General features: G+C 43.7%; 1 protein-coding gene across 1 annotated transcript; it reads left to right on the forward strand.

Annotated features, from left to right (window-relative positions):
- The first annotated feature begins 1,114 nt into the window (after positions 1 to 1,114).
- On the forward strand, positions 1,115 to 81,315 carry SH2D4B (SH2 domain containing 4B). Its single transcript, XM_061161320.1, has 8 exons — positions 1,115 to 1,298; positions 21,305 to 21,464; positions 22,939 to 23,086; positions 38,321 to 38,468; positions 53,807 to 54,023; positions 57,625 to 57,752; positions 74,742 to 74,962; positions 78,457 to 81,315. Exons 1-8 carry the CDS (start codon positions 1,115 to 1,117, stop codon positions 78,547 to 78,549), a joined length of 1,299 nt encoding a protein of 432 aa, XP_061017303.1. The 3' UTR covers positions 78,550 to 81,315.
- Positions 81,316 to 144,179: the final 62,864 nt, after the last annotated feature.

A 144,179-nucleotide genomic window follows, 5' to 3' on the forward strand; every position in this document is an offset into this window, starting at 1 on the left:
TGGAGTGGGTAGCCAGAGGCAAGTCTCTTACCTTCTCTGAACCGGTTTCCTTATCTGAATACAGGGACAGCTGGGAGTAGCTCTGAGTGCCTGTTAGGGTGAACTTTGGATCTCAGCATGAGCAACACTACCCATCCTCATGGCCAAAGATAGGTGAGTGCCCTCCAAACAGAAAGCAACATCTCCCTCTGTCCAGGGCGCTTCACATTCAGGGCATGAAGAGGACAGAGAAAACACATTTGTATTCTTTGTGATCATGTCCAGATACTTGCAACAACAACAACAAAAAAGGATCAGCAGTGACCACAATTGATCCCAGACTGAGCCAGCCCATTATGGGGGAAAGGGAGAGGATATCTGCTTCCTTCATGTCCTTGAATCCTGTGATCAAGCCCCTCAGGTGTCCCTACTGATTCCATGTTGATTTCTTCCTTAACTGCAAGCCAGAAAGAAGGGCAGATCTCTTTTCCTCCAAGGCAGAGTGTTAGAAGCATTATCTCAGTAGGCCAACGTCCTGGGAAAGAGGTAGGCTGGCAGTGATGGAGCAACTAAAGCCAAAGACTGAGCAGCCTAGAAGCTCCTGCCTGGCTTCTCTGGCCTGTTTGATATTGACTCAAAAGACATGGAATTCATTGGCAAACCTGCCTCCTCTGCCTCCTCTTACCTTTGGAGGAAAGATCGGTTCCTGGTTGGCTGGGGTAGTGTCATTGATACAGCTGGTGTCATCGTTACCTTCCACTAACAGATCACTCGACACCTGCCGGGCCAGGCAGGGCCAGGCCTGGGCATTGCCCGCAGAGCTGGAGGCTTCGACTCTTCCATCATCTGAGAGCCCAGGGGAGGCCACGGCCCAGCCTCCTGGGGACCCAACAGAAGGACTAGACTGCTCCAGGTGCTGGGTCTCCATTGCAGGTCTTGGCTGCCTCTTTCCTTCCAGCTGCCTGATCCCTCTTGTTGTCCCGAGCAGAGGAGATGAGTTCGTCATTGGCTGGGAGCTGTGGCAGAGTGACAATGCTGTCCGGAGAAGGGGCTCTGGGAGTGGCTGTGGCGTGAGGAGCCCGGGGTGAGGACTCGCCTGGGGTGTCCTCGTGGCGTGCGCATCCTGGGTGGCGCCATGCTTCAGCAGATTCTGCATGACATGTACATCGACCCTGAGCTCCTCGCTGAGCTCAGCGATGTGCAGAAGCACATCCTCTTCTACAAAATGCGCGAGGAGCAGCTGAGACGCTGGAGGGAGCGTGAGGCTTGGGAGGCCCTGGCCCAGGTCGAGGGCCTCAGGCCCCCCAAGGTCAAACGAGGTAGGTGGCTGGGAGTAACCAAAGGCCTGGGCCCTGGCCTCCTGGGAGATGGAAAAGTTGGTAATATGAGGCTGTGTTCTTTAAAATATGTACTGATGGGATGAGGGTCAGGGGCTTGAAACCCTTGTTCTGTGAGCATCCTATCCCATTAGCCTGGGCGCCTCTCTTTTATGCAGGGCTCTAAGGCTGCATAGGGGACCGCCTGGCGACCCTGATGGCAGGGACAGAGGGTAGGGTGCAACAAAGACACACCACCCCTCCCTCCCTTGCGAGTGCAGCTCAGTGTTCCCAGCTCGGTGCCCTGTGCCCCTCCTCTCCCTGTCCTTGTGTGAGAGGATGCTTCCGGTTGTGCTGGAGCCCCCCGCCCCTCTGGACCTGCATTAAGAGTGACCAGCCCCAAAGGCAATAGCAACTGCAGATGAGAAGCAAGCATTCAGTCCACATTTCAGGTAGTTACCATGCAGTGATGTGCCAGTCAAGGCTGTGGACTGGGGCACCTGTGAGCGAGGGCACATCTGAAGCAGGCGGGCTGCTGAGTTGTGCAGGACGCGAGACCCTGCTGGGGAGGGCACTGTATGTGGATGCTGCACTTAACCATTCACAAAATCCGTTCGTCTTCCTTCTCATTGGCTGCCCACAACAGCCCTCCTCTTAGCCTCTGTACTGTTGACCAGAGTGAGGTGTAGCCTTGATCAGTTTGTAAGTTTTCAGTCTGGGACAAGGTTCTGCTTCTCGATAGACATACAGGCCCCTTGGTGACCTGGCTCCCTCTCTTCACTCTGGCTCACCATTAGCCCCTGCTATGTGCTGCAGGCCACACCTGCACCCATCTGGCCGTCTTGCTCTAGCCTCTCTCTGTACACGCATGATTCTTCTCATGGGGAATGTTCTCTTGCCTTTATCCTCCTTTAGTTCTGGCCCTTGCCTCTTGCAGTCTCTCTGGGATGCTCCTGGCACAGAGAGGTACTTGCTCCTTGGTGACTGCTTGGACCCATCCCTGCCCTGGCACTTGCCACACTGTCAGTGTCTTTGATCCTCTGCTTGCCTGGCTCTCCCAGGGGACTCAAAGCTCCGGGAGTGAGATCATTCTCCATTCCATCTTCCACCCTTGGGTCTAACACAGAGCTGTCACAGAGTGTGAAATCCCCATTTTGAGCAAGACAGAGTAGGACCCCAGGGAGGCAGAGCTATGACTTGGCTGCCTGTGGCTGGTGCCAAGGCTGGGACTGCACTGGCAGCTTCATCACTGCTGGTGAAAAAGACAGGCCACCTTCCTGCCCCGCCCCCCGCTCAGAGCCCTGGGGTCGCATGTCATTGATGCCGTGACTCTTCTGGGAGGAAGACAGATGCCTAAAGCTTTAACTACAAAAATATTTTTACTATGATTTGTCACACGTTGACATCTACATTTTCGTGCATAAATTATACATTAAGCTCATTTGGGTTTCTGGTGCAGAAGACTCTTTTCCAGATAATTAATTTTCTGATTTATAAAGAATGGAGACGAGGAGGAGTGTGTGTATTCCAGGTCAGGATCCTGCTCAGATCTCAGCTCTTTTCTTCAGTCCCAGAGCTTTCTGGGAAGACCTCGGGGAAGCCCTGGGGGTAGGCTCAGCCCCAGAGGCTGAAGAGCTTCTTAGAATGGGTCTGGGTGCACATTGCCTGCTTCTCATCCTGGAATCTTGATAAAGGGTTGCAACAACCACCCCACCTTGTCTGAGACCTTTAATATTTACCATGTGCTTGCCCTCACTGAATGCCCCCGTAACCCTGTGACCCAGTCTCAGATGAGGAAACCACAGCCCAATCCTCCAAAATCACCTAACTGCTAAGAATGCAGTCGGGATGAATATCCTGTGACTTTGACCTTGGTCCAGTGACTGACGTTTTTCTATTCATTCACTTCTGAACTCAGTGCTTCAATTCAATGGATGATCTGTGTGTGCATTCATTTGTTCATTCATTCATACCTTTAGCCAGCATCACTAAGCTCTGATCTTGGTGAACTGGACAGAGCTTCAGCTCTTGAATCCACGGGTAAACAGATCGGATCCAAGAGAGTGTGCCAACGGGAGTGTCAGGAGTGAGACTTGGGAAAGAAGCAGCCATGGGGTGACTCAGGGCAGGGTGTGCAGGCACAGGCTCTATCAGCTGGATCTTTTCTCTTCCTTCCTTTCACAGACACTTCCTTCCCAGCTTGTGCCTCCCTCCCTCCAATCTGTCCTGAAGGAAGCACCTGCTGCGTCCTGTTGTGTGTGCCAGCCTCTTGGGACCCCTGAGCACAACTTAGTTCCTGTCAGCCTGGAATGACCTTGCACCTCCTCCTGCCCATTGATCTCCCAAGTCCCATTTGTCCCTGGAGAACTCTATCCCACCCTCTTTCTTCTGAGGACACGTCTCAGCTCCTAGCAGGCCTGATCTCGCTGTCCCTAGGACTCAGGCAGGGCAAGGTGCATCCTGACGCTGAGAATGTCTCTGCTTTCCGGTTTTGCCTGCAGAGGGTAGGGATAAACACTGGTGATATGGATTATTCTGGTTACAGAAACTCGGTGGTTGTTCTGGTCCTGGGAGGGTCCACAGAAGTGAGCTGGGCTGAAAGAGGATGGTCATGGCTGGGTGCATCTCACTCCCCTGATCATGCAGGTGTGTCTTTTTGGTTTTATTTTGTACTTTGCTGAGACGCTTCTGGTCTTCTGCCCTGTCGTAGAAGAGACCCTCAGCCTCCGTTGTTTTCACATTTCCCATCGTATGTGCTAGTTTGTCACGTTTCTGGCACAATTTGATGTCTGATGGAAATTTGTGTTGTTTGTTGAGACTCCGGGAAGGTGTGTTATCACATTACATTCTGCTAGATTTAAGCCACCGCCATCAAGCATGATGGTGACTCTGCAGCTCCTCAGATGCGATGTGGGTTCTTGCAGCCTTCACAACCTCCTGGCCCTTTCTGGGGTTTCTTGGAGTTGGAGCTGTGTGTCACCTGGGACACAGGACTCAGGACACATGTCCCTACTGCTGCGGTGACCCAGGCAGGCTCTCCACTTGGTCTTGCTGGTTCTGGCCATGATTGGCAGTCTCTCTCAGTGTTAAATTGGTTCCTCCATGACCATCTTCTTATCTGTCTGGACGTCCTCTTCCTGTGATCCAGACCTCTTCCCCCACTCTCCTTCCTGCTCTCTCCTTTAACGTGGCTGACATTGGCCACACTGCAAGCCAAACCTGCAGCTTCACGGAGGTCCCTTATGCTCACCCACCCAGCCAGCCTTGTGCCTGCCCCTCGGTCCAGCCTATGGAAGACTGTAAGTCTGGCTGTCCAGCCCCCACGGCTTCCGTTCCCCAAGGGTCTAGAGGCAGCTCCCATCTGCTAGGCCCACCTCTTTCTGCCCTCCCATCCTTTGCCACTCCCACAAGCAGCCCTGACCTGGGGCTGGAAGCAGAAACCCGATCCAGCATCCCATCTCAGCTCTCAGCCATTTCCGCTGCGCATCTGCCCTGGACTTGGTGGCCAGGTAGGCCTGGTCCATGCTCTAATGAAAGCTGTGGGATACGGTCTTTCTCCCTGGGCATCCACCTTGTCTCTGTTTCCTGGGAACCTTCCAATAGCCATGGCAACCTGTCCTGCTGGGCCTGGACCTTCCTAGCCTCAGTCTGTTCCCTTTCCGGGCGTGGGAACCTGTACTAGCCTGCAGACATTCCCAGTGCATCCATCTTCTCAGTTGTCCCCCTACCTCAGGCTCATGCCCTAGGACCTTTCTCTGCAGAGCAGGCACAGTGCCTTTTTAACACATTAGACTCAGGGATCTCGCTGCCCCAGTGGCTTCCATTGCACTCAGAGGAACACAAATGCTTTTTGAGGGCCTCTGCCCATTCTCCAACCAAGTTTGTGTCTCTCTGCATGGAATACTGTGTTCCCAAATCCTCATGAGCCTGGGTTTTCCCCTTCGTTCATTTCTCAGGTAAATGTTGAGCTCTTCACTGATTCCCTGCTCTCAAGGACCCCACCCTTGTCTTTCTTATAACATCCAGCCTGACTTCCCTCAAAGCACTTACCTCATCTGAAAGTATCATTTTGTGTGTGTGTGGTAAAATATACACAACATAAAAGTTACTATTTTAACCATTTTAAAGTGTGCAATTCCGTGACATTCAGTACATTTAGAATGTTGTGCAACCACCATTCATGTCATATACATCACCCCAGAAGGAAAGCCCATATCCATTACTTAGTCATGTCCCATCCTTGCCCCCAACAGCCCCTGGCAAGCACTGATCTGCTTTCTGTCTCTGGATTTGCCTTTGTTGTTATCGTCTTCTTTTCCCTCATGTCTGTGTGCTTGTTTACGGTCTGTCTCTTCCATCAGCCTGCACGTGCCGTGTCAGCATGGCTGTGGCTGCGTCGTGTCCGTTCTAGCAAGTGGAACAAACCTGAGGATTATGGTTGGGGCCGGCTGTGGGCAGGGAGCTGCTGAGACCCTGGTGTGTGTGCTGTGTCAAAGGGCTTGGTTGAGGAGACAGGTATTAAAGGATTTTTCTTTTGAGTAGAAGGCTGTGAGCTGTGGGATTCCCAGGTGACTCAGTGATAAAGAATCTGCCTGCCATGCAGGAGACATGGGCTTGATCCCAGGGTTGGGAAGATCCCCAGGGATCAAACCCACACGCCTTGCATTGGAAGGCGGAGTCTTAACCACTGGATGCTGGGTAAGTCCTTCCTTCTCATTTCTTTTTTTAGGATTTTGACTTAGATTTTAGGTTGACTGACTCTGCTTTTTTCCTTTGCATCTGCCTAGTGTTCATTTCCTTGTATATTTTCTTCCCCCCTCCTTTTGATACTATCATTTTTTTAAAGGGAGTCGATTGAAGTGTATATTAAATAGTGTATATTCGTTTAAAGCTTTAAAAATATGTACTTGAATCCATTTTACCTTTATCAGGAATGAAATGTTATAGATTGAAGATGAGAAACAAGGATATTTTAATATCCCTCTCCATGGTTTTGTTGATATAATCAAGAATTTTAGATTGATTTTGTTAAGACTTATTTTTTATGCCAATAGTGGTTTTATAATCAAGTGGTAATAACAATAATTACTTGGACACTAACTCCACTTTGTCCTGCTAGTTCCCCACAATTTTTCCTCTGAGGGGAAAGTGATAAATATTTTATCCCCTCCCTGCCGCCTTGTACAAATGATTTGGCCACCCCAGCAGCACACCCCTCGCTGTTTGGATTCTCAGCACGTCACACAGAAGTTATTAAACATGAAGGGAATCCGTGTTTGAAGCTGTCTCCTGCCCCATCCCTGTTCTTGCTGTCATGTTGTGGTGGGCATGCTGATTTTCTTCAACTCCCTTTTTAAATTTCTCTATTAGTGCCAACAGTTTTCCTGTAGCTCCACTTAGAGGACAGTGAGTATGTAGGAATATTGGGGAATCAAGGGCATGGAAGCCCTGGATTTGGGGGGCTGTAATTCTTTGGGGTGTCACTCTGCTTCCCTTCATCTGGGATGAGGCAGGGGCTTTCTGGGTGGCTGTGAGGCTGAAGTGTGCAAAGATCTCACACTGGCCCTGGCTGGGGCCTCTGCAGCCCCCGGCCCACTCCGTGTCCTCCTGGCCTTCCCTGAGCCCAGTGCCAGGGTTCTGACCGAGGCAGCTCTGCCAGAGCCCTTAGCTCCCTGTCTCCAGCATTTGTAGAAGCTACAAAACCACAGGCTCACCAGGTGGGCAGTGGGAGGAGCTAGGCAGAAGCTGCTGCGAGAGGATGTGGGGGCACCCGCCTTAATCGCTTCTGGTGCCCAGCAGGTGTGGGTGTCCCCAGGGGTGAGGGTGCAGTCTTGTTGAATATGGACAGAGATCAGTTTTAGATGGAGCCCTTAACTGTCAGCTCTGAGCATCCTGGATCTGGCAGACAACTGAAGGTATGCCCTTGTCCCACTGAAGGTTTTGGAGAAGGGGGCCTGAGGGGTTCCTGGAATGGAGGCTCAGGTTCTGGAAGCTAAGGAGGAAGGGCCAGGGTTGCAGGAAGAATGAGGCCTCAGAGCGGCTGCTTTCTCTGGAATGAAGGAGAACTCACCCAGATGGAATGTCTCACCTGTCCTGGGCCCCTGAAGTGCCTGTTTATCTTACTGCCTTAGGGACCTGAGATTGGGTCCTTTGTGTTTCATGAAATCTAAGATGGGTTACAAAGAGTTACAGCCCTCAAATCCAGGGCTTCCAAGCCCCTTATTCCCCAGTGTTCCTGCAAACTCATTGCCCTCTAAGTGGATCTACTGAAAAACTGTTGAATCTAACAGAGAAATCTAAAAAGGGAGTTGAAGAAAATCAGCATGCCCACCTTAGATTCATGAAATCTAAGATGCTGGAGCTTGAAAGACACACTAATTTTATATACTACTAAGAAAGCTGTTGGAGAAGGCAATGGCACCCCACTCTAGTGCCTGGAAAATCCCATGGACGGAGGAGCCTGGTAGGCTGCGGTCCATGGGGTCGCTAAGAGTCGGACACGACTGAGTGACTTCCCTTTCACTTTTCACTTTTATGCATTGGAGAAGGAAATGGCAACCCACTCCAGTGTTCTTGCCTGGAGAATCCCAGGGATGGGGTCGCACAGAGTCGGACACGACTGCAGTGACTTAGCAGTAGCAGTAACAAGAAAGCTGTAAATGAAACCATGATACACCATTGTTTATAAGACACATCCTGATTTCAGAGACTTTAAGATGTATGTTGTCAAATTAGCAAAATAGGTTATCATCTCCGTTTGAGCTGAGGCGGAGTTAGAATCTGGGTCCAGGCTCGTTGGGGCTCCAGTTGCCCACACTTCATGGCACAGCATCTTCCTCCTTCTCACAGCTACTCTTATGGTGAAATGACATATTCCAGGTGACTAAAGACCAATGCAGGAAAAGCAAAAACAAAAATCTAGAAGTAATCAGGGAAAATATGAGAGCATATTGGGGAGAGTGAAGGCTTTCTTAAAATAAGACACAACAAGAAAAATAAGGGAAATAAAGATAAATATGACTAAATTTTAAAAATCTTTATAAAAGATACCAAACTGAGTTTAAAAAGAAAACAAAACAGGAGAGATAAATGAGAGGAAAATATTTGTAACAGGCAAAGGACTTGTATCTAGAGATGAAAGAAACTTCCCCAATCAGCAAAAGAAAAATAGTAGAAAAATGGAGGAAAGATATGAACAAGTCACTCACAAGAGTGAAATTTCAAATCCACAGTGACCATGCGGAAAGGTTTTCAGCCTCACTAATAAAGTATGTCATTGCCAATTAAAACAATAATACTGGCAAAAGTTAAAGAAGTTTGATAGTAGTAATGTTGATGGGGCTCCTCCTACAAGGCTAAGGAGAGACATATAGAGAAGGAGAGAGTTTCTGCAAGTTCCCGAAGAGCTTGGTCCATGGGGATGGGATTCTCCTGCCCGCCTGCCCCTCACTATTTTCCTGGATGCTGCCAAGAGCCCATGGGCTGTATATTTTTTTCTCTAGTTAAAAAATTTTTTTGGAGTGTAGATTATTTACAGTGCTCTGTTAATTTCAGGGGTACAGCAAAGTGAACCAGTTACGCATACACATATATCCACTTTTTTTTTAAGATTCTTTTCCCATACAGGGCATTACAGAGTGTTGAGTAGAGTTCCCTGTGCTATACAATAGATTCTTAATCGTTATCCATTTTATATATAGTAATGTGTATATGTCAATTCCAGTCTCCCAGTTTACCCCACCCCCTCTTTCCTCCCTGGTAACTGTAAGTTGGTTTCCTGGAGTGCATGGACTGATTAAGCAGATGGAGTTTTGCTCAACTCTGGCTGGAGCGAAACTCCTCCTGCCTGTTGCAGGACCTCAGCTGGGCATGCCAGGCTGAGCTGCTGGGGTTGTATTTTCTCCCCTTGCTCGTTGAGGGGTGTTTATGCCTGTCACCTCCCTTCTTCCCTGTCCACCTCACTGCTTCCTCTTCCACCTGGAGGTCAGCAGGGGCAGTTTCTGAGAAAGGCCACCACCTGGTTATCTCGTGACTCCCTGTAACCTGACGCCAGGTCTCAGCTCTCCTTAGTGGAGTCATGCTGAAGTAGCAGGTTGCAGGCAGCTGCCGGCCCCTCTGTTATCTCTCGGAGTGGCTAGTAGCATCACTGCTTTCCAGGTTTTCTCACATTAAAAATTAGCAAAGCTTCCTAGGATTCTCTCATTTGAAACCAGATTTTGCATTTAGCTTTGGGGTTTAAATTCTTCAGGTGCATTTCCATACCGGTTTGCCGCCTGTCCTTTCAAAATGACATGATTTGGGGCCTCAGGGAGCATTTATTTTTATCTTATCATCTCATAGATATGCTTATTATCTGGCTACCATGGTTGGGTTCCCTATACTTTCCATCAATGATTTCAAACGTTTAAAACTTGTTGTTTCTTTTATAATGTCCGAGAATGTAGTCTATCCAGGTGAGTGTTCTGTGTGCACTTGAAAGAAAGTGTTCCATTATAGTGTGGACTGTTCTATAGATGTTGGTTAGGTTAAGTTTGTCCGTATCTTGTTTAGACTGCTATACCTTAGCTAAGTTTTTAAATTACTGTATCAAATAATTGCCAGGAGAGTTTTTCTTGTTGTTGTTGTCCAGAACAGCTTTATTGAGACATAATTCATAAACCATACAAGTCACCTGTTTAAAGTGTATACAAGTCACCCATTTAATGTGTACAACTAAATGGTTTTTAGTATATTCACAGAGATGTGCAACCATCACCACAATCAATTTTAGAATATTTTCATCCCTCAAGAAAACTCATAGACTTTAACTAGTACCCTTCAGACCCCTCTCTCCCTGCTCCAGCCTTTAGTAACCACTAATATTCTTTTATTTTTTATTTATTTTTTACCACTAATATTCTTTAGGGGCTTCCCAGGTGGTGCTAGTGGTAAAGAACTTGGCTGCCAATGCAGGAGACATAAAAGACACAGGTCCAATCCCTGGGTCAGGAAGATCCCCTGGAGGAGGGCAGGGCAACCCACTCCAATATTCTTGCCTGGAGAATCTCATGGACAGAGGAGCCTGGTGGGCTACAGTCTATAGGGTTGCAAAGAGTCGGACATGACTGAAGCGACTTAGCATGAGGTCTTCTTTTAGGTCTCTGGATTTCTCTATTCTGGACTTTCATATGGATGGAATAATATAATATGTGGACTTTTGTGACTGGCTTCTTGCACTTAGCATAATGTTTTCAAGATCCATCCACAATGTTGCATATATCCGTATGTCATTCTTTTTATGGCTGAATAAGATTCCATTATATGCATGTATCACATTTTGTTTATCCATTTATCTCTTAAAGAATATTTGGGTTCTCATTTTTGAGTATTATGAATAATGCTTCTGTAAACATTCATGTGCAAGTTTTTGTGTGGATGTATGTTTTCATTTCTCTTGGGTGTGTATCTATGAGCGGGATTTCCAGATCTTTTGATAACTTTATGTTTAATAACTTGGGGAATTGGTAGATTGTTTTCCAAAACTGATACACCATTTTAATTTTCCACAAGCAGTGGATAAGAGTTCCAATTTCTCCACACCCTCACCAGTCCTCATTATTATTTATGTTTTTGGTTAAATCCATCCTGGGAGGTGTGAAGTGTTATGTCATTGTGGTTTTGATTTGTATTTTCCTGATGAGTAAAGATGTTGAGCATCTTTTCTTGTGCCTGCTGGACATCTTCTTTGGAGAAATGTCTAGATCCTTTGCCCATTTTTTGACTGAATTGTCTTTTTATTATTGAGTTGTAAGAATTTTTATGTACTCTAGACGCAAGTTCTTTATCAGATATATGACCTGCAAATATTTACTCCCACTCTTTGAGCTGCCCTTCACTTTCTTGATGGTATCCTTTGAAACACAAAAGTTTTAAGTATCGAATTTTGATGAAGTCCAAATCGTATATATATATTTTGTTGTTTATGCTTTTGGTGTCATATCGAAGAAACCATTGTCTAATTTAAGATTATGAAGATTTATGCCTATATCTATATTTTCAAATCTATTAATACAGAATAGTACATGATGCTCTCTTTTATTTATTGATTTAGTTTTGGCTGTGCTGGGTCTTTGTTGCTGCCCGCCAACTTTCTCCAGTTGCAGAGAGTGGGGGCTCCTCTTTGTTGTGGTTGGCGGGCTCTCGATGTGGTGGTTTCTCTTGTTGCAGAGCACAGGCTCCAGGGAGCGCAGGCTTCAGTCGCTGTGGTACTGGGACTTAATTGCTCCGTGGCATGCGGAACCTTCTGGGTCAGGGATCAAACCCGTGCCCCCTGCGTTGGCAGGCGAATTCTCATTCACTGTACCACCAGGGAAGTCCTTGATACTCTGTTTTAATCAGTTCTTGTTTAACACTCTCTTTTTTATTCTTAATGCCATATATATATATAAACATGTATAATATATGTATAACATATATATATGTTTATATATATGTTTTAACTTAATTTAAACATGCTGGGTGGTTTCCTATCATATTACATTTTTTCAAAGAACAAATGTTTGGTTGTATTTATAATATATATGCTGTATATTCTATAATATTAGTTTTTTCTTTGGTAATTCTTTTCTATTTTTATTTTTATTTTTTTTATTAATGTCTTAGATTGAGAACTTAGTTTATTCGTGTTTCTTTTTTTTTTTTTTTAAGAAAGCCTTAAAAATTTCTCACTGTAAAATATTTAAACATATAGACAAAAATAGTAAGTAGTGTTCAGTTCAGTTCAGTTCAGTTCTCAGTCGTGTCCGACTCTTTGCGACCCCATGAATCGCAGCACGCCACGCCTCCCTGTCCATCACCAACTCCCAGAGTTTACTCAAACTCATGTCCATCGAGTCGGCGATGCCATCCAGCCATCTCATCCTCTGTCGTCCCCTTCTCCTCCTGCCCTCAATCCCTCCCAGCATCAGGGTCTTTTCCAACGAGTCAACTCTTCACATCAGGTGACCAAAGTATTGGAGTTTCAGCTTCAGCATCAGTCCTTCCAATGAACGCCCAGGACTGATCTCCTTTAGGATGGACTAGTTGGATCTGCTTGCAGTCCAAGGGACTCTCAAAAAAAAAAAAAAAAAAGTAGTGTAATATGTACTTATGGACCCATATTACTGAGGGTTAACATGGTGCCTTCTTTGTTTAAAAAGAAATTCTTTATTTGGCTGTGCCAAGTCTTAGCTGTGGCATGTGACATGAATCTAGTTCCCTGAACAGTGGTCAGACCTGACCTTCTACACTGGGAGTGCAGAGTCTTTGCTACAGGACCACTAGGGAAGTCCTACCTTCTTCATTTTTATTAAGGTATACTTCACACTTCAATATCTTCCTAAAATTTCACTCATCACTCTTCCCATATGGAAGCCTGTTATAAATACAAAATGTATCATCCTTATATCTTTTCTGTACTTTAATATATATTTTGTAAGCAGTATGTTGCTTAATCATTATATGAATGACATTATACTATATGCAGTCTGAATTTAATTTATTGGTTCTGCATTTTTTAAAGAGATATGTCTGTGTTGTTCAAACCTGTTTATTTTTCTTGCTATGGAGTACTGCATTATAAAAACATACCAAAATGTATTTATCTGTTTTCCTTTATTGGTCATTTATGTTGTTTCTGATTTTTAATATTTTGGACAGTGTTTCCATGAACCTTTTTATTCAGGTTTTCCTGGGCACATGTGTACTTGGAAGTGCTTGGTAATAATGTGTAGCATATTCAACATTACTAAATATCATCAAAGTGATTGTATCAGTACCTTCTACCATCAGCAATTTATAAGAATTATCATTGTTCCATATCCTTTCCAACAAGCAGACTTTTTCATCAGGCATTTTTATTCTTTCCAGTCTTGTAGGAGTGAAATGATTATATTTTTTCATCATCATACACTCACAGTAAAATTGATGATGGTTTCACTCCTTGATGAAACAGTAAACCTTATTATTTTATTGTGTGACAAACAGGAAGGCTGCATAAACCATTTCTCCTGCATACTGAAGTATGATGGCTGTCCTGAGGAAAAGCAGTATGTGGTTTTTTGAGTTATGTGCTGAACTAGCCTCTTTTTTCATGGAATGCCATTTTTATTTGAAAGAAGACTGACAAACTATGTCTTTTTTCAAACTTGGGTATTTGAAAATTAATAAAGTGACTCTGTCACTTCAAAGAAAACAACTGATAAAATTTAAGGCAGTGATAAACTTCCAGCTTTCAAGCAAAAATTAGAATTTTTTGAAAACTTATATCAGCCACAATGAGCTTATTAGATTTCCAATACGTAGAGGCTTTTCTTTGAGGTTTGAAGTGATATTGACAGACATGATTTTATGATATTGTAAAATAAAATGTGTCCACATTTGGAAGATCTGCTCGACTCAATGGACCAGTATTTTCCAAAGGAACAATGAGAAAAGTTGCTAAATCATGCATGAGTGAAAGATCTTTTCAAAGTGCAACATAAACCAATGGATTTTAGTTTTATTTTGCTTAAAAATTTTTAATTTTTAATTTTGAAGTTACCTTAGACTTATAGAAGAGTTGCAGTTGTTCAGAGAATTTCCTTTATACTCTGCATCTAGCTTCCACTAATGGTTACATCTTATGTCACCATGATACATTGACCAAAACTAGGAGATGAACATGCCCTATGAATTTTAATAGGACAAAGTACAATAAATTCACTGATATTGTTTCAGATTTCACATCACAACAAACATTTAAGAAACTACCAATTTAGTTTTGGTGTGGTATAATGGAAGATTATCTATAATATCTGAAAAGGCATGGACTTTTCTGTTTTCTTCTCTTTCCTATTATATGTCTGTGTGAAGTCAATTTTTTTTTATATGCTTCAACTAAAATTATGTACTGCAACAGAGTCCAGCTGCTTTCTATTAAGTTGGACATTCAAAGGATTTGCAAAAATGGAAAATGAAGCCACTCTCCCAATTAAATATATTTTATTTTAGAATATATAGCTATTTTTCATAAAAGTGTTGTATATATTATTATGTAATGGATTTACTATTATTTTATCTTTTTTTGATCATGCCCTGCAGCATGTGGGATCTTACTTCCTGACCAGGGATTGAATCCCTGGTTATTATTTTAAATGTGTTATTATTTTAAATAAATATATATATTATGATTTTCTGTTTTAATTTTGAATATGGCAAATGTTGATAGGTGTAATCCACATAAACAAAAATTCTTTGAGATGCTCAATATTTTTAAAGAATATAAAGGGGTCTTGAGAGAAAATTATTTGACAATAGTTGCTTGACAGGATACATAGTATGTAATGAGTTGACTTTTCTACAATGCATCTTGACTAGTACTATCTATATACCATTCTTAGAGAACTGAGAAAAAAATCACCATTCAAATTATGTTTTATAGGGCTTATTTCTCTCACAGGACTCTAGTAAAGAAAGATTGTTCTAGACATTAATAAGTTAATACATGTAAAATATGTTGAACTGTGAATAGCATATAAGCCTTCAGTAGATGTTAACTGTTACTATTGCTTTTATTAATTGGTGCAATTATTTGACACTTGTGCATAACCCAAGTATCTTCTCTCAGTTGGTGGCTGATTTTTAATTGTCTTTGTGGTATTTTTTTGTGTGAGAAAATTTTAAGCTTTAATCTGTATTCAAATACATCAACATTGTCTCTTATATTCTTTTTATATCTCATAGAAGAAATTCTTTCCTTCCCCAAAGTAATAATGATATGCTTTTATATTTTCCTCTAAAGGTTTCTAAGTGTTCCCTTTCACAGACTCATGAAATCACCTTTGTCAAGGTCGTTGGTGACCTCCATGTTGTTGAATCCAGTGGTCAATTCTGTCTTCATCCTGTTGACCTATCAGTAGCCTTTGCCACAGTTGACCTCTCTTTAATCCCTGAAATTCTTTCTCCCCTTGGTTTCTCTGATACTGAGCTCTTTTTGTTGTTCTCCTGCCTCACAGCCTTCTTTGTCCTCATCTCCTTGGGGTTCCTTCTCCTATCTACATGTTGGAATGTGCTAGACTTCTGTCCTTCCACCTCTTCTAGTTCCTTCCTATACTCAGTCTTTATCTGCTCTCATCAGTCTTACAGCTTTAAATATCTATACAGTGATGCCTGTAAAAAATTATATTTTAGTTCTGGTCTCTCCTCTGAACTCTCTTTTATTCGGTTGCCTATAGGATGTCTAATAGACATCTCAAACTTAACTTGACCCAAACAGAAGTGTTGATTTATCCAAGCTATTTCTTTCATGTTATTCCTTTCAGTAACACCACCTTTCATTCCATTGCTTAAGTGGAAACATTGGAGGTTTCTTGTTCTCTTTCTTTCACAACTCATGTCCCAAATTTAAGCAAATATTGCCCTTTCCTCCAGAATATATCCTAAATCTTAACCACTTTATACTTCTTCCACCAGGATCATGTTAGTCCAAGAAATGATTATCTAGCCCCTGGACTATTACAGATGCTCACTGTCCTTCCAGGTTTCCTTGTCTCCCGTTTTCCACATAATGGGGAGAGTGAGCCTTTTGAACTATCAATGAGATTATATCACTTTAGCCACTCTCCACTTGTCATTACTTCCCATCCCACTTAGAACAAAATACAGAGTCCTTACCAGGGTCAACAGTGTCCAATGCGAGGGCCGCTGAATGAACTGAAGCTGCTGCTTCTCCAACTGCATTTGCGATTTCCCTTCTTGCTTCCTCTGCTGAAGCCATAGTAACCTCCTATCTGTCCCTTGAGTTTGCCAAGCACATCACCAGCATGTGACTTGAATCCTCCTCTGGCCCCTGTCTCACCTGGAGAACTTTGATTCTCCTCTGCCCTGTAGGAGTCACATTCCTGGTGACCATTTCTTTCAGGACCCACATGGGAGCTGAGGCTTCCACCCTGCAGACTGCTTCACTTCTGTTTACTATTGAGGTATGTTGGAGGTACTGAGTATATTGAGTATTGAGATACTATGGAGGTATCTGTTGTATTCCTATACATTTGTTCTTGTTATTTTGCTTCTATATTGTTATGTGTTTGGACAAGAGAGATTTTTTTCTTAAACTTTTTTTAAAATTTTAACTTTTATTATTTTGGCTGTACTACGTGGTTTGTAGGATCTTAGTTCCCGGACCAGGGATTAAATCTGGGCCCTCAGCAGTGAAAGGGCAGAGTCCTAACTATTGGACAGTGAGGGAATGTGTGGAGAAGAAAGCTTTATCTTCACTTGGATATCAAAAAGAAAAGGCTTTAAACCTATAATTTTTCTTTTGAGCTTACTGTTACTTGTACTCATATTTTTTTTGCTACAACTTTTCCCCTTGATGATGTGTAATTTTAGTTTTGATTTGCCCTAAGATCCATGAGTTCTCTAGGAGTATTTTCTTGATGGCTATTTCCCCTCGTTGATTTCTAAATTTTGTGTCATTATTAGAGAATATGACCTATAACATTTTTCTCACAAATTGCAAGATCAGAAGAATAAAAGTATATTCTTAAACTTTAAGGAGTAAAGCTCTGTAGTTGTTAAGTAAAATTTATTGACTATATTATTCAAAAACTTTATATTATTAATTTTTAAAATCTATTTGGCTTGCCAGCTTCTGAAATAAATATTGTAGAACTCTCCACTATGGGTATATATATATTTTCAAATTCTCTTTGAGTTGTTAGGAGTTTTGTTTTATGCAGTTGTCTGCTATGTTGTTTGTTGTATAAAGTTTTATGACTGTTACAGCTTCTTTGTGGGTTGCATCTTTTATTATCACATAATATTCTTTGCCTTGTCTGACATGTTTGTCCTTGAATTTGTTTTGTCTGACATTGGCACTTCTGCTTTCTTTTTGCTTGCCTTTGCACAGCCTATTGCTGACTATTTTTATCCTTTTTCTTTTTTACGTGTGTGTTATATTTAAATAGTACAGAACTGGATTTTACTTTTTTTTTTTTTTGCTTGGGAGATGCAAGGATTTATTATTCCTTGCAGCCAGTAAGGAGAATACTTGGCCTTTCCCAAAGCAGTGTCTGGATTTTACTTTTTATTTACATCTGACAGTCTCAGATTTTTAATAGAGAAATTAATTCTGTTCCCCTTTTTGTGTTAATGAGTATACTTAGGGTTTAGGGCTTCTGTGTTATTTTTCATTGTTCTCTGTATCAGTTTGGAATGTGGTTGGCCGTAAGTAACAGAATGCACCATTAATAGTTGCCTGATTAAATAAACCTTTCCTATTTGTATTACCACATTTCGTTTAATAATTAAAGAACTCTATTGCTTGGAGTTCCTCATTTTTCCTAAATGATAAGAAGTCTGGAGGTGTACTGCAGTGGATAGATTAGTTTAGCTTCTCAGTTAGATCGTCAAGGCCTCATCTCCTCTCACGTTTCTGCTTACTCATCTCTAGTGTGTGGCTGTCTTCCTCATGGCTGAAAAAGTCCTCCAGCAGCTCCTGACATCACTTCTTCATTCCAGCCAAGAAGAATGAGGGGAGGTAAATGAGGAAAGAGTGAAACCATTTCTCCTAAGAAGTGTTCACCTTTTGTTTAGAACAAGACTTCTGCCCGCATCTTCTCTGTCAAAAGTGGGGATGACTGGTCACTCCTAGGTCGACTACTTGCCATTGAAAATAATATTATGTGATGGGTTTAGACCAATTTCATTTGTCCTTTGAGGCTGGAGTAGAAACTTGCCTTTCCTGAAACAAAGGGATCTCTTGTTACTTCCCAAACAAATTGGGGTTTTTAGCAAGGGAGGCAGCAATGGCACCCCACTCCAGTACTCTTGCCTGGAAAACCCCATGGACGGAGGAGCCTGGTAGGCTGCAGTCCATGGGGTCGCGAAGAGTCGGACACGACTGAGTGACTTCACTTTCACTTTTCACTTTTATGCATTGGAGAAGGAAATGACAACCCACTCCAGTGTTCTAGCCTGGAGAATCCCAGGGATGGGATCACACAGAGTTGGACACGACTGAAGTGACTTAGCAGTAGCAGTAGCAGCAAGGGAGGAAGGTGGCTGGAATGGATGGTGAGGAGGTTACTGATAGTGCCTGCTATGATAGCTACTCATTTTCTGTTTTCTCTTTTCCTTCTAATTATTTTTACAGGATTGACAAACCTATTATTATGTACCTCTGCCCACTATTAACTTGGAAGTTCTGCAATTCTAGTAGTAGTTGCTTCCTTGCTTCTATGAGTCATAATTAAACTTACATTCCTCTAGCACTGTATTGGTTTTAACATACTAAAAAGATAACAATGCCTTTATATATCAGCCAGGGGAGTTAATGCTGCCGTCTGCAATAGATAAATTCCGAAATTTCAGTGAGTTACCATAACGGAGGTCTAGTTCTGATTACGTCACAGCTTGATGTGGATTGGGTAGCTGTGGCATGGCTCGCCTTCGAACACTGACTCATGGATCAGGCTGCTTTTCTCTCCACCATTTTGGAGTCGTCAATTTCCTGCTGGGTGGATGGGAAAGAGAATGTGGAAAAAGGCACACTGACCAGCCTTAGTCTGAAAGTGGCACAAGTCACTCCCCTGACGTTTCGTAGACTAGAATTCAGTCGGGTGGCCCCAGGGAATTGAAGGGAACCTGAGAAAAGTGGTCATCTGCTGGGCTTAGGGAGAGGAGGTGGGCGGCTGGACATAGTGTGGTCACTGTCACAAACTGTCATTCTAGTCATCCATGCATTTGTTTTTCTTTGCATAGATACACTCCCTGCCTCCTTAATGGGGGTGGCTGCAAGTCTCACCTGGTCACTGCATCAGCCCAGAGTCCACAGTCCACATGTGTACGGCCTTAGGCTCGCTAAGGTCCTGATGTGGCTCAAAAGACATGTCATCCTCACACCCTCGAGATATGATACACAGTGGGGGGAACAGAGTCAGAATGTCCACTGTGGAAAAGGCGGGAGTATGAGCCCCACTTAGTCACTAGTCTGTAGCATCATGAAGTCCTCCAGGTCAGACTCTGAGGACCCGCTGCCCTGGCAGTGAAAGGATGACCTTGAATGGACACTGACTATACTCTGGAGGCTCCTCCTTGTTCATTATTCCCCTTGGCTGCATCCGAAGTGAGTATAGAGAATCTCATCCTCCTTGGACCATATAGATATAGCCTTTGAAACCTGCCTCTTGGTCCTCGAGGTTGGGTGCCCAAGAGTTGTTTAAGTCCTTGAGTCCAGAGACTCAGAGACTTAGTAGGCTTCTGATCTCTTTGCTTCCATGTGCCAGGAGCAACAGCTAAGATTCTTCTCTGGATGTATTTCAGAAATTGCCTGTTTTCCTTTGCCTCTTTACCCCATGCCTCTACTTTTCAACTGAAGGTCATCTACATTTAGGCTCTTTGAAAAATACGTGTGAAAGACTGCACCCTTTGTGTCTTGTTTTAGCCTGGCTTCTCTCAGGAACAGAGACAAGAGTGGGAGACAATTACACAAGGGTTTTATTCAGGAAACACCTGTGAGAGAAAAAAGGCCTGGAGCTGGAGGAGGCTGGGAGAGCCATTGCACTGTAGTCAGTGCAGGCATGACCTTGAGTGAAGGAGAGGGAAGGGAAGGTTAGGTGGAGGTGTTCCAGGCTGTCCAGGGAAGGTTTGTTAGGGTCTCTGAGGAGTTGCCCTTCATAGGAGTCTCATGTCTCCCAGGAACCAGCCTGCCATGCTCACTCGAAGGCTGAGAGCATGACCTGGGGCTCAACTCTTTCTGTTTTTTAAACACTTAAATTAAAAAAAATAATAATCAAAAAAATTTTTGGCTGCACCACCCAGCATGTGGGATCTTAGTTCCCCAACCCGGGACTGAACCTGTGCCCCCTGCAGTGGAGCCCAACCACTGGATTGCCAGGGAAGTCCGCTGAATTCTTTTTTGAATTCATTTCTTTCCCTTAACATCTTGCCAAACACAGCGCTTAGCAACTAATGCCTACTCCCAGTGCTGTGTTTTCCAACCTCCTGTCTTAGAGGGACAAGTTCAGAAGTACGAGGGTCTCCATTTTAAGTTATAGTGTCTGACAGCTTTACCAGATACTTTGCTCCTGCATCACATGAATCTCAGCCAGCCAGCCTGCTAAACACCACTGCTAAAGCAGTGACAGTCCATTGATATTCCTGTTGCAGCCAGTACCCCACTTTGGGGTCGATCTCCATTTTAGTCATGGTTATCAATGGAATCTATTAGAACAGGCAGACTGAAAAATCTCAGTGACTTAATCCAACACAAATTTATTTCTTGCTCAGGTTATGGGCTGATGTGGGTCATGGAGACTCAGGGGCCAGCTGCTTCATCTTGCAACACCACCATCTCCAATTCTTTGCTTCCAGTCAACAGACAGGGGAGATGATAGATAGAGATGAGAGATGAGAGAGAGAGAAGACTTAGAAGATCCTTGGCTCCGAAGTGCCTTGGCTTGTACGAAAGTATTAGTTGCTCAGTATTGTCCAACTCTTCGCAACTCCATGAACTGTAGCCCACCAGGCTCCTTTGTCCATGGAATTTTCCAGGCAAGAATATTGGAGTGGGAAGCCATTCCCTTCTCCAGGAGATCTTTCCTGCTCAGAGATCAAATTCAGGTCTCCTGCATTGCAAGCAGCTTCTTTACCATCTGAGCCACCAGGGAAGCCTTGGCTTGGAAGTGACACAAGTCTTCCTTCAGTGAGTCACCTGATGTCCGCTCTGCTGAAGATCTCAGGGTCTCTGGGCTTTGGACACCAGTTCCAGCCCTGAACACTTGTTGCAGCAGGCTGACCTGGCTGCCATATTGCTCCCTAGAGGGAATGGGAGGGGAAGATGGCTGTGGAACTGCACTCAGGTCAATCTCTGTCTGGCATCCTCTTTGCAGATGGCAATGTTCTGTAGGGTGGTGTGATGGCTGTGCACTCCAGGTCATTCCTCACTCATTACAACTCTGACCTTTTTTTGTTTTTCCTTCCTTCTCTTTCTTCCTCCTGTTGTGAGGCAGCGAGTGACAAGCACATCCAGTGGCTGCTGGGGGCAGATGGCGAGGTCTGGGTCTGGATCATGGGAGAAGGTCCTGGCGACAAGCCCTATGAAGAGATCTCTGAGGAGCTGATTGCAGAGAGAGCGCGGCTGCAGGCGCAGCGGGAAGCCGAGGAACTCTGGTGAGAGATGCCAGTGGGTGTTGAGGTTGGGGGTGGGTGTTGGTGCCTGAACACGGAGGCTTGGGGTGGGTTCAAATTCAGGATAATAGATTATGGGTGGGAATGAGGAGGTGGCACCAGGCAGCTGGCAGGCTGTTTGGAGCTGTGCTACATTAGGTGACCAAAGAACTAGTCTTACATCAGGTAGACCTTGTGGCTCAAGTCCCGGTTCCACTCATTAGTGGGGAGGTGATTTGAGGCCTCAGTTTTCTACATCTATGGTTTGGGTACCACAATACCTTTTTTATATAGTTGGATTTATTGAGATAATACATTTGATATTCTTTCGCCTCTTCCCTCACTGAGTTGTCCTTAGGACAGCAGAGCAATTTGAATATCCCTCTTAAAGTCTTCTTGTTCCTCTTTGTGTTACCTCTGTTTTTCACACAAGATGGACACTGAAGCCTCTACTGATACTGGCAGGGTCAGACTTCTTTCATAAACAACATATGACGTAGTTTTTGCTAAACTTGGAAGTTTGTATGAGGTCGGTGCCAACATTTTTCCCACAATTTTTAATCACAGTGTTTTTGTTGTTGTTGTTTTGACTGCACTGGGTCTTCCGTCCTGTATGCAAGCTTTCTCTACTTGCAGCGAGAGGACTTCTCATTGCAGCACCTTCTCTTGTTGCGGAACTCAGGCTCTAGAGCCCAGGCTGAGTGGCGCGTAGGCTTAGTTGTCCCTTGTATGTGGGATCTGTTTGGACCAGGGATTGAACCCCAGTACCCTGCATTGACAGGCAGATTCCCAACCACTGGACCACCAGGGAAGCCCAGTGACAATGTTCTAATAATAAAATTGTGACATATATTCATGTTGAGGTTTGACAGAAAACAGCAAAACTCTGAAAAGCAATTATTCTTCAATAAAAAATAATTTAAAAATTGTGACATATAACCAGTATTGAAAACTATAAAGAATTAATTAAAGAACAACTCCATACCCATAACCTCAGATAAGCATGATGAGCATTAGGGCAAAACCTGCTCTGTAGAGTGCTTTATTCACACCTTGGTAAATTGATTACTGTAGATCCCATAGCATTATTCAAGGTAACTGTGTAGTCTCCCATTACATGAGGAACCCAACTTATTGGTCCTGTTGAGGGACACTTGTGCTGTTTGCCATTTTTTTTAATGTTGTAAAAATCCTCTAATGTGTATCTCCCTACACCTTTGTAAACTCAGGCAAGAAATGGGATTCCTGAGATTTTTTTTTTTTTTTTCCTGGCTTCCAGAGCAGTTCTGCTGATTTACACTCCTGTACAGGAGAGAAACTGTTTTTTTCCCCACCTTTGCCAACATTTGTGAACCTCAGATACTTGCCATTCTGATAGACCAAGGATGATTGGGCATGGTTTTTATTTGAAATTCTGTTGGCGTGTGGTCCCTTATTTTCCCACTCCTCCTGATACCTGCGGGTGTTGTCTTGAAAGGAGACAGAAGGAGGCAGAGATCACCAGAAAGTTCCGGGATGCTCTGGCCAATGAGAAAGCCCGGATCCTGGCAGAGAAGTGGAAGGTGGAGATGGAGGACCGCAAAGCTGCCAAAGTCCTGGAGGAGCGCATCCATGAGGAATTCAAGGTGGGCCAGTGCCTGGGTGTCAGTGTGAGGCCACCTGTTGCAACCCCCAGGCTGACCTCTGGTTGGACCAGTCCTTGGCCAATGCGTGCTTTATGAGAATAGAAATCAGACATGTCTGAGTAGGAAGGAACTTGATGTACCATCTTGGCTAATTCACTTCTCCTTGTACAGATGAGGAAATTGAGGGTCAGATAGGGAAGAGACTGTGTGTAGTGGTGACTGGTTTGGGGACAGAGCCAGGATCAGAACCTAGCCCGCTGCGTCCCAAACCAAGAGTCCTGAAATGGGGCCTGAAGAGAGCTGAATCTGTGGTCAGACCAGCCTGGGATCCAGTTCCAACTCTATTGCTCACTGCTGTGTGACCTTGGGAAGCTTGCTGAACTTCTCTGAGCTTTTTGTTTGTAATATTCATAATAACAACACTCTCCTTGAGATTTTTGGAGGATTCAAGGAAATGAAAAATGTAAAATTTTCTGCTCAGGATAGGACATTGTTTGTAAGTTTGCTCATTCTGAGACTCAGAGTTTGGAGCTGATAAAGGAGCTTTACAGTCCTGTAACAAGAAGCTTAAATTTCCTGAAAAAAAAAAAAAAGCTTAGGTTAAAAAGAAAAAAAAAAAAAGCTTACGTTAATATTTTTTCTTCTGGTTCCTATTTTGAGATTTTTTTTTTTTTTTTTTGCTATGTGGGAATCATATATTTTTGAGGGGGTAAAAAACTCAGAAAATACTATAAACAAAAAGAAAAAAAAACAAGGATCATGCTAAATCTCAGCAGTTGTATATTTTTGTGAATTGTATATTAATGGCATTTGCCCATTTTTGAATTTTTAAAAACTTTCCCCCTATAATGATTAGATAATGGGGACACTGGCCTTTTAATATCATTTCTGTTGTAAATATTTTTTCTCAGTGTTGTTGTTGCTGTTTTCTTAATTTTGGTTATAGTGGTTCATGATGTACAGAAGGTTAAAATTTTTATTAGCCAACTATATGAATCTTGTTCTCTATTATTTGTTTTATGCATAGAAAGACCATCACAAGCTTATAAAAATACTAATCTACATTGCTTTATATGTCTTTTCAGATTTCATTTCTTTGTACTCAATTTTTCTTCACTTTGCTGTGTAGTATGATATATGGCTCTCACTTTATTTTATTCCAAATGGCTAGCCCATTATGCTAACATCATTTACTATGTAAATCATCCTCTCTCCTCTCATTGGATTTCCTGCCTTGATTCTTACTTCTTACTTACTTTTGCATCCTTTTGTGGATTTTTCTTCTTTGACTGATTATTCCTGAGCCAGATGTAATTGTTTAATTATATGTAACTTTAACATAAATTTTACCATCTATTAAAGTTAGAGTGTATCATTATTCTTCATTTCTAAAATGTCCTTGGCTAATCTCATCCATTTTTTCCCCATTAGAGCTACTTTTGAATTATTTTCTCAGTATCCTCTTCTCCCCTAATATCCAAAAAAACCATGTGGTGGTTTTCATTGAATTGCATCAGTACTATTGCTGCATTTGTGGAAGATGAACATTTTTTCTAATACTGAATCATTAAATCTTACTCAGGAATGTGGTAAGTTCTTCCTTTTATCTAAAGTTTCTTTTTTTTATCTTTGATACAGTTTTTTTTTTTTTAATACCTCTAAATGCACTGGCCACCCAATCCCAAACATTCTCAATGACATATGTTCTTGTGGGCTTCTATTTTTTGGACTTGGGTTAAATTTATTGCTTTCTTTAGGTGCTCTACGTTTCTTTTCTTTAAAATTTTATGTTTAATATTTTTATTGCTATCATGATTGTGCTCATTACTTTTAAACCTACTGCAACTGCTAGCCATAGATTTACATTGTTACTGGTCTCCTTATTTAACTTTCCCATGAGTTGCACTTTTTTTCTAGGAGATTCTTTTGCATTTTTAAGTAAAGGAATATTTACTCTCAAGACACTTCTTTTAAAAAAATTCAAACTTGGAGAAAAGTGGAAAGAAAAATGACGTGAATACTCACATATTAATATTATCCACCTGCTGCTGCTGCTAAGTCACTTCAGTCGTGTCCGACTCTGTGCGACCCCATAGACGTCTGCCCACCAGGCTCCCCCGTCCCTGGGATTCTCCAGGCAAGAACACTGGAGTGGGTTGCCATTTCCTTCTTCAATGCGTGAAAGTGAAAAGTGAAAGTGAAGTCGCTCAGTCGTGTTCGACGCTTAGCGACCCCATGGACCGCAGTTTACCAGGCTCCTCCATCCATGGGATTTTCCAGGCAAGAGTACTGGAGTGGGGTGCCATTGCCTTCTCCGATTATCCACCTACATTTACCAATTATTAATATTTTGCCTTGATTTCACGCTCTTTGCTTTTCTTTCTCCATCCACACAAGCATACCCACAGGCACACACACAGTCACATATACATACTTGCACTTTTTTGTTGCTGTCAAACAGTTTGAGAGACAATTGCAGAGACAGTGCTCTCTAACCCAGGAGTTGGCAAACTATTTTCTGTAAAGGAGCAGATAGTCAATATTTTAGACTCTGTGGGTCATGCAGTCTCTGTCACAACTACTCAACTAAGACATCCATGGCACAAAAGCAGCCACAGACAACGTGGAAACAAAAGAGTGAGACTGTGGTCCAACAAGGTTTTAAAACAATGCCTGTCATTGGCCTGGGAGCTTCCTCATCAAACCTTAAGCCTTCAGTGTGCATCTCCCACAAAGAAGGACATTTCCTGTCATAGCCACAATAATCATTGTTACATTGATTGAAATTAACGATGTAATTCCATAGTAGTGGCTCAAATTCCATCCACACTGGAGAGATACTTAGTTTGTATTGCTGGATTTTGCATAGGAGCCTTGTGGGCCTTGGTCCATAGGGTCGCAAAAGAATCCAACATGAGTTAGCAACTAAACAGCAACAATTTAAGTCTACTGGGGAAGAAAACCAGTACTTTTCACATGCCTCCAGCAGTGAGCATCACCTGTTCCAATCCCTGGCCTCCCTCCTCCCCAGAGGTGGGCCGAGTCCCAGATGCTGGGAGGGTAGCTTGGCGGAGCTGGAGTCTTGGGGCTTGGTTCCCAGCAGAGATTCTCTGATGTTCTCCTTGAGGACCTCAGTGATTGAGGGATAGAAATTGTATGCTGGCTCTGTGTTGGGGTTTATGGAGGAATCAGTAAAGCCATGTGGCCAGGCCCCATGTTCACTGAGGAACCCAAATGCAGGCTTTTGTGTTATTTCCAAAGGTTATCGTTATTGTGTGGGTTTTTTTTTTGTATGTGTTTTTTTCTGTGTGAACACATATAAATGTGTTAGTAACTATGTCTGCTTTGAGGAGCCTCAGAAGTGCAAGTAGCATCTTTGAGGCCTTGGAAGGCTCATTAAGGAACATCAGATCAGACACTGGGGCTGGACGGTCCTTGTTAATGAGCTGAGATATTTTCTGTCAGTGCGTCCGTGCTTCGTTGCTAAATCATATCCGACTCTTTGCTACATGCCTGTAGCCTGCCAGGCTCCTCTGTCCATGGAATTCTCCAGGCAAGAATCCTGGAGTGGGGTGCCATTTCCTTCTCCAGGGGATCTTCCCCAGCGAGGCATAGAACCCGTGTCTACTGCATCTCCTGCCTTGGCAGGCAGATTCGTTACCACTGAGCCACCTGGGAGGCCCCATTTGCTGGCAGAGCTGTCTGTGAATGAACCTCCCTTGTATTCTGACATGCTCTCCATCACAGGAAGTGGTTACGTGTAGGCTGAAACAGTATCTGAGAAGGTTTCAGTGGTGAATTAAATATGCCTGGTAGCAAATTCTTGGCCTCTCCTCCCTTTGAAAGGAGGGGTCTGGTTCCCCACCGCTGAGCCTCTGTGACCTTGTGGCTAGCCTTGGTCTGTAGGGTGCAGTAGAAATGACTGTGTGTAAATTCTGAGGATGGATAAGAGCAGATTGAGCCCTCTAACAAGGCTCTCTTTTGGAAGCTGCCTTACAAGAAGCCCTCCTGCCCTAGGCTCCCAGGCTAGCTGCAAAGACACCCAGGCTAGCTAAAGAGAGGCTATATGAAGGAGCACCTAGGCACCACACACTTGAGTGAAGCCTTTGTGGTTCTTCCAGTCAATGACCTCAGCCAAGTAATCAACCATGACTGACATAATGTGGAGCTGAAAGGCCACCCAGCCAAGCCCGGCCTGAATTAGTATCTACAGAATCTCAAGCACATAAAACGTTTGTGTTTTAAGCCACTAAATTTTGCTGATAGCTTGTTGTTATAATACTTAGCAATAGAAAACTGCAACAGCTTTGCTAAAGGGATTTACGCATCGGGTTAGAGATTGGTTTAGATAATTTTTATTGTGTCTTCCTACATGAAGATGCTAACATAATACGAATCTTGCATGCAGCAATGCACCGATAACATTCATCTAATTTAATGCTTTTTTCCCCTGAGACCAGAAGTGGAGGTTGTTTGGAGGAGGGTAGTGGTGGTAGTAATAAACTCCCTGTTCTCAAAAAGCTTACAAGGTGCCAGGGAAGAGATAATTCTGTGAGCAGCCACTCAGCCCCAACCATGACCGGAGGCACCTTAGAGGGCAGAGGTCCTTCCAGGAACCCTGCACAAATAAAGACAGGAAATGGAAAGGAGATAAGTAGGATGAGAAATGATCTGCTGGAGGAGAGAAAAAAGCACATGATGGGTGGAGACAGACAAAAACCTGGAAAGACCTGTGTGAGGCCCTTGAATGCTATGCTAAGGAGGTGGACTATTTTCTGTGGGCAAAGCAGACCTGCACATGTTCAGAGGGCCATGTTTGGATCATGTTTTACGAGGAAAACTGGTGGTGTGATTCAGGTGATGAACATTTAGGGTGCGGGGGAGCCAATTAGGAGATCTTTGCAATGGTCAAAGTGGGAAATGATGAGGGTCTGGACAGAGTCTTGGACTGTGAAGAGATAAAGGGGATGGACAAAGAAACGGTGGTGGTGAAATCAACAATCAGTCAGATGTTGGTAGGTGGCGCTAGTGGTAAAGAACCTGCCTGCCCATGCAGGAGACCTAAGAGGCATTACCGACTCAATGGACATGTGTTTGAGTAGACTCCCAGAGTTGGTGATGGACAGGGAGGCCTGGCGTGCTGCAGTCCATGGGGTTGCAGAGTCAGACACGACTGAGTGACTGGAAGAGACTTAGGTTTGATCCTGGGGTCGGGAAGATCCTCTGGAGGAGGGCATGGCAACTTACTCCAGTTTTCTTGCCTGGGAAATCCCATGGACAGAGGAGCCTGGCGGGAGGACAGAGGAGCCTACAGTCCATGGAATCACAAAGAGTTGGACATGACTGAAACGACTTAACATATGAAGGAAAGCAGAGAGCAAGGCATCTGAGCCCCAGGTGGAGGGATGGCTATATGGTACCACCCTCTTGCATGGGGAGCTGGGAAGGACGCTCAGGCTTGGAGGAGAGAGAATGCTTTTGGAACGGTCGTGCTGAGGTTGGTGTTTGTTGGTTTTGTTTTTCCATCCAGGACAGAGAAGAGTGGGGAATGGAGGAGAGGAGAGAACCTATATGAGAAACTTGGTGGTGGAGGGAGTTTGCCTGGGGAGCCTGAGTTGAGGATGCCAGCAAATTCTGTGAATTTTCCTGGTCATAGGAAATCCAGAAAATAGGGGGGATAAATCCCAGAACCTTGTGTAGGGTTAAAGAGGGAGTTTCAAAATAGGAGCTACAGATAGCTAGAAACCTGTTTTGTTTTGTTTTTTTTTTGAAACAAAATTCTGTTATGGCTGACACTGCTTTGTCACACAGTCGTGTCTGACTCTTTGCGACCCTATGGACTGTAGCCCACCAGGCTCCTGTGTCCATGGGGATTCTCCAGGCAAGAATACTGGAGTGGGTTGCCATGCCCTCCTCCAGGGGATCTTCCCAGCCCGAGGATTGAACTCAGGTTTCCTGCATTGCAGGCAGATTCTTTACCATCTGAGCCACCAGGGAAGCCCAAGAATACTGGAGTGGGTAGCCTATCCCTTCTCCAGGGGAACTTCCTGACCCAGGAATCAAACCGGGGTCTCCTGCATTGCAGACTGATTCTTTACCAGTTGAGTGGCTAGCACTATTTAAATGCAATTTACATGCATACAGAAGTTTTTTTTTTTAGTAAAAAGGTCGTGGAGCCTGATAAAATTTGCATTTTTCCCCATTTTTTTTTTTAACTCCTCAGACTGTGTTTGGATGCTTCTCTCTCTGCTTCCAACCTCAGAACGTGGGCAGCAGGGCTCCTGCTCTGTCCCTCACCCGCGGGGCCTGTGACCTCCCTTCCCAACCTGTAAGTCTCCTACCTCGTCCTGCCTCCTCCTGATTTCCCTGATGGGGAACAGAGTCGGTACAGCTAAGCTGTCCTTTCATTTTCCCATTTTCTATTCAAAGCCATTCTCTTTTTGTTCTTTCTCCTTTAAGGCTGGAGTTCCTTTTGGCCACCTCACGACATGCTCTGCAACCAGAGACGCTATTCCTGCTTTATTTTCTCTCAAACATTTATAGACTTTCTCTGAATTTCTCTTGGACAAGGCTGGCATCAACAAGACACAGCATGGGGCGGTTTACCCTTTCCTCATCACGGATTATCACAAACCCTCTCTTCATCAATTTGTTGCAGGAAGGGGGACCCTTTCCAGGGCCCGAAACTGGGCTCTTGTCTAACACTCAGAAATGAATTGTCTGAAGAGACACACGTGCTGACAAAGCAAGAGATTTTATTGGGAAGGGCGCCCGGGCGGAAAGCAGTGGGGTAGGGGAACCCAGGAGAACTGCTCTGCTGCGTGGCTCACAGTCTGGGGATTTATGGTGATGGGATTAGTTTCCGTGTGGTCTTTGGCCAATCATTCTAATTCAGTCTTTCCTGGTGGCGCATGCATCTATCAGCCAGGATGGATGCTAGTGAGAGGGATTCTGGGAGGTGGATGGACACGTGGTGTCTCCTTTCGACCTTTCCCAAACTCTTCCGGTTGGTGGTGGCTTATTAGTTCCGTATTCCTTATCAGGATCTCCTGTCATAAAACAACTCATGCAAATGGTTACTCTGGTGCCTGGCCAGGGTGGGCGGTTTCAATCAGTGTGCTTCCTTCCCCTAACAAATTCATTAATTCACTCACTCTTCTGGTCAGTGTTTATGGAGCAGCTACTATCTACCTGGCCCTGTGTGGGGTATGGGTGATAGAAGAATGAACAACACAGGTCTGGCCCTGTCCTTTGGGAGCACATTGTCCTACAAGACATGATGGTATCATTGGGGCCAGGCCGAAACCAAAAAGGACTATGCCTTCCAGAAAAAGCATGTGTCTTCGTGACATTTTCCATTGGGGTGAGACAGACTGGGCATCTGTGGGCTCCTGTGGTGTGCTGTTACTGATGGGTTATCAGGAGAAGGGGGATTGAATCAGCTGGACAGCTCAGAGGGCTTTGGGCTTGCCAGAAAAAGGCAATCGACTCCTGAGGTGGAAGGCGAGTGTTTGCCTGTCTGCCTTTTGGCTGTATTGGCCTTCCGCTGCTAAACCAAAGAAAGATGGCCTTTTCTTCAGTGATCACAGATGGGCCAGAGGATTCTGAAAGTAGCAACAATGAGAGTTTTCAGGCAATTTCAGCTGTAAAGGTTGAGTATTTTTGCAAAACCAGGGTGAGGATGATGCAATACTCTTTATTTGTGGTGGAAAATGTCTTCTTTTGTCAGCTCATCTCTGTGAAGAGCTTACCTTTGCCACAGTAAGTGACCGGCCATGTTCCTTTGAGGTGGAGGTTGATGCAGGTTTCTGGCTCTCTTTGAAAAGTATTTGTTTCTTTCTTTACTTATTTGATCTTTAGTTATGGCATGGGAACTGTTAGTTGTGGCATGTGAGACCTAATTCTCTGACCAAGGATGAAACCCAGTCCCCCTGCTTGGGAGCACAGTCTTAGCCACTGGACCACCAGGGAATTCCGAGGTTTCTGGTGTTGTCCCATTCTCAGGAGAAAAGGATTGAGTGAACTGTGGAAATGCCACCCATCTGTCTCTCTGTCTATTTATTTACTTACTGGTAGTAAATTTTCTTCCATCTTTATTGAGGTGTGATTGACAAGTCAAAATTGTATGAGTTTAAGGTGTACAATGTGACATTTTGATATGTATATAATTATGAAATGGTGACACAAGCAAGCTGATTAACATATCCATCACCTCACCTACTTTTTTTTTCTGTGATGAGAGCACTAGTTTGCTCAAACCCGTGTCCATTAAATACAGTATTCATTTATAGTCCTCCTGCTGTACATTAAAGCTCCCGAATTTTTTCATTCTATATAACTAACTGAAGCTTTGTGCCTTTTTGCCACACAGCTAAAGTATCTATAGATAGATTTTTAAAAATAGTATATGTGTATATACAGCAAAATATTATTCAGTCTTAAAACTGAAGGAAATCCTGACATTTGTGACAATACAGATGAGCTTGGAGAACATTATGTTAAGTGAAATAAGCTAGACACAGAAGGCCAAATGCTGCATGATCTTACTTAAATATAAGTAAGTTATTCCACTTAAATGTGGAGTCTAACAAAGCTGAACTTGTAGAAGCAGAGAGTAGAATAAAAGTTGTGGAGTTGGGGTAGGAGTGGGTGGGGAGGGAAGTGGGCGCTGCCATTTACCATGCTGCTTCCTGTTGCCACAGCTGGTTGGAGTAGGAACACTGTATTTAATTTCAGGTGGTTGGTCAAATGCCATTTATCTATGTTTTGGGTCAAATGCCATTTATCTATGGTATACCAGTCATAACCCTTTTCTGGGGGTACTAAGTCTCCTTGTTATGGGCCAAATTGTGTCCAGTTAAAATACATATGTTGAAGTCCCAACCCTAGGGTCTCAGGATGTAACTGTATTTGAACCTAAAGGTCTTTATAGAGGAAATTAAGTTAAAATGAGGTTTTTAGGGCAGGCCCTGAATCAATGGCTTCCCAGGTGGCTCAGATGGTAAAGAATCTGCCTGCCACGCAGGAGACCTGGGTTCGATCCCTGGGTTGGGAAGATCTGAAGAAGGGAATGGCAACCCTCTCTAGTATTCTTGCTTTGAGAATTCCATGGACTGAGGAGCCTGGCAGGCTATAGTCCAAGCTAAATCCATATGATTGTTACCCTTAAAAGAAGAGGAAATTTGGACAGAGACATGCATGAACACAGAGGAAAGACCATGTGTGAGGACACAGGGAGAAGATGGCTGTTTATAAGCCAAGGAGAGAGGGCTCAGAAAGAAATCAACCCTGCTGACACTTTGGTCTTGGACTTCTGGCCTCCAGAACTGCAAGACAATAAATATCTGTTGTTTAAGCCGACCTGCCCCCGTATATGGTGCTTTGTTATGGCAGCTGGGAAAGCTAGTATCCTCACAAGGAAGTAGGACTGTGGGGTTGAAAGCACTCTGACTCTGACATGCGTCAACTGTCTGTAATTTCCCTGAGATCACTCCTGTTTGGAAGACTTCTGTGGGTGGATGATAGATCTATAGTCCCTGATGGAAGCTGTCTTGGTTAGTGCCCTGTGTATTGAGCAATGTGGTTACCACAATCTGATTAAGGATTCCTGGGGGAGGAATGGGAAACCCACTTTGTAAATTGTGAAGTGCCATGCCAGTGTGACGCTTCATTTTTATGCTGCTGAGATACTAGTGACTGATGAAAGTGAAATACAACTTTGAGGTAAAATTCAATTTTTTCTGCTTTGGAGGCAGACAGACTTTGGTTCCAGTTTTACATCCGTCATTAACTCTCTGCTCTAGTATTTCGCATCTTAAAACCAACTAACTCATCTTCCCTTTTCTAGCTTAACCCCACAGCCCGCCCTGGCTGCTGCTTCCTATCTCTGCTCATTTTTAAAAGGAAATATCTTGAAAGGGGTTGTCTGTGGTCACTTCCTCTCCCTCCCTGTGCTGCCTGGATGGCTGCCCATCCGCTCCACCAGGGCTGCTGTTGACAAGATCTCACACCATGTGGTCCTGAGACCACGTTCTGCGGTCCCTTGGTGCTTCTCTGTCATCCTTGTGTCTCAGTAGCCTGCAGCTCTGCTTACCACCCGCTTTTTTCTCTCAGCCTCCCCCACAGACATAGCTCACTCTGGGTTTTTATCTTACCCCTTGGTCTGCCTTCTCAGTCTCATTTTCTGGCTCCAACTCTTTCTCTCAACTTATAAGTGGCTCAGTGCCCCAAGGCATTCTGGCTGTTTTCTCTGATCCGCTTTCTTTCTCTCATTGATAACATCAAGTCCGTGGCTGAGAAACATCACCCCCATGTAGAGGGCCTCTCAGTCAACCTCTGCAGCCTGAGCTTAAGTCCCTAAGACCCTTAAGTCCCAGGCTTATGCATCCCACTATCCATAGCAGGTCTCTTGGATGTCAGATGGCATCTCAAACTCATTAAAGATAGAATTTTGGCTTGTTTTCCTTCCAGCTGTAGTGGATAATTCCCTACTCAAACATGCCAAACCCATTTCCAATGCTGGGGCCATTGCACCTGTGGTTCTCTCTCTAGAAATTTCTTCTCCCTGAGATTCACTCATCAGCCTTATTATTTAGGTCTCAGATCAGCCCCTTCTGAGAGGATTTCTGGTCATGCTGTCTAAAGTAGCTGCCTAGACTCGATCACTTAGCCTGTTTTAATTCTCTGTATACTTTTTTATATAATATGATATATTGTATAGTGTATTCTATAAATATTATATGTAATATGATATATAACATAGTATAATGTATATAATATAATACTTCTGATATTCTGATATATTTTTTATTTTACCTGATGAGTGTTTTTCTATCATTGGAAGGCAAGCTCTGAGAGAGTGGGGCTAAGTGCCTTTTTCACGGCTATATCCCCAGTGCCTGGAGCAGGCAGAGTCCCCTACGTGCTCAGTAAGGATTTGGCGAATGACTGGAGAAGCCACTTAACATCTTTATCCCTTAATTCCTAACTCCTAGAGAGTGGGTCATTAGAAATTTGCCTTTTTTTAGAATTTAAAAACGTGATAGTTGAATTGGAGAAAAATTCTCAATCTGTGTCATTTCAGAAGTGACAAAATCCTTGTTTTTTCTTTTTTAAATGAGGGGCTCAAAACTCACAGTTCCCATCTTCTTTGTTTTTTCTGCCTGATCCATTAAACTGTCAGCGGACTGAAAAAACTATAAGCCACAAAAGCAGAAAATGAGAGGAGGGAAGAGCAGATGAAAATAATGCCCAAAGAAATTTGGTTTCTGGAAGACAGAGGGAGAGTGATGGGAGGTTGGCGGGGCACCTGCAGGAAGGGAGCTGGTGGTCCTGAATCAGCTCAGCCCAGAGACCTCACAGGCTCGAGAATCGGGGACTGCGGGTACAGTGAAGGATGGCGCCGAGGGTGAGGGACTGGTGGCTCATTTCTGCGTGGAGTGGCTGGACCCTCAGTTCCCTGTTTTCAGCTGTTTCTTCAGGCTACTTCATCCCTTCCTCTGACCAGGAGTTGAAAGGACAACACTGGGGCTCAGCGTATCAGGACAAGTGGAGAGAACAGGTGGGGGCAGGTAGGAATCAGGGGGGAAAGCAAAGGTTTGAACTCTGAGCCGTGGAACCTACTGTCAGGGTTGCCTGTAGGGTGTACAGAACTGGTATTTTTTTTTTTTTTTTGGTGGTGTTTTTGTCTATAGCAAGTTAATAATTTGAACTACATAAACTCAGCCTATTAACTCTATTCTGGTGGCCCAATCTCAGGTGATCCTATAATAAAAATATTCTGTTGGCCAGGAACATTCATCTGCTTTCTGGGTTACCCTTCTGGAACCAGGGCCTGGCCGCTGGACCTTGGAATGACTCCATAGTTATGAATCCTGGAGCTCCATAGGGCACTTGGTTAACCCTTTGCATGGAGGAGAGGGTCAGAGAGTACCCTGAAGGGCTGAATGGGACCTGGTCTGGATTTGAGGCATCTTACCTGAAACCAACTGCTGCTCCAGCCTGTCCTGGGGCACTATTTCTGGACAGTCCTGGGAAACTTGCAGGGACAATTTGCAAAAAGGTGCCTCAAAGCATTGGTTTCTCATGAATCATGGGGCTCAGGCTAGGGGTCCTGCTTGCTTGAGTCTAAGGGCTGTCCTACCTGTAGCCTGCCTCCTGCGCAAACTCCTGGGATGTTGGTGGTCAGATACCACCCAGGTGGACACAGATGTCAAATAATTTCAGAGAAAGAACCTCCAGGTATTTCTACCTGAGGGTCCCCAGTGAAGTGGCTGATCCCTCATCCAGTTTTCCTAGAGTGAAACCCAAGGAAACCCCGACTACACACTCCCAGTCTCTGTTTCAGATATACTTTTTTTTTTTTTTTTTAATTTGGCTGCCTTGGGTCTTTAGTTATGACACATGGTGGTGTGCAGGCTCAGTAGTTGTGGTGTGTGGGCTTAGTTGCTGCAAGGCATGTGGGATCTTAGTTCCCCAACCAGGAATGAAACATGTGTCCCCTGGATTGCAAGGAGGATTCTTAACCACTGAGCCACTAGGGAAGTCCCTCAGAAATACACTTACTTCCCTCTTTGAATTGTGAGCAGTCAGGGAACATCAGACATCAGAAGAAAACCTCTGACACAAATGATAGGTACCAAATAAAACAAACTTTAAAGAAAAGAACAAAACAAACAAAAACAGAAGAAATAGAGCTACATCAGAACATGAGGGAGAAAAATCTCTAAAATACTCAGAGATGAGCTTTGGCATTTATGAAACAAGTACAGAATGCCACAAAGCAAAAAGGAACAAGCAAAGAATAAAAGAGGGCTTGGGAATTGTAAATGTACTAGCTGAAATAAAATATTCAGTGGAAGGTTTGGGGGATAAAGTCACTGAAATCAACCAGGAAGTAGAACAAAAAGGCAAGAGGCAGGAAATAAGAGAGAAAGGATAAGGCACTTAGAGGGTCAAATCAAGAAGTCCAGCAGTTGACACACAGGAGTTCTAGAAAGAATAAAGCCAAATGAGAGGAGAGAAATTATCAGAAAAATCCTAAGCAGAGATGTAGTAGACTAGAAGGACCTGAAACTCCAATCAAAAGCACCGTGAGTGCCTAGTAATCAATGAAAGAAACTCCACACCAAGGCACATCTATTAAAAAGGTTCAGAATTCAGAGATAAAGAGAAAAGTAGTGCCTTATGCAGAATGAGAATCCGAGTGGCAGTACTGGATGCTAGAAGATAAGGAAGTGAAGTCCTCCAAGTTCTGCAGGAAAATGATTTTAATCAAATTCTATGCTTAGCTAGACTAGCAGTTACATGCAAGGGTAACATTTAGATATTTTCAGACATGACTCTATATGGATATATAAATAATATATGATACAAAATATGTATATAGATCTAGCTATATATATGTTGCTGTTGTTTAGTTGCTAAATTGTGTCTGACTCTGTGACCCTCTGGACTGTAGCCCACCGGGCTACTCTGTCCATAGGATTTTTCCAAGCAAGAATAACTGGAGGGGGTTGCTATTTCCTACTCCAGGCGATCTTCCCAACTCAGGGATCCAATGTGCATCTCCTGCGTTGGCAGGCGGATTCTTTACCACTGAGCCACCAGGGGAACCCCTGATGGCTTTACAGTGAACTATATTTATTTAAAAAATTTTATTTATTTATGGTTGCACTGGGTCTTCATTACTGTGCCTGGGTTTTCTCTGGTTGCAGTGAGTAGGGGCTATGCTTTGTCCTGGTGTGCGGGCTTCTCATTGCGGTGGCTTCTCTTGTTGCAGAGCCCAGGTGTTAAAGCTTGGGCTCAGTAGTTGTGGCATGTGAGCACAGTTGTTCTGGGGCATGTGGGATCCTCCTGGACCAGGGATCGAACTTGTGTCCCCATATTGGCAGGCAGATTCTTAACCACTGGACCACCAGGGAAGTCCTGTGAACTATATTTAGTTATGTACCAATCTTTGATATAATTATGAATTGTGACGTAAATCTATTGTGAGGGTGATGAGAAGAAAAATATGGGTTTACCACCAGTGTGGGAAATATAAGCGTTAAATATTCATGTACCATAAAAAAGAGGTAGTAGTTAATATCTAGAATCAATGAATCAATAATTAGCAGCATTATTCAGACATGGATATAACCACATAAAAGAAACCTAAAATACTTGAGAATGGTGACCTCTAGGCACTAGATGAGAGTGGGGTAGATTGGGTAAAGTGGTTTAGAGAATTAATTTTTTTTAATAACAAGCCTGCTGGCATATAATGCATGATTGACGTGTGTTCATGTTGCTTTGATTAAACAAAGGTAAAGGATTATACACACAGCCTTTTTGGAGCTTGAAAGCAGGACAATATTTGGAGATTTGGGGCCCCTGAAACTGTTTTCTTTTTGAAATATCTTCTCTGGAAATAAGGTTAAGATATAATCATATCCTCTACTCTTCCCCAGTAGGATAGTGGACACCTTCAGACCTGGAGGACTCATCTATTGGTGTCATATCTTTTTGGTCTTTTATGCAATTCATGAGGTTCTCACAGCAAGTATACTGGGCTGGTTTGCCATGCCCGCTTCTAGTGGATTAAGTTTTGTCAGAACTCTCTGCTGTGACCTGTCTGTCTTAGGTGGCCCTGCATGGCATGGCTTCACTGAGTTACGCAAGCCCCTTTGCCACGACAAGGTGGTTGATGCGAACAGACGACTCATTGGAAAATTCCCCGATGCTGGGAAAGATTGAGGGCAGAAGGAGAAGAGGGTGTCAAGGGATGAGATGGCTGGCTGGCATGACTGATGCAATGAACATGAACTTAGGCAAACTCCGGGAGATGGTGAGGGACAGGGAGGCCAGGTGTGCTGCAGTCCATGGGTTTGCAAAGGACTGGACACAACTGGGAGACTGAACAACAATAATCATATCCTGCTTAACTTGCCTCCAAGAAGACCAGGCTCCCCTCCTCATGCCCACTTCCCTCTTCCCCCAGAATGAAAGTGTGACCAAGGGTGACCCAGAGTTCTCTTATTATGGCAGTAAGCTTCACATATTTGGTTCACATACTTCAAGTCATTTGCTCTTTACCATGGCCTGATTAGATATAACTGTTACCACTTCACGTGTGTAGAGACTGAGTCTGGAGTGGCCTCCTCTGGCCACTTTTACACGTGACAACTCAGCCCTGCCCTGCCTGTGACCTGTTCCTATCACCTAATGTCATTCTGTCCCCATGATGTTTTTTAGAGGAAAGAGGAAGAGGAGAGGAAGCGAGGAGAAGAGCAGATTCGCCTCCAGGAAGAGCAGAGGGCGAAGGAACTCTACTGGACCCTGAAGCAGGCCCAGCTGCAAAGCCACCCCAGCGAGAAGGAGGAACGTGAGTGGGAAGAACAGTGTGAGTAGCACTTATTTTTTTTAAAAAATTAATTCAGTTCAGTCCAGTTCAGTCACTCAGTCAGGTCCGACTCTGCGACTCCATGGACTGCAGCATGCCAGGCCTCCCTGTCCATCACCAACTCCCGGAGTTTACCCAAACTCATGTCCAATGAGTCGGTGATGCCATCCAACCATCTCATCCTCTGTCATCCCCTTCTCCTCCTGCCTTCAATCTTTCCCAGCATCAGGGTCTTTTCAAATGAGTCAGCTCTTTGCATCAGGTGGCCAAAGTATTGGAGTTGCAGCTTCAGCATCAGTCCTTCCAATGAACACTCAGGACTGATCTCCTTTAGGATGGACTGGTTGGATCTCCTTGCAGTCCAACGGACTCTCAAGAGTCTTCTCCAACACCACAGTTCAAAAGCATCAATTCTTTGGTGCTCAGCTTTCTTTATAGTCCAACTCTCATATCCATACATGACTACTGGAAAAACCATAGCCTTGACTAGATGGACTTTTGTTGGCAAAGTAATGTCTCTGCTTTTTAATATGCTCTCTAGTTTGGTCATAACTTTTCCTCCAAGGAGTAAGCATCTTTTAATTTCATGGCTGCAGTCACCTTCTGCAGTGATTAATTAGGTCTTCTGGATCTTCCTTTCAGCATGCAGACTCTTAGTTGCAGCATATGGGATCTAGTTCCCTGACTCAAGCTTCCTGCATTGGGAGCTCAAAGTCTTAGACCCTGGAACACCGGGAAGGTGCTAAGCTTTCTTATTGGGGACTGGGAGGCGGCCTGCTTTCTCAGCCACTTTCCTCCCACCTGTCTATTTGCTCAGTCATCATTCCAGTTCATCCGCTTAGCCCAGAAGCCTTTAACCTGTGTCAGCCATGTATATGGTCCTGCTAAGGACCCAGAGGGTAAGAGCTCCATCCTCAAGGAACTTACTTGCCTGTTGGGGAGATTTCTTATACTAAAGGGTAAAACTCTACATTTACTGAGTTACCAATAATTTTCTGGCAGTGTGCTAAGCCCTGGAAATCCAGAGATGAGAGATCATGGTCTGTATCTTGGGGGAACTCGCAGGCTGGGCAATACCTAGACACACAGGCTAAGGGCTTTGAGGGAAAAGGCACACGTTCTGTTGGGTCACACGGTGGCTATTCTGGTGTCATTCCAGAAGAGAAGTTATAAAGTGAGGCTTGCTGGGAGCATGGGGATATTGGATGAAGAGGCTGGAGAAGAGGATGAAGAGTCAGGATGGAGGACCCAGAATATAATAAAGGGATGTGGTGTGCTTAGGAAGTTAGAGATGTATGTGAAAAAGTGAAAATCACTTGGTCATATCTGACTCTTTGCAACGCTATGGACTGTAGCCTGCCAGGCTCTTCTGTCCGTGGAATTCTCCAGGCAAGAATACTGGAGTGGGTTGCTATTCCCTTCTCCAGGGGATCTTTCCGACCCAGGGATCAAGCCAAGGTCTCCCACACTGCTGGCAGATTCTTTGCTGTCTGAGCCATTAGAGATGTTTAGGTGGCTGTTAGTCTTGGAGAGTGTCGGGGGCGGTAAGTTAGGTGGGAAAGAAGAAGTGAAACTAAGCTTGAAGGTGGTGTTTTAATACGTACTTGAGGCTTGCTTTAATCAGGTATGGATAGACATGCAGATGTGGAAATGACTGTTGCAAGAAGTTTTTGCTCACAGATTCCTAGAAATGGAGAGCATGGCATGCCATGCAGGGCCACACAGGAAGCACCAGAGTGAGTCAAAAGGCAGAGGAAACAAGTAGAGAAAGTGGGCAAGAGCCTTTACTATGGTGTCATTGGGAAAGGTAAGGCATGCGTGTGCGTGAGCTCAGTTGCTCCAGTCATGTCCGACTCTTCATGACCCTATGGACTATAGCCTACTGGGCTCCTCTGTCCACGGGATTCTCCAGGCAAGAATACTTGGGTGGTTGCTGTGCCCTCCTCCAAGAGGTCTTCCTGGCCTAGGGATTGAACCAGTGTCTCTTGTCTCCTGTATTGGCAGGCGGGTTCTTTACCACTAGCGCCACCTGGGGAGCCTCAAAGGTAAGGCAGGACAGGGTAAACACTTCAGACAGGCTAGTTTGAATAATTTCAGCAGGCTCTGGGGTATAGGAGCTGTCTCTAGTTCTCTATACCCGGCACTGGGGTGATTAGGGCAGATGGACAGACTGAGGAGTATAAGAACGAGATATACGAGGTTGTTGGGGTATGGGTTTTGCATTGGTTGGTTTGCATTTGAAAGGTGCACTTGTAGCTGGGTCCTTTGCTAGCTTTAGGAAATGGCTAGATCTTGGAGGGGCAGTAGCTGAAGGACCAGCAACGTCCCAGATGTCAAACTTCAAAACATACAGAAAATAAAAAGGCATGACTTGTATGAGTGGACAGAGGAAACTTCTAAAGTTGAGTGACGTAATTTGGGCTGGTTATGGGAGTGAGAGAGAGGAGGAAACTATGGCATGATTGACTTTGGAGATGACTAGGGCCATAGCAGAGAGAGCAGAGATATGAGGTGCCTTCTGCTGGCCAGCATTCTGGTCTTCAGCATTTCACAACCATGTGCCCCATTCATTAGACAGACTTAAAAAAAATTGAGATACAATTCACATACCATAAAATTCATCCTTTTAAAGTGTGCAGTTCAGTGGTTTCTAGTATACTCACAAAGTCGTGCAACCATTACCACTGTCCAATTCTAGAACATTTTCATCCCCAGAGAAAGAAACTCTGTGCCCACTGGCAGTTACTCACCCACTCCCACTATACCCCTGGAAACCACTAGTCTAATTTCTGTCTCTATAGATTTGCCTGTTACAGGCATTTCATATAAATAGAATCATATATTATGTGGTCTTTTGTGTCTGACTTTCATTTAGTGTATCATCAAGGTCCATCCGTGTTGTAGCATGGATCAGTCATTCATTCTTTTTTATGACAATAAAATTCTAATGTGTGCATATACCACACTTTTGTTTAACTGTTTATCAGTTGATGGACTTTTGGGTTGTTTCTATTTTTTGGCTATTACAGATAATGTTGCCCTGAGCATCTGTGTATGTTTTTGTGAATATATATTTTCAATTCTTTTAGATATGTATCCAGGAATGGAATTTCTGAGTCTTATGATAACTCTATGTTTAACACTTTGAGAAACTGCTGTACAGTCTTCCAAAGTGACCATACCATTTTACATTTCTGCAGGCAATGTGTAAGGACGCCAATGTCTTCACATCCTTGTTAGCACTCGCTTTTGGTGTTTTGCTTAATATCCATTCTAATGAAATGCTATCTTATTGTGATTTTGATTTGCATCTACCTAACACTTGCCATGAAAATACTGAGGATTGTAAGAAGCTACTACGAACAATTGTAGTCCAACAAGTTAGATAACCTAGAAGAAATGAATCAATTTCTAGAAATGTACAACCTACAAAGACTGAATCATGAAGAAATAGAAAATCTGAATAGACCAATTACTAATAAGAATGTTGAATCAGTAATAAAAAAATCTGCCAACACAGAAGAGTCCAGGACCAGATGGCTTCACTGATGGATTCTACTGAACATCTAAAAAAGAATTAACACAAAACCTTCTCAAAATATTCCAAAAAAATTGAAGAGGAGGGAATACTTCCAAACTCATTTTAAGAGGCCAGCATCATCCTCATACCAAAGCCAGACAGAGACAGTATAAGCAAAGAAAGTTACAAGCCACTATCCTTGATACACATAAATGCATAAGAATCCTATAATATTTTGCTACAAAATATTTGAACATTTGGAAAGGCCCCGTGGAGGAAATGGCATTTGGTTTGGGAACGTTGAGTAGAAAAGGTGAAGGTGGAGAAGGGCATCACAGCAGAGGGAACAGCACTGAGTAAAAGTGAGTTCCTTATGTGCATGGAACATGGCACATGTTTCTGAAAAAAATTACTTGTTTATGGCTGCGCTGGGTCTCGTTGCTGTGTGTGGCGAGAGGGGCCTACTCTTCAGTTGTGGTGCTCAGGCTTATTGCGATGGCTTTTCTTGTTGTGGAGCGTGGGCTTTAGACACATGGGCTTCAGTAGGTGCAGCACATGGGCTCAGTAGTTGTGGCTTGTGGGCTCTAGAGTGAAGGCTGGGTCACTGTGGCGCCTGGGCTTAGTTGCTCCGTGGCATGTGGAACCTTCCCGGACCAGAGATCAAACCTGTGTCCCCTGCATTGGCAGATGGACTCTTAACCACTGGACCACCAGGGAAGCCAGCACATGTTTTGACGTGGCTGCAGCCTGGGCTTCATGTTGGGTAATGATGGAAATAAGGCTGAAAAGGTAAAACAGGCAAGACCTAAGAAGAATTCGTTCACATAAATTTGGAATGGATGGAGAGATAGGTGGAAAAAGAAGGCAGGACAAAAGTTTATAGTGAAAAAAAAAGTGAACAATCAGAGAGTGAAGTCACATGAGCCTACTGTGTTCTGGGGAGGGAGCACTGGGCTGGGAGCCCTGTCCTAGTTCTGCTGCTTCCTAGTGTTTGATCTCAAGCAAGTTCTCATTCTGCTCTGTTGCTCAGTCTCTTCATTTGTAAAATGAGGGTGAACATGGAGAGTTGAGGCTTGTTGGGAGGGTGAAATGAGAGAGGAACCCAGGTGTTCTCTAAGCTGTGAAGGGCTGTCACTCACGGAGCGTTCCTTTTTTTGTACCTACGCCCCGAGATGGAAAGTTACGGGCTGGGCTAGTGTTTAGCTGGGGATGGAGGATGGAAATCATCTGGTGCAAGTGCTGCCTGTTTGCTAATTAATGGGCTGTGTGGCACCCGAAAATGGAAAAACCTACCCTAAACAGAGAAAAGATGTGATAATTCAGGCCCGTGATTTTGGTTCCCTCATTTTATGCTTTCTTGAAGAATGATGAGCTTAACTCTGAAGCTGTCATTCAAATCCAGCAAAGCCATTCTGCACTCAATTAACTTAATATGAAAGCTATAGTGGGCCATTAATCTACTGGGAGCAGCAGTTTTTGATAAAACACCTAAATTAAATTCTCCAAGTTAGGAAAAAAAGAGGGAATTGTTCCCCTTAGTATCACTTGAATACAGAGTTAGTTATTCAGTTCAAACAGCAGAGCAGGCTCTGACTTCTGAGCAGCTCTGAATATATCAGGCAGAAATTCGCTTAATAATTTCTCAGCAGGAATTTGTAGGACTGTGAGTTAGGTAACATCTTGTCGCCCAGAGATTTTGAGATGAGCCAGTCTGACTTGGCTAATGGTATCGCTTATAAAAACTGGGACAGTGTAACAGTTAACCCCTCCTCTTCCTCTGAGCTTTATGATCCCAGTTATGGCCCCCAACCCACAATCTGCATCCTCATGTCAACCTTTGTGGGGTTGTGGTCAGAGCTGAGTGAGAAAATGTGTGCTCAAGTCTACTAGGGAGTCCAGTTGTGTTGGTTCTGTTCTCTTCCTTCATAGAAGGGCATGTGCTCTGGAGTCTGGGTTTAAACAGTGATTCTAGGGGACTCCCCAGTGATTTAATGGCTAAGACTTTAAGCTTCCAGTGCAGGGGGCCCGGGTTCAATCAGGGAACTAGATCCCACAGGCTGCAACTTAGAATCTGCATTGCCACAACTAAAGATCCTGCATATTGCAACGAAGATCAATGACCCCATGTGCCGCAACTAAGCTCCGGTACAGTCAGAGAAAGAAAGTCAGTGATTCTAAACTGCTGTGTACTTGACCCAGGTAGAACTCAGGGGCTTGTAGAGAGGGGATATGGTCTGGAGATGGGATGGGGCAGAGAATTTTGGGTTTGAAGGACAGTTGAAGAATAACACAGAAGTTTTTTTTCTCTCCACTGATGGGATGGGATACTGTGGAGTTGCTCCTTGGGCAACTGCTCCCCAAACTCCAGGTGCCATATATTTTTGGTTTTACAGCTCAGAATAATGCCAGCCTGAGCCCCTCATATGCCTGATTCACGTCCTGCCTAGGGTTCTCTTTCTTCTTGATTGCTCAAGAATCCCTGGGGAGCATTCTGGTCTTAAGGAACCCCTGATATTGCCCCTGGTGGCCAGATGGGGTCACTGTTGGCAGCCATCAGGATTGTAAGCCAAACAAGGATGGTTGACAGCTGACCTCAGAAGCCTCTGAGTTCAGATAGAGAGAGCCCTAGACAGAGAGGTCTTGTTTAGCTGTGGGTGGACCTCACCGGATTTCCCTGAGGCTCATCAGGGTTCATTGTCCTTGGTGACAAACCCATTCTTCCCCAGGTGATGGCTGTTCCCCAGGCTACCAGAGGCCTGAATGTATATCCTCCAACATCTGGACCACGTGTTTCTCTTTCTTAGGGGTTAGGAAACGTCCTCTTCTCACAAAGCTTCATTTTCCCCATTTCCCTGACAAGGGCTCTGACTCTATGCAGGCCCCAGTCTTATTCCTTATACCTTGCACCTCTACCCCTCTCTGCCTTAACAAGACTGGACCCTTTCTAAAAGTTGTATTCCAGTCCCCCTATCTTACAGCAAACACGATGATAATTAATGAACTCTTGCCATGTGCCAGGAACTGTCCAAGCCCTGTCCTTGTACGCTGTCATGGATTTCTCAAAGCAACCCTGTGAGGCCCTCATTTTACAGCTGAGGAAATAGAGACAAGGGAATTCAAGTTGCCTAAGGTTCCCATGAAGCAGAAGATGGAGCGGAATTTAAACACATCTACACACATACACAACCTGAATCTTTATTGGTGCCTTTTCCTGTATATAGGATTATTCACTAATTTTCAGAGACATTATGCTATTCACCCAAGGGCTTACTGCAAATTGATGATGCTTTGAAGCATTTGGTTTCTCTGCAGGCTCTAACTGGCTCATCTGAATTCTATTCAGCGCTGAGTCTTTTCTGTCTGGGCAGAAGTAGGGAGAACTGTAGGCAAGTGCTCTAGAAATACGTTTCATGATGAGTGGCAACTGGTGATCTTCTAAGACCTCATGTTCCCTGGACCTTCCCTGGTGAGTCTCATAGTCACCTCTACCTCCACTTGTTCAAAACCCAATCCTCCTCTTCCCCCACCTGTTTCATCACCTGGCTGTCAAAGGCGGAAACTTGGCTGTCATTCTAGTCTCTCTTTTCTGCTCACTAATCCCCAAACCTACCACGTTATAAAGATTCAACCTCCTCAATAATTTTGGAATTTACACCCCTTCTCCTCATCGTCCTGACCATGTCTTAACTTTGACCCCCATTTCTTTTTGTCTAGCTTTCTGTTTTGCAAATGTTCATTCTTGTTCCTGTCAAGTTCATTCCCAACAATGTAGCTAAGCTTTGAAAAGCTCCAACAGCATCCTGCTTTCCTGCTTAAAGCCTTTCAGTGGCTTTCATCACTCTTTGGTAAAGTACTGAAATTGATTAGTCAGTGTTTTGGGGTTTCCTAAATGGCCTTTTCTGTTTCTGCATCTTTACCTCTTGCTTCCTTCCAGCCATTCTGTGAGAAATGTTCCAACTTCCTCTTGCCTCTGGGCCTCTGCCCCTGAGCTTCCTCTGCTAGAATAGCCCCTCCTTGGCCTCTCTTGTTTGAATCCTTTGTGTCCACCAGGCATCAACTTAGATGTCTTCCAGAGGATTTCTCTGCCTGGATAACGTACCCCCTCTCTGGGGCTCCCCAACACCCTGTCCATACGGCACAGCTCCATGCACCATTTGCTGTTGTGTTCCCCCTTCAAGGCAGTGAGCTCTCCGAGGATGGGGGCTGTGTCTTGCTCGTTGCTGTATTTACATCCCCTAGCAGCAGCCAGGCTGCCAGCCGATAGGGTGACCTTGTGAAAAATTAGGAAAGGGTGCCTGCTTTTCAAGGTGCTGCGCTGCCATCTACCAGGAAACTGTCACAACATCTGTACATACTGATGACCGTCATGGGTGACTGTGCCCCCTGGAGTTGTGCAATGCACAGCTCCTGCCTGTGCAACGTGGAGCTGGCACAAGGGAGACACTACACACGTGTGCTAAATAAATGTGTTTTTGGTGCCTGAATGTGTTACTTAAAGTGTTAAAAATCCTGCCTCTTGCAATGACTCGCCTGGCCATGTTTCTGGAGCTGTGTAACTGCTCACAGATATGCTGCCAAGAGGAAACCCAGCTCCTGCCATTTCTCTTCAGCATGGGAGAACTGAACAGGAGTCTTGAGCAGAGGCTCGGACGTGATTCCAGAACAGCTGGCAGTTTGATCCCCGGGTTGGGAAGATCCCCTGGAGAAGGTCACGGCAACCCACTCCAGTATTCCTGTCTGGAGAAGCCCACGGACGGAGGAGCCCATGGACAGGGGGCTACAGTCCATGGGGAGAAGGTCACGGCAACCCACTCCAGTATTCCTGTCTGGAGAAGCCCACAGACAGAGGAGCCTGGCGGGCTACAGTCCATGGGGTCGCAAAGTGTTGGACATGACTAAATGATTTAGTACACACACACACACACACACACACACACACACACACACACACACAGGATCAAAGAGGGGGCTGTCTCTATTTTCTACGGAGGGAAAACTAAGACCTAGGGAGGTGAAGACTTGTCACGGGCTAGAGAGAGTCAGGAGCAAAGCCAAGCAGAATGCTCAGCTGTCCCCTTCCAGCCCGGGGCAGCTGAAACTCCCAGGTCCAGCATGGGTGAGACTGGACTCCTGAGACTCGGAGTCTTGGTGTCTTTTGAGCAGGAGGGTTGCAGGCAGACAGTCCTGCAAAGTGTTGTCTTGTTCTGCGAGGTGGCCCCAGGCCGGGCAGGTGTGGGTACATCCTCGTGATAGGAGGGCAAAGCTGGAAGGGGCCGGATTTCCCCCTGACCTGCACGTGAGAGAACTGAGGGATGGCTGGGGGCACACACAGCTGGGGACACTTCTAGCTAATAGCAACACCTGATGTGCTCTGGCCTCTTCATTCTAAGCCCAGTGCTCCCCAAGCCAGAATGTTACAGAATGGCTTTTTTAAAAAATTTTAAAGTGTGATAGGGGCCTTCCCTGGTAGCCCAGTGGTTAAGACTCCGAGCTCCCAATGGAGGGGGCACGGGTTTGATCCCTCTTGGGGAACTAAGATCCTGCATCCCACAGGCCACATGGCATGCCAAAAAAAAAAGGTAAAAAACCCCCAACAAGTGCATTGTGGTTTTGAACTGTGGTGATAGAAAAGGCTCTTGAGAGTTCCTTGGAATGCAAGGAGATCCAACCAGTCAATCCTCAAGGAAATTAGTCCTGAATCTTCATTGGGAGGACTGATGCTAAAGCTGAAACTCCAATACTTTGGCCACCTGATGTGAAGAACCAGTTCATTGGAAAAGACCCTGATGCTGGGAAAGATTGAAGGTGGGAGGAGAAGGGGATGGCAGAGGATGAGATGGTTGGATGGCATCACCCACGCGATGGACATGAGTTTGACAAAAGGCTCTGGGAGTTGGTGATGAACAGGGAGGCCTGGTATGTTGAAGTCCATGGGGTTGCAAAGAGTCACACACGACTGAGTGACTGAACTGAACTGATACAGCTTCAGATTGACCATTTTAACTACTTTTAAGTGTGTAGTTCAGTGACACTGAGTACATTCATGGTGCTTTGCTACCATCACCATCTCCAGAAATTTGTTTCCTTCCCACATTGAAACTCTGGCCCATGAAACAATAACTCCTCAGTTCTCTCTGCTTCTAGCTCATGGTAGCCACCACTTTCTACTCTGTGAATTTAGCTACTCTACGTGCAATACGTGGAGTATAAGTGAAGTCATACAACGCTTTTGCTTTTGTGTCTGACTTACTCACTTCCTCCCTTTTTAAGACTGAATAATATTCCTTTTATGTATATACTGTTTTGTTTATCTGTTTATCCATTGATGGACATTTGTGTTATTTCCATGTTTGGCTATTGTGAATAATGCTGTTATAAACATGGGTATACAAATATTTGTTTGAATTCCTGCTATCAATTCTTTTGGGTATATATCTAGAATTGGCATTGCTGGACCATGTGTAATTGTGCATTTAATATTTTTATGGAATTGCCATACTATTTTCCACAGCAGCTGCACCATTTCACAGTCCCACAAACAGTGCATAAGGGTTCCAATTTCTCCATATCCTTGCCAATACTTGTTATTATCATATTTCTTTTAATTTAAAAAACAGTAGCTATACAGATGGGTGTGAAGAGGTATCTCTTTGTGGTTGGTCCATTTTTCCGTCTATAAATTCAGGCTTTTCTTCTGGTCCTCAGAGTTTTCATGTTGTTCAGCTGTCTTTACATTATTTCTGAGAGACGAGCTTCATTCTCCCCTTTAACAGATGGAGAAAGGAGACCTTAGAACCCAGCTTAGAAGTGGGAATGGCCAGGACCCCCCTTTGTTCTGCGTGCAGTGGTTCTGCGTGCAGTGCAGGCCCTTGCTGTGCCTGCTGGACAGGCCCGTGGGAAGTCATCCTGGACTGGAACTCGGGCCGTGGGAGAAAGCGAAGTTGACTTGGTTGGGGCCCCACCTCTGCAGTGGCATCCTCTGGGGTTTAAGACAGTCTGATACTTGCCGCCTCAGGGCCAAAGATGCTTGTGGTTGTTTTCACTGGGATAGAAGAAAAAATGCTTTGAGTTCCAGCTGAGGGTTTCCACGGCAGATTCACATGATACAGTTTGAATCTATCCCAGATTCAGAGAAGGAACAGAAGCAACCTTTGAAGATTTCAAAGCTTACTTTAGGGAAAGCTGGGAGTTCCCTGGCGATCCAGTGGTTAGGCTTTCACTATCCTGGCTGGGGAACTTAGGTTCCACAAGCTGCTTGTAAACAGACCCAGAATTCATTCCACTGGGCATCAAGGGTGCCCCCTCCTGGACTGACTGAGAACTGCTCATGTCTGCACTTTGACAGGGCTAATGCCCCCCACGGGAAGACTCTTGGGAGTCCCTTGGGCTGCAAGGAGATCCAACCAGTCCATCCTAAAGGAGATCAGTCCTGGGTGTTCATTGGAAGGACTGATGCTGAAGGTGAAACTCCAATACTTTGGCCACCTCATGCGAAGAGCTGATTCATTGGAAAAGACCCTGATGCTGGGAGGAATTGGGGGCAGGAGGAGAAGGGGGCGACAGAGGATGAGATGGCTCGATGGCATCTCCGACTCGATGGGCATGAGTTTGAGTAAACTCTGGGAGTTGGTGATGGACAGGGAGGCCTGGAGTGCTGCGATTCATGGGGTCGCAAAGAGTCGGACACAACTGAGCAACTGAACTGAACTGAACTGAACTGAACTGAATGCCCCCCACTCCAGTAATCTTGCCTGAATTCCATGGACCAAGGAGACTGGTGGGCTATAGTCCATGGGATAGCAAAAGTCACAAAGACATGACGGAGCAACGAAAACTTTCACCTTTTTCACTTCCAATGAAAATAAAAGCTTTAGCTAATACCATGGTGCTCAAAATGTACCTGACACAATTGTTAAGTGATTTATATTATTAATTTCATAATAACTTCATAGCAACTTTACGAGGTAGGGACCATTATTATGTCCATTTTACTTTTGAGAAAATGGGGGCCCAGGGTGATTAACTAACTTGTCCACTGTTACACAGCTGGTAAATGAAGTTGAGATCTGAACCCAGGCAGCTTGGCTTCAGAATCAGGCTTTGAGAATTTTGAAGAAAAGATCAAGGTCAGAGGCCTGATTTAGTAAGACATTGTTTTTCCAAAGCACTTCATCATTTATAGTGTTTTATATGTTTCATTTAATCTTTATAATAACTCAGTGAGGCAGATACTCACATCATTCTTATTTTGACAGAGGTAAACACTGAGGCCTGGAGGCATTCAGGGACTTTCAAAAGAAAGTTGGCATAGAGTGTTGATGAAGGCTGGAGAAAGGGGATCCCGGGCACTGTTGGTGAGAGTATAAATCGATGCAGTCACTATGGCAAACGTTATGGAGGTTCCTCAAAAAAATTAAAAATGAAGCTACCGTATGACCTAGCAATCTTCCTTCTGGGTATATATATCCAAAGGAATAAAATCAGGTTATTAAAGTGATATCTGTGGTCTCATGTTTACTGCAACAGTAAACATTATTCAAAATAGCCAAGCTGCAGAAACAGCATGAGCATCTGCCAACGGGTGAATAAAGACCCCTCCCCCAACATATATATATACATATACATACATGGACCTTTAGGGATTATGCTAAGTGAAAAAAGACAAAGGAAAATACTACAAGATATCACTTATATATGAAATCTAAAAAAGTCAAACCCATAGAAACAAAGAGTAAAATGGTGGTTTCCAGGGCCTGGGGGCAGGGGTGGTGGGGTGAGGAGGAGTTAGAAGTTGATCAAAGGGTACAAAATTAGAAGATGAATAAATTCTGGGGATCTAATGCACAGCTTAGTGACTGTAGTCAACAATAATATGTTATATACTTCTAAGTTGCCAAGAATGAATGTGAAAAAGTGAGTCACTCAGTGGTGTCTGACTCTTTGGAACCCTATGGACTGTAGCTCACCAGGCTCTTCTATCCATGGAATTCTCCAGGCAAGAATACTGGAGTGGGTAGCCATTCCATTCTCCAGGGGATCTTCCCAACCCAGGGATCCAACCCAGGTCTCCCACATTGCAGGCAGGTTCCTTACCATCTGAGCCACCAGTGAAGCTCAAGTTGCCAAGAGACTGGATCCTAAATTTCTCTCCACAAAAAAGAAATGGTAACTATGTGACTGATGAATGAGTTAGTTAATGCTGTGGTGATCATCATTTTGCAATAAATTAAGTATCTCAACATCAGCACACAGAACACTTTAAGCTTATGTACATCAATTATGTATCAAAGAAAAAGAAAGAAACACAAGAGGAGAAAAAGACCCAAGAAGCCCTCCTGGAGCTGCCACTGACCCTGTCAGTCTCTTTTCCATAATTGAGGCTGGGTGGCAGGGCTGGCTTCCTGCTTGCAGCCTCGGCCATGTTCTCACCTCTGAGTACCCTCCGTACTGCTGCCTGGCATTTCTGAGCTGATCTGGCTGCATGTGCATCAGAGTTGTTTTGAGTTGGTGGACACAGCCGCACAGAGGAGAGTTTGCAGAATGGTGGGGAGCTTGGTGGCACTTGAAGAAAAGGTGGGGAGAGGCTCAGAGGCCCATTGGGCTGGGAAATAAAGTGGGTGGAAGGGATGCTCCTTAAGGGCCAAGGGATTTGCCTTTTGTCTTGCAAGTACCGGGAGCCACTGAAGGTTTCTGAGGAAGACAATGGCAAAACCAGGGCTGGACTTTGGGAGGCTGAATTTAGTCCCTGTGTGACCCGTGGCCTGTGCCCTCTCCTCGTTGAGTTCCCAAAGCCTGTCTTCCCACTTTGCATATGACATCCTTCTATCACTGACTGTGGCTGTCCCCCAAGGGCTGTCAACTCTCACTGGCCCCTGAAGAGATTTTGTTGTTTAATCTCCAAGTCATGTCTGACTCTTTTGCGACCCATGGACTGTAGCCCATCAGGCTCCTCTGTCCATTGGATTTCCCAGACAAGAATACTGGAGTGCATTGCCATTTCCTTCTCCAGGGGATCTTCCCGACCCAGGGATCAAACCTGCGCCCCCTGCATCGGCAGGTGGATTCTTTACTACCGAGCCACCAGGGAAGCCCTCCTTGTGGGCAGAAGCTCCTGTGTTCGGTCTGTAGTCTAGCGACTGGAAAGCCCGTGCTGGAGACTTTGTGGTGGCAGGTATTCTGGTGTTCTTAGTCCCAGGAACTGAAATTAGGTTTTTTCTCCCCTCCTCCCGCCCCTGCCCTCTGCCCCTTCTGGATTCCTCCCTCTTCTTTCCCTGGAGAAACTCCTGTTGACCCTTCCAGACCCAGCGGGGTGCTCAGTCTCCTGTGGTGGCTCCTGACTCCCTCACAAAATGTGAGTGCTGCAGCCCCTAAACTCCGGCAAGACTTGTGGAGTCCCTGTTCTCCTTACGCTGCAGATATATTTTTTTGCCTTATTCTCCCAGCTACACTCTGAGTGTCCTGAGGGAACCGTCTCGTCTTTGCTATCTCTATATCCAGCTCAGAGCCTGGCAGGGTTAAATACTTAACGGGGTGCAGTCCTTCAAGCATATGTATCACCTGCTGACTGATGCATATGTATGCTAGGCATTGGAATGCAGCAATGAATAGACCAAAGAAAATTCCCCTCCCGCCACCCTGGCACTCTCAGTCTATGTGACCTCCGCTTCTATAAATACTTTCTGAGGGACAGACTTCCTGCTGCCTTCCTCAGATCTGGGAGATATTGTGTTTCGAGAATGGACTTGGACCGCTTGAAGAGGAGAAGAAGCTCTTTCTTTAAGGGTGAGGACCATTTGCCTTGTATCCTGCAAGCACCAACAGAACACAGTTCTCTGGCATTGGTAGGTTGTAGTTGCGTGCTATACAGGTGTTGGATGGACTTTGGAGTAGACTTAGGCTTTGGGTAAGATTTTTCTTAAGGCTTGGGCCAAGGCAACCCCTGGACCTGTGCAATGAGAACACTGCCAGCTCCAGGAGTTCTCTACAAAAGGACTGGATTTTAGAGGCAGATGGGGCCTGACTCGATGCAGTCAGACTACAAAATAATCAGTTTTAATTCTAGACCGTGCTTCAGAGGTCTTCCTCGCTCTGTGCACTTTCCAAGATCCAGGACTTCCTTTTGAGTTTTAGAAGCAGCAACTTGCAGATGTCCAACCTGCCTCGAGAAACACGAAAAGATGTGCTGGTGAGAGGGGCTTCACGGCAGACACGGCAACTCTGTGGTGACAGAGTTACTGAAGCATCTTCTTCCCTCCCTCCAACACGCGCACCCACCAGCTGTCAAGGTCTCAGGAGACCAAAGAGAAAGGGCACCGGAGCCGGGACTCCAGAGTTTCCCATAACTCATCCTCTGGTAGCAGGGCGTGTGGGTCCCTGCCAGGCTTGCCCACTGACCCAGCTGGGCAAGGTGATGTCCTTCTTTGGAACTCAGTTTCCACATGAATAACGTGAGGAGGGATGAGTAACGGGATGGCCTTAAGGGCTCTTGTGGCTTTTTGTAGGAAACAGCAGGGGCTCAGGTGTCAGATACACCTGATTTTATTTTTATTTTTTATTGATTTATTTTTTTAAATTTTGGCTTCACTGAATCTTCATTGTGGCACGCAGGCCTTTTCTCTAGTTGGGGTCTGGGCTTCGCTGCCCCATGGCAGGTGGGATCTTAGTTCTCTGGCTGGGGATCAGACTCCCATCCCCTGCACTGGAAGGCAGATTCTTAACCACTGGACCACCAGGGAAGTCCCTGGAAATAGATGATTTTAAAAGGAAGAAAGCTTGGGAAGTGGGTACAGTGGTGAACATGCCCTCTCTTCCTTTCCAGTGCGCCGATCCAAGGCGGCTGACGAGGAGAGGAGCCGCCGAGCCCAGCGTGCCCGGGATGAGTACCAGCGTCACTCGCTCCGCGCCATCCAGAAGGGCACCGTTGCCGGACTCAGCTCCAGGTTCCGAGAGCTCGGCCAGAGCCATGAGCAGGAGGCGAGACTCGACCACCGCCTCCCAGGCCCGGGGCCGCTTTCACCCCTGGCCGTGCCTGGCAGGTGGGTCGTGGTGTTGTTTGAGACCTTTGGTTGTTACCAACAATGCCCTTAATAAGTAACCTTGTAGACATTAATTTTATACTTGGGCAACTATTATCTACAACAGAGAGTCCCAAAAGTGGGACCACTGGATTAAGGGCTACATGTATTTATAGTATTGATAGTTAAGTTCAATTTGTCCTCCACAGAGATGGTACTTGTGAACACTCATTCTTTAGCCTTGCCAGCAGTATGTTGTCAGATTTTTGTTTTTTGTGAGAAATAATATCTCAGTGAAAGTTTAAATCTGCATTTCTATTTATGCATGAGGTGAAGTATTTTGTATATGTTTAAGGGTTTTTGATATTTCCATACCTGTCTCTTCCTTTCCTGCCTCTTCATTGTGTTATTGGTCTTTTTGTCATCTATTTTTTTGTTTATTGTTATTCAGTCGCTGAGTCGTGTCCAACTCTTTGCAACCCCATGGGCTATGGCACACCAGGCTCCTCTGTCCTCCACTGTCTCCTGGAGTTTGCTCAGATTCATGTCCACTGAGTCAGTGATGCTGTCTAACCATCTCATCCTCTGCCTTCTCCTTTCTCCCTTCTCCTTTTGCCTTCAATCTTTCCCAGCATTAGGATCGTTTCCAATGAATCAGCTCTTCACATCAGGTGGCCAAAATATTGGAGCTTCAGCTTCAGCAACAGCCCTTCCAATGAATATTCAGGGTTGATCTATTTTTAGGAACTCCTAAAATATAGGGGGAAAGATTCTTTTCTTTGTGATAAAACGTTTTCTGCCCCTCAATCTGTCATTTGTCTTTTGACTTTTATGATAACGTTTTCTGTCGTGCAGGAATTCTTGATTTTTATGAAGTCAGAGTTTCTTTTATGTTTACTGGATTTAGAGACATAGTTAGAAGTCTTCTTCCTCTTGTGCTTTTTTTTTTTCTAAGGAGACGAATAATTTGTCCTTCAGGCCCAGAAGACAGAGCTGCATGGACTGTTGCAGTCTGGGTGTAGCTGTCAGTAGGGGAGAAGGGACAGCCACAGCGAGCCACCTTGGATGGGGTAGGGGGACCAGGGACCAGGCAGATGGAATGGCAGACCCAGGCACCGGAAGCCATGCATCAGCCGCCTTCTTGTGGCTGCCCTATGCCACAGGTCCCTGTGGCCTCACTGCCCTCAGCACTGTGGTGCCAGCACGTGCTTGCCTGGCTGTCCTGGGGGCAGACACATGGTAGATGGGAGAGAGCTGCAGGTGCAGGAGTAAGGCTTCTGGCCAGGTGGCCTCTTGGAGCACCTCGCCCTAGCATTTACATTCTGGGGAATCAGATTCCCTACTTGGAAACAGAGGGACAAAAGAGTGAATGAATTTTCCTTGCTGTCGTTTATAACCTCCTCTTGCCTTCTAAGGAGAATGAGTCTTAAAAACCAGGGGATTTCCCCCCACTCCCCCAAGCATAGTTATTTACTGGGGAATGCACGTGTGAAGGAAGAGGCTAGGGGTAGGACTGTTGTTTCATAAAGAGAAGGGGACTCTGAGGTTCCTGAGAAGAGGGAAATCCTGAAGGGTGGATACAGGGGAGCAAAGCTGGTTAGAGGGGCTCTGCCTGTGGAGGTGGCTATGGGGAGGAAGGTATTTGGAGAACAGACCCCACTGGTCATGCCTTTGAGCCGTTCAATGGAACCTCACCCTCTGTCTCTCTTGTATGTTAGTTGCTCAGTCATGTCCAGCTCTTTGTGACTCCATGGACTGTATGTAGCCCACCAGACTCCTCTGTCCATGGAGATTCTCCAGGCAAGAATACTAGAGTGGGTTGTCATGCCCTCCTCCAGGGGATCTTCTCAACCCAGGGATTGAACCCAGGTCTCCTGCATTATAGGAAGATTATTTACTGTCTGAGACACTAGGGAAGCCCTGTCTTTCTTATTGAATCTTTTTAAAAATCTGCAGTGTTCAGTACTGCACATGAGTACATGGATTCATTTTAGGGCAAGAAAAATACGAGCTCATTCTGGGGTTTACTAGGAAGTCCTGGGCTCATCATCCGTTTTTGTTGGTGCAGAGGAAATGCAATGACTGCATGAGGGGACAGCTGATGTTTATTTTATAAGAGATGATGACAGAGGTGGTGAATTCTAAATGCCAGTGCTATTAGGTGGACCAGACAGCGATGACAGTGAGAATTTGCCAGGCTTCTATCACTCAGGTGGAAAGGTGAAAAAGTTGCAGTTGTTTAAGGTGGGCCCAAAGTCTGCTCTGCTTTCATACCATAAATTAATGCAATGGAGTTTTGCTACATGAGCTTCCCCAGTGGTTCAGTGTTAAAGAATCTCCCTGCCAGTGCAGGAGACATGAGTTTGGTCCCTGGGTTGGTAAGATCCCCTGAAGAAGGAAATGGCAACCCACTCCAGTATTCTCACCTGGGAAATCCCAAAGACAGAGGAGCCTGGCGGGCTGCAGTTCATGGGGTCACAAAACAGTTGGGCATGACTTAGCGACTAGACAACAACAACAACAAATCTTGCTTCATATCCATAAACAGTGGTGCATGCTGTTATGGAGCATATGCTGTCAAACCCTTACTGGGCTTCGTGTTAGTATGACTCCAGTAAAACAGAATTTCTGTATACATCCAGGAGCCACCATAGAGACACAAAAACAAGTAAAATCTGGGCTTTTTGGGGAAAATATCAGACAGCATGGAAGTAGTGGCCCTGTTCATCTCACTCTAGGGATCTTCAGACCCTCACAGATCGCTGGTCAAAAGTCAGCCAATATACTGCCTTGTTCCTGCCCCGCTCTCTTTCTTCTATCCTTTTCCTTTTTATTTTCTGGAGGTGAAACTCAGCCATTTTCAGAGCAGATTGAGGCTGTTCCCTGTCCTGATACTGCCTCATAAATCATGAAAGCTAGTTGGCCAAGATAGGTGTCCCCTTAGATGGCAGGGTCAGGGGAGATGGGCGGGGAGATGGAGAGAGGCAAAACCGGCGTCCTCTTCAGTGGGGGTTTGGGGAGGGTGGAGGACACGTACATATAATGATTTTGCTGGTGTTACATTAGGATCCTTCTTCATAGATTCTGCTGTTTATGCCCTGGCCTTTTCTCTCCCTCAGACATCTCTTCCCATCCTATTTCCCGCTTGCACTTGTGTGACTTTTTCTTTTTTTTTACATTAAAAGAAATGTTGGCCTTACCAGGCAACAGTCAGGATCCCAGTTCCGAAACAAGGGACTGAACCTGAGGGACCCCACCCCACTCCTGGATTGGAAGCGTGGAGTCTTAACCACTGAACCACCGGGCTTCCAGGAAAGTCCCCCCTTCTTTTAAAAAAATGTTTTTATTGGATTATAGTAGCTTTACAATATTATGCTAGTAGGCTTTTTTTCCCCAAAGCAAGTGCTAACAGTTTTCTTCTGGGGAAAAATACGAACAGCTGGTACATTATAATCTGCAGAGTGCCCTCAAGTACCTGGATTTATTTAATCCTTTCCACAAGCGTGCATGTGGGCATCGGGCTTGTTCACAGTGGTCTTCCCGGTTCCCTCCCCCTCCTTCCTGCCCCGCCCCCTGCCCCCTCCCTCATGACTCTCCCACACTTCGGTGGTCTCTGTCTCAGCAGGACCTGGGAGCGGCCCCTGCGCCCCGTCTCCAGAGAAGTCATAGTCCGCTGGTTTAAGGAGGAGCAGCTGCCTCGCCGAGCGGGCTTCGAGAGGAACACCAAAGCCATCGCCCCCTGGTTCCATGGTAGGCTGACTTTCCAGATCCCTGGGGCAGGTTTCCACATCTCAGCCTCCCTCTGGGGTTGGGGCAGTCTGAGGGACCACTGCAATCAGGGGAGTGAGGACGTTAGACTCTGCTAATTCTGCTCTGGCCCCACAAAGACAGGCGGTCTCCCAGGGTGAAGTGCTCACTGAGAGCTCTCTCTCAGTGCTCCTGGTCGCCTGCGGAGAGGGGAGTGGAAAGAGGCCTGGTGTCTGGCCTTTCTGTGCTCACTGAATGTGCTGAGCTCGAGGCACAGGCTTTGGCGTCCCCATGGCATGTGCGGAAACACTGAGTGACCTTCACAGAGACTGTTAGAGACCACGGCTTAACATCTCTGTGCGGGAGTCCAGGGGACGCAGGCCCCCAGGGCTCCGGACATGCACTGCTCTCTCTGCTGCGAAGGGATGAACAGGACTCTTGCCCACTGCCCTCACCTCACAACCTGCCTGGCTGTCAAGGGCCCCTCAGAGGCATTTCTCTCTGGGCACTGTGACCCCCTTCCTTCTCCTGGCCCTCCATATACCCAACAGAAGGATGGAGGGGCTCTTTATGACTCAGAAAGAAGACAGTCAATGTTTATGTGTGACCTCATATGTGTACCTGGAGCTGGTCCCAGGGATTCCCTGCCTGTAACTTCTGTCTCAGTTATGTGTCCCTGTAACCCCTGGGAGAGCTTCCATTGGGATCACTGCTTTCCTTTTTATTTGTACATTATTGTAATCATGGAAGCACAAAACCAGCATCTTAGGCGCCTGCATAGTGTGTGACTCAAAAAATTTTGTTGAGGTGGGGGTTTGTCAGGGCCATTGGCTGCTCTGCCAATGGAGAAGGCATGGCAGAGGACCTCAAATTTATCTTTAGCTTTATTTTTTATCCCAGTTTTAAAAATGTAGTTTTTTTATTGTCACAGAGCAAACAGAAATGCGATTTAAGTCTTGCAATTCACATAACTGATTCTGTGTTCTTCTGACAGTTCTACCATAAAGCGTGCAGAAACGTTGCTAATACATGGACCAGAGCTATTTGGTGACAAAGTTTTCATTGATCTGTGACAAGAGGAAAGAAAAAGGCTCATATATGGAGGGTGGCCAGCTATCTTCGCTTGGAAAGGACTGTGTCACATTCAAAGATCATATCCTTGCCTCAGTTTTAGTGTTAACATGTCCTGTCTCTTATGAATTGATGGTGATAGTAAGCAGTGGTTATTTTTTTATATATGGCCTTTGCTCAGAAAAGCAAAAAGGGAGGAATCCTGTGGTTGGTTTCCACACTTTTTCTTTGATTTGTTGTTGTTTTTTAGTAGCTAAGTCATGTCCTACTATTTGCAACGCTATGACTGTAGCCCGCCAGGCTCCTCTGTCCATGGGATTCTCCAGGCAAGAATACTGGAGTGGGTTGCCATTTCCTTCTCCAGAGGCTTTTTATTGATACTTATACCTGAAATCCCAAAGTCTGGAAGGCCTGGTGTGGTCCAGCTGCTTTCCCATTGTAGCAATTCCCTATAGCATTCTTAGTGGGGCTCCCCCTTGCTAATCTGTACTAGAGAAGCAATTTCCTGCCCCACAGTCAGCTGTTAGGGAGTCGCTGCTGCAGGTTGGTTGGGGCTCTGCTCTTGGCTGATCTTGGCTGGGCGTCATCACTGGGGCGGGGGGACTCTGCTCCATGTAGCTCTCGTGCTCCTCTTGGGACCGGCAGGCCAGCCTGGGCACGCTCTTCTCAGGAGCCGGAAAGCAAGTGGCAGGATGCCAGGCTCTTGAAGTCTAGCCTCCAAACCAGCATGCTATCGCTTTCACCTCGTGCCACTGGCCACAATGTGTCACAGAGTTGAGAAGATGGGAAAAATGTTCTGCTCCTTTCCTGTGAGGAACTGCAAAGCCATGTGTCAAAGAGTATGAAGACAGGGAGGGGAGGAGAATTTGAGCCAATAATGCAACTGATCACAATCCTAGTGTAAATCTTTTTCTTTCCTGGGGTAAGCATTCATCATTAATTTAGTTGAATTTTAGGTGCAAAATTCAGGTGTGAAAAGGACTCTTGTGACTTTGTATTTTCTTCCCTTCTGTCAAACACATTTGGGTGTGTTGTTGAACTGTAATCCAAAGAGCAATGTGGACCAGGAGTCTGAAGATCCAGGGCCCTCTCTAGAACCTAGCAGCTCTGTGAGCTTGGGTGTGTCAATTCCTCATCTGTGACCATAACATCGACTCCATGGGATATGTATGAAGATCAAGCCAACAAATGTGCGCTGTCCATGAGCACATGAGCATGGGTGCTGATGCCTCCTGGAGTCTGAGACTCCTCCTCTCCAGAGAAACTGGGAAAGTGGACTCGGAGCACAGAGGGGGAGGGGAGGAGGAGGTGGCTTCCCACTGGGACCACGGGCTTCTTGATAAAAGTCTCCTCTGTTAAAAAGAGAGAAAATCTAAAGTCGTTCCTCCTTCCTCCTGTGTTCATTGTTATGTTCCAGGGGTTCTAAGAGAGATATCTGGTTATATAAAAATACTCATGATAAAAGCTATTGCATATAAGCTTGGCTTTGGGGGAAAAAGTATCTATTTTTGGACTTCAACATGTATCTGAAACTATTAAGAATATCCTCTGTCTAAACACTGCCTCAGTCAGAACCCATTTCTCCTCCTGAGCTTTACTTCTAAAAATCAGTCACACCTGGTTCATGGCTTATTGGCAGCAACCCACCGGCTGTCTCCAGAGGACTTGCCCTGAGGGCTTGGCAGGGACTGCTGGTGCGCAGTGAATAGTGGAGTTGGGGCTCGGGTGCTGGGTATGGGCCTCCTGATGGCCTGTCCGGCACTCAGGTGGGGTGTTCACCTCTTAACTGTTTCTGACAATCACCAGGGCAGGGCACTCCCCATCCATTTAGTCGGTGCAGCTTATAGGGACACAGCAGTTGAGGTTGGCTCCCGTGCAAAGCAGAGCTCCCAAGTGAAATGGGTATTGCTTCCTACCTTCCCACGCTGTGTCTTCAGGACACACGTGGAGGAGATGATGGTTGAAGGTCCCAGAGCTGCAGGGTTCTAGGGTGGGTCCATCCCTTCAGGCTCTTTGTCCACCTTATTCTTAACCACAGCACATCTGATTGTGTTTGAAGCAGGCGAAGGCCATAGAAGTTATAGCAGTCATTTTTAGTAATTATTTGGGAGGGGAATGTTTGTCTTGCAAATGTGTGTGTGTGGGGGCGGGGATCAAAGCCACTAGTCCTCAATCTCTGGAGTCCCATCTGGAAAAAGGGAGATCATTAAGTGGATTCAGGGCTGGGAGTTCTAAAGAGACACATTTCACTTCACTAGAAGAAAGATGGTTGCAGCTACTGTTGGGCAGAGGGACGGCTAGTGGACTCTTCAGATGGGTGACCAGAGAGCCTTTAAGAATGTCTGTTCTCAGTGTCTGGTTTGCAGTGTGATTCTGCTGGCACTGCCCCAGGACCACTGGTCTTATTCCCCCCTCAAGCTTCCAAAGTTTTCTCAGGTTGTTGGAAGCATGGGAAAGGTTGGCCAAGGTGTGGGGTTAGCCACAGAGCGGACACCTGGGTGGGAGTCTGTGGGCTAAGGAGTGAGGGTGTTTTCTTCCTAATGACTGTTGGGCTTCTTCGTCTTATTTGTGTCTCTATTACTGGTACTGTCTTCAGTCCAGGAACTGAGGCTCAGGCAGTGGACACCCCCTCCTGGATGGCTCTTCCAGGAGTCCTGTGGTAGGTGGGGGAGCAGACACACCAGGCTGTCCTGCAGAGAGGCAGACCCCCAAGGAGGTGGGAAGAATTGTGCCTGGGGAGGCAGAGGGTGAGAGGCAATGTGGTCTGCCCCAACTGCATGCTCTGGGAGGTCACATCCTCCCTGAGCTGCATGGAACAGAAAAGACCTGGACTGACTGATCAGTACCCATTGGTGATCCTCCTGGCAGGCTGCTTCTGTGAGGTCTTGTGTGTTTGCCTGGCTGTGTAGATGTGCAGAGTGGTTGGATGTGCACTGTCTCAGAGAGACTCTCAACTTCTTGAGTTAGTCATGGTTAGGCCTCTACAGATAGCATCACTGATGGCCAGAAAAGCTTGAGAAATCACCCTTATTTACCCAGTAGTAAATATGGGAGTGGGAATGGCTCTGGCCCCCAATTTTTGTTCATCCATTCTGGTGGCTCCTTGAATATACAGCTGGCCAGGGAGGGAGACTGGGGCAAAAAGTGCCACTTCTGGATTCACAATCCCTTTACTGTGTATTCACTTGAGCTTCTTTCATGCATAGCTCAAGTCCTTTTATTTTATTTATTCTTTGGCTGCACTGGGTCTTTGTTGAGGCACTTGGGGTTATTTGCTCTGAGGCAGGTGGGATTTTGTTAATAGTTCCCTGACCAGGGATTGAACCTGCGTCCTCTGCATTAGAAGGCAGATTCTTAACCTCTGGACCACCAGGGAAGTCCCCTTGAGTTCTTTATTTTAAATCTCACCGCTTCTCATTCCTCAGACTTTCCGGAGCAGAGCTGCCTCTAGTTCCTAACCTAGCTTGATGGAAAATCAGAGAATGCCTTGTTCAGTCTTCGGGATCAGTCTCGGAAGCTAGAGTGTCTGGGGCTGAGAAGGAGAGAGTGAGCCAGCTGAGGCTTTTGTCCTCAGCTCCCAAGAACAATAGAAGGATAAGAAACTATGGTGAGACTTTGGAACCTGTTGAGAGGTGGCAGCCAGAATCAGGGTTGGGGTGGGTGGGTAGTGGGGACCTGAGCACCAAATCCATGTGAAGCAAGAACTAGCTGAAGAAGCCAGCAGACATGAAAGTAATGGTGGTGTTATGAAGATTAAGTGTATAATATTTATAAAGTGTTTAGAACTTGCAATAAATGCTTCTACTTGTTATATGGAATAAATAAACACGGTAGCCTTTGGAGATGCATATCAGGATTTGAAGCATGTGAATGGTGGCTTCATACCCTAGGGTACACCACTCCTGTCACTTGGAAGTAAAGAAAAAGATAACATCAAACAACTCTTCACAAAAGGAAGATGGTATGTATTTAACCTTCCCTACTGGAGAAGGCAATGACACCCCACTCCAGTACTCTTGCCTGGAAAATCCCATGGACGGAGGAACCTGGTAGGCTGCAGTCCATGGGGTAGCTAAGAGTCGGACTCGACTGAGCAACTTCCCTTTCACTCTTCACTTTCATGCATTGGAGAAGGAAATGGCAACCCACTCCAGTGTTCTTGCCTGGAGAATCCCAGGGACAGGGGAGCCTGGTGGGCTGCCGTCTATGGGGTCACACAGAGTCGGACACGACTGATGTGACTTAGCAGCAGCAGCCTTCCCTACAAAAAAGTAAAAGTCTGAATTTTCTTTCATTATGAATATGATACCCATCTTGAAAATTAAAAAAAAAAAAAAAACTGTGAGGGATAACACATGGGTCATTTGGAAGGGATGGTTAGCATGTTACCATCCATCATGTCAAGTCAGATGGCTGATTTTCCTCTCCAGAGCAGAATTTGGAATGGAAAATTTCCACCAACTCTTATCCTGAATGCAAACATTTCTAAAGAAGAAAAAAAGTAGGTCGGTTGACCTACTTTCTTCATAAGTTCTTGCTTAAGCTGTTCCAACTAAGAAATAAAGGAACATTTTTTCTTTTTCTTTTTTTTTTAAATTGTGCACTGGCTATAGGGTCTCAAAAAAAGATCACAAAGAGGAGTGGAATTATTTTTTGCTTTAGGAAAGCATCGATTGTAATGGGGTTCTCAAGATTTTAACTCTTTCCTTTCTGCTAGTTCCATGTTTCTGATTTAAGGCCCTTTGTGTCTTGTCTATCTAATACTTTTTCATTTTTGATGTTTTGCTGAGGTTGTTTTGTGATGCACAGGTGTGGGTAACTAAAGTGTGTGGAAAGGGACAGATGTTGGAGGATCTAGATGGCTTGGATTCGATAGAACTGATTTTTTAATTTTCTATCTGGATTAAATAAAAGCACAGAGAAACAATATACTGTGATTTCTGTTGTTCTTGATTTAATTTACTTCTGATGGTCTCATCATATTTCTGGTGGTTGCAAGAGATTATTCCTAATTTGCTGACTCTGGGAAGTTTCTATCATCGGTTAGACTCAGGAAACTGCCTTTAGGTTTTCCTTGCTCTAGGACCTGTAGTCTAGTTTCCCATGGATCCCCAGCCCCAAGCTTGTCCCAGCCCTGGGATGAAGGGCTCCATCTCATGCCATAACCTTTTCATGGTCTCACATTTTTATGATGACAGGCATGAGACGGAAGCCTTGGGGTGGGAGGCATAGCTGCTGTCTTCCAATCACTAATGTCTTCCAGGCCAGGGGCCTCAAGAAATGGAACAGTTTTGAAAATCACAGGGTGCTAACTTTGATTCAGTCTGACCATCTGTTTTAGCAGTTAGTTGTCCTGAGATGGAATAGAATACCTCCAGGAGCCATGAGCACACCTACGGCTGAGATGTGTAAACAGAAGCCAGACTGCCCTTCAGTCAAGATAGTGAAGGCTTGGCTTGTCCGGTCTGATGGGGGTTAGGTTAGATCACATGACTTTTCTCCCCTACCTTCCCACCATGAGCTCTTCTTTGCTTATCTAGAAACAAATATGGTGGCTTTGACATTTGCTAGAGAATGAAGTCTGGTTGCTACAGTAGTCGAGAAGCTTTCTGGAAATGACTTTTATAATACTTATGCTTAAGTAGTAAAAGTCTGTCATACTCAAATTGCCTTGTTTAGTAATTAAGTTCTTTATAGATTCACATGTCAGAGCCACTTGCCTGCAAGTGTGCATGCTGAGTTGCTCTGAAGCTTTGCGACCCTATGGACCATAGCCTGCCAGGCTGCTCTGTCCATGGGATTCTCCAGGAAAGAATACTGAAATGGGTTGCCATTCCCTTCTCCAGGGGATCTTCCCAACCCAGGGATCAAACCTAAGTCTCCTGTGTCTCCTGCATTGGAAGACGAATTCTTTACTACTGAGCCATCAGGGAAGCCCCATTTGCATACAGCTTTCATTTAAAATACAGATGATGCTTTTACGTGTTGAGATCACACTCTTCCTCATCAGCCCCCAGGAGTGCACAAGGCAGGAGGGTGTCCCCTGCTCTAGGTTGCAGCCTCCTAGAAACACTTCCTGCAGGGGATCAGTGTGGCTAGTGTGGCTTGCAATTAACGTGTGTTTCCTCCTGTAATCATCACGAATAGACTGTCTGCCCCCCATGCAGAGCTCACAGTGCTACCAACATTTGTACAGCCACATTTCAAGCTTATTTAAATGTACAATGAAAATGCAGTGTACTTTTCTATAATTTCTCTGATCTCATGAAGTTATCACCACCCCCTTTTACCCCTCTAGGTAGTAGAGAAAAAATAAACTTTCATCCATTCCGTTTAGTGTCATTCTTTTCATTATGGTCGTCTTTAGTTAACTTGGTCCTTTTGGGGAGAATAGGCTTTAGGATTGCAGTTGTCTTACCCCACTCCCCGCTTCTCTCCAAAAGGGCATCTGAGTGTCAGAGTCTTCTCTGCAGTTGTGGGGAGATGGTCAGGGGCAGGACTGCCATGCAGTTGTCTAGACTTTGCATGAGGATGTGCAACTGAGGGTATGAGAGAGGCCAAGATCTGGGTCCCTGATCTGCTTCCAGGTCCTGTCCCCTGCTTGGGGCCATGTCTATCTGGAGGTGCTTAGAGGTACCACTTGGATTGGTGGCATCCCTGGGGAGGTATTGCCTGATCTGGTACCATTCCTTGTGTGTACACTGGTCTATATTCATGGGGTTTGGTTGGTTTGCCTCATGTGTGGGGTCACACCAGCTTTTATGTTTTAACTGGTAATTTAGTGAAAATTTCTTTTGTGCTTTGTGTCTGGTAAACATCAAACATCCCGTATTTCATTTATCCCTTATCCTGTGCTTAGTTGCTCAGTCATGTCTGACTGTTTGTGACCTCATGGACTGTAGCCCGCCAGGCTCCTCTGTCCATGGCGGTTCTGCAGGCAAGACCGCTGGAGTGGGTTGCCATGCACTCCTCCAGGGAATCTTCCCAACCCAGGGATTGAACCCAGGTCTCCTGCATTGCAGAAGGATTTTTTACCAGCTGAGCTACCAGGGAAGCCTGCACAATTCTCTGGAAGAGGTAATAATAGTACTTGTCAGAGTTCGAGGCTGTTGAATTGTCTGGCCAGGGGCACTAGGGAGCAGGCTCCTGTGTAAGGTATTTAAATCATTTGTTGATTATTAACATTAAGTTTCTGTTTTATGTGAGACACTGTGCTAAGTATGGGGCATATGGTGGTTAGCAAAACTGACAATTTCCTTTCCCTTGTGGCACTTACATTCACTTGCAATTGACAGAAAGCTATCAAACCGATATACTCAAAAGAGATTAGTCCAGCTTCAGGCTTTGCTTGATTCAGGGAGGTTGTTTCAGCAACTGGCCTCTCTTCATCTCTCAGCTCTGTTGCTCTCCATGTTGTTTTCATTCTCAAACAATGCATCAGCCTGACGTAGCATGCCTGCACTTGTTTTCCTAGTTTCAAATCTAGCTGAAGAGGGGACATACTTTTCTCTCAAATAATTTGTTGTATTAGTCCCAATATTCTTCCTTGTTGACTCTGGTGTGGTCACATGCCCACTCCTGAGCCAGCCATCATGGCCAGATGGATGAACTCTCTGATTGGCTAGGATTGAGTCACATGACCACTCCTAGACCAGGGACGAGTCCATCCCATTGCAACTGGATAGACTGAGTGGGAAGGTGTGGCTCCCCAAAAGAAGCTTACCACTCCCTTGCCAGAAGAAGCACAGATGGCCCTGAGTGGGCAAGACCAATGGAAGGCCACCATATTGAGGAAAGTAACTGTCCTAGTGAAACTCACAATCCAGTCAATGAGACTGGCATTAATCAAATAATGAATTTTTACTTCCAGTTGAGGTTAGTGCTACACAAGATCCTCATGTAGCCAGTTTCAGAAGTCATTTTGCTGGGTGGTTGCAACCCTGTCATGAATAGTGGCATCTGTGATTTGAACCTGGCATGTCAGCTTGGAACAGGCAGGCAGTCATGGCATGGAATGGTGCCCCTTGTGCATAATATATCTGAAACCAAGAAGCTTGTCCAGTGAAACCCTTGTCTCAGCACTTAGCTGTGGCTAAATTTCATTTGGAGTTATAAAAAATGAAGGCATTGGAACTCATTCATCACAATCTCTGTGGCTTCAGGATGCTCTGAGAAACTGTTGAGAAGGAAGAGCTTAATAATTCCAATCCCCTTAATGTTATCGTCTGGAAAGTGTGGCAATAAGAAAGGAAAGTCACAGAAATGAATGAGAAATAGCTGAGCGGTAATGGAGGTGTTGTTGGCTGGCCGGTGAGGCGTAGCTTTGGTGAAAGCTTTAAGAAATATGCATGTCAGATAAATTGAGACCCATAAAAAGTAAAATGTCATGTCTGGCCTGCCTGCCTTTCTTCCTTTTTGGGGAGAAGCCCTAACAGAGAAATAAAAGGAGCTCATTTGGTTACTCAGGTTCGATTCAGGCTAATGATTTCAGGAACCAGTATGGAAGTGGTGGAGGGGATGGGAACTGAATCCTGGGTCTGCTTTAGGATTTGCTAACGTGTGGATTTATGGGTCCGTGAGAGCAGAGTGTCTTTTACAAGTGTGCTTAAAGTGCCTCTCCTTTCCCGGGGCTGCCGTCGGTTAGTACAGATGGAGCAAATATTTTGATAGTGAACGCTGAGTTTTGGTGGTGTTTGAGAGGAACGCAGGGAGATGATTAGGGGAGGCATCAGGAAGAATGCCCGGGGATTTGTGCCCAAGGTGCAATAACAGACCTGAGTGGGGAGCAGCAGCTGCCCCACCTCCCGGGAGTGCTGGCTGCAAACTCCCACCCTTGCTATTGATGTGCAGGTGCCACGAGCCTGAAAGTCATCCTGGACTCCTTTGCTGTGTTCTCAGTAGAGAACAGTAGCCTTACGTGTTCCCACTGCCTTCCCCACCTTCTCACCCTCACCTGATGCAACCATGGGAAGCAGGGCTGTTGCTCTGAAGAGCCTCTGTCCCCTGACCTCAGCCCTGTCTTTTCTCGGCAGAGGCCCCACAGAGGGTGTTGCAGTGAGTCAGATTGCCTCTGACCCCCAGAGAAGCCTTGGGCACCTGTGGGACATGTGGGTCAGGTCAGGTCTGACATCTTGTTTCCCTTAGTCCCCATCAAGGGCCTCCATCTGTATGCTGGGCTTCTGCCTCAGTTTCCAGATTACATCTTTGCTTCCTTGTGCTGTTGACCCTGGTGAAAAGCAAGGCATGAAGTCATTGGAGGCCCCTGCATAGCCTTCTTCTCACCCATGTATTCCTCTTCCTTTCATCAGATATGATCCCTATTCTGAGTATTTTGTCCATCATTTCTTTGCTTCATATATTGTTTATATATTGATCTCCAAACATCAGTGTTTAGCTTTGTGAGTTTTTCAGTTTAATATAAATGGAACTATGCTGTATTTATTTTTCAGTTATTAGCTTGCTTTACACTTCATTGAAAAATAATTTTTTTTTCTCGTTGCATCTTCCCACTTCTGTTGTTTGGAGGTTATACCAGTCTCAATGCCTATCTTTTAGTGGTTAATTCAGATGATTTCACATGCATGCTTTGTTAATATGTATCTTTAACCTCTTCCTAAACAAATTCTAATCATCCTACTCTCAAATGATAAGATATTATCCAGTAATTTAGTTCTATCTTTTTTAAACCCTCAAATTACCCATGATTATCGTTACTTTGTAAGTCAATATATTTTTAAAATTGACTTAAAGTAGCCATGCTCATCATTTCTCCTAGCATCTCAGATTCTCTGTCTAGGATTATATTTCTTCTAAATGAGATATATTCTCTACAATTTTCTTAGTAGTCAAGCTCTCAGATTTTTTCGGAAGATATCTTTAAGTTTCCTTTCACCTTGAAAGAGTTTCATTAAACACCATTATTTTTTTCTCAGCACCCTGAAAATATTACTAACCCATTGTCCTCTGGCTTTTGTTATTGCAACTGAAAAGTCAACCACCAATTTGTTTATTCTTTGCAGGTAATCTGCCTTTTCTCTCTGGCTGACAAACTCAGACACTGAGTAGTTTTGTGCCATTTCACTATTATTTGCTGATTAATTCTCAGCATTCATTCTTTTTTATAATTTTGACTTCTTTTTAAAAATTTTTATTTATTTATTTCTGGATGTGCTGGGGCTTTATTTCTTCCTATGGGCTTTCTCTAGTTGTAGCAAGTGGGGGGCTATTTTCCAGGTGTGGTGCACGGGCTTGTTTAGGGCTCTTGGCTTCAGTATTGTGGCGCCTGGGCTTTAGAGCAATCAACATTCGTTCTTGAGACATTCCCACCTCTTCAATCTTCTCTCTGTTTAGGGGTGTTCAGATTATTCATGTGTTAGACTTTTCATTCCATTCTCCATGTCTCTTAACCTCCTGAGAGGTAGAGTAAATTTATGTCACATTATATAGATGTCCCATGGATGTGCCATTCTTGGTTTTCACTGTGACGTTCACTCACTTACCTCTTCTTCTCTTTCACCTCATCATCACTCCTTTCTGCTCACATAGCATCTACCCAGTCTTCAAGATGCACTTCCCATCCCTCTTCATTGCCTCTATAAATCTTGCCCTGACTTCCAGAGGTCTCATGAATCTCCTCCTTCTTGTGTCTTTCACAGTACTTACTGTCTTTGCATGAGAGCAAAGAGCACTGGACTTGGAGTCCGAGGCCCTAAGTTCAGATTCTGACCCCACCACTTAATAGCTCTGTGACCTTGGGTAAGTCACTTGTCTTGTTGAACTTCAGTGTCCTCAGCTATGAACTGACGATGGTAGGGTTGTTAGGAGACTAAATGCGATGAGGGCCACCGAGTCCCCAAGGTACTGCCTAGTGCTGGCGTCAATATCAGGCTTCTCATGTGACCCTTGGCCCTCTGCCTCACAATGGAAACTGTTCTTGGCTGATTAGTGGCTTGGGAGCTGGATACCAAGGTTGCAACTGTGGAAATGTAGCTGTGAAGTGACCCTTACGTGAGAAAGCCATCCCTGAGTTGAAATCCCTGGCTTGTATGTCTCTAATCCGTACCCTTCAATCTATTTTCCACTCTTGAACATTCTCGTGCCCTTCCTCTGTTTAGGGAAGATCAGTGGCTCCCCACTGCCCTCAGAATGAAGCCCATGATCCTTTTAATGGTGTCGAGAGTGCTTTGGGGCCTGACCCCTGCCAACCTCTACATGTCTTTCCACTGCCTGGCTCCTACTTCAGCTCTTCCTCCAGCCACAAAGAATCATGTGTTCTTTCCTTTTGCAAACTGCCCCTTTTTCCTTGCCTGTCTGTCTTAACCTTTCTGTTCTCAGTCTAACTGGCATTTCCATCCCTGGGCTCCAGAGCTGGGTGGGTTACCTCTCTGTGCCCATATTCTATGGTCTTTATCAATACCAGTTACAGTGAGCTCCTCTCACATGACACCACCACCCCCCCATAAAAAATTCTGCTGATCTTGATTTCAGTACAGAATCAAAGATCTAGAAGGCAGGAATTGTTTCTCACTCAATGGTGACTCTCAGATGCCCAGCATGGGGCCTGGCTCCTAGAGAGTGGTTGATAAGTGTTTATTGGAGGAAAGAAAAAGGAAGAAAGGAAAAGAAAGCGTTTTTGGAAACTACAGGAAAAACTACATTTCCTGCCTGTTGTCTGAGGGTGAGAACTGGCTCAGGTAAAATCTGTAGCTGTATTCTCCAATAATAATCAACAACCCTGGAGCATCATCTGGTAAGGCTATATCCCTCAGCAGAAGATCTTGGTTATTAGCAGAGTTGGAAAGTTTCTGTGGTCCTGATGGTGAGCTCACTCCCTATCCAGAAGTGGGGAGGTGTGTCCCTCCATTTCCTCAGCCAGGAGGTTGTAAATTGTGTCAAAGGGGTTGGGATGGGATGGGATATGATTAAGGGTGGGATTAGCTTAAGGGTGATCTGGGGAGAGAGAGATGGAGAGCACAGTAATGGAGCAGGAAAGTACCTGCTTCTTCCCCCAAGCAACCGTCACATCCCCCAGACACCAACTAATTCTCTTGAGGGTTGGTTTTCTGTAAAACTGTCTTTACCATCCTGAACTATGAGGTCATATTACCTTTGGTCTTGGGACAGATTACAATTTTGAGTCCTAGGAAGGCATCAGAGAAGTATCAAAAGAGTTCACTGATGCTTATTATTTGAGCTACCTGGTGAGTCCCCCATATAGAATAGCCCAGGCTGGGGCCCAGGGACCCAAGTGGTCCCCTTCAGAGAAAGTTACCCTCAGCAGTCTCTCTGAGAGGATTGGGTGTGTGGGCTGTGAGTAGCACAGCCCGGCAGTACCATGATCATTGCTGCTATCAGCTTGAGGTAACATCCAACGGTAGCACATATGTCGTGTACTCAGTATATCCGGTACAGATGAGTTACACGGTATTGGGTAGTCATTACTTCTCAGGCACATTCACATGTGTAATAAGCACATTCACATGTGTGATAAGCACATTAATACACTACTAATGAAGTCTCAAACAATCTTAAGACGTAGGTGCTATAATCAGTACCACTTAATAGATGAGGACACTGAACTGGGTTTCAGAGGGGCTTAAGTCACCTGCCCAAGGCCACCTATTGATCAAGTCCCTGAGCTGTGATTTTAGTTCATGTGCGTATTCACTGCTGTAAAGTAAACAATCCCCCCATCCCCAACATCTGTGGTACTTGGAGTACAAAGATAAGGTTGCTTTGTCTGTCAGGTCATCCAAAAGCAGAAGTCCAAGAACTTTATTGGAGGAAATGCCCTTGAAGGATGAAGGGAAGAGGGAATGGGACAGGTGGGGAGAGTCTTAAGAACAAGGTGCAGGTCTGACACCTGTAAGCGGCCAGAGGGAAGGAAGGACAGATGACTGAGAGGAAGAGCCTGACACGGGAGTGCAGCTCAGAGAACACCGTGGTCAGGCTGAGGGAAGCCCCCGAGAAAAGACTGCTCAGTAGAGGAGTCCCATGTAGGAGACTGTCATCCCCCATGTAGGGTCGTCAGGAGGAGAAGGGGACGGCAGAGGACGAGATGGTTGGATGGTATCACTGACTTAATGGACATGAGTTTGAGCAAACTCTGGGAGATGGTGAAGGACAGGGAAGCTTGGTGTGCTGCAATCCATGGAGTTGCAAAAGTTGGACATGACTTACCGACTAAACAACATCAACATAGGGTAGGCGTGGAGGCTCTGGCACCCCTGGACTCAGTTATAATACCCTTTGCCCCGAATCAGGCATGTAGTACCTCCTGGGCATGGTGGATCCTGCAGGGACAACAGCTGGAGATGCTGCTCCTTGACGCAGGGTCTCTCTGGAAGGGAGGCTGAGCAGAACTGACGGCTGCCAGCCTCCATCCTTGAGCTGTTCCCAGCTGGTTTACTAATATACTGTAGAGTCTGGGCAGAAGGTCATGAAAGCCCAAAGGTGAGCTGTCCCAGCACCTTCTGGGATAAAACGATTTCCTGATGGGTCAGGCAGAATGCACAATGAATAAAAAGAAGCCAATGGGGCTAGTTTGGGCTTCCCTTGTGGCTCAGCTGGTAAAGAATCTGCCTGCAATGCAGGAGACCTGGGTTCAATCCCTGGTTTGGGAGGACCCCCTGGAGAAGGGAAAGGCTACCCACTCCAGTATTCTGACGTGGAGAATACCATGGACTGTATAGTCCATGGGGTCGCAAAGAGTCAAACACGACTGAGCAACTTTCACTTTCACTTTCAATGGGGGCTGGTTTAGGGGAGAACCAATTGAAGGGCAGAAATGTAAACTTAGTCCTTTCGGCTCAGAGAGGCACCTTTTTCCAGTTAAACCACCTTGAAGGATGTTTTCTAACCCACACAAAGGTAGAGTATAGGTGACTGGCAGCCTGTGATTCCTGGGAGAGAAGAGAAATCCTTCAGTGAGAATTCCAGGTCAGCCGGGAGAAAGCGGGCATTCGGAGCCTGGTGTCCACTGTTCTTGAGCCAGGCTTTGCCAGATGGAGGTCAGTGGAAAGATCTTCCAGGGTTTTAGATGGCAGAGAGACGTGGCATTGTCATTGTGGTGTTACTGGTCACTTTTGCTTATTAAAAAATCAAGTGACATCAAGTGTGTTTAGTCTCCACCCATTTTAACTCTCCTCTCCACTGTCAGTCGACACTGGGCTTCAGCTTGAGGTATTTTGAGTTGGGACAGAGGTGATGTCTTCTGGCCCTTCTTCACAGGCCCTGGCTCCATCTCTGTCTCCCTTGCCTGTCTCTCCGTCCCAGCCACCTTTGGGATCTGGGTCTTCTGGTACTGGGGCAGGGAGGTGGCTGAGTCTTTTGACAAATCCTTGGGACGCCCTTTTGGCTGGTCTTCTTTTGGTGGCTTCTCCAGCTGAACCCACCAAGGCCGTTGGGGGCATCTACCCTCCTGCGTGGATGCATGTGCCATCCTGCGGGTGCCCTGTGGTTGGAGTGCTCCCCACCTGCTTCCCTCCCTCTCTCTTCTTGGTTTTCTGCTTATCTCGCCTGGTTGGGGTCGGGGTTGTTAGCTTGATTGCCTCCTGGTAAATCCTTGGCCCCAGGAGGAAAGAGTTGGCCCCATTTATGTTGTTGGCTATCTTAACAGGGAACCTGTGACAGTGTGGTGGCTCCTGTGTCCTCTGCTTTGGGCACAGGGAAGTCCTGCCACTCCTCCTGTGAAGTCGGAAAGATCGGGGAAGGGAGTGTCCCTGCACTGAATCGTGGCAGAGGGCCTGGGGGTGCCGTGGCGGGCGGGTGGGGGTGGTGGGTGACAGTGGGCAGTGCCTTCAGGGTCAGCGTGATGAGCAGCCCAGCCACCTTCTGCCCTCTGCCTGTGACTGGCAGAACCCTGCTGAATGTATATAGATGGTAAATAAGTGGGTGTGTAAGAGAACATTTTGTTGCAAATTTACCTTTCCCCCAAATAACAGATGAGAGCTGGAGCCCGCATTCCCACAGCTCTTCTGTTTATGAAATGATTTTTCCATTCTTGGTCTCACTTGAAAGTCATAACATGCCCTTGAAATAGATACGTTAAGATGGTCAGTTAAATATTAAAAGACATTGGAGAGGCTGAGGACTTGGCTGAAGGTCCTGTAGGCAGGTGCGGGCAGGGGTGGACAGGTAGACTAAGTCTCCTTCTGCTTTTCCCACCACCCTGCCCTCCAAAGCCTGACCCACCAGACACATGGCCCCTCTGGTACTCCCCAGAGGAGAGCAGCTCCTGAAAAACCTTGCAGGGGATTGACACTGATGCACAAACACCTCTAAGGTGAGACCTGACTGTCATACTCTGGGGAAACCACATTGTATAGAACTGCAGAACCTGAGAATGTTTTGTTCTTTGAGCTGAAGTGGTGCTTAATTCTGTGCCCCCATTAAGACACTGTTTGCCTTGTGTCCATAGATAGACAGAGGGAATCTTTTTACTTCCTAAGAGGAACTACTGTTTTCAGGTGCTCACTCAAAGGTACCAGAGAGATAACCAGGGTAGTAATCATAAGTCATTCTGGTCTGTTCATTAAAGCAGGACTCTCAAGGATCTCCACAGGGCAATGTTTGTTGACTTGTATTTGTAATCAATAGACACTATAATTCCGGCTCATTATTAATTCTTTGCTTGCCCGATTGTACCCAATTAATCCAAATTAGTGTGGCTTAATTTGGAGGAAAGCATGCTAAATTGGGGTCTTAGTAGAAAGGCTGCCCCTAAGCTCACCACCGCTTGCTCCAGGCCAAGAGGTCCCTCATTGGAATAAGGGAAGTAAGTGCTGGACAGCTCCTTAGGCTCCCCTTTTCTCTGGACCTTTGACAGAGGCTGAGGGGCAGGGATGAGCTGGGAAGTGTGGCTGGATGAGAAAGGGGTTGCAGAATCTGCTGACATTTTTTTCTTTTCTTTTTTTAAACCAGGAATTATCAGCCGAGAAGATGCCGAAGATCTCCTTGAGAATATGACCGAGGGTGCATTTCTGGTCCGGGTCAGTGAGAAAATCTGGGGTTATACCCTCTCCTACCGCCTGCAGAAGGGGTTCAAGCATTTTCTTGTGGATGCCTCTGGGGATTTTTACAGCTTCCTGGGAGTGGACCCCAATCGCCATGCGACACTCACGGATCTCATTGATTTCCACAAGGTATTCCTCTTAGGGGTGCTGATGTGGAGGAGGGCAGGAAATGCCAGGCTGTGGGCATTCTAAGAGATGAGGGTGGAGAGTGAGAAGGCAGCCCCAGAAAGTCTTTAGGGTCACAGGGATCTAGACCATCCTGATGGGAGAGACCAGAGATTGTCTAGACCAGGCTCTGGAATTGCTGTTCTTCTCTGGGCAACTCTCTACTCATGTGGGCATCTCCAACCCTGGTGCACAGGTGTGTTCTCACCTTGAGTACCTGAGTGAGAAGAGGGCTGGCTGGTTGACTTGCCTTCTGTCCAAGCCCATGTCTCACCCCCAGCTCATTCGAGGATGTCCCTCTTGAGGATGTTCTAGACAACCCTCCGGCAGCTTCATAGGGTTAGCTGAAGTTGAGCAGGCAACCCTGCAGTTAGAGAAGCTTTTCTAGTGCCTCTTGTTCCAAATACAGCTGTCCCACTTAGTTTGTGTGTGACCTCAGGCAGTTTCCTTATGCATGCTGAGCTTAAGGCCCCTAACTAGGCAAACAAATGTCTTATAAATAATACTTAGCTTGGCTCCTGTGAGTCTTACATGGGGACTGTATGTAACAGCGCCCTATAACTATGAAGCAGCATGCACATTCTCATTTCCTACAACTCTATTTGTTCCCCTGCCAGGGACCTCACATCAGAAGAGATGTTGCCTTTCAAACAGTGTGCATAAAAAGAAACAACTTTTGTGTTAATGTGGCTTCAGTACTACCTGTGAAAAAGCCAGCAGTGGAGCTTGGTGACCCAGAAAGGTGGGGCCCAGGATTCTAGGAGACAGAGCTGTGACAACACAGGGGTCCCCATCTCCCCTATCTTCACGGGTGTAGAAATGTTCACAGAATTCCTTGGCCATCTCACTGGGTTTTTGCTATAAAAGGGACTCTGGAATTCGCATTACTTTTTCTTCATGGATGTCCCCAGGTTTCTAGGGCAGCTCTTAACTTCAAGTAAAGCACATAGAAGACTATCCAATTACAAATAGTTAGATGCTGGGAGGAGAGAACTGCCTGGAAAACTCAGTTAACCAGAATCAAGGCAGATTTCTACTTACATTTCAACCATAGGAAAGAGGAAGGAGGGCTGTGTGGATGTTGGCACCTTCTCTGTTTTGAGCACTGTGCCTTTTGCGCTTATCCATGATCCATGTTGTATTTAACTTTCACCATGATTCTGGCTTCCCAGATAATGTAGTTGTAAAGAATCTACCTGCCAATGCAGGAGATGCAAGAGACGTGGGTTGAGTCTCTGGGTCGGGAAGATCCCCTGGAGAATGAAATGGCAGCCCACTTCAGTATTCTTGCCTGGAGAATTCCATGGACTGAGGAGCCTGGTGGGTTATAGTCCATGGGGTCACAAAGAGTCAGACATGACTGAGCAACTAACACTTTCACGATATATCCTTGAATGCATGTTTTGAAAGCATAGTCCTGGAAATCAAGCTCCAAGTTTTAAACCCCAGCTACATTATTGTGTGTCACTTTGGGCAACTGTTCAAATTTGGGACCTTAGTTTCTCCCTCAGTGTTGTTTAGTTGCTAAGTCATATCTGACTCTTAGTGACCCCATGGACTGTAGCCCGCCAGGCTTCTCTGTCCACGGGGATTCTCCAGGCAAGAATACTGGAGTGGGTTGCTATGCCCTCCTCCAGGGGATCTTCCCAACCCAGGAATTGAGCTCTTGTCTCCTGCACTGGCAGGTGGATTCTTTACCACTGAATCACCAGGGAAGTCCTTCCTCCTCAGTAAGATAGGGTTAATAATAGTACTCACCTCTTCATGATCGCTCAGATGTGCCTGACTCTTAGCAACCCCATGGACTGCAGCCTACCAGGCTCCTCCGTCCATGGAATTTTCCAGGCAAGCGTACTGGAGTGGGTTGCCATAGCCTTCTCCAGTATTCTTGCCTGGAGAATCCCAGGGACAGAGGAGCCTAGTGGGCTGCCGTCTGTGGGGTTGCACAGAGTCGGACACAACTGAAGCGACTTAGCAGCAGCAGCAGCTTCAGGGTCAGGAAGGTTTCAATGAGATATCACTGTGTAAAGCACTAAAACACTACCTTACATTTGTATATCATCAGGACAAGCTGGCTGTTACTGACATGTGTCTGTGGGATCTTTTCATGTCCAGGCATGCACCACATCCTTGGTGTGGATGTATCTTACAATTCCGTTCTCCACCCTCCTTTTACTGGTCACTTTTTGTAGCTTCCAGGTTTTCATGATCACAAACAGTGCTGTATGTGTCACTTTGGGCACACATGCAAATCTTTTTCTGGGATGGATCCCTCAAACTGGAATTGCTGGCTAGAAGACTATGCACATTTTTACTTTGTAAAGATCTGCCAGACTGCCCTCCTAAAATGTAACGCCAATTCATGCTTCTTCCAAAACTATATGAGGCTGTTCCCCCACACTGCTGCCAATACTGGGGATTATCAGTCATTTTAATTTTTTCCCACCAGATGGGCAGACAATGTATCTCACTGTTGTCGAGCCTGTATTTCTCTCATTACCACTGATGCTGAGGATTTTTCACATGTTTAATGGCCACTTGGATTTCTTCTGTGAATTATCTGTTTATATCCTTTGTCCATTTTTCTACTCAGGTGTCTTTTTCTTACTGATGTGTTGATGTATCAGTTCTCCTGGCGACTCAATTGCTGTTTAGTTAACGTCCATTCCGCTCTCCAGGTCTTCTATTGAAAGAAAGTTTTGAACTTAAATGGGCGTCCCTTTCATTTCCAGGTTCTTTAATGGGTTCTTTTATTTTATAATAGTCTATTCTTGTTTCATGGGTGATTTATCTTCTTATTTCACTGAGGAATTTAATACATATCTCTGAAAGACTCAGTTTGTTTTATAAACCTGATATTTTCTTGGGAGTCATTTCGATTGTTTGAGTTTGGCATCTTTCTTTTATGGTTATGATTTTCCTTAAATGTTTGTAAGTTTTGGGCTTTGGGGGGAATCTTTGAACTTTGAAATTCCTATTTGTTCATCTGTGGATACAGTTCCTGTTTCTCAAATCCAGCCTCTTCATGTGGCGAAGGTTGGAGTTGACAGTGAGTAGCTCATCTTTGGGAGTGGAACTGTCTGAACTGTTTGGATTGCTTCGGCTTTCTCTCCTCACATCCTCACCTGCCTGAGGCACAGAGTTCTGTCCTCTGGGGTTCCCCCAACCTGCGCTCTGACAACTTGTTCTCCCCTCTACCCTACATTCACTCCTCTGACAATCTCATCACATATTGATTTTGGTCTTGCTTTGTTGGTGGCCTTCCTTCTTATTTTCCCATGCTTTTATAGATTTCTTTCTTTTTAAGAACACTTTTTCTGTCATTTCTATAAATTTGAATGAGGAGGAGGGAGATACATATTCTTAGTCTTTCTATCTTGAACCGGTCTCTCTCTGGTGGACATTTATTTCCTTTTTCTGATTATAAGTGAATTTTCCTTTTTTTTTTTCCTTTTTAGGAGGAAATTATCACTGTTTCAGGGGGAGAGTTGCTGCAGGAACCCTGTGGACAGAGGGACAACCCACCAGACTACCATCTGTTGTTTGAATGATTTTTTTCCCCCTTCTCAATTGAACTTCATTGGGCACCCTGTTTTTGAACTCAAGAACTTCCCAGCTCAAATCCTTATGGCCTTCTGGAAGATCCACTAACATCCAGAGGAACAAGTGGATTAGTATATTTCAACAAATATGAAATATATAGTGTATGTGTTGGTGGTTCCTGACCCTGTGCCCAGGACAGAAATTGCTAATTGCTGATGCAGCTCTTTCCTGAAAAATTTAGATATGACCTCAGAAAATAAAGCCATTTTGTCAGGGCTGCCCTAAACTGAGCTCCTAGAGTACACGGTCATGTTTTAATTATCCAAATAATTCCAGTGCCGAACTCTGAATTTAACCTATGGTAGACGTTCAATCAATGTTTGTTGAATGAATGCACTTCTGTTGAAAGCTTTCCAACACTTGTCAGCAATGATTTCTAGTAAGTTCTATTTGTCGCTGTTTATAAAGTCGTGGAGATTAGGGAAGAAATATTATCAAGGGTTTATATGGAAGGCATAGGTACTGTATCTTAAATGATATTCATTCTCATTGATATTATCATTGGAATTACCTAAGGCTTCTGAGTCCCAGCTTCTAGAACAGACGGTATTGCCCTGTCTTTGTATTACCCTCTTCTTCTGCCGTCTCTCGTTTTTCTTGGAATCATATCTTGGCCTCAGCTCTGCAATATTGAGGCAGTGGTTTCATGTATTTCTACAGATGTGCCTAAGCCCCAGGGAGAATTAAAAATCCAAGGATGGTTTGTAGACCTCTGATATGGCCTTTGCTTTCTAGGATGTGGTCCTGTTTATGCAGGTTACTCAAATAATTAGCTCTATCCTCACAGTCCTTTTGATTTTGATTCTACTGTCCATTTATACTGGGCTTCCCAGGTGGCATTAGTGGTAAAGAACCTGCCTGCCAGTGCAGGAGATGTAAGAGACACGGGTTCGATCCCTGGGTCAGGAAGATCCCCTGGAGAAGGAAATGGCAACCACTCCAGTATTCTTGCTTGGAGAATCCCATGACAGAGGAGCCTTGTGGGCTACAGTCCATAGGGTCACAAAGAGTCAGACATGACTGAAGCGACTGAGCATGCATCCTTGCATGCCTATTTATACTGAGTATGTTCTATTTATACTATGTTTATATTGAGTACATTCTTCTTATTAACAAGAAAACTCTCTCAGTAACTCCTCAATAGCTTTCAGCATTGGTGTCTTTGCATGCTCATGTTTCACATTTATGGATTATACGTATTTATATATGACATGTTATCATGGGAATTTTATAGACTGCAGAATCAAGCAGACTTGGGTTCAAATCACACCCTGAAACTGACTAGTATTATAATGCTGGCAGTATTGTATTTGGTGGGAGTAAAAGGATGAATGGACTCTGGCCCTCAGTGAACTGGTTACCTTACTTGATAGTTGTATCAGATATCTCTCATGCTCTATTCCACCACTGACCTCACCTGTTCCTCAGATCACCTTGGCTACTTGCCACTTGTTTTACTCCAGTCGCCACCACTAAAACCAGTTCTGGATGAGCTCTACTCTTCCCCGCCATGTTGATCAGCTTTACGTGAGCATTGGCCAATGGTGCCTTGCCATGTGTGGTGCTATGAGCTGTTCTTCTGTTACTGCAGAGGCATTGAGACACCATGCCACCCAGGAGAGCTGGGAAGTTAATTCCCCATGCAGAGAATCTTGGGTCAATGGGAGACAGAGGCTGGTGATCAGTTCTTCTCCCTTCCTCCTCCCTTCTGGATGGACTGTACCACGAGGCAGTTCTTCTTATGCAAGACATATTAAGACAGTCCAATAAGACCGAGCAACTGGTCATGATGAAACAAGCAGTAGCTGGATCAGTACCATCCCTTCCATCTCTGCCTCACTTCTGCCTTTGTTTTTTTTTTCCTTCTCTCCTGGTCCCTCAGGACTTTGTTCCCATGTGAAACAGCAGCATATAAGCATGTGCCACAGGCTTAGCATTTTGGGGAAGCCAGGGTAAGGATCCATCATACAAATGTGTTTTATAATATAAAGTTTGCATCCTGACTCCATGGCCTCCCTCCTATTTCCCTGCATCACAGGGCCCCTGAATGGATGCAAGAAAGTGATTGAGAGCATTGGCTTTCTGAACTGCAAATTGCTTTAAAACCTGATTATTATTATTGTTACTATTATTATTACCTTCTTTCTATTAGACTCTGAGAAATCGAATTAGAGTTTTGGCTGCTACTTAACTAACCATATGACTCTGTTCATGTCATTTAACCTCACTGAAGTTCAGTGTAACTGAGAAGAGAACTTCCTATATGGCCATCACTAGGCCTCTTGGCAGGTCAGTCAAATGATAAATATGAGAGCTCTGTGAAATGGAAGGTATTGCTGGTGACCACTGCTTTAACAGTGACAACAGTTTCAAGTGTCAAGGGGATATGATGTGATGATTTTCGAGGTGTTAGAAGGAACTAACAAGAAGAAACTTCTTTTCAAAAGCAGCTTTGAAAGCAGACGAGGATGGGTTGAGAACTTGATTCCCTAAGCTGTTCCTGTCACCCCTAATTAACTTGTGAGAGACAACAGCTGAGTTTTCCATGCCCAGCACATTTATTTCCTTTTATTTGGGGCCCGCACTTTCTGCATGTCTCATAGATTTTAGTTTTTACCTGGCCTTAAAATAAATTCCTTGTAAGTTGTCCTGCAAATGAAATTACTGTCTGGAAAACTGCAATCTCATCTTGAGAGTTTTATTATGCTAATAAATGTCAGGATTCTCAAATAAAGGAATTGCCTATTTTTTTTCCCTGAGGCCTCCAAATATAATGAAAAACAGTCAGCCAGCTACAGGACTCAGCAGAGAGAAAATTTACAATCCACAACTAGAAGGAGAAGTTGTAAAAAAAAAAACACTGTGCAACTTAATGGAGGATAAATTTCAAGGAATGAAAGGGGAGCTTGGGGTAAAGATTTGGGGGAAGGTCCCTGTGTTTGGAGTTGGAGCTTCACACTGTCAGGGGAGGGGATATATAAGGAATAAGGGCTGCAAAGGGCTATTGAGAGGGAATCCTTAGAAGGGACATGTGTTGGGACTTCCCTGGTGGTCCAGTGGTTAAGACTTCATCTTCCAATGCAGGAGGTGTGGGTTCGATCCCTAGCTGGAGATTGCAAATGCCTTACAGCCTAAAAGCTAAAACATAAAACAGAAACAATATTGTAACAAATTCACTAAGATTTAAAAAATGGTCTATACGAGAAAAAAATCTTAAAAAAAAAAGAAAGGACACATGAGTAGGAAGATCTGAGTCCCTAGGGAACATGACCCCTTCTGTACCCTTAAATCCTTCATTATCCTCACGATAAATTTGGAGAAAGAAAGACCTTTGTTTTGTGACTCTAAACAAGTGTCTCCAACTCTCGGGGCCACGGTTTCTCCACAGTGCCTGTGTCAGAGCAGTCGCTGGGACAATAACACAAGATTTTGTAACAGTAACGACAAATACTGAGTTCTGTGTGTGAGTGTAATTCTCACAACCATGCTGAGGGAGACGGTGCTATCATCCTCATCTTGTGTGTAGGGAAACTGAGGCAAAGAGAAGCATAGAACTTTCCCAGGGGCACTTCTCAGAGAAGTTGTATTACAGCACTGGGATTCACCAATCTGGCTTTGGAGCCTGTGTAGACCTCACACCACTGCTTTTCAATCTTGGATGTGTAAATGAATACAGGTGATGTTCTTAAAATGTCCTCCAGTGGCTGCGGGGTGGGGCCTGAAGGTGTGCATTTCTAACAAGTTTTCAGGTGCCGTCAATGTTGTTGGGCCTTCGGCTACAACTGGAGACACAAGCCTTACAAATTAGAGCTGCAGGCCAAATTCGGCCTCTCTGCTATTTCTACAGCCTGAGCCAAGAGTGGTTTTTATATTTTCAGTTGGCTGGAAAAAATTAAAAAGAAGAATAATATTTTATGACCTGTGAAAATTACATTAAATCCAAATTTCAGTGTCCATCAATAAAGTTTTATTGGACTACAGCTTTGCTAGTTTGTTTACCTAGTCTTTGGCTGCCAATGGTCTGCAAAGCCTAAAATATTTTCTATCTAGCCCTTTATGGAAAAATTTGCTGACCCCAGCATTAAGTTATGGTGTGTATGTGAGAAATTACTGTTGCTTTCTTTTTCTGCTCTATCTAAATTCTACTCCTTAGGAAAGATGCTAACACCATTGTTTATATGTCTGAGAAACCTAAGTAAATGTGTTACATGTTTCCATTTTAAATTTGAAACTCATCTCTAGTAATCAAAGAAGAGGCCTGTTTCTTTGTCAAAGGATTTTAACCAAATATAAGCAAGCACTATCACAGTTATATAGATACTTTACAAGGGCACAGGGTCATTTGCTTTCTCGAATGAATCATACTTCCCTACAGTTCTATTTGTTTTGTCCTTCAGTCTGTGAGGTCCTGGAGGCCAAGTGATGCCATATACCTGTATGTTTTATGATGCCTGGAATAGTCGCTGTTGTCAAATTGCATTTGTTATGGATTGGGGACAAATGGGCTGTGTGGATCTGAAAAGACTGCTTTCACCTTTAGGGAAGTCCTATGGTTGAAAAGCCCAAGCTGAGCATCACAGCTGCCTTGGGTTGGAATCCTGAATCCACTACTTTCAGCTGTTCAGAGGAATAAACAAGCAGACTGATAAGCTCAAAATCAGCTCTGCTAACAGCTAGTCTGAAGTGGGGGAACTGAGAATTCAAACAAAAATCACATCTTGGCAAAACTGTTCTGTGACTTGCAAAACACATAAACAGAACCAGTTAAACAGTAACTCCCTGTTCTCCCCTCCTTCCAGCCCCAGGCAACCACCTTTCTACTTTCTGTCTGAATTAATATGATGACTCTAGGTACCTCATGTAGGTGGAATCACTGTATTGGCCTTTTTGTCATTGGCTTGTTTCACTTGGCATAATTTCTTCAAGATTCATCCATATTGTGGCATGTATCAGATTTTTTTTTTCTGTTTAAGACTGAGTAATATCCCATCATATGTGTATACATTTTGCTTATCCATTCTTCAGTTGATAGACATCGGTGTTGCTTCAACCTTTTGGCTGTTGTGAGTAATGCTGCTATGAATTTGGGTGTGTATTTACATGACTTTTGTGTTCTAAAGATCTCTTGGGTGTTTTAGCAACTCCCTAGTTTATAGATTCTGACCAATCCCTGCCAAGGTTATGTTGTGATCAACTTCAGCTCCAACAAGTTATCTTATCTAACTCTCACAATTCTTCTAGTATGTGCTCCTACTTGCTGCAACCAGCTGATCAATCTAACTTTGGTTACACATGTATTCTAGGAGGGCTTTCGCTGTTGGGCTTTGTAAAGATGATGTCTGTAAAGTATGGGATCCATGATAAACAGTTAATAACAGCTGAATGTCCCTTCTCCATTGACCATGCTAAGATCAGCTGTGAGAGTCGCCGTTGTGGGCAATAGTCCATGTCCATTTCTAACATCATCTCACAGGATGAGCTCATGGACTTGCTGGGCTATGAGCTTATACTCTAGGAAACTGTATAATGTGGACAATGGTGAGGCTGCAGAGCCAGAGACAGACTCAAAAATGGTTATGCCAGGGACTTCCCTGGTGGTCCAGTGGCTAAGACTCTGCGTTCCCAGTGTGGGGGACCTGGGTTCGATCCCTGGTCAGGGAATTGGATCCCATATGTGGCAATGAGGATCAAGGATCCCACGTGCTGCAGCTAAGACCTGGCATAGCCAAACTGACATATATACACTACCACGTGTAAAACAGATAGCTGGTCAGAAGTTGCTATGTAACACAGGGAGCCTAGCCCGGCACTCTGTGATGACCTAGGGGGGTGGGATGGGAGGAGGGGACAGAGGCTTAAGAGGCAGGGAGGTGATATATATAATTGTGGCTGATTTGCATTGTTGTATGGCAGAAACCAGTACAACATTGTAAAGCAATTTTCCTTCAATTAAAAAATAAATTTAAAAAATTTAAAAAAAAAATCTTAAAAAACAACCCCCCCTTCAAAAAATGGTTATTCCAGATACTCTTCTGAAGGAAAATTTGTTACCCTAGAGGAATCCCATGTTAGAGGCCCAGCAATCAAAGTGCCCCCCTCTGGGGGAGCTGAAGGAGAGAAGGCCTCAAGAGCATCCATGTTCTGCAGAAGGGGGAGGTAGCAAGCTTATCTATGGTGGACCCTTAACCTATTCACCAAAGGGCTTCTCCCCTCCATGGACACCTCATCTTGCAACCCCCACCTCTGCAGGAGGAGGAAGCAGAGCAGAGGGAAGAGTAATTCATTGAGGGTCACTGATATGCATCCAAATCTAAATGGTTGAAGAATAAAAGAGGCTTCTAGAAACAGGAAAAACTGGCATAAGTAATGGTATAGCAGTATAAAAGGACATGAGTGTATGTATGCATATGTTCCAGGAAAATGGCCTTAAAGGCCCCTGTGATCTACAAGGTCCTTCAGAACCAAACTTGGGCTACATGTATGTGTATGGGGCAGGGCGGTGGGGGGGCGGTGTTGCTCTTTAGCATTATATAATCTACCCCTCCCTTATCATACAAACTGAACATCTGTACAACTAAACTCATCATAAGGGACTCATTCTGCTTAGATTCTCAGTCATCAGCCAAGTGTCTTGGACACTTCTGCAAGTCTATGGGCAAGAGCAATTTGTGCTCCTAACTTGGGTATCGGCCAAAAATTCAGCCTAGCCCTTCCATAACTCAGTTTCTTCCTCATCTATCTTTTCTTGACTCTAATTGATGTTTCATATTGCTATTTATGCCGGTATGACTCTGGTTAATTTCTTTTTTATTCTCACATCTTTATGGGGTTTTGGTGAGTTTTTCCCATTTGGCTTGTTCTGATTGGCTGTGATTATTGCTTGTCATTTTGCCTTTCTTTAGTGATTCTTTCCCCCGCGCAGCTGCTGGGCAATTTAATAAGGTGGGGGCCCACCCCCTTACATGTTGCATGTGTATTGTTTTCAGCCTTATATTTCTACTAGTGGTTGTTGAACAGAACTACAGAAAGTTCTCTAAGCTAATGAGCCCTCTCTCCTCATTTCCAGTTTCTAAGACTTCTTGAAAAGTAAGGAACACTTGTGGCTTACAAGCATATAAAAACAAACAGAACAACCAAAATAGTATGCTGAAATACAAAAATTAGTATTTGAACAAATAACTAAATCCATACGAACATCCGTGATCTAGCAACCCAGGGCCCTACTCTAAAACCTTGTTTTAGGAATAAATCAGACACTTTCCCCATTCTGCCTAACAAAATATCGTTTTCCATTAACTGCTTAGCAATTTGTTCAGGAGGCATGGAATCCCTGAACACAAGGGCTATGGGAAAACTAATTAATAACACTCTGCATTAGAAACATTCTTAATCTTAAAAAGCAGAGGCTAACTCACAGCTGAAACAGAAACACAAAAATCATTTTAGGAACAACTTAACTTTTATTACTTAGTACATACCAAGGGAGGAATACTTTGTGTTAAAAGCACTTACCTGACACGTCTATAAAACAATGGAGCCCAGGCTGGTAGGTGTACCATACAGAGCCCTTAAAGAGAAACCGTCGATATTCACAACAGAGATTTATGTTCTCAATTAAGCAATTCAATTATTGGTTTAAGGGAGGAACCATTTCTCCCAACAATTTCAAAAGTCTCTGAACACTAATTTTTAACCTATTGTACTCAAAAGTACAATGGTGACTCAAAAAGGAGAAAAAGTTAGGAGACACATTTCATAGGCTTTTATAAGCTTTTTGTCTTGTCTCAGTTTTTTTTTTCAAATGGAATCATTTTCTCCCCCATTGCATATGTGATCTGTTTTTTTTTTTTTTTTTTTTTTCGTGACACCTGAGACCGGCCAGGAAAAGACCTAGGGGCTGTTGGTGTCTAGTGTCAGTTGGGACCCCAACAGGAAGGATGAGGGGGCCTCAACAAGGGTCACCGGATGAGGTTTTATTCACAAAGGTGGGGGCGTAGGGGGCCCACGGTGGAAAGGGCAGTGACCTCTGTGTGGCTTTAGTGGCATCTCACCTGTTACCCCCAGGCCCTCATGATGTGGGGCGGGGAGAGCCGTACAGCATGTGGCGGGAGGCACATGTGCAGCCGGCCATTCTGAGCAGGTCAGGACTGTGTCCGGGGACAGAGCCCGCTGAGGTGACCTTGCAGGGATGCAGCCGGGGCAAGAAATAAGTACCCTGTCTTCACCCTCCTCCCTGTTTCTAACCTCTGCTGGGTGCCCCAGTGGCTGAACCGGCCTGTGGCCAGAGGGTCTGAAACTCTTGGTGAAATCTACTCAGGACAGCCACCAAAGGTGGAGGAGTCAAGAGTGTATCTGGGTAGGGGGGCAACGTTAGTCTGAAGGTGTCCCAGCTTTTCCTGCCAACCTTGAGTCCTTGTACATATTCAGAGGTAGTGTCTGCCTGCTGTCCTGTTCTATCCATCGCAGTCACCTTTCTAGTTGTGAAGTCTGTTAACAGATCTCTTTATTTTGCTTTTGAAGGCAAAGGCCATATCTTATCACCCAACCTCTGGCTTTTAAACTTGGCTGTAGTGTTTCAGCAGCTCCACCCCAAGGTGACCCTCGCCTTTCTCCCCACACCTGAGGAGACAGACCGCCTGGCTGTGGTCACCGGACCCTGGGATGGCAGACCACCATATCCTCTGGATCTGACATCCCTTTGTTTATGCTGCTTTTCATGGATTTTCCAGTATCATCATTTTCAGCACTGAGCCCATCCTTCATACATTTCTGGCAGTGATCATTTGAACAATCTCTAGTTAAAGGTTTATTTCACTTCTAACTTTCTCCACTTTTCCCATGGTATAGATTTTCTCCTTTTTTGAATCTCCAAAGACAAAGCAATAATAGGAGACAAGGGAAATTCATCAGAGAAGCACATACTTGGAGTCAGTACTGTCTGAGCATCTCTAGGGTTTTTCCCCTGAACCTGGGGCTCAGTGTCCCTGCCCGGGAAGCCAGGGCTCTGCTGCTGGGACACTGTGGAGACTTTGGGTCCCACCTACCAGGCAACTCTGTCCATTTTCTTTGTGTAGTTGCTTTATGGTTTTGGCAGAACAAGGGGATGGCCATTTAAAATGGTTGTCATTTCCTCACTGGTTAATCTGAGCATGGAATGAACTTTCTAGTGTAAATTCTGCAGATTAGAAGGAAGAAGTGAAGCTCAACTACAGTTTGGACTGGAGGCAGAGTCTAATTGGACTGTATTTGAAACTTTGCACAACAAAAGGGAAACAAACCAGCAAAGAGGGGAAGGGACCTCAGTTCTCTGTTTCTGTCTGCCCAGCCAGGAAATTGTCCATTCACAGGGTTTCATGATGGGCATGAACAGGATGATCTAAAGCAGTTTCCAGGGATCCTGAAAACAAAACAAAAAAACCAAATAGACAGTAATGTTCATACTCTAGAGATGCTAACACCTGGTCTGGGCTGGACCTCAGCATCAGTCTATTTTAAGGAAATGGAGACTCTGTGTTTCTGAGGTTAAGTATCCCCTCTGTGGGGCACAGGACAGTGTGGACATTCTGTCTTTGTGACGATGACGACATGTACTGTCTTCATGATTTAGGTAACTGTGTGAGAAATGCCACTTTAATTTTCTGCAGTTAAAGCTAATTTATATCAAGTCCCCATTTTCTGAACAAAATTTGGTTATTTCAGGTTAAAGTCAATGAATTCCCAGTCTCTCTTCTTCCCAGGATGGATTTACAAATATCATGGAGAGCAAGCGACTTTATCCAAAGTCCACCAACTTAAATGTTTATCACATCCGAAAACACCCTTGCAAAAATACTTGGCCGCATATCTGGGCTCTGTGGCACAGCCAAGTTGGCTCATAAAATTGACCATCACAGTGGCCCTTAACTCCGAGGCCGATGGTGGTGTTCCTCACTGGCCTGCTGATGACATGACCTGGGCCACGGCGACCCTTAATCAGTGGTCCCTTCTCTTGGGGGCCTGCCACACTCACAGGGCTACCATTTGTGCCTCAGGCTGGAAGAACACAGATCTATTTGGCATCCCAAATCAAGCCTGTGCTAAAACACTCTGCCTTCCTCTTGATCCTAAAGTGGGAGGGGAGATTGCCCCCTTCCCTCTGCCTGCACCCCACCAGCTCTGTTCTTTCTCTAAGGTTGGCCAATCCAAAGGCACAGGATTAAAAATAACCCTCTCTCCAGAGTCAGCCGGGGTGAATTCTTCTGGGAGCTCTACTGTGAAAGCACATTCGTCAGGGGCTTACAAGCCTGTCCAGTCCTGCCTTCCACCTGCTAGTAGGCGACAAGAAGTGAGCTGCTGTGGCAAATTGCCCGTGTCCTCTGGGTATTGTATGTGACTTCAGAAGCCATCTGCATTAGCTCCAGCTTCTAGGCTCTTCCTGAGGGGATGGGTAGCTGTGGGCCAGCTGTGCCTGAGAACTCCAAATGCTCTTTCACCGTCCAGAGACAAGGGTTCACTTCACACTAGACTCTTTCTAAAGACAAGTCCCCTCTGACCTTGGGAACTCCATGAATTCTTTCCTTTGTCAGAGACAGTGTGGCCAGGACTTGCAAGATAATGAAGGGAATATAAATCCCAGGTTGGAATTCTCTGACCCTTGCCTGCTTGCCTCCCGCCAAGGTCTGCATTCATCTTTTTGCTTTGTTTTGCACCCCGGAAGCAATACAATAGTAGAGTGGCACCTGCCACTCTGCTTGGAGCATGGTGCTAGCGACTGGAGCCACAGTGCAAGGATGTGCGTTGGACTTATACCTTCCTTCTCCAACCCTGGCTGCCATTAACCAATGCCCATTGGGTACTGAGTGTGGGAACCCAGCCCCTCACCTTGAGTTGAGTCAATTCTGAGGCATGGTTTACCCTCCTGAGGTCCCCTGTGGAGGTCAGCTTGAAGCCACCCTCTGTTTCACTTTTGCCCAAGGTCGCCTCCTTGTTGGCGTTCTCTTCTTCCTGTCCTGTTTTCCCACTCCCTCATGTATCTTCCCTGCAGAATTTCCTTCATAAATCATTTGTATGAGATTTCTCCTCCCAAGGTCTGTTTTTGGGGAGCCTGTCCTAAGGCAGTCAGAGAAACCTAGTTAGAAAAATATAAAACCACATGATCAGATTTAAGGGGTTCTGGGAACACAGCTCCGGGACACAGAGAAAAGTATAGTAGGGAAGTTTGGGCACATCATGATGCTAGGTTTGTGGACATGCATCTGTTATCTATCTGGCTGCCTGGTTTCAGGGCCCTTTATCTGAATGGGTCTGGCTAGAATGCAGGATTCTACCACAGAAGTTGAGAAGCCCAATTTTCCCATTTTCTGCCTTTCTGGTAAGAAGGGCAAAGTCCCCCAGACTTACCCACCTGCATGGGTCTGCCCAGTCTCTGCAGCTGCCCAGTCTCACTTCCTGGACTGGTGATGGGGGGAGTGTGGGGGTGGGGCCAGCCTTGGGGGGGGTGGGCATTGGTGGAACACACACTTACGGGTTCCGGTGCTTGGTAGTGCAGCAGAAGGGTGGTCCCTGGGCTGTTTTGCACTGAAGTCTTGGCGGTGGTTCTGACTGTGATTTCCTGCATCGCCCTCCACCTGCCAGGCCACTCTCTCCAGCCTTCTAGGTGATTCTCTCAGTTCCCCAATATCCTCTGATATGCGATTCTACTGCTTATGTCACCGAGGGACAGACTGTGTTGAAACCAAGAGCCCTGACTGGTCCTTGAGTCAGAAGTTTGGGGAGGACTGAAGGAGAGGACAAGACAGGGGCCTGTGAAGAGGGCGCAGAGGTGTAAAAGGGCACCGGGATCTGGCAGTTTGGAGTTACTGGGGATGGAGTCAGCGATGGGCTGGAGAGGGTGACGGTGGAAGGCTCTTATAGGCTCTGCTATGGAGATGGGATTACAGTGTTTCCATCACTCCCTGCTTCAAAATGTAACCCAAGTTGGGGGAGGGGGAGACGGACTTTTGCCACTCTATAACCTAAACTCTGATGTAAAATAAACCGCAGTATATTTCATTCACAAACAAATATTTCTGCAACATCTGCTGCCTCTAAACTCCTGGGTTCTTGGGTTCAGAAGTATTATGGAGAAAGGATCCCTCCCCATTTATCTTAAATTCTAACCCTTCTCACATAAGGGGAGCCAAGGTGATGGGTATGATGCTTTTAAAAGCAGTTCACATTCTGTGTCTAATTTGGCTGCATTATTTTCATCTTCTCATTTTACAGATGACGAAATTGAGGTTCAGATAATTTAGAGGGTTCTTTGAGGTGGCTCAGTGACAGAGCACTGATGCTAGTATGTGAACCCAGGCCTTCCAGCTCACAGAACTGAGTCTCTTTCTACATGCTCCTCCGAAGATTTTCTGTGCAGGTCACGTTCCAGTGTCTGCCTGGAGCACACGTGAAATACGGCTCACCTCCAGCGTGGCGGTGAGGCATCAATCTTACTTCTTCTGTGTCTTTCTAGTTTGGGTGTGAGAGAAGATATACATTCATCAGGGCCACCTGAGACCACTGTTAAGGACCCAACTCTAACTGATCCACAGCTTCAGGGTTTATAATTATAGGTGGATCTAACCTTGGCCGTGAGGGGCTAATAAAATGAAACTGTGATGTCCATAAGTTTGAGATGCTATGATTTACATGTTTGTGGAAATCACAGCATTTTACCAGTATCTACGAGCAGTAAGCTGCTGAGGACACAGAACCTATTGGGAGAAAATTCATATAACAGTAATAGACACTATGTACTGAACATCTATTACATACTGGATACCATCCTAGGTAGATGTATATGGTATCTACATCACGCACAAAAAATACAGTCAGGTGTGTGCATGCTCATTTTATAGACCTAGAATTCAAGGTTCAAGATGATTTAACCATCTTTGTCTGAGGTCATATGACTGGTTAGTAAAAAACGGGGTTCAGACCATTCTATCTGATTTCAAAGTACATGCATGTTCATCTACAGTCTTGTTACTCAAAGTGTGGTCCTTGGACTAGCAGCTTTGGCACGACCTGGGGTCTTGTTAGTAACACAGCACCCCAAGCTCCAACCTAGACCCAGCTAATCAGAATTTGTGTTTGAACAAGATTCCCAGGAAACGTCCATTCATGTTAAATTTCAAGGCCCCTCTCTAGGCTCCACAATGAGGCTTCATAGTTTCAGGATCTTGAGGATGGAGTTCTGATTGCCATAGTATCAACTGAACATGTACAGGACAAAGTCTCACGGAACACTTTCCTTCCCCTCCATGTGTAGGAAGTTCTACTTTAGTTCTACTAAAGTTCTACTTTAGCCCCACATCTTTTGTACAGGTTCTAAACTGCTGGAAAGGAGCCAGAATCTCTTAAAGGGAGAGTAACCTGGGCCGATGCTTTTGAACTATGGTGTTGGAGAAGACTCTTGAGAGCCCCTTGGACTGCAAGGAGATCTAACCAGTCCATCCTAAAGGAGGTCAGGCCTGGGTGTTCATTGGAAGGACTGATGCTGAAGCTGAAACTCCAGTACTTTGGCCACCTCATGCAAAGAGTTGACTCATTGGAAAAGACCCTGATGCTGGGAGGGATTGGGGGCAGGAGGAGAAGGGGACGACAGAGAATGAGATGGCTAGATGGTGTCACCGACTCGATGGACATGAGTTTGAGTAAACTGGGATTCATGGGGTCGCAAAGAGTCGGACACGACTGAGCTACTGAACTGAACTGAACTGAACTGAACCTGGGCTGTGATATTTGGTTTGGCCAGCAGGGGGCACCTGCAGCATCTGCTGAGGCAGCCTCTCCTGCAGCAGGAAAGACAGGTGGGAGTCTCAGACCATGCCAATAGGAAGGGTGTAATGTAGGAAGTCATACTACTTGTATGATCCACAGCCTCGGGGTTTACAATTATAGGTGGATCTAACCTTGGCCGCGAGGGGCTAATAAAATGAAACTGTGATGTCCATAAGTTTGAGATGCTATGATTTATATGTTGGTGTAAATCACAGCATTTTACCGGTATCTATGAGCAGTAAGCTGCTGAGAACACAGAACCTATGGGGAGAAAATTCATGTAACAGTAATAGACACTATGTACTGAATGTCTATTACATACTGGATACCATCCTAGGTAGATGTATATGGTATCTACATCACCCACGAAAAATGCAGTCAGGTGAAAAAGCCCTACCCTCTGCTTGCTTAGCTTGGGGAACTTAGAGCTGTGGCTCAGAGGTGTAGGGGGTTTTTGTTAATGTGTGTGTTTCAGGGTAAATGATGGCTTTAAGTTAAGTGTTAGTTGTTTAGTCATGTCTGACTCTGCGACCCCATAGACTGTAGCCTGCCAGGCTCCTCTGTTCAAGGAATTCTCCAGGCAAGAATACTGGAGTGGGTTGTTATTCCCTTCTCTAGGGGATCTTCCTGACCCAGGGAATGAACCCAGGTCTCCTGCATTGCAGGCAGATTCTTTACTATCTGAGCCATCCGGAAAAGCCCATGAGCCTCTCCACAGCCTGTAAACCTGTGGGCTCAGGAGCTTGTGGACAGGGGACGGGGGTCCTGGGTTCTAATTCTGCCTTTGTAGGACTCCCAAGTGTCATTTTGGACCTGGAGTCCTTTTCTCAGCTATCTGAGGAATAAGGTGCATAAGATCACCTCGGGTCTATTCACCTCTATAATATTTTGTGAGGTCATAATTAAAATGTCCCAAGAGAATAATGTCTATTTAAAATAATTATTTTGTTAAATCAAACTTGCAAAGCTAATTACCACTCCTTAATTAATCTATTTTATAACTTTCACTTTTTTCTAAGTCTTTTTTTTGTTTTTTTGTGTTTTTGGTACAAAAATGAATATGTAAAATGTGAAAAGAAATAACAACAAAACACAAATTTAAATAAGTTGCCAAATACCACAAACACCCTCAAGTTCAAAAAGATGGTATAATGTTTTCACTAAATAGCTCTTCTTAACACACCTCTATGGTACTTTCAACTTCCTACATATCTTGGTTTCATATTCTTTGATTATATCTCTGTAAAACTGTCATTTCATAATATTTTATGAATGAATTAAAAAGATAAGCTATTGCTTCCTCCAACAGAGTTGATTAAAATTTATGTTTTAATCTTGATATTTGGGATGTATAAACATCAGATGGGCTTCCCTGGTGGCACAGTGGTAAAGAATCCACCAGCCAATGCAGGAGACACAGATTTGATTCATGGGTTGGGAAGATCCCCTGGAGTAGAAAAATGGCAACTCACTCCAGTATCTTGCCTATAAAAACATCCTGTGGACAAAGGAGTCTGGCAGGGTACAGTCCATGGGGTCACAAAAATTTGGACACAGCTTAGCAACCAAACAACAACAAGCATCAGACACAGGCATACTGTAGTATTGCTACAGGACTGTGTTGTACAAACAGAAAAATGGAAGCAATTGTATTTTAGCCAATTCCCATTACACCAGAGAAAATATGCAATACATTATTCAGTGTCTTCTTGAGAGGAGAGAACTTCCATTTGAACTAATGTCAATGAGAATGCTGGCCTCCACCATCAGTTGTATATATCTGATGATTTGAAGACTTTTTCACTGATTGACTTCTGGCTCAGGACATTTTAAACCTCGTTTCTCCTCTAACGAGTCAGCACACACAGTATGGAAGCTGTTCCTACAATCTTGCTTTCTCCAAAGCTCTGAAGGAAATCCCAGCTGAGATTTCATTACTGGTGTTGAAGGCGTTTCCCCTGCAGGAGGCAATGTGGGTCCCTGTCTATGACTGAACAAGACGTTGATCTCTTCTGCCCCCAACAGAGGGGCAGAGGATGGGACCACTTGAAATACTTCTTTCACAGCTGTGATTCTGTTTCACCTCTTCTGAGCTGGTTCAAACCTAAGTGTCAATTCTCTCCTAGCTCATGTGTCCTTTCTTTCCAGTAACTGTTTTTCTCAACAAGTTTCCAAAGTTTGGAACTATGAGTAGGCTTGGGATGGAAAGAGCTTCATTCTACTTTTCCCTCTCAGGGACTAACATAAATGGAAGCTAATGGTTTGGTTATTCTTTTTTTTCTAGAGAACATTTCTTAGGTAGGCTTCCCTGCCTCTTCCCTGTCCTGATGATTCTCTGCCTGGTTTTGTTTGTTTATGCTTTTATTTTATTTGTTTATTTATTTATTTTTTGCATTTCTTTTTTTTTTCTTTTTTATTTTTTTTTATTAGTTTATGCTTTTAAATTACACCTCAAATGAGGATGTAGAGAGTTAACTTCAGAATGAGGGAAATGCTATGGGACAAATGACCTGACTTCTTTGAAAAAGAAATGACAAAAGAAAAATAATGGGGGTGGGGAAGTAACTTCTGGATGAAAAGAAACTTAAGAGACACATCAACTGAGTGAGATATATGGACACTGTTTGGATCTCCATTTGAACCAATAGCCTATAAAAAGGACATTTGTAAAATATGGTGGTCTGGAAAACAGCCTATACTAAGGAATTTTTGTTAATTGGCTGGGTGTGACTGAGAGTTTGGATTACGGTTTAGCAAATGATGAACACTCATTCTCCTACGACTACCTGTATCCCTCGCAGTGGCAGGGCCTCTACAGATAAGGACAAGGCAGGTGCAAAGTTCTAGAGAGGCAATGGTAGTGGCCTGAGTTCATGGGGTTATGATAGGTTGGTGGGATCAGACCCGATTTTCTCTGCCTGATTTCTCCCATCATCTCCTCCCATTGTTACACCTTTTCCTGCCCTTGGACTGTCCTTTCTCTTTGGCCTTTCCTTAGGAAGCCCTCCTTTTGGCCTTACTGTTTTCCATTCTCCACCCTACTTTTGACCTGCCTCCTCCAGGCAGCTGTCTCTACTGCAGCACCTGTTGTTGCCCCTTCCCTGGAAGTCCACTGTGCACCCTGAATTTATATGCATTAGCATACAGGTCAGTCTTTGATCACCTGCTCATCTCCCCAGTTGGACATGGGGCTCTTTGAGGAAGGGCAAGAGCTGGGTATTATGTATGTTGCACCTGTCTTATTCTACATGCTCAGAGAGGGTTTGCTGATTGAAAAGTATATCAAATAAAGATATTTTACCCTGGAACATATATTTGCATAGAGATGGGGTGGCCGCAGCAGTGCCTATACCAACTGGAGGTGAATTTGGAGGCAGTGAGAGCACCAGATGGGAACCTGCAGACCCCCTGGAGGATGAGTGATGTAGCTTTATTTCATCAAGTTGCATCCCTGATCATGGCATCTCAGAGATGCTCCCTGGGCAGACAAGACATTTGTCAGCTCCACTGCAGGGGTTCTTCACCCGGGGCACCCTGTAGAATCACATGGAGTACTGAGAAGTCAGTTCTCATGTACAGCCCTCCCTGCCCCTTGCAGACTCATTAAAACAAAATCTATGGAGGTAAGCTGTGGACCTAGGCATCTTATTTTTAAAAATTCATCTAGATGATTCCAGCTGCAGCCAAGGTTGAGAAGCACTGGGCTGTGGAAATCTTTGCCCCACTACAGAGATGGGATTTAATGGAGTCATTTACAGAGCTGCCAGCTGTTCCTTGTAGACTGTGCCAACAGAGAGCACAAGCTTATAGTTTTTTATTTCTATGAAATACGGTGAACAATCCTAACAGTAAGCAAGGGGAGTTTCTTAAAGCCACATGCTGCAGAAGTTTAGAGGGGTGGGAAAATTCCCTTTCGCATAAGAGAAAGGGGCTGGGCAAACATTTCAGACACTTTTACCTTCTTTGTTTGGGAAGGAAGTTGGAGCGTGTGGTGGGGAGAGGGTACAACGGGCAACAGGGTAGGGGGAAGGGGACGTAAGGAAGAGCATCACCCTTGAAATTTGCAGTTAAAGGAAGAACTAAGTCTTAGGAGGACTTGGCTACTTGGAGCCCAGTGTTCCCAACCTACCACTTCTCTCTGCTTTGGAGTTAAAGTGCTCAGAGGATGTGACCCAGTGGGGCGTGGCTCGGAGCCGAGGCAGGCGCAGTTGGCAGATGGGTGCTGGTAAAAAGAGAGAGTGCCAGTCAGCTTGTGACCCTCTTTTACCACAACCAAGGGTCTGTCTCCTTCTTAGCACTTGCTACCCTAGCTGACCACTGAGTGGGTTAAAGGGATGAATTACTTACATGATCCTTGAGGTACAAAAAAGGACACATGTCCTAAACTTCCTAAATAATATAAAATCCAGCCCTGAGGTTCTGCCCACAAGGTCTTGCCCTTCCTGGGTTCTCCTCAGACAAGTGCCCCGGGGCTTCCACGAACCATGGTGGCTGCCTGTTCCTCTTGCTCTGCTCCTTCTGCTAATGACATCACTGCTTCCCTGGGAAGGACCCTGTGATGATGATCTGGCTCTGATTAGAAACAGAAACCCAAGCCCTCCCTTTCTGCAGCCCATCTTAAAGGGCTGGAATAATTCTTCTTTCAACCCTCAGTGTTTAAAGCTGCCAGCTCTTCTGCTAAGACTAGCTGTTCTCATTGGATGCCTCTGGGGAACTTTAAAAACTGATGCTTGGCTCTCACCACCAGCTTCTCTGATTTAATTGGTCTGGATGCAGTCTGGGCATAGTGATTTTTAAAAGTTCCAGGTGACTAACTTGCAGCCAAGGTTGAGAACTTCTGCCAGCCCAATTTCTCTTCACTGTGAATATAGAGAAGATTCACTAACCCAACTGCTTGCAAAGGGTGAATGGTTAACATCAGGATTATTTGGGGTCTCTCACCTGCCCACATCCAGTGTCTTTAAAAGCCTTGTGTAGGCTGAAAACAGTGGCTGAAGGGTGACCCTCAGTGGGCAGTGAGGGACCATTCACCCAAAACTTTTAAAACAAAAACTTATTCATGTACATATCCAATAGGTAAAAGAAACCCAAGACTTTAGGAATGAATGCCCTAAATATGTCTTTAGGGGAATAAGACACAGTTATAGTATGTTTAAGCTAAACGAAGTTATAGCATATTTCCAGCAAATATATAGTGTGTTTCTAAGTGGGGGCTTCCCAGGAGGCTCAGTGCTAAAGAATCCACCTGCAAAGCAGGAGATGTGAGTTCAGGCCCTGGGTCAAGACGATCCTCTGGAGAAGGAAATGGCAACCCACTCCAGTATTGTTGTCTGGGAAATATCATGGACAGAGGAGCCTGGTAGGTTATATAGTCCATGGGGCCACAGAGTTGGACACGATTTAGTGACTGAATAATAACAACAACATTTCTAAATGAGGTTATAGTGTATTTCTAACAAATCATCCTGCTACACTGGTTTACTTGTCCACCCACCTTCAATACCAGTTCCACAAGACCAGAGACCACCACTATGAATTTCCCCCTATACTGAGGTTGACACTCAGCCAATGGTTGTTGCAAGAGCAGATGAATACCTGGATGGGTGGATGGATGGGTGGATACATGATGAGTATATGGATGGATGAACCAGAATTGCTGCCTCCTGAGAGCCTCTGGAAAACCAGCCTCTCACTCAGGGTTTATGGTTCTTTTCACAAGCCAGAATTGGCAAGGGACATCTGAAAGCAGAGTAACCTATAAATTCAATTTTTTAAAAGGCCAGAACTTCAGAGCCTCAGAAAGCTTTATTTTAGTTATTCACATGGTTGCAGTTTAAGATTTTAGAAGAGTAGCCATTTCATCAGCTTCTCTGTCTTATGATATGCAGGCCTCACGACTGAGGAGTGGAACCAAATGCATTTCAATGAAAGCCATCAGCCTCAAAGAGTGACCTTTCTGATACAATTATTCATAAGAAAAAAAAAAATGCCACAATGAAAAGAATAAGATTCCTTTCATTTTTTTACCTGCTCCTTTTATTCCTAGAAGAAATATCTTTCAGCTGCCTTCTCTTTCACTATTGTGTTGGTCTTTTCTCTGCAACCGGTACAGAAGGGAATCTCCCAGGACAAAGACACCTCGAGCTGGTGGGGGGCGATGGGAGGATGTGAGGTGGCTATTCTCAATTCCTGTCCTGACCTGGTTTCGCCCTGGCTATGCCTGATCTGTTGGCAGAACTGCAGGCTTCTCACCTCTCTTCCTAGTCAGTGAGAAGAAAGTGGTCTGTGTCCAGCATCACAGACCCTCTCCAGCCAGGGATGGTGCATCCCAGGATGGGCCGTTGGTAGAACTGTGTCTCAGATGGCTGATGGGTTCTTCTGTTTGCTCTATGAGAGCTTTCAGAACTTGATATTGGTCAAACCTTTAAGACAGAGGGGTGAAGAGGTCATGGGAACTCCTGGGTCAACAGTCTATTGACCCTTGACCCTTTCCCAGGAAAGGAACTGAGGCCCCCTGAACCCTGTTTTCAGACATCATCATGAATGGTAAAGCCCATGCCTGCTGGGGCATCAGTGCTCTGCCCCTGTCTGCAGTAGTGAGTGTACTAGATAATGGCTGAGGGATGCCCAACATGAAAACATTCCTAAGGAAAGGGGCATCAGCTCTCCTATGTCAACACATGCAGGGCTGGACGTGAGGACCTAAAGGGCCTGGTGAACCCACAGGACGTATCCTCTTTTGAGGATGTGAACTTTCTGTTAGAGTCCTGCTCTGTGCTGGGCTCTATGATTTACACATTTTATTTTCTTTAATCCTCACAACAGCCCCTCGAATGAGCGTGGTCACCTCTTCTTAGAGAATGGGACACAGAGGCTCAGAATCATACAGCTAGTAAGTGAATAAGCCATGCTTAAAATCATGGCATGTTTAATGAAAAGCCTAGGTGACTGACACCCAAGGGCCCTGTAGAAATTCCAGAGCCTCCACAGGGCACGAATAGGAGAGGTGGGAGGAGGACCACGTGGGCAGGACAGCGACCTTGTCGGGCCGTGTCAGGAAGAACAAAGCTCCTGAGAGTCTGAGACTCAAGATTAATAAGGACAGGTTGGGCTCAAGGGCCTATTAATTTTGTCTGGAGTTAGTTGAACAAGGACAGTATCTGAAATGTTAAGTTTGGGGCAAGGCTAACAGCTGAAGCCAAAAGAACACTGTTTTGCTTCCCATTCCCTGTGGGGGGCACCCATTTATGTACTGACTCAATTTGGATGGAAGAACCAAGACAATGGGATCATTGAAGACTCCCAGAGATAAACTGTATCATTTGTATAAAATGGAAAGTTTTAACAGGAATAAATTCTGAGATTACCACTAGGACAGTAACAGCAGATAGAAAGGTACAAGTCAGAAGGATCAGAGCTTTAGGACCTACATCAAAAAGGCTTGAGGGTTTTGGTCTCAGTGCTCATGACAGTATGGAGTCTACCAGAAGAAACCCACAAAATGACGGGTGTTTTTGCACTATGGAAATCTTATCTGGGGGTTGCATGGTTCAGATGATGTTTGGTGAATTGGCAAATGGATAGAGAAGGATTCATTCATTTATTCTTTCAAAAATACTAGGGTGTCAGTGCCAGGCTCAGGCACTCATTGGTTTCCTAATGAAAAGTGAAAGTATTAATTGCTCAGTCGTGTCTGACTCTTTGTGACTCCATGGACTATAGCCCATGAGGCTCCTCTGTCCATGGAATTCTCCAGGCAAGAATACTGGAATGGGTTGCCATTCCCTTCTCTCCAGGGCATCTTCCCGACCCAGGTATTGAACCCAGGTTTCCCACGTTGCAGGCAGATTCTTTACCACCCAAGCCAACAAGAAAGCCCTTTCTTAATGTACAAACTGATAATAAACAAATATAGAAATAACAATACGGATTCAGATCTTAACATAAGTGCATGACAAAATTCAAACAGGGGGAATGTCAGAAAGTAACTGGTGAGTGGAGGTTACTTTTGATTGGGTGCCCAGGGAAGCCCTGTTTGAGGAAGTGACATCTGAGCTGATGCATGATTAAGAAGGAGCCAGTCATGTGGAGGTCCAGACAAAGGAACCAGCAGTGATGGACAGCCTGATGCAGAAATCAACCTAGTGAAGAGCAGAAATACGGGACTGAGCTTCAGTCCTCTATTGATGGGAAGTATGGCAGGGATGGCTAACGACTCAACAGGCTTTTTTCTTCTGCTGAGCACCCAAGTCTTGTATATTTTCTATATTCACACACCTTAATATTGGGTGTGTGACTGTCTGATTATGTTTCAGCCAATGGAATGCAAGCACAAGTAATAGATGTCCCTCTAGTCTTGGCTTCTGAAGACCCCCCATGCCTACTCCATGTATGTTTTCCTTCTGCTGGTATGATGGTGATGAGCAAAATGTTATTAAAAGCATTGTTTTGAAGGTTTTAAAAATTTTATTGTTAGTTTACTTTTTGGAAGATCAGATCAAGGTTTCTGTTTGGGATACACTAGGTTTGAGAGGCCATTGGGCATCCACAAGAATTTGCCTACCAAGAGGTTAGAAGGCACAGTCTATAAGATCACTTTCATTCCAACATCAATTGCAAGTTCAGGGACTTTAGAAACTGCCTTGATATTTGATAATTCACTAGAAAGATTCACAGAATTCACTGAAAGCTGTTCTATCCATATTTATGGTTTGCTATGAGGAAAGAATACTGATTGAAATCAGCCAACAGAAGAAGCTCATAGCAGAGTCCAGAAATACTAGACATGGAACTTACATTGTCCTCTCCCCACGGAGTCAGGACAGCATTGTTCTACTGGTGTTAATGTGGACAATATGTGTGGAATACTAACAACTGGGGAAGCTCATCTGAGCCTCAGTATTTGGAGTTTTTATTGGCATCAATTGTGTTGGCATGATCGATTGCTCACATGACTGATCCTAACTTCCAATACCACATAAGTCAAATTCCCTACCCTAAATCACATTGTTAGACTATTTTGCATGATCCAAGGCTCTTAGGCAAATAAGGATACTCCTTTCACGCATGACATTTTCAAAGGCTTAAAGATAACCTCTCAGAAGCAAAGGGCAGAAGCTAGACTTCTTTTGGGGCAAGGTTAAATTCTTTACTGCACAACATCCAAAAGGAAATGTGAGGTAAACAGTTGGGTATATGAATCTGGAGCTCAACAGAAATATCTGAGCTAGAGCTAAAATGGTTGGGGGTGGTCTTAGACATAGGGTTGTTATTAACAGCCAGGGGTAGATAGAGGAAATTTGAGGGCCTTGAACAAATCTTGAACACCCACCATTTGGAGGTATCCAAAGAGCCTGAATTAACAGAGGACACCAGTTAGTATCAGCCAGTGAAGTAGGAGAAAATTAGACACTTTCAGAGAACTTCTGGTATAGCTATCTATCTATCTATCTATTTACCTATCTATCTACTTACTTATCTACCTATGAAAATAATTAAAGGTGTCAGAAAACACGAATACAACAGAGTTTAAAGGAAGAATAATTTATTAGTATTTAATGGAATGCTTAATATGCATTAAAACTTATGCTTGCATCGTGCACAAACTCTTTGAGCTATCTTCTCCTGTAAATCCCCCACTTTATGAAAATTACTAACATCTAGTAAGTGCTTAACATGAGTTAAGGCTGGTGTTCAATTATGCACAAGACTCTATGAGGTAATCTCTCTATTAAATCCTCCATATTACAGAAGAGGCATTATGGCTTAAAAGAGTAAAATAACTGGACCAGGGCCAAACTAGAATCTCTCCACATCTGCCTGACTTCAGAGGTCTTGTGATTAAGCACAAGGCAACACAGCTTCCGTCTGGGCACTGGGGACTGAGGATGGAAAGAGGGGCCCTCAGGGAGGACAAAAGTGCTTCCTGCAGGGCCGCCATTTAGAAGCAGATAGATGACTCAGCAGGTAAAGAATCTGCCTGCAATGCAGGAGACATGGGAGACAAGGGTTTGACCCCTGGGTGGGAAAGACTCCCTGGAGGAAGAAAATGGCAGCCCACTCTAGTATTCTTGCCTGAAAAATCCCAAGGGCAGAGGAGCCTGGTGGGCTACAGTCCAAAGGGTGGCAAAGAGTCGAGCATGAAAGAGTGATTAAGAACTATAGAACTGTTCTGCGAAGCAGCAGAGGGCAGAGCCAGGGCCCACCCTGGTCTGCTGAGAAGATTTCATTTCACACAGAGAAGACTTCCTGGGGTCTAGGGCTCTCTGAGTCAGGCTCAGGTGGCGTGGGAGGTGTGCAGACTTGGTGAGCCATGGTCACAGAGGCTGGACCTGTGTCCTCCCCCCAGCTGACCTGCTGTTCCTTTTATGTGGGGTCCACACTTTTTTCCTTCCGTGCTCTCTGAATCATTATGTGTAACCCAAATACCACAATCCCCACTCCTCAAAAGTTTTTCTTCTGAGGCCTTCACTGCTATTGAGGACATACCACATGGTTGTTGCCATACAAAGCTATACTGAGCACTAATTATATGCCAAGTGCTGTGTTAGAAGTGTCTTAACAACCCAGTGAGGTAGATATTACTCCCATTTAAAGGTGGGAGGAGAAAAAAAAAAAATGAAGCCTGAAGCTACTGTGTTTCTCTATGAGAAACATTCTACAAAATGTGATTATCCCCAGCTCCAAACCAAGCATGGCATCTAGGCTAGTACCTAATTCTTAGGCTTGCCCATGCATGGAGGAAAATGGGATATTGAATACTTAAAAGACGTTATTGTCACATTAATGCAGAAGCTTGGAGTGATCACAATGTGAAATTTACCTGGTAGCTCAGCAGTGAAATTGCAGCTAATTAATTTTGCCTGACTTGATAGAATCCTCCTCAGTCTTTAATCCTCTGTCTGCATTTTGCCAAAAGATGAGTGGGGGGATACGGATGGAAATGTAGTCTGTAACCTGCAAAGTAGCTTCTGTGTGTGGCCACTTGGCATTTCCTCTGTAGGCCATGCTGGGTATTCAAGCACAGACATTCTCTTCTCATGGGGGTCTGGGTGGAAAGAAAGCCGGAGGCTCTTAGGAGTGTAGAGTGCTTGAAAATAAGGAATCTGGAGAAGGAAGGACAAGGGGATTTAAAAGTCTAGGTGTATAGATTTGGTGGAGAAATTCAGAGAATATTTTTCAAGCTAGGAAGGTTCTTAGAAATCATCAATTCTATTCCAAACCTCCCTTATAAAATTGCGATTGTCTTACAGCTAATTTGGACTGACCTTGGGAACTTGACCAGGAAGGATCAAGTTTGGACAAGGACCCCTGAGCCTACTGTCCAGGGCTTGGTAAAGCCCAAGGATTGAGGGTGACATCTGAAAATGATCTGTGGCAGCAACCATAAGGAACAGCATCTGATCTGTTTAGATCTGACTGAACCGTGCCTGACCACATCTAGATGCATTGACTGGTGGACGGACCCCTGTTAAGCCAAGGTTGGGGTCCCAACCTGGCTGCTGAACCTCCTTAGGTCTCAAGCTAAGGGAGCACAGCATCAGGGTTCCCCCCAGCTATGACTACAAGTCCCCAAAGCGTGCCAAAACTCCTTGTGGGGAAGCTTGTAGAATGTTTGCTGTTTTCCTGGTCAAAACCAAGGCCCTTCCCAAACGTAAGCCATTTCTCAGAATTCTCTCTCTCTCTCTTTTTTTTTTTTTTGCTGAGGGCCATTTAAAATTCTTTATTGATTAGCTCTAGTAATTTTCTGGTAGAGTCTTTAGGGTTTTCTATGTAGAGGATCATGTCATCTGCAAACAGTGAGAGTTTCACTTCTTCTTTTCCTATCTGGATTCCTTTTATTTCTTTTTCTGCTCTGATTGCTGTGGCCAAAACTTCCAACACTATGTTGAATAGTAGTGGTGAGAGTGGGCACCCTTGTCTTGTTCCTGATTTCAGGGGAAATGTTTTCAATTTTTCACCATTGAGGGTGATGCTTGCTGTGGGTTTGTCATATATAGCTTTTATTATGTTGAGGTATGTTCCTTCTATTCCTGCTTTCTGGAGAGTTTTAATCATAAATGAGTGTTGAATTTTGTCAAAGGCTTTCTCTGCATCTATTGTGATAATCATATGGTTTTTAACTTTCAGTTTGTTAATGTGGTGTATTACATTGATTGCTTTGCGGATATTAAAGAATCCTTGCATTCCTGGGATAAAGCCCACTTGGTCATGGTGTAAGATTTTTTTAATATGTTGTTGGATTCTGTTTGCTAGAATTTTGTTAAGGATTTTTGCATCTATGTTCATCAGTGATATTGGCCTGTAGTTTTCTTTTTTTGGGCATCTTTCTCTGGTTTTGGAATTAGGGTGATGGTGGCCTCATAGAATGAGTTTGGAAGCTTACCTTCATCTGCAATTTTCTGGAAGAGTTTGAGTAAGATAGGTGTTAGCTCTTCTCTAAATTTTTGGTAGAATTCAGCTATGAAGCCATTTGGTCCTGGGCTTTTGTTTGCTGGAAGATTTTTGATTACAGTTTCGATTTCCTTGCTTGTGATGGGTCTGTTAAGATCTTCTATTTCTTCCTGGTTCAGTTTTGGAAAGTTATACTTTTCTAAGAATTTGTCCATTTCATCCATGTTGTCCATTTTATTGGCACAGAGCTGCTGGTAGTAGTCTCTTATGATCCTTTGTATTTCAGTGTTGTCTGTTGTGATCTCTCCATTTTCATTTCTAATTTTGTTAATTTGGTTCTTCTCTCTTTGTTTCTTAATGAATCTTGCTAATGGTTTGTCAATTTTGTTTATTTTTTCAAAAAACCAGCTTTTAGCTTTGTTGATTTTTGCTATGGTCTCTCTAGTTTCTTTTGCATTTATTTCTGCCCTGATTTTTAAGATTTCTTTCCTTCTGCTAGCCCTGGGGTTCTTCATTTCTTCCTTCTCTAATTGCTTTAGGTGTAGAGTTAGGTTATTTATTTGGTTTTTTTCTTGTTTCTTGATGTAAGCCTGTAATGCTATGAACCTTCCCCTTAGCACTGCTTTTACAGTGTCCCATAGGTTTTGGTTTGTTGTGTTTTCATTTTCATTCATTTCTATACATATTTTGATTTCTTCTATGATTTGTTGGTTATTCAGAAGCGTGTTATTTAGCCTCCATATGTTTGAATTTTTAACAATTTTTTTCCTGTAATTGAGATCTAATCTTACTGCACTGTGGTCAGAAAAGATGACTGGAATGATTTCAATTTTTTTGAATTTTCCAAGACCAGATTTATGGCCCAGGATGTGATCTATTCTGGAAAAGGTTCCGTGTATGTATGAGAAAAAGGTGAAATTGATTGTTTTGGGGTGAAATGTCCTATAGATATCAATTAGGTCTAGCTGGTCCATTGTGTCATTTAAGGTTTGTGTTTCCTTATTAATTTTCTGTTTAGTTGATCTATCCATAGTTGTGAGTGGGGTATTAAAGTCTCCCACTATTATTGTGTTACTATTAATTTCTTCTTTCATACTCGTTAGTGTTTGCCGTACATATTGTGGTGCTCCTATGTTGGGTGCATATATATTTATAATTGTTATATCTTCTTCTTGGATTGATCCTTTGATCATTATGTAGTGTCCTTCTTTGTCTCTTTTCACATCCTTTATTTGAAAGTCTATTTTATCTGATATGAGTATTGCGACTCCTGCTTTCTTTTGGTCTCCGTTTGCATGAAATATTTTTTTCCAGTCCTTCACTTTTAGTCTGTATGTGTCCCTTGTTTTGAGGTGGGTCTCTTGTAGACAGCATATATAGGGGTCTTGTTTTTGTATCCATTCAGCCAATCTTTGTCTTTTGGTTGGGGCATTCAACCCATTTACATTTAGGGTAATTATTGATAGGTGTGGTCCCGTTGGCATTTACTTTGTTGTTTTGGGTTCACGTTTATACAACCTTTCTGCATTTCCTGTCTAGAGAAGATCCTTTAGCATTTGTTGAAGAGCTGGTTTGGTGGTGCTGAATTCTCTCAGCTTTTGCTTATCTGTAAAGCTTTTGAATTCTCCTTCATATCTGAATGAGATCCTTGCTGGATACAGTAATCTAGGTTGTAGGTTATTCTCTTTCATTACTTTCAGTACGTCCTGCCATTCCCTTCTGGCCTGGAGGGTTTCTATTGATAGATCAGCTGTTATCCTTATGAGAATCCCTTTGTGTGTTATTTGTTGTTTCTCCCTTGCTGCTTTTAATATTTGTTCTTTGTGTTTGATCTTTGTTAATTTGATTAATATGTGTCTTGGGGTGTTTCACCTTGGATTTATCCTGTTTGGGACTCTCTGGGTTTCTTGGACTTGGGTGGCTATTTCCTTCCCCATTTTAGGGAAGTTTTCAGCTATTATCTCCTCAAGTATTTTCTCATGGCCTTTCTTTTTGTCTTCTTCTTCTGGAACTCCTATGATTTGAATGTTGGGACATTTCACATTGTCCCAGAGGTCCCTGAGGTTGTCCTCATTTCTTTTGATCTTGCAGGATATAAAATTAACACACAGAAATCCCTTGCATTCCTATATACTAACAATGAAAAAACAGAAAGAGAAATTAAGGAAACAATACCATTCACCATTGCAACAAAAAGAATAAAATACTTAGGAGTATATCTACCTAAAGAAACAAAATACCTATACATAGAAAACTATAAAACACTGATGAAAGAAATCAAAGAGGACACAAACATATGGAGAAACATACCGTGTTCATGGATTGGAAGAATCAATATTGTCAAAATGGCTATTCTACCCAAAGCAATCTATAGATTCAATGCAATCCCTATCAAGCTACCAACGGTATTTTTCACAGAACTAGACCAAAGAATTTCACAATTTGTATAGAAATACAAAAAACCTCAAATAGCCAAAGTAATCTTGAGAAAGAAGAATGGAACTGGAGGAATCAACCTGCCTGACTTCAGACTCTACTACAAAGCCACAGTCATCAAGACAGTATGGTACTGGCACAAAGACAGAAATATAGATCAATGGAACGGAATAGAAAGCCCAGAGATAAATCCACGAACCTATGGACACCTTATCTTTGACAAAGGAGGCAAGGATATACAATGGGAAAAAAAGAGAACCTCTTTAACAAGTGGTGCTGGGAAAACTGGTCAACCACTTGTAAAAGAATGAAACTAGAACACTTTGTAACACCATACACAAAAATAAACTCAAAATGGATTAAAGATCTAAATGTAAGACCAGAAACTATAAAACTCCTAGAGGAGAACATAGGCAAAACACTCTCCGACATAAATCACAGCCAGTTCCTCTATGACCCACCTCCCAGAATATTGGAAATAAAAGCAAAACTAAACAAATGGGACCTAATGAAACTTAAAAGCTTTTGCACTACAAAGGAAACTATAAGTAAGGTGAAAAGACAGCCCTCAGATTGGGAGAAAATAATAGCAAATGAAGAAACAGACAAAGGATTAATCTCAAAAATATACAAGCAACACCTGCAGCTCAATTCCAGAAAAATAAATGACCCAATCAAAAAATGGGCCAAAGAACTAAACAGACATTTCTCCAAAGAAGACATACAGATGGCTAACAAACACATGAAAAGATGCTCAATATCACTCATTATTAGAGAAATGCAAATCAAAACCACAATGAGGTACCATTACACACCAGTCAGGATGGCTGCTATCCAAAAGTCTACAAGCAATAAATGCTGGAGAGGGTGTGGAGAAAAGGGAACCCTCTTACACTGTTGGTGGGAATGTAAACTAGTACAGCCGCTATGGAAAACAGTGTGGAGATTTCTTAAAAAACTGGAAATAGAACTGCCATATGACCCAGCAATCCCACTTCTGGGCATACACACTGAGGAAACCAGATCTGAAAGAGACACGTGCACCCCAATGTTCATCACAGCACTGTTTATAATAGCCAGGACATGGAAGCAACCTAGATGCCCATCAGCAGATGAATGGATAAGGAAGCTGTGGTACATATACACCATGGAATATTACTCAGCCGTGAAAAAGAATTCATTTGAACCAGTCCTAATGAGATGGATGAAACTGGAGCCCCTTATACAGAGTGAAGTAAGCCAGAAAGATAAAGAACATTACAGCATACTAACACATATATATGGAATTTAGAAAGATGGTAACGATAACCCTATATGCAAAACAGAAAAAGAGACACATAAATACAGAACAGACTTTTGAACTCTGTGGAAGAATGTGAGGGTGGGATATTTCAAAAGAACAGCATGTATACTATCTATGGTGAAACAGATCAGCAGCCCAGGTGGGATGCATGAGACAAGTGCTCGGGCCTGGTGCACTGGGAAGACCCAGAGGAATCGGGTGGAGAGGGAGGTGGGAGGGGGGATTGGGATGGGGAATACGTGTAAATCTATGGCTGATTCATATCAATGTATGACAAAACCCACTGAAATGTTGTGAAGTAATTAGCCTCCAACTAATAAAGAAAATAATAAGATAATAAAATAAAATAAAATAAAAAATATAAAATAAAATTCTTTATTGAATTTGATACACCATTGCTTCTGTTTTTTATGTTTTAGTTTTTTTGACCATGAGGCATGTGGGATTTTTAGCTCCCTGACCAGGGATCAAACCCACATAATCACTGAACCACCAGGGATGTCCCTCAGAATTCTCTTTTCTTCCTTTGCTTGACCCTGTCTTTTTTAATGTTCCCATTAGCCACCCTGTTCTACAGCCTGATAAGAAGCAGTCTTCCCATCTTTCTCCATTCTTGCTGGTTCTACCAGTTGGTCTCGTCAGTTCAGTTCAGTTTAGTTGCTCAGTCGTGTCTGACTCTTTGCGACCCCATGAACTGCAGCACTCCAGGCCTCCCTGTCCATCACCAACTCCCAGAGTCCACCCAAACCCATGTCCATTGAGTCAGTGATCCCATCCAACTGTCTCATCCTCTGTCATCCCCTTCTCCTGCCCTCGATCTTTCCCAGCATCAGGGTCTCTTCCAATGAGTCAGCTCTTCGCAATCAGGTGGTCAAAGTATTGGAGTTTCAGCTGCAACATCAGTCCTTCCAATGAACACCCAGGATTGGAGTTTCAGCTTCAACATCAGTCCTTCCAATGAACACCTAGGACTGATCTCCTTTAGGATGGACTGGTTGGATCTCCTTGCTGTCCAAGGGACTCTCAAGAATCTTCAACACCACAGTTCAAAAGCATCAGTTCCTCAGTGCTCAGCTTTCTTTATAGTCCAACTCTCACATCCATACATGACCACTGGAAAAACCATAGCCTTGACTAAAGGGACCTTTGTTGACAAGCTAATATCTCTGCTCTTTAATATGCTGTCTAGGTTGGTCATAACTTTCCTTCCAAGGAGCAAGTGTCTTTTAATTTCATAGCTGCAATCACTATCCACAGTGATTTTGGAGCCCAGAAAAATAAAGTCAGCCACTGTTTCCACTGTTTCCTCATCTATTTGCCATGAAGTGATGGGACCGGATGCCATGATCTTAGTTTGCTGAATGTTGATCTTTAAGCCAACTTTTTCACTCTCCTCTTTCACTTTCATCAAGAGGCTCTTTAGTTCTTTTTCACTTTCTGCCATAAGGGTGGTGTTATCTGCATATCTGATTTTATTGATATTTCTCCCAGCAATCTTGATTCCAGCTTGTGCTTCTTCCAGCCCAGCATTTCTCATGATGTACTCTGCATATAAGTTAAACAAGCAAGGTGACAATATACAGCCTTGACGTACTTCTTTTCCTATTTGGAGCCAGTCTGTTGTTCCATGTCCAGGTCTAACTGTTGCTTCCTGACCTGCATGCAGGTTTCTTAAGAGGCAGGTCAGGTGATCTGGTATTCCCATCTCTTTCAGAATTTTCCACAGTTTGTTGTGATCCACAAAGTCAAAGGTTTTTGCATAGTCAATAAAGCAGAAATAGATGTTTTTCTGAAACTCTCTTACTTTTTTGATGATCCAGCGGATGTTGGCAATTTGATCTCTGCTTCCTTTGTCTTTTCTAAGACCGGCTTGAACATCTGAAAGTTCACGGTTCACGTATTGCTGAAGCCTGGCTTGGAGAATTTTAAGCATTACTTTACTGGCATGTGAAATGAGTGCAATTGTGTGATAGTTTGAGCATTCTTTGGCATGCCTTTCTTAGGGATTGGATTGAAAACTGACCTTTTCCAGTCCTGTGGCCACTGCTGAGTTTTCCAAATTTGCTGGCATATTGAGTGGAACACTTTCACAGCATCATCTTTCAGGATTTGAAATAGCTCAACTGGAATTCCATCACCTCCACCAGCTTTGTTCATAGTGATGCCTCCTAAGGCCCACTTGACTTCACATTCCAGGATGTCTGGTTCTAGGAGAGTGTGAGTGATCACACCATTGTGATTATCTGGGTCGTGAAAATCTTTTTTGTACAGTTCTTCTGTGTATTCTTGCCACCTCTTCTTAATATCTTCTGCTTCTGTTAGGTCCCTACCATTTCTGTCCTTTATTGAGCCCATCTTTGCATGAAATGTCCCCTTGGTATCTCTAATTTTCTTGAAGAGATCTCTACTCTTTCCCATTCTATTGTTTTGCTCTATTTCTTTGAATTGATTGCTGAGGAAGCCTTTCTTATCTCTCCTTGCTATTCTTTGGAACTCTGCATTCAAATGGGTATATCTTTCCTTTTCTCCTTTGCTTTTCATTTCCCTTCTTTTCACAGGAGATGACATGAGTGAACATCGACATTCTAAGAATCAGTGAACTACGATGGACTGGAATAGGTGAATTTAGCTCAGATGGCCATTATATCTACTACTGTGAGCAGGAATCCCTTAGAAGAAATGGAGTAGCCATCATAGTCAACAAAAGAGTCCAAAATGCAGTACTTGGATGCCATCTCAAAAATGACAGAATGATCTCTGTTCGTTTCCAAGGTAAACCATTCAATATCACTGTAATCCAAGTCTATGCCTGAACCAGTATGCTGAAGAAGCTGAAGTTGAATGGTTCTATGAAGACCTACAAGACCTTCTAGAACTAACACTCCAAAAAGATGTCCTTTTCATTATAGGGGACTGGAATGCAAAAGTAGGAAATCAAGAGACACCTGTAGTAACAGGCAAATTTGGCCTTGGAGTACAGAATGAAGCAGGGGAAAGGTTAATAGAATTCTGCCAAGAGAATGCACTGGTCATAGCAAACACCCTCTTCCAACAACACAAGAGAAGACTCTACACATGGATATCACTAGATGGTCGACACTGAAATCAGATTGATATATTCTTTGCAGCCAAAGGTGGAGAAGCTCTATAGAGTCAACAAAAACAAGACTGGGAGCTGACTGTGGCTCAGATCATGACCTCTTTATTGCCAAATTCAGACTGAAATTGAAAAAAGTGGAGAAAACCACTAGACCATTCAGGTATGACCTAAATCAAATCCCTTATGACTATACAGTGGAAGTGAGAAATAAATTTGAGGGACTAGATCTGATAGACAGAGTGCCTGATGAACTATGGATGGGGGATCATGACATTGTACAGGAGACAGGAATCAAGACCATCCCCAAGAAAAAAGTTGGTCACTAGGCCCTTGGGAACACCAGTTCATGAAGGGCTGAGCTTCCCAAGAAAAGGAATTTGAGTTTTGAGGTGTTGGAGAACCCCTGAAGGTTTTTTTCTCCTTTGTTAGATTCTTTGTAATTCAATAACATTCATTTTTATAATAGTGGTTAAATTTACAGAAAAAATTGCCAAGATAGAGCAGACAATTCCTGTGTGCATCTCACCCAATCCCCCCCCCCCATTTAATATCCGATATTAGTGCAGTAATTTTGTCACAGTGCATGCGTGCTCAGTTGCTCAGTCATGTTTGACTCTTTGCGACCCCATGGACCACAGCCTGCCAAGCTCCTGTGTCCATGGAATTTTTCCAGGCAAGAATACTGAAGTGGGTCGCTATTGCCTTCTCCAGGGGATCTTCCTCACCCAGGGATCGAAGCTGTGGCTTCTGTGTCTCCCGCATTAGCAATTGGATTCTTTACCACTGAGCCACCTGAGAAGCCCTGTCACAGTGAATGAATCAATATTGATATATCATTATTAACTACAGTTTGTACCTTATTCAGTCTTCCTGAGTTTTTATCTAATGTCCCTGCTCTGCTTCAGGATCCCATCAGCGATATCATATTTCATTTAATTGCCGTGTCTCCTTTGGCTGCCCTTGGCTGTGACAGTTTGTCAGACCCACCAAAGTCTTTTAAATAGGGGTGTTATCTGGTCAGATTTGTGCTTTGGAAAACTCTGGCCCTAGAGTGATGGAAGGTAGGTATCCTCTTAGAGATGGGTCTCAGGGTGTCTGCTGGCATCTAGGCTCAGATCAGTCTGTGGAGCAGGGGTCTGGAGCGGAGGCTATGCTGCTCACTGGGTCAGGATCATGCTCTGTCCCTGCCAGAAACATTGTCAAGAAATCGACTTTTTTTTATCTAGGTTTTAAGATTTTTAGTATATAATTGTTCAATTTATTATTGTTTCATTTATATTGTGTCTGTTGCTAGTTCCTATTTCATTCTGTTGTTTGTTTATTTTAATATTTCCCCCTTTTATTTAGATCAGTTTTGTCAAAGTTCTATGCTGTTAATGTATCAAAGAACTAGCTGTTGGCTTTATTAAATGTTTATTTTTTATTATTAATTTCACTTATTTTTGCCTTTACCTGTATTATTTTCTGCCTTTTTTCTTTTATTTGCTGTTACATTTTCTGAAACTTTTTGAATTGACTATTTGCTTTCAATTTTTATTTTAATTTTCCTTGATGAACTTATAAATAGCTGAAAAGTTTGACTTCTGCTATTCCTACAGATTTTGAAATGGGGTACCTTAATTGTTACTGAGTTTTTAAGTATTTATTAACTTTACTTATGATTTTTAGCCCCCAATTTATTAGTAATATGTAATCCTGTTTCCTGATACAGAAGGTTTTGAACTTAAATTTTTGTTGATAATTTCTAATGTTATTATTTTCTGAGTAGAGAACATTCCTCTGTGATACTGAGTCCTTAGAATTTACTGACACTCCCATGGCTTAAGACATACTCATTTCTTGGTGTGTATTAAGTGTTCAATTAAAAAAATTCACTCTCTGTATTTATGGGGTGTGAAGTCCTTTATATTCAATACCTGCGTTATTCAGATACTCTATATTTTTGCTCAATTTTATTGCTTTATTTATCAGTTTCTGGGAGTAAGTATTAATTTCTTAGCTGTAACTGTTAAGTTATACATTTATTCCCACAATTCTATCAGTATTTCTTTATATATTTTGAAATTATATTGAAAAGCATACGAATATTCCTAATTATTAATATATTTTCTTACTCTGTTATTCTCTTTGATCAATATATAATGTTGTTGCTCTTCTTGTTTTGAATTACATTTTGTGAAGTGTTAAGATTGCTCTCCTATCTTTCTTTGGCTTCATATTTGCCTGGTTTATCTTTCCCCCATTAAAATTTTTTTAAGGTCTTCTCTATTTTTTGTTTGAAAGATGTCTAAGACAAGATATTGATGGATAATTTTAATGAATACATGGTGGGGGGGTCTCATTTTAAATTGTTGTTTGACCCATTTGAATTTTTTATTATTAGATTATGTTCTTTATTTTGATTTAGCATTTGGTCTGGGAAGCTGGTCTTTAGTCAGATTTGAATTTGAATTCTAGTTTTGTCATTTATTAGCATGAAACTAGGAACACTTTCTATTTCAACCTAATTTCTTTGCAAATGGCTAATAACATGCATCTTGCATAACCGTTGTGAGATTAAATGTTTACAAAGCACTTAACAAAATAGTTGTCATATAATAGTCATTTGATTCATCTCTCTAGTCACTTTCCTCTTTATTGAGGAAGGATATCCTACTCTTTAGAAGAATATTCAAAGATATTTCCCATAAAATTTGCCATAGTTTTGCACTGAGCGACTTATCCCATGATTTCTGCCCCACTCAATAGCTTTTCTTAATCTTCTTTTTTTCTTCTTTTTTCTGTTAGTCTCCTGATACTTTGCGCCATTTGCCAATACCCAGGATGGGAGTGATTTATTTTGCTTTAACTTAAAGTATGTCATGATTTATTACCTTTAAATATAATTTTTCAGGGAAGATAGAAAAATACATACTCAAACTCTTTAAACCAAGGGATGAACTTCAATCTTTGCAGTGAGTTAGTTTGGTGGAATTTAGGTCTGTTCATTCAGTGGTGTCAGTCCTCAAGAATTTTTACTTTTACTTGAGGATGAATTTGGAAATATTCTCTGTTTGAAAAAAGAGGCTTGCTGTATTGTCACAGGAAAACTTTCTCTTTTTTTTTTTGAAATTAATTAATTTCACTTGGAGGCTAATTGTTTTACAATATTGTAATGCTTTTTGCCATACATTGACATGAATCAGCCATGGGTGTACATGTCTCCCCCATCCTGAATACCCCTCCCACCTCCCTCCCCATCCCATCCCTTAGGGTCATCCCAGTGCACCAGCCCTGAGTGCCCTGTCTCATGTATCGAACCTGGACTGGCGATCTATTTCACATATGGTAATATACATGTTTCAAAGCTATTCTCTCAAATCATCCCACCCTTCTCCCACAGAGTCCAAATGTCTGTTGTTTACATCTGTGTCTCTTTTGCTATCTCACATATAGGGTCATCATTACCATCTTCCTAAATTCCACATATATGCTAATGCATATACCATGTTGGTGTTTTTCTTTCTGACTTACTTCACTCTGTATAATAGGCTCCAGTTTCATCCACCTCATTAGAACTGATTCAAATGCATTCTTTTTAATAGCTGAGTAATATTTCATTGTATATATGTACCACAGCTCTCTTATCCATGCATCTGCCAATGGACATCTAGGTTGCTTCCATGTCCTAGCTATTGTAAACAGTGTTGCAATGAACATTGGGGTACACGTGTCTCTTTTAATTCTGGTTTCCTAGGTGTGTATGCCCAGCAGTGGGATTGCTGGGTCTTATGGCAGCTCTATTTCCAACTTTTTAAGGAATCTCCACACTGTTCTTCATAGTGGCTGTACTAGTTTGCATTCCCACCAACAGTGTAAGGAGGGTTCCCTTTTCACCATACCCTCTCCAACATTTACTGTTTGTAGATTTTTTGATAGCAGCCATTCTGACCAACATGAGATGGTACCTCATTGTGGTTTTGATTTGCATTTCACTGATAATGAGTGATGTTGAGCATCTTTTCATGTGTTTGTTAGCCATCTGTATATCTTCTTTGGAGAAATGCCTGTTTAGTTCTTTGGCTCACTTTTTGATTGGGTCATTTATTTTTCTGAAATTGAGTAGCAGGAGTGGCTTGTATATTTTTGAGATTCTTTGTCAGTTGCTTTGTTTGCTATTATTTTCTCCCATTCTGAAGGCTGTCTTTTCACCTTGCTTATAGTTTCCTTTGTTGTGCAAAAGCTTTTAAGTTTAATTTGGTCCCATTTGCTTATTTTTGCTTTTATTTCCATTACTCTGGGAGGTGGGTCATAGAGGATCCTGCTGTGATTTATATCAGAGAGTGTTTTGCCTATGTTTTCCTCTAAGAGTTTTATAGTTCCTGGTCTTACATTAAGATATTTAATCCATTTTGAGTTTATTTTTGTGTATGGTGTTACAAAGTGTTCTAGTTTCATTCTTTTACAAGTGGTTGACCAGTTTTCCCAGCACCACTTGTTAAAGAGGTTGTCTTTTCTCCATCGTATATTCTTGCCTCCTTTGTCAAAGATAAGGTGCCCACAGGTGCTTGGATTTATCTCTGGGCTTTCTATTTTGTTCCATTGATCTATATTTCTGTCTTTATGCCAGTACCATACTGTCTTGATGACTGTAGCTTTGTAGTATAGTCTGAAATCAGGCAGGTTGATTTCCTCCAGTTCCATTCTTCTTTCTCAAGATTGTTTTGCCTATTCAAGGTATTTTGTATTTCCATACAAATAATGAAATTATTTGTTCTAGTTCTCTGAAAAATACCATTGGTAGCTTGATAGAAATTGCATTGAATCTATAGATTGCTTTGGGTAGTATACTCATTCTCACTATATTGATTCTTCCGATTCATGAACATGGTATATTTTTCCATCTATTTGTGTCATCTTTGATTTCTTTCTTCAGTGTTTTATAGTTTTCTATATATAGGTCATTTGTTTCTTTAGGTAGATTTATTCCTATGTATTTAACAAACAAAAGCCCAGGGCCAGATGGCTTCACAGCTGAATTCTACCAAAAATTTAGAGAAAAGCTAACATCTATCCTACTCAAACTCTTCCAGAAAATTGCAGAGGAAGGTAAACTTCCAAACTCATTCTATCAGGCCACCATCACCCTAATGCCAAAATCAGACAAAGACGCCACACACATAAAAGAAAACTACAGGTCAATATCACTGATGAACATAGATGCAAAAATCTTCAACAAAATACTAAAAAACAGAACCCAACAACATATTAAAAAGATCATACATCATGACCAAGTGGGCTTTATCCCAGGGATGCAAGTATTCTTCAATAGTTGCAAATCAATGTGATACACCATATTAACAAATTGAAAGATAAAAACCATATGATTATCTCAATAGATGCAGAGAAAGCCTTTGACAAAATTCAACATCCATTTATGATAAAAATCCTCCAGAAAGCAGGCATAGAAGGAACATACCTCAACATAATAAAAGTCATATATGATAAACCCACAGCAAACATCATCTTCAATGGTGAAAAATTGAAAGCCTTTCCCCTAAAGTCAGGAACAAGACAAGGGTGTCAACTCTCACCACTACTATTCAACATAGTTTTGGGAGTTTTAGCCACAGCAATCAGAGAAGAAAAAGCAATAAAAGGAATCCAGATTGGAAAATAAGAAGTAAAACTCTCACTGTTTGCAGATGACATGATCCTCTACATAGAAAACCTTAAAGACTCCACCAGAAAATTACTAGAGCTAATCAATGAATATAGTAAAGTTGCAGGATATAAAATTAACACACAGAAATCCCTTGCATTCCTATACACTAACAATGAGAAAACAGAAAGAGAAATTAAGGAAACAATTCCATTCACAGGAAACGTTTTAAAAGTGAATCTGTAACAGAAAACTGGAGATGGACTTTGCAGCATCTAGAAAGTGTTTTGACTTGATTGAAGTAAAACTAATGCATTGTCAAAAAATTAAATTAAGTAAATAATTTTGCCAAAATATATAGAACGAACACAGGCAAAACTAATGAGTGTTAAGGGGAGACTGGAAGTATTAGGTAATTGTTGGTACAAGAGACAGTACTTGAGAAATAATTTGAGGAGGTGTAGAAGGTTGGAGATGTTCTAGGTAGACTGGGGAAGGAGCATTTAGATGGAGAGAACAATATACACTGAGGAATATACGTGTGGAACAGCACAGCTGTCTGTCAAACTACAAGTGGCTCTAAATTGGTCCTGGAGGGGTGGGAAAATGGTTATTTATTGTGCATTTCTGGCTGCAGTCAGATGGACTGAAAGCAGCAGGCGGGTGCTAGCAAGCACAGTGTTTTCAGAGGTTAGTCTGCATTTCCTGAAGACCTCCGAGGCATCAAGTTAAGGGAGAATTGGTTGTTCAGGGGAAGGCCACAGACAGGCAGACAAGTTGGGAAGTTATGGCAATCATCCACATGAGAGACAGTAAAGGCTGGAATCTGGTCCTGTCATCTGGAAATGGAGAGAAGGGGGTATGTTTGAGTCAGATCAAGGAGACAAATTGGCAGCACTTGGCTATTGATTGGATATAGGACTTCAGGACTGATTCCCACTTTCTGGAGCGAGTGACTGAACAGATGAGAAAGCCAGCCATCAGGACAGAGCCTCTACAAAGAGGAGACAATGGGGAAGAGAAGGCGCTCAATTTGGGACTTGTTGAGGTGAGGCTGCCTTTTTCAGAAACCTTCCGCTCACCACTCAAATCTTGTCCTGATTTTTATAGGGTGCTTGTTTAAACCAACTGTCACTTACCTGCCTCTGTTGTTGGCACATCATAGCAGCTCAGTTTCAAACATGTGGCGATTTAGGGAAAGTAATTCATACATTAGAAGAAAGCCTGGAGCTAGAGCAGTCTCAGAGAAATGGCTCAGGGGTTGAAGACGGACTCAGTGTACTGTGAGTTTTGGCTACTCATATCCTCAGGGAACTCGTTACAGTGGACAAAACTTAAATCTCTGAAGCATGGTAAGCCGGTAGGGCCAGGTGGAGGGAAGAAACCATGGCCAAAACTCATGCAGGAGATGGCTGTGAAATGGTGGGGGTCCTCTGGCCAGTATTCAACCCCAGAGGAGGCTGATGCTGGGAGCAGAAAGAGAGTGATTTCTCCCTTAAGGGAAGCCAAGTGGGCTGGTATCCTCAATGCCTTCTCACTGCCCTACTTGGCCCACAGGACCATGACAGGGGGATTTGCCCCAAGGTGGGAAGAATGAGAGGTGGAAACATGAGGAAGAGGGCAAGGCAGTGCTTGTTAGGAACCATTCAGGAGTTCTGTGGTCCTCAAGCAAGGTGGCACCTCCTCCTTGCCCCACAGCCCAGCCACTCTGTGCCCCACACTGATCTCTGGTCAGGCTCTCCTGACACCTTCCCCGGCCCGGATCCTCTTTCCACGGGAAAGCCACTACATTGGTGGGGAAAGGGACACTGCAGAAGGGAGATCCAGGGAAGTCTGTATCACTGCCTACCTGAAAAATGAACCAAAGTCCTAGTTTGTAGTGGGTATCATTTATGTTTTAATAGAGGTTCTATAGATATGATTTCACACTCTAGCCATACTCCTAGAATTTTGGCTATTTTAGGTGTTCTTATGGAAGGGCATTCAGTCCTGTGACAAGATGTCCTTGTTTGGGCTAATGCACATGTTGGCTTTTTCAGTTCTGTGGTTTTTCAGCTGGGGATTTGTGTGACATGACACAGGCAGCACAGACCAGTGATACATAGTGCTCTACTCAGCTGGTTGGAAGTCTGGGAATTAAAACACCCTTTGCTGCTCATTATTTGATTGATTAGGGAGGTAATTTATTTATGAGGGTTGCTTTCACTGTAATAGCATGGAGACTGGTTTGTTAATGAGACAGTCACAGGACACGGAGTTCTCTACATGAGGGGGGCAAAGTCGTGAGGGCCAAATACATGGGTTTTAGATCCAAATGATGTGAGGTGGAATCCTGCCGTCATTATTTATTTGCTGGGTTACCTTGACCTCCCTGTATCTCAGTTACCACACTTATAAAATGGAAGCAATGACATGTGCCTCAAGGGGCCATTGCAAAGACTGGATGAGATAAAGAAAAGAAGGTACCTGTAATGCAGTAGGTACTTCATCAAGGTGATTTCTCCTCCCCTCTAGAGAAGCTGGATTGGAAGAAAGATAGCAACTAGAGCAGAGAACCTGGGACCAAGTGCCATGGCCAGCCCTTCCAGTTCTGAGAAGCTCTTAGTCTCTGAGACACTTGCCTCATCTGTACGAGAGGATTAATATCATTGTTCTCTCTGATGATTTCTGACAGACACTATGAGGTCCTCAACTTATAGTGCTGAAAATCCTTTAAGAGCTGTGAAGCCTTCTTAGTTACTGTAATGTAGGAGCATGTGTGTGAAGGGTCAGGATGGAGAGTGGAGGGTGTGAGTCTGATAGGATTTGTAGGTAGAAAATATTCACTCAGTATCCAACAGATATTTGTTAGTATGGGTTTAAGCTATGTCAATTCTAGGAGTTAACATTGTCCGCAGGAGTGTATGGAGGTGGGGTTGATCCTGATGTTAATTCAGAGGAAGGCAGGGGGATCCCTCTTGACATGAAGTACCCCTGAGAGGAAGACAGCATTATGGTGCAAATGCCTGGCTGCTGATCAAGAGGCCACTATGGGAGGCGTGAGGTGAGATTGCCAGGAAGCCTGTCCTTCACTCCAGACCCTTGGGACAGATGTCTTAACCTTAAAATAAGTGAACCTGAAGGGGCTATATCCTACTGGTCTTCTACAACCCAGCAGTGATCCTGGTACCAACCAGACCTACAGTAATATACTTTGAACAAATGTGTTGAGTGTCTCTGTGGGACACAGAAAAGACAAGGCACTGGTTTTTGGAATAGATTTGGACTTGAGGATGGCAGCGGCATTGACTTTTAGTGCTCTTGGCATTGAGCTTTGGCTTCTAATAAGCATCTGGGCCTGGTTGGGCACTGGGTCGTGGGCCTCACTTTTTGAGTGGGTGAAGGAAGGAGGAATTCCCATGAAAGGTGCTGGAGGACAGGAGGCAAATTGCAGATACCTAGTGGTAGCTCTGTGGAGAAGGAAATGGCAACCCACTCCAGTACTTTTGCCTGAAAAATCCCATGGACAGAAGAGTCTGGTAGGCTACAGTCCATGGGGTCTCGAAGAGTCGGACACAACTGAGCGACTTAACTTTCACTTTACTTTAATGCGTTGGAGAAGGAAAAGGCAACCCACTTCAGTATTCTTGCCTGGAGAATCCCAGGGACAGAGGAGTCTGGTGGCCTGCTGTCTATGGGGTCGCACAGAGTCGGACACTACTGAAGCGACTTAGCAGCAGCAACAGCAGCAGTGGTAGCTCTGAGGTCTCAATCTCAACATTCATGTGTGAAACATCTTGGCCACTTTGAGAACTGGAAGGAACTTGAGAGGGATCAATGTTTCCATGGAACACATTGTAATTGTAGTTAGAGAAGTATTTTTGATAACCAGGCTATTGTATATGTGTAGGGAATGTTGGATAGAAACAAAGGTGAATGAAGTAGAGTCCTCATTCCTAATAGAATTTATAGTTTAGTGCTGAAGTGGACATGTACATCCCTGATGTAGGATGGAGGGAAGTAATTAGGGTCAGAAGAGAGGTCAAGGACAGGTGACATGAGTACTCAATGGAGGGTGAAGTGTCATCTGGCCAGAAAATCAGTGTAGGGGTGGGCTTTGATCTGGGCAGTTGCCTCTACCAATGTCACGTGTGTATGCTGTTCCTCTCAACTGTGGCCAGGGAAGTAGGCTCACAAGAAGAAGACATGGCTATGGGATCTTTGCTTCTTGTCCCTCCAGTCAGATCTTAGAGATTCCATGTTTCCCTCATCAGAACTCTCTGCAGCTTGATGCTGATAGTCTGGCTTCCATGTGCATGTTCAGTCACCTCAGTAGTGTCTGACTCTCTGTGACCTCTTGGACCATGGCCCGCCAGGCTCCTCTGTCCATGGGTTGCCATTTCCCTCTCTAGTGATAGAGTATGAAGTGAGTGAAGTGAGTGAAATGAAGTTGTTCAGTCGTGTCAGACTCTTTGTGACCCCATGGACTGTAGCCTACCAGGCTCCTCCATCTGTGGGATTCTCCAGGCAAGAGTACTGGAGTGGGTTGCCATTTCCTTCTCCACTGGCTTCCACGGAGCCACCTAATTAATCTCCTTGAAGGATGACCATTTATGTCACGACTCTGCTCTCAAACCTTCAATGCTCCCAATTGCCTCTGCAAAGATTTTTCAAACTTCCCTGATGATAAGAATCTCTCACTGCAATATCAGGACTTTCCCCTGGAAATTCTAAATCAGGATGTTTTGGTTGTTTCCCAGCAATCCATTTCCAAAATAAGCACTTCAGATGATTCTGAACCTCAAGTAAACTTGAGAAACCTGCAGAATAAATTCTAAACTTGTAAACCTAAGACTCTGGAGAATACAATAAAGTAGTCTGCAGAAAGAGAGAATGGATGATATTCTGGGAGAGGTGAGAATGAAAGAGACGGAGCTTTTCACTTTTTATGTCACCCTATGTTCTGACAATAAAGACCTTTATTTTGCCTAAAAATGCATGAGCAACCAAGGGATCCTGCTAATATATGAAAGATATTAAGAGGTACACAGACTGGTGAAAACACTTTCACCTTCTCTGACTCCACCTGCAAAAGGTAGCTCAGCTCTGTTACCCTTTCTGTTACTTTTTCTTTCCACTTTTCCCCTCTGAATCTCAGGGAGAGGAATGTAGAGTTTATCAGATGACAGAATATCCTTGATTTAGTTCAAACTTATCTTTGTTACCCAAATTCATTCTAGAGCACACTCAGTAAGTCCTCTGGTGTCTCCCTGAGGAGACATCTCTGCTTGGATACCTGAAATGATGGGGAGCTCACTATATTACATAATAATCTTCATATTTTAAGACTTTAAATGGTTAAAATTCATTTTTATCTTTCTCCATTGAATTAAGCTTGACTTTCTAAAATGAACCAGAGCAATTCTGTTCTCTTTTTCACATTATTTTTCAGCTATTTGAGATCTGACACATGTTTAATCTTCTCTTCTGTAACTAAATGTCTCCTTGGCTTTTATACATAATTCCTCACATTATTATTATTATTTCGAGTTAGCCTGGCTTCTTGGTAGCTTTTCTTTGGGAATGCTCCAGTTTATCAGTTTTTCTCTTAAAGTGAACACAGCCCTCTATGTGGGGTTTGGTTAGGAAAGATGATCCTGTCCCTTACTCTGGCAGTAAAAGTTTGTTAAACTAAATGTAGTGTGTGTGTATATATAGTATATATGTAACATATGTGTAACATATATGTCACATTAGCTAGGGTATGAATACATTGGTAATACATTTGTTGGTTACTTTATAGCTGACTTATCACAACACTGACTCAGAGACTCTTCCAGGCAATCAAAACCCCTGACCTTTCTCACAAATACTTCTGTCAAGCCAGGTCTCCCAGCTTACATTCTCCATTTTTCCAGGTATCCCTAGGTCTTTTGAGGAACGTCAGGATATTGAGTTTTCTTTTGCAAGACTGAAGTCTAGAATTAGCATAGCACTGGGCTCGAAGTTTGACTCCTGGATCTGGTTCCAGCTCTGCCATTGACTCACTGTGACCTTGGACTCCACTTTCTTCTCATTGGGTCTCAGTTTTTCTCTTCTATAATCGAGGAGGCCAGGATCATAATACGGGTTTCCAGCCAACCTCTGGTTTTGGCAAGGTTCTATGGAAAGGGCAGAGATGAGCTCAGAAAAATGTACCCATACCTCCAAACCCCATTCCTGTTGGAGAGAGGGAGGCTCAGGGAGAGGTTGGAAACATAGGATGCTGGGAAAGGTTCATGTGCTGAGCATCAGTTGGGACCCATACTTGCTCTAGGTGTCAGTGGAGCACAGTTCTGTGGCATGGGTGAGGCTGGTTGCTTTAAGATCATAGTTTCTGGATGGATAAATAAGGCTACACATGGAATCTCTATAGCCAAAGGCAGGGGCTTCCACCAGGTTCATAGCATAAGGCAATTCAGGGTATAGGCAACTAAGATCTGCTGAGGATGTCAGTGGATCCCTTAGATAACATCAGGCATGGGTGCTGGGGAAGGAACTTCAGGAACGTGGAGAGGAGGCAGGCCACTGTGCTCCCCCACCCCATCCTTCCTAGTGCCTGCTCCCCACCCCCTGCCCAGGACCAATGATCCTTGGAATTTGAGGTGTGTGCTATCATCCTGGTGCAGGCACAGATGGAGGGGTAGTGAAGCAGCACCGTTTGTTTTTGGGAAGCAACAAAACAGAAAACCTTGTGTCATTTTAACATAGAAAAAATGAAACAGCAGGCAATTAGGCAGGAGTGTATCAATTAGTGAGCCAGAAGAATGCTTTACAGTATTTTGATGATTCAACACTGTCAAATAAAAATGAAATTAAAAAAAAAAAAACCCAAAACAAATACCAGAAAACCCACAAAAATCATTAAATAATCAACTTCATTTAAATGCATTTAAAACACATGGAAACAGAAAAAAAATTGAGAGATCCATTTGGCAGCGAACAGTTACTATGATGTGATTGAGCTCCCCATTTGTTAAAGGAATACACTTGCACCAATTCTCCTCTCCTGTGCTCCTTTCAACATGGTCTCCTTTTGGCCAACAAAATACTGTGGTCTTCCATCCACACCCAGCCTGGAAAATGTGGCTTAGTCTCTGCACATGGCAGCCAGGGACAGAGAAAACACCTTACACACATTCCCTTTTGGGTCTGATGCCGCAGGCTCCTCCTCAGCCAGATCAAGAATCATATGGAGTAAGTCTGTGCAAATTGGAAGTTATAAGGGAGAAGAGTGTATTTTGTCATGACCTGGTCTTTGGATTGAATTGGACTGCAGCCACTTTGCACGTACACACCAGCTTTGATACTCACTAGCTATGTGGCCTCAAACAAGATACATTAGCTCTGGGAGGTCCAGTTTCTTCATTTGTAAGTCAGGGTAATGATTCCTGCTTCAGAAGTTTATTTTTGGATTACCTGAGAAAACACATAAAAAGCATGTGACCTATTGTAGGTCCTAAATACATGCTATTTCTCTCCCTCCTCAGAGCTTCAGTCTCAAGAATAATCAGCATTTTCCATCCTGACTTGCCTTAGGAGTAAAAGGAAGGGCCATTTGGCTTTGTGGTGGCCACATATAGCCTTGCTGGGTACTGGGCTCGGGAAGACTTTCTGGAAGATTTGTAGAAGGTTACTTTCTATCTATAGGGACTGCTTCCCTCATTTTCAAAATAGTTTTTCCTCTAGAGGAAGCTCTAGAGAAACTGAATGTCTTTTTCACCATCATTTCCCTCTTCTCTCTAAGTGGAGTGTCCAGGTCAGTTTCCATCTGCTTTTTTCTTCTCATTGAAGTAAGTCCTTCAGTTCTGGAGTATTTTTGTTGCTGTTCAGTCACTAAATCGTATCTGACTCTTTGTGACCCCGTGGACTGCAACATGCCATGCTCCTCTGTCCTCCCACTATCTCCCAGTTTGCTCAGATTCATGTCCATTGAGTCAGTGATGCTATCTAATCATCTCATCCTCTCCTGCCCTCTTCTCTTTTTGCCTTCAATCTTTCCCAGTATCAGGGTCTTTTTCAATGAGTTGGTTGTTCACATCAGGTGGCCAAAGATCTTGGAGCTTCAGCTTCAGCATCAGCCCTTCCAATGAATATTTAGGATTGATTTCCTTTAGGATTGACTGGTTTGATCACTTTGCAGTCTGGAGTATACAAAAGTCTGTTTGTGGGGGTGGAATATGGCATATGGGGTAGTTAAGTCACTAAGTTGTGTCCGACTCTTGCGGCCCCATGGACTGTAGCCTGCCAGGCTCCTCTCTCCATGGGATTCTCCAGGCAAGAATACTGGAGTGGGTTGCCATTTCCTTCTCCAGGGGATCTTCTTGACCTAGGAATTGAACCTGGGTCTCCTGCATTGCAGGCAGATTCTTTACTGACTGAGCTATAAGGGAAGACCAGCATATGGGGTAGAGGAGGTCAAAGGGAGTGCTGGGTGGGGTGGAGAGGAGGTTGCAGAGATAAGATGGATCCTGCTGGGATGATTGTCAGTATGTGGGAAAGAGTTGTGGTTCAGTGACTCCAGAGGAGCCTTCCGGCGGCTGGGCCCTCAGCCTGGGAGCCAGTGGGCAGGATTTCCTTTGGCTGAATTGGGGAAGGGCTGAGGCTGTCCTGGATAGACTGTACACCTGTGAGAATTTGAGCACCAGTCTGAGATGCACCCTGCGGCAGGTCTGGCCCAGAAATGTGCAACACTCAGATTATTATGATCATAAAAATGCATTTATTCTCACATCCAGTACCCAAGTGCACCCATTCATATAAAGCCATGTGCTTTGAACCCTACACTTCTAGAACCCCATACCCCAGAGTGGGGCAACCAATAGAGATCACTTACACAGCTCCATCATGATTCAAACAGGGAAACTGAGTCCCAGAGTTCACGGGTCCAAGATGACCCATAGACCTGGAGGCAGGACCCAGCATGCCCCTGGTCCCCCTTCTCCTGTTTCACTCACTGCTGCTCCCTAGACACAACATCCCTCAATTCTTTAGCTATTTTTTCCAGTATTTATCTTTATTTTTCTGAATTATGAGTTTGGACTGCTGTTTTCGACCTTTCAGTTTTAGGCAATTACCCATTGACTTCTCATCAGTAGATGTAGAGTCGGCTCTCCTGTCTTCTGCACCCTCCATCCCTTTTTAGTCTCCTCATCCACCCAAGTCCTCTCAATTTAATGAAAAACACTGTTCACTAAAGGTCAAGTTGGTCCTATGATTACATTTTCTCTCTTGTACAACTTTTCATTTTCCTGGAATTAAAAATCTTACATTAGTTTTCTATTTGCATAATTTGTGGTGTACCTGTCATCATTTTTTTCCCCATCAGATATGCCATAAACTTGACAAACAGGTTTTGCCAGATGAAAGCTGTATTTTTAGCCATGTCTTGGATCAGCCCAATTCTTTATTAGTCTGGCTGGAAGAACAAATGGGGTTATACTAACAGGAGGCATCTGATTTCAGGGGACCTGCTCCATCTGCTCACCCAGGGCCTGGGCTCTTCCTCTGTTACTGAGTCCAAGCATGCTATGCTCACCACATAATAAGCTGATGAATCCAATGAATCAGAGGTGAGGTGTTGAGGCAAGGAATATGACTTTATTTGGAGAGCCAGCTGACAGAGAAGATGGCAGACTAGCATCTCAAAATAACCATCTTACCTGGGTCTGGATGCCAGGTTCTTTTTATGGATCAGAGATGGGGGAGTAAGGGAGAGGTGAGGAAAAGGTCATTAATCTTGCAAAAATCTCCTAGAAATGGCAAGCCTCAGGCAGGGGGATGTGTTAGTTTCTTTTTTCCTTCCTGCCGTCTACAGGTGGACAGGGTTCTGAATAAAGGCGCTTTAGTTTAGCAGTCAGGCAGGATTCTCTGAGGAGGACCATTATGTATGATTATTATAACAAAAGCAACAGAAAGCAAGTGAAAAAAAAAAAAAAAAAAACCAGTTTGAATATGGGGTCAGATTTGACTTCTCCCTGCAATCCTTCCTTGATCTAAGGGCTCTTGGAGTTCTGGGTACTCACGAATGGCTCTGACTCTGGCCATTTTCTGTCAGACCTTTCTGCTTCTCTGCTCCCTCCAGCTCTCATCATAGCATCTCCCACTGGGGGCTGTTGACTTCTGCTAGATGCTAAACTTAGTACTCTGAAGTTCCCATGGTACCAGCCAGTGCTGCAGAACCTGTGACAAGATGGGACTGGTGCTTCTCTCTCCTCTGGGTTACCAGGCGATAGACGATATTGTCATGGTATTGTCAGACCAGGGCTGTGCCCACAATTGCCCTGGGCCATTCAAACATTCCCTGATGGTCATGTGAAGGTTTTCTCTTTGTGCTCTGCACTAGCCTTGCCCAAGGCCCACATTACCTGTTCACAGGAGTCCAGGGCTCTTGTGCACAGGTTGGGTCAATGAGGGACTGCCAGGGCCCTTTAAGTTGGCTCCCCAATCTTTTGCTTGTTGGTATTTTTTTCCTTCCAACGGATGCTCCCTCCCCACGTTTCTCTACTATCCTTGTCACCATCAGCTACTCCCTTCCTTCTCTCCAGCCTTAAATAAATTCAGGGAGCAAAACCCAAGCTCTTACTTTGGGAAAATCATGTTGGAGCTGGAGCGTTGTTTTGTTTTTTAATGTTTTTAATTGAAGGATGATTGATTTACAGAATTTTGTGGCTTTCTGTCACACATCAGTAAGAATCAGCGATAGGTACACCCATGTCCCCTCCCTTGCAGCCCTCCCTCCCATCTCCCTCCCCATCCCACCCTTCAGTCTGTCACAGAGCCCCTGTCTGAGTTCCGTGAGTCACACACCAAATCCCCATTGGCTATTTTTACCAAGATCAGTGTCTGTGTCTTGGACACTTTGTTTCAGCTTGGGGTGCCCCTGGGGGAACTAGGGGAGGGGAGGGAAGTACACAGAAAACAAATCCGTTAATGCTTTGAATCTGATCTGCCTGGGAGCAATGTAGATGCTGCCCACGCCTGGATTTTCAGCATGTTTAGGGGAAAAGCTGCTTTTTGATTAGATTTTTGTTCTCTTGAGGAGCCAGCAAGTTCCTGGGACTGGCCTGTGAGCAGATTCTGCAACATATGTGCGTCAGTCCTTCCGTGTCCCTGGGCCACTCTCTGCTTCTGGGTCAAGTCTGTCCTGGCCCATCTCCCCTTGGCTGAGCAGGAAGCCCCCAGTCCTCTTCACCAGCCTCTTTTGAACCGATCCAGATCCAGCTTGGGGCTTCCCTGGTGGCTCAGCGGTAAAGAATCCGCCTGCAATACAGGAGACGTGGACGACACAGATTCAATCTCTAGGTCTGGAAGATCCCCTGGAGGAGGTAATGGCGACCCACGCTAGTATTCTTGCCAGGAACTCCCCTGGACAGAGGAACCTGACACGCTACAGTCCATAGGGTTGCAAAGAGTTGAACATGACTGAGCGCTTGAGCACACACATAGATCCAGCTTAGGCTGCAGCTGAGACCTGACACTCTTGATTTAAATGATGTAAGCTTTTAAATGATACTATTTTCAATATAAATTTTTTTAAATTTATTTTTTATTGAAGGATCACTGCTTTACAGAATTTTGTTGTTTTCTGTCAAACCTCAACATGAATCAGACATAGGCATACGTATATCCCCTCCTTTTTGAAACTCCCTCCCATCTCCCTCCCCATCCCACTCCTCTAGGTTGATACAGAGCCGCTGTTTGAGTTTCCTGAGCCATACAGCAAATTCCCGTTGGCTATCCATTTTATATATGGTAATATAAGTTTCCATGTTATTCTTTCCATACATCTCACCCTCTCCTCCCCTCTCCCCATGTCCATAAGTCTGTTCTGCATGTCTGTTTCTTCACTGTTGCCTTGTAAATAAATTCTTCAGTACCATTTTTCTAGATTCTGTATTTATGCATTAGAATACGATGTTTATCTTTCTCTTTCTGACTTACTTCACTCTGTATAGTAGGTTCTAGGTTCATCCACCTCCTTAGAACTGACTCAAATGTGTTCCTTTTTATGGCTGAGTAATATTCCATTGTGTATATGTACCACTACTTCTTTATCCATTCATTTGTCGATGGACATCTAGGTTGCTTCCGTGTTCTAGCTATTGTAAATAGTGCTGCAATGAACAGTGGGATACATGTGTCTTTTTCAATTTTCGTTTCCTCAGAGTATATGCCTAGGAGTGGGATTGCTGGGTCATATAGTGGTTTTATTCCTAGCTTTTTTTTTTTTTTTAAAGGAATCTCCATACCGTCTTCCATAGAGGCTGTATCAATTTACATTCCCACCAACAGAGCAAGAGCGTTCCCTTTTCTCCACACCCTCTCCAGCATTTATTCTTTGTAGCCTTTTGATGATGGTCATTCTGACTGGTGTGAGGTGATATCTCATTGTAGTTTTGATTTGCATTTCTCTAATGATGAGCAATGTTGAGCATCTTTTCATGTGTTTGTTAGCCATCTGTATGTCTTCTTTGGAGAAATGTCTGTTTAGGTCTTTTTCTCACTTTTTGATTGGGTTGTTTGTTTTTCTGGCATTGAGTTATATGAGCTGCTTGTATATTTTGAAAATTAATCCTTTGTCAGTTGTTTCATTTGCTATCATTTTCTCCCATTCTGAGGGTTGTCTTTTCACCTTTGCTTATAGTTTTCTTTGCTGTGCAAAAGTTTTTAAGTTTAATCAGATCCCACTTGTTTACTTTTGTTTTTATTTCCATTGCCCTGGGAGGTGGGTCATAGAGGATCTTGCTTTGATTTATGTCATCGAGTGTTCTGCCTATGTTTTCCTCTAAGAGTTTTTATAGTTTCTGGTCTACATTTCTTACATTTAGGTCTTTAATCCATTTTGAGTTTATTTTCTGTATTGTGTATGGTGTTAGGAAGTGTTCTAATTTCATTCTTTTACATGTAGCTGTCCAGTTTTCCCAGCACCATTTATTGAAGAGGCTGTCTTTGCCCCATTGTATATTCTTGCCTCCTTTGTCAAAAATAAGGTACCCTTAGGTGTATGTGTTTATTTCTGGGCTTTCTATCTTGTTCCATTGGTCTATATTTCTGTTTTTGTGCCAGTACCAGACTGTCTTGATGACTATAGCTTTATAGTATAATCTGAAGTCAGGAAGGTTGATTCCTCCAGAAAGAAGAATGGAGTTCTTTCTCAAGACTGCTTTGGCTATTTGGGGTCTTTTGTGTTTCCATATGAATTGTGAAATTTTTTGTTCTAGTTCTGTGAAAAATGCCACTGGTAATTTGACAGGGATCACATTGAATCTGTAGATTGCATTTGGTAGTATAGTCATTTTCACAATATTGATTCTTCCTACCCAGGAACATGGGATATCTCTCCATCTGTTTATGCCATCTTTAATTTCTTCCATTAGTGTCTTATAATTTTCTGTGTACAGTTCTTTTGTCTCCTTAGGTAGGTTTATTCCTAGATATTAAGTTCTTTTTGTTGCAATGGTGAATGGGATTGATTCCTTAATTTCTCTTTCTGGTTTTTCATTGTTAGTATATAGAAATGCAAGTGATTTCTGTTTATTGATTTTGTATCATGCAGCTTTGCTAAATTCACTGATCAGTAGTTTTCTGATACTATCTTTAGGATTTTCTATATACAGTATCATGTCATCTGGAAACAGTGAGAGCTTTACTTCTTCTTTTCGGATCTGGATTCCTTTTATTTCTTTTTCTTCTCTGATTGCTGTAGCTTGGACTTCCACAACTGTGTTGAATAATAGTGGTGAAAGTGGACACCCTTGTCTTGTTCCTAATCTTAGGGGGAATGCTTTCAGTTTTTCACCATTGAGAATGTTTACTGTAGGCTTATCATATATGGCCTTTACTATGTTGAGGTAGGTTCCTTCTATGCCCATTTTTTAAAGAGTTTTAATCATAAATGGGTGTTTAATTTTGTCAAAGGCTTTTTCTGCATCTATTGAGATTATCATGTGGTTTTTATCTTTCAATTTTTTAATATGGTGTATCACATTGATTGATTTGTGTATATTGAAGAATACGTGCATCCCTAGAATAAACCCAACTTTATCATGGTGTGTGAGCTTTTTGATGTATTGCTGAATCCTGTCAGCTAAAATTTTGTTGAGGATTTTTGCATCTGTGTTCATCAGTGATATTGATCTGTAGTTTTCTTTTTTTGTGTTATCTTTGTCTGGTTTTGGTATCAGGGTGATGGTGGCCTCATAGAATGAGTTTGGAACTGTTCCTTCCTCTGCAATTTTTTGAGAGTTTTAGGATAGACATTAGCTCTTCTCTAAATGTTTGATAGAGTTCTCCTGTGAAGTCATCTGGTCCTGGGCTTTTGTTTTTTGGGAGATTTTTTTTTTTTTATCACAGCTTCAATTTCCGTGCTTGTAATTGGGTTGTTCATAATTTCTATTTCTTCCTGGTTCAGTCTTGGAAGATTGAACTTCTCTAAGAATCTGTCCATTTCTTCCAGGTTATCCATTTTATCACTATATAGTTGTTCATAAGAATCTTTTATAATCTTTTGTATTTCTGCATTGTCTGTTGTAACCTCTGCTTTTGCATTTTGAATTTTGTTGATTTGATTCTTCCCTCATATTTTCTTGATGAGTTTGACTAAGGACATGTCAATTTTGTTTATCTTCTCAAAGAAACAGCTTTTAGTTTTTTTAATCTTTACTATTGTTTCTTTCATTTCTTTTTCATTTATTTCTGCTTGGATCTTTATGATTTCTTTCCTTCTGCTAATTTTTTTTTTTGTTCTTCTTTTTCTAGTTGTTTTAGGTGTAAAGTTAGGTTGTCTATTCAATGTTTTTCTTGTTTCTTGAGGTAGGATTTTATTGCTATAAACTTACCTCTTAGAGCTGCTTTTGCTGCATCCCATAGGTTTTGAGTTGTCATGTTTTCATTGTCATTTGTTTCTAGAAATTTTTTGATTTCCCTTTTGATTTCTTCAGTGACCTGTTGGTCATTTAGAAACGTGTTGTTTAATTTCCATGTGTATGTCTTTTTTATAGTTTTTTTTCTTGTAATTGATATCTAGTCTCATAGTGCTGTGGTAGGAGAAGATGCTTGATATGATTTCAGTTTCCTTAAATTTACTGACGTTTGACTTGTGATCCAAGATGTGTCTCTCCTTGAGAATGTTCCATGTTCACTTGAGAAGAAGGCATATTCTGCATTTGGATGGAATGTCCTGAAGATATCAATGAGATCCATCTCATCTAATGTATCATTTAAGACTTGTGTTTCCTTATTAATTTTCTGTTTTGATGATCTATCCATTGATGTGAGTGGGGTATTAAAGTCTCCTACTATTATTGTGTTACTGTCAATTTCTCCTTTTATGTCTATTAGTATTTGTCTTATGTATTGAAGTGCTCCTATGTTGGCTGCATAGATATTTACAACTGTTATGTCTTCCTCTTGGACTGATCCCTTGATCATTATGTAGTGTCCTTCCTTATCTCTCATAATCTTCTTTATTTTAAGGTCTGTTTTGTCTGATATGAGGATTGCTACTCCAGCTTTCCTTTGCTTCCCATTTGAACGGAATATATTTTTTCATCCTCTCACTTTCAGTCTATACGTGTTTTTAGGTCTGACTGAAGTGGGTTCCTTATAGACACCATATATATGTGTCTTGTTTTTGTATCCATTCAGCCAGTCTGTGTCTTTTGTTTGGAGCATTTAGTCTATTTACATTTAAAGTAATTATTGATATGAATATTCCTATTGCCTTTTGCTTAATTGTTTGGGGTTGATTTTGTAGATATTTTTTCTTCTCTTGTATTTCTTGACTATATACATCCCTTTAACATTTGTTGTAAAGCTGGTTTGGTGGTACCGAATTCTCTTAACTTTTGCTTGTCTGAAAAGCTTTTTATTTCTCCATCAGTTTTGAATGAGATCCTTGCTGGATACTGTAATCTTGGTTGTAGACTTTCCCCTTTCAGTACTTTAAATATATCCTGTCATTCCCTTCTGGCCTGCAGAGTTTCTGCTGAAATATCAGCTGTTAAGCATATGGGTTTCCCTTGTATGTTACTTGTTGCTTCTCCCTTGCTGTTTTTAATATTCTTTCTTTGTGTTTAGTCTTTGTTAGTTTGATTAGTATGTGTTTTGGCATTTCTTCTTGGGTTTATCCTGATGGGACTCTGTGCCTCTTGATAATTTCCTTTTCCATGTTGGGGAAATTTTCAACTACAATCACTTCAAAAATTTTCTCATACCCTTTCTTTTTCTCTTCTTCTTCTTGGACCCCTATAATTCGAATGTTGGCATGTTTGATATTGTCCCAGAGGTCTCTGAGACTATCCGCAGTTCTTTTCAATTTTTTACTTTATTCTGGTCTTCAGAAGTTTTTCCACCATTTTATCTTGCAGCTCCCTGATTCATTCTCGTGCTTCAGATATTCTGCTATTGATTCCTTCTGGAGCATTTTTAATTTCAGAAATTGTGTTGTTTGTCTCTGTATGTTTATTTTTTAATTCTTCTAGGTCTTTATTAATTGATTCTTGCATTTTCTCCATTTTGTTTTCAAGATTTCTGATCATCTTTACTATCATTATTCTGAATTCTTTTTCAGGTAGTATGCCTATTTCCCCTTCATTTAGTTGGTCTTCTGTGTTTCTAGTTTGTTCCTTCATTTTTGTAGTATTTCTCTGACTTTTCATTATTTTTTTTAACTTATTGTTTTTGAGGTCTCCTTTTCCCAGGCTTCAAGCATAGTTGAATTCTTTCCTTGAGAAAGGTTGAATTCTTTCTTTCTTTTGGTTTCTACCCTCCTAAGGTTTGTCCAGTGGTTAGTGTAAGCTATGTATAGGGTGAGATTTGTGCTGAGTGTTTGTTGTTGTTGTTGTTGGTTTGTTTGTTTGTTTTTCCTCTGATGGGCAAGGCTGAGTGAGGTGGTAATCCTGTCTGCTGATGATTGGGTTTGTATTTTTGTTGTTTGTTGTTTAGATGAGGCATCCTGCACAGGGTGCTGCTGGTGGTTGAATGATGCTGGGTCTTGTATTCAAGTGGTTTCCTTTGTGTGAGTTCTCACTATTTGATACTCCCATAGGCAGAGTACATAATGAGAAATGCTGGGCTGGAAGAAGCACAAGCTGGAATCAAGATTGCCAGGAAAAATATCAATAACCTCAGACATGCAGATAACACCACCCTTATGGCAGAAAGTGAAGAGGAACTAAAAAGCCTCTTGATCAAAGTGAAAGAGGAGAGTGGAAAAGTTGGCTTAAAGCTTAACATTCAGAAAACGAAGATCATGGCATCTGGTCCCATCACTTCATGGGAAATAGATGGGGAAACAATGGAAACAGTGTCAGACTTTATTTTTGGGGGCTCCAAAATCACTGCAGATGGTTACTGCAGCCATGAAATTAAAAGACACTTGCTCCTTGGAAGGAAAGTTATGACCAACTTAGATAGCATATTAAAAAGCAGAGACATTACTTTGCCAACAAAGGTCCATCTGGTCAAGGCTATGGTTTTTCCAGTGGTCATGTACGGATGTGAGTGTTGGACTGTGAAGAAAGCTGAGCGCCGAAAAATTGATGCTTTTGAACTGTGGTGTTGGAGAAGACTCTTGAGAGTCCCTTGGACTGCAAAGAGATCTAACCAGTCCATCGTAAAGGAGATCAGTCCTGGGTGTTCATTGGAAGGACTGACGTTGAAGCTGAAACTCCAATACTTTGGCCACCTCATGCGAAGAGTTGACTCATTGGAAAAGACCCTGATGCTGGGAGGGATTGGGGGCAGGAGGAGAAGGGGACGACAGAGGATGAGATGGCTGGATGGCATCACTGACTCGATGGACATGAGTTTGAGTAAACTCTGGGAGTTGGTGATGGACAGGGAGGCCTGGAGTGCTGCGATTCATGGGGTCTCAAAGAGTCGGACACGGCTGAGCGACTGAAATGAACTGAACTGAGCTGAACTGATGGTTAGTTCTCCCCACTCCAGTACTCTTGCCTGGAGAATTCCAGGGGCAGAGGAGCCTGTTGGGCTGCCATCTGTGGGGTCGCACAGAGTCGGACATGACTGACGTGACTTAGCAGCAGCAGCAGTGTTAGTTCTCTGGTATTCTAGGATCTTGGAGTCAGTGCTCCCACTCTAAAGGCTCAGGGCTTGATCTCTGGTCAGGAACAAAGATTCCACAAGTGGTTTGTTATGACATTAAGTGAGATTAAAACAAATATCCCAAAATGAGAAACCAAAGATAAACCCCAGACAAATGGTGGTTACAAAATCAGGCAAATAATAATTAAAATAATGGAATATATACATATACACTCTCGAGCAACGTCAAAACAGTCCAACAAAAATAAAGTAGATTGACCCAGCAAACAAAGGAATTAAAAAATTATATTAACCAGTTAAGAACAAAACTAACTAAAGCACAAACTGGAAAACAAAAAAACTAAAACAAGGTTCCAACTGGGGAATAAAGCAATGAAAACAAAACTAACAAATATGTTGAGAGGAAAGGAAAGAAAGAATATATATGCAAAGTTAAATAGAGGTAGATGAAGATTTATATACATTAAAGGTTAACTGCAAGGGGAAAAGAACAGTAGGAATGGCAAACAAAGAATAAATTTAGAAAAAATATAATAGGTTTTAAAAAATTAAGAATCAAAATTATAAAAAAAGAGAAAAAAAAAATGGAAGAAGAAAGAAAAAAGGAAAACTCCACAGAACTGCAAAAGCCCAACTCAGAGGCAGAGGTTTATAACAAAAATAAAAAGTGTGACTGGATATACACATATACATATACACCCATAAGCAATCCAGCAAAAATAAAGTACAACAGATTGATCTAACAAACAAAAGAAACAAAAATTGTATCTCCCAGAACAAAACTAATGAAAGCACAAACTGGAAAACAAAACTAAAGCAAGGTGCCAATTGGGGAATAAAGCAATGAAAATAAAACTAACACATATGTTGAGAGGAAAGGAGAGAAAGAAAAGAAATAAAGAATAGATATATAAAGTTGAATAGAGGTAGATAAAGAAGATTTATATGCATTAAAGATTAACTGTAAGGGGAAAAAAACAGTAGGAAAAGCAAACAAAGGAATAAATGTAGAAAAAATAATAGGTTTAAAAAATTTTAAATTAAAAAAAGAGAAAAGAAAAAAATAAGGAGAACTCAATAGAACTGCAAAGCCAAACATAGAGGCAGAGGTTTATAACAATAAAAATGTGACTGAGAAAAAAAAAGTTCAAAAGCTTAATTGGATTTCATAGTGAGTGCCAGTAAAATCGACAACTGCAACAGAGAGGGGGGAAAAAGAAAAAAATCCAAACGAATCTATAGAACAAGTTAAAACATAAAAATAACAAATATCTTTCTTGAGTCACTGCTGCCAGAGTCCTTTCCATCGCTGGGAGTCACAGTCCACCTCACCTCCCTAGGATGCCCTCCAACAGTGTGCTGATCTCTGGACCTGCTGTGGGGACAGCTCAGATTCTAATCTGGTCCTGCTCCAGTGTGTTCTTGCCTCCAATGTCCACAGCTATCAGAACTCGAATGTATTCTTTTGTGGGAGCTTTCAATGACCTTTTATATATTCCATAGGCACAGAGTCTGCCTAGTTGATTATGTGGGTTTAATCTGCAGCAGTACAGCTGGTGGGAAGATTTTGAGTCTTCCTTAGCCACAGTTTCCCTGGGTTTCAATTATGGTTTTATTTCCACCTCTGGATGTGGGCCATCCACTGGGGTTTGCTCCTGAGGCTGCCCTGGAGGACTTGGGTTGGCCCCTGTGAGGGCCAGGTGTGGAGGTGGTGCAGCTGCTTGGGTTGCAGGGGTTCTGGCAGCACCAGGTACTCAGGGGAGTTGGCGGCTAGGGCAGCAGGAAATACAGGGCTCTAGAAGGGTATGGCAACCAGTATTGGCCAATACACTTCAGTATTCTTGCTTGGAGAACCCCACTTTCTGGCAGAGAATCCTGGCAGGCCACAGCCTACAGGGTTGCAAAGAATTGGACACGACCAAAGCATCCCCTGTGTGCATAGATGCAAGATTTTTTTGCCTGTGGCAGCTCTGCCCCAGTGAGAGTTGAGCCTGAAGGTGGCACAGCTGCTTGGCTTATGGGCACTCTGGCAGTGCCAAGTGTGCAAGGACATGAACTGCCTCCACTACAGGAGTTATGTTCTTATCAGAGTCTTTATTCGAGCCCCTTGTGGCTGGTGATCAGAAGGCCTCTTTGGTCAGTCTTTCTCTGTAGTTCCACCTGTTCAGGCACTTAGAGGGTTCCCTTGCCTGGAGTCCTTCTCTGTTGTTGGTGCGTCAGGAACATAGGGGGGCCTCCCTGGCTGGGGTCCTACTGTGTACTTCGGCGCATCAGACACTTAAAGGGGCACCCTGGGTGGGTCCTACTCTGTAGTTCAGTGCATCAGGCATTTGATGGGCCAGCCTCTCTATTGTTCAGCTGCTGATACTGGCATGTGGGGAGACGGAGGCTATAGTGATGGCTCCACCCCCTACCCGTGACTCAGCAGTATCACCTTGCTTCCACGGCTGCCTGGTTTTCCTCCACAGGTATTTCCCACCACAATCTCCTCCCTCACATCCCCTCAATCTGTCTCTCCCCAGTCAACAGCAGCCCTTGCCCTAGGATCCACAATCCCCAAACTCCAGCTCCTAGCCGTGGTGCCTTCTAGGGGACCAGCATTCCTGTCCGGGGTATGTATGGCTGTAGCAAGGACTGTCTGACTCTCATTCCATTTAGGCTGCCACAGATCAGCTGTTTCACTCTCAGCCTTAAATGTTTCTCCTCTGACTCAGACAATTGCCCCTATGTGGGGATCGGACCCCTGCTTCAGTTCCCCCACCTACCGAGGGCAGGTCCAGCCCTACTAACACTCCTGTTTTTCCTCCTGGTTCCTTTCTCCTACCGAGTTTTGCATGGCTCTATATATTCTTTTCCACTGGTCAGGTCCTCCTGTCCGCTCTCAGCTGGTGTTCTGCATGCACTTCTGTGTCTGAAGGTGTATTCCTGATGTATCTGTGGAGAGAGATGTACACCAGTCCACCTACTCCTCCACCATCTTGTTCTCCCCCTATTTTCAATATAAAATGTTTTGAATGTATAATTAATTGTGGTCGCTTTTATAACTCTTTGTTAAAACGTTTCATACAAATAAATTCACAAATCAGAGCCAGGTTTTTTTCTTGTTTTTGTCTTTTTTTACTATCTTCTGGTCAAGTATACAACGTTCCCAGCACCATCTGGGTCTCGGTTTGATTTGTCATCACCTCCCCAGCCCAAACCATTCCAGTCGCCCAAGCCTCTGCTCTCTTTGCCTGCGGGGAAGTCACCGTCAAGCAGATGGATGGGTACTTTTCAGCCTTAGAGGAAATTTTACTTCAGCAACCCGAGAGCAGTTTGAGAAACAAATGTTTCTGTTGTAAACATCTCACACAGCCATAAACTTCAGCCCCTGTTTACAGCCCCGCAGAGGGTGACCCTGCCCTGCCGTGACCCCCGCAGTTGGGCACTGTGGTTTATGAGCACTCTCCTCTGCAGCGGGAATTGGTGACTCTTTAGTCAGGATGGAGAGAAGCAGAAATCTGGCAGCCACTCTCCAGGGCCTAAGGGAAGGTCCTTCCAGGCTGCAGTCAGCTGCCCACTCAGTTCAGAACCCTCTCTGGGCCTGGAATCCTGGAGGGAAACAGAGGGGCTGGTCCCCACCAGGCCCTGCCTGGCTGTAAGTGCAGGTCCAGCCCAGCCCGAGTCCTTCCTCCTGGCTGACCTCCGCATCGATGGAAGGTCAGCAACTGTCTTTCTAGTCCTAAGATGATACATCACTCTGCTAGCGCTGCTGTAGTGAAACCAACCTGGGGGGCTTAATCAACAGAACTCTATTGTCTCAGAATTCTGTAGGCTAAGAAATCCAAGATCAAGTTTTGGCAAGTTTGGTTTCTCCTGACGTCCTTGGCTTGCAGACGACTGCCTTCTTGCTGTGTTCTTACACTGTCTTTTCTCTGTACATTCACTCCTGGTGTCTCTCTCTCTCTTTTTTTTTCAATGAGGCAAGGTATTATTAACAGGAAAAGAGTACAGTACGTGTGGATAGACAGGAACATGGGCAAACTCAGAGGAAGAGTCCCTGAGTTGCCTTCTGGAGTCTCTATGTGGCCAAATTTTCTCTCTGGTTTTGGTCCTCTTTTTGTTTATTATGGAAATATACAGTTATATATAATAACATTCACTTATTTCAAAGTACATTTTAATGAATTTTATTAAGTATACACAATTATGTTACTTCCTTCCTAACCAATATTAACAACAATCCCTTTACAACTGAAGTAGGGGCCCTGAGGAATGGGGAGAAAGCTGTTGTGGCTGGTGTTGAGTGGATATGAACTAGAGAGCTCAGAGAGGAAGGCAGGATCTCCCTGTCCCTAACACTGTCTGCTCATAGTAGAGCATTAAATTTCAACTCTACTTGTTTCTGTTTTCTTAGTAATGTTACATTGAAAGCTATTATATAGGGTATTTCTATTCTAAAAGTGTGCTAAATAAGTAGATTTTAAACATAATTTTATAACTTATTAGTTTCTATTTTTATTTAAAATTTTTTTATAACATTATGTTGGTTTCTGCCATACAATGTTATATGTCAAATACATATAATTAAAAATAAAAAATACATTTTAATTAAAAAAATTTAAAATTAATTTAAAAATTTAATTAAAAATTAAATAAAATGAATAAAAATACATTTAATAAAGATGTTTATAAAAGTGGCAAAGTAATAAATAAATAAGACATTTTCATAAAGCCCAAGTCCCTTTCCCCCCAAAATATGCCCTGTGCCCCTTTGCTCTTGATCCCCTCTCTCTACCCTGGCCGCAGGCAGCCATTGATCTGCTTTCTGTCACTATAGTGTTGCCTCTTCTTGAATTTCATGAACAGAATCATTCAGTACATAGACTTTTCTGCTTGATTTCTTTTATTTAGTATAATGTTTTGAGATTCACTCATATTTTGTTTCTTTTCAATGCTCTGTAGTATTCCATGGTGTGTCTATATTATTTACACTGTTTCCAGTATTTCGCCTTTATGAATAATTCTATCATAATTATTTGCATGCATTTTTCATGGGGATATATATTTTTATTTCTCTCTAATGAATACTTATGGATGGAATTGCTGGAAAAGATCAGTTTTCATTCCAGTCCCAAAGAATGTTCAAACTACTGCACAACTGTGCTCATTTCGCATGCTATCAAGGTAATGCTCGAAATCCTTCAAACTAGGATTCAACAGGAAGTGAACCGAGAAATTCCTGGATTTAGAAAAGGCAGAGGAACAGGAGATTAAATTGCCAACATCTGTTGCATCGTAAAAAAAACAAGGGAATTCCAGGAGAACATCTACTTCTGCTTCATTGATTATGCTAAAGCCTTTGACTTGTGGATCACAACAAATTGTGGAAAATTCTTAAAGAGATGTGAATACCAGACCACCTCACCTACCTCCCAAGGAACCTGTATACAGGTCAGGAAGCAACAGTTAGAACCAGACATGGAATGACGGACTGGTTCCAAATTGGGAAAAGAGTACATCAAGGCTGTATATTGTCACCCTGCTGATTTAACTTCTTTGCAGAGTACATCATGCAAAATGCTGAACTGGATGAAGCACAAGCTGGAATCAAGAAATATCAACAACCTCAGACTTGCAGCAAAGAGAAACTTAAGAGCTTCTAGATGAAGGTGAAAGAAGAGAGTGAAACAGCTGGCCTAAAACTCAGCATTCAAAAAATGAAGATCATGGCATCTGGTCTCATCACTTCATGGCAAATAGATGGGGAAACAATGGAATCAGTGACAAACTTTATTTTCCTGGACTCCAAAATCACTGTGGATGATGACTGTAGCCTTGAAATTAAAAGATGCTTGCTCCTTGAGAAAAAAAGCTATGCCAAACTTAGACAGCATATTAAAAAGCAGAGACATCACTTTGCTGACAAAGATCCATCTAGTCAAAGTCATGGTTTTTCCAATAGTCATGTACAGATGTGAGAGTTGGATCATAAAGAAGTCTGAGTGCCGAAGAATTGATACTTTCTAACTGTGGTGCTGGAGAAGACTCTGGATAGTACCTTGGATTGCAAGGAGATCATCCCTGCCAATCCTGAAGGAAATCAGTCCTGAATATTCATTGAAGGACTGATACTGAAGCTCCAATACTTTGGCCACCTGATGTGAGGAGCTGACTCATTGGAAAAGACCCTGATGCTGGGAAAGATTGAAGGCAGGAGGAGAAGGGGGTGACAGAGGATGAGATGGTTGGATGGGATCACCAACTTGATGGACATGAGTTTCAGCAAACTCTGGGAGACAGTGAAAGACAGGGAAGCCTGCTGCTGCTGCTGCTGCTGCTAAGTCACTTCAGGCGTGTCCGACTCTGTGCGGCTCCATAGATGGCAGCCCACCAGGCTCCACCATCCCTGGGATTCTCCAGGCAAGAACACTGGAGTGGGTTGCCATTTCTTTCTCCAATGCATGAAAGTGAAAAGTGAAAGTGAAGTTGCTCAGTCATGTTCGACTCTTAGCGATCCCATGGACTGCAGCCTACCAGGCTCCTCCGTCCATGGGATTTTCCAGGCAAGAGTACTGGAGTGGGTGCCATTGCCTTCTCCAGGGAAGCCTAGTGTGCTGCAATCCATGGGGCTGCAAAGAGTCGGACATGACTTAGCAACTGAACAACAACAATAAATGAATATTTAACATTATAAAATACTGTTATATTGCTTTGCAAAATGGCCATAATATTTTTCATTCTTACCAGGAATGCAGGAGAGAGAGTTCACATTGCTCCACATCCTTACCAACCTCACCAACCCTTGTTATTGATGTCTTTAACTTTAGTCATTCTAGTGGGTGTGTAGTGGTATCACATTGTGGTTTTAATTAGCATTTCTCTGAGGACTAGTGATGTTGAATATGTTTATCATATGCTTGTTGGCCACTTGTATATCTTCTTTCGGGAAATGTCTGTCTCAAACTTTTGCCCATTTTTTTAATTACATTTTTTCCTTCTTTTAATTAAGTTGTAAGAGTTCTTTAATCTGAATACCAGCTCTTTGTTTTGAAAAATTGTTTTTAGTCCACGGCTAACCTTTGTGTTTTCAAATTCTCTTATAAGGACACTAATCAGATTGGACTAGGACCCACCATTTAACTTAGGGCCTTTAGAGAGATAATTATCTCCAAATACAGTCACATTCTAAGATGGCGAGGGTTAGAGCTTCAACATATGATTCTTTTTTTTGTTGGCGAGGTGGGGAGACACAATTCAGCCCATAATAGATGGGAAGGAATTACCTTATAGGGAACAAGTAACAAAGTAGAAAGCGAAGAAAAATAACGTTTATTAAGTAAAATAGTAGAGCTTGGCATTTCAAGTATAACATCTATGGTTCTGTTAAGACTCTGAGAACCAGTGTTATATAGTAATTTATTGTCTTTCTGGGGCTGTGATTTGAGTCTTGCATCTTGCAAGCCCATAGGTAGTTATGTTAATGAATGGCCCAGAATCCTTACCTAAAAGGGGCTCTGTTCTTCTGTACACATTTTACAAAGGAAATGGTATTGTCCAGAAATTTTTGAGAACCTGAGAATATCTATCAACTTGTGTTTCCCATTTGTTATGGGCCTTTCATGACCTATGTCCAGCACACGTTCATTTAGGCAGATGTGTGTCAATCACTAGTCCCCTTTCCACCTCCCTGAGTGCCTGAAACAGGTGTGCTATCTTGTTCACAACAGTGCTGCATCTTAATAAATGAAGAAACTGAGGCTCAAAATGTTTAAGGACTTAGAAGCCCTAACCAGAAGGTGACAGCGAAAATGGGCTGGAGGGGAGGGGAGGGTTGGGGTTAGAGCCTTGAGAAGCAGAAAGAAGAGCAGATAAATAAATGAACAATATGCTAATTAATCCGGTGGAAGATCCAGATATGGATACTTGTGTCCCTGGCTTGAGCTTTCTGTTGAAGGCTCCTCTCTGGCCTGGCTCAGGGTTGGAGGAGGTAGGCCAGGACCAGGGCTAGAAGCCACAGGAAACAGGGCTCACTGATGCTACCGCCAGAGGGAAGACGCTTCATTTCTCCAGCAGGTGGCGCCATCTAGCTGGTTATCCGCAAAGAGCCTGCTCTGGCTGGAAAAATGGCTGTGTGAGGTACTCCCAAATTGCAGGTGCCGAGGAGCTGCCACTGCACCATGAGGACGCTGACCTGGTGCCCTCTCCTCGGGCGCGCGCCAGAGGGTATTTGTGATCACCTGGAAAATTTGATCTTTACCTGCAGGTTCCCTGGAAAGAAGGAAAACGTCTGTGTGGCTGGGCTTGCTGGCAGGCGTGGCCAGTGGGCACAGCTCCAGGGTCAACCAGAATCCCAGCAGCCTGAAGCTCTCTCTGAAACAGGGTGAAAGACTTCTTAGTAGCCAAGAAAGGAAACTTCTCCCTGAAAATCTTGTCTCTTCACCCAGAAACTGGCCAGTTCCATTTTCTCGCTGCCTTTGAGATGTGAAAGGTCTTGGGATAAATATTTTAAAGTATTTTCCTAATTATGCCCATTTGGATTTGAATTCATATGTCTAAAGGACCGGGGAGAACTTAGGTCTTTCCTGTCCTGGTACGCATAGTTCTGTCCTATAGAATGTCAGCCACAGTATGGTGGTTGCAGGTACAGATGCTGAATTCAAATCTAGACACTTCTATGACTTGCTATGTGACCTGGGGAGGTTTCTCAACCCCTCTGTGCCTCAGTGTCCTCTTCAATAACTATTCTCTCATGAGTTTAACATCACGATTAAGTTTAATAAATGTAAAATGCTTAGGGACAGTGTCTGATGCACAGTTATTATAACAAAGCAGTTATTGCCAC

Source organism: Dama dama, chromosome 15, assembly GCF_033118175.1.
Source record: "Dama dama isolate Ldn47 chromosome 15, ASM3311817v1, whole genome shotgun sequence".
Lineage (NCBI taxonomy): Eukaryota > Metazoa > Chordata > Mammalia > Artiodactyla > Cervidae > Dama > Dama dama.

What these genes read in the sequence shown, in the direction of transcription:
- SH2D4B (XM_061161320.1), top strand. Translation starts at nt 1,115, where the DNA reads ATGCTTCAGCAGATTCTGCATGACATGTACATCGACCCTGAGCTCCTC. An exon ending in GCATCCATGAGGAATTCAAG is followed by an intron (nt 23,087 to 38,320) that starts GTGGGCCAGTGC and finishes GATGTTTTTTAG; the next exon opens with AGGAAAGAGGAAGAGGAGAG. An exon ending in ACGTGAGTGGGAAGAACAGT is followed by an intron (nt 38,469 to 53,806) that starts GTGAGTAGCACT and finishes CTTCCTTTCCAG; the next exon opens with TGCGCCGATCCAAGGCGGCT.